Raw genomic sequence first — 144179 nt, forward strand, 5'->3', positions numbered from 1 at the left:
TACTGACATTTACCGATAAAAATCAAATTCTTCCAAGCCTAGGCATATTACCTGCGTATGTTCTGCTTATGGTACGTGCAAGATGAACGCTCCTTTTCATTTGACTGGCTCCCTGAGCTGAGGTGGTGTGTAAATAGGAAGTGATTCTATAAGTAGAGAGAAGTAATATATGTGCAACAACGTGCACTTCCTGCAGCCATGCATGTTTTTAATGTTAAAATCTAATTGGAAGTGCCAAACAGTCATCACAGATCAGGCGCTTAGTACTAGGGGTTATTTACTGCTGCATGCAAGTTTGTGGGTGTGCAGTCATAAAGTAAGGGTTTATTATACTGCACGTTTTCAGAATGATCAATTAATTGCACAGGAATTCACGACGCACACTGAAAAACGATGCACTGTATTTGTTTGAGTGATCATGTCCAAATCAAAGATCACATTTTAAGGGTGCTAAAAGGCAAAGTGTTAAGGCTAACCCAGCTGAGTAGCAGAACAGTAAGTTAGGTTGGCAAAAATGATAAATATAGTATACTAAATCATAATGGTTAACATAAGAAAAAACCCAAACCAACACACATAGAATATGCATGATTTATTATAATACCAAAAACCTTAACAGTGTTCTGTGGTACTTTGACAATGCTTCATTTTGTTTAATATATACATGTATTTTACAAAAGAATGACGCTTTTACAAATTAAAATCTTACAAATTTCTATGGTGTAAATTTATGGTAAATCTAATGAGATGTAAAAAAAATCGCTTGTAGATATTTAGCTACAGCTGATGAAATTCTAAGATCAAAGGTTTAATTTTCTATTTCTTTAGAATTGGTTACAAGACTAATGTAAAAATGAAATACTTTATTTTTGTAATGCTCCTGAAAACGTTAAGGCATCAAAGGGAAAATTATGTGTCCACTTGTAAAAGGCTGTTTTAGAAGGGGATCATGGGCAAAGTCCCACCTTTGTATGTAGTTTTAATGCTCCAAATGCTTTTCAGTTGTTCAGAAAGCAAGAAACAGCAGTATGGTCTATGGCATACAGTACATATAAAACTGACATACCGACTGACAGTGGTCTTGACCACAAACCAGTGTCGGAGGCATGAAACAACACAGTTACATAGAATTGCTTCAGGTGTTTATTTTCATTTTTGTTCTTATTTAGAAGACAAAACTAAGTATTCAGGAAAGAAAAAATAGCGTATCCAACAGCCAATAAGTACAGTACTGAGCTCTGTTGTTGGCAGCCATAGGCACAATTTTATATAAAGGCCGTCATTTAAAAATACTATACAACAGGGCAAGGTGCCTGCATGATTAATGAGGAATTAAGTAACTTATGTATATAGAAAGCAGTTATGAATTTTCTTACCCTAGAATGAAGGTTGTAATATTGTCAGTCTTCAGGAAAGTACAAATATCTTCAGAAGAATAGTTTGTTAATTTTCTTTTCCTCAATAGCTCAGGTCTAAGAAATGTGCCAGGAGTGATGAGGAATAATTGCCTGAGTAGGGCAAGTCTAGTTACTTGATATTTCAGAAAATATAATAGAAAAGAGTCAGATGGTACAGACAGGAACTCTCAACACTACATGCCGTGAACTCCAGAAGGCAGGCACTTCTGGGGATAGCATCACTGCTGTGGTAACCACAGGTATCTAAAATATTGCCAGACATGCTGCAGGATATGAGTTTTGTGCACTTTTGGTTACCCATCAGTTGTCCAAAAGTTACTGAGTGAGAAGGAAAGAGTCTCTGAAGTTGATTGAACTAGCTTGGCTAATCTCTAGCAAATCACCACAACACATACATTCTGAAGAGTATGTTTGTGCTTAAACAAACCAGTGAGTCTGGGAAAAATGCAGAAATAAGCAAAATATGAGATGGCAATGATATTTACAGATTTACTGACAAATTAATTCCTTGCATGGTCTATATCCATTTACTGTTTTATACTGCAAATATGGACTCAATTTGTAGATCAACATTGAAAGGGAAATTTGAATAGCCAAAAATTTGTACAGCGCATATGTACTTCCTATTAAAAAGCGCTTTTGACTCCAAGTGTGAAAAATATGTATGAAAAAATTGTCACATCTATGTGTCCCAGAAGGGAATTCACACTCCTCCAGGTCAGCAAGTGCATGCATTTTTATTAGCAATTACATATTGCAATTCCAGGTTTTTCCACATACGGGACCCTCTTTTGTGAAATGTTTTGAAATACACTGTAGACGGCCAACTGGAGATTTGTTTTTGTACAAATATATGTGAAGATGCTTCACACTGGTATGTAAAAAATAAAGTTAAAATAAAACAGCTGCATGCAGCAACAGCATACACTTTTGTAAAGGTTTTTGACCGGGCTAGAAAGGGGAAGCGAGCTGATGTTGTTGAAGGGGTTAGAAAGGGGAAGCGAGCTGTAATTTTGAAGTCAATTGAAAATCTCCTTCCAAAATCCCAAAGCTCAGATAAGCGACCAAGCCCATTTTGCAGCACTCTAAAATTGTGAGCTATATGTTGTGATTTTTTTTTAAAAATTCAAATGTTTTCAAAACTCCCTCCCTTAACTTAACGATGTTTTGTATGAATGTTGTGTTCCAGCCCAAATCAATCTAATACCAACAATATTAAAATCCTTAAAGGCTATAAAGGGCAATATCTTATCCTTACTTGCAGAAAAAAGATTTCACCCCCGTCATTTGATAAGGAGATGCTTCATTGCACCGTCAATGTTAGAGGGTCCAACCCAATTTGCCCTATATTTTCCCCTACATACAGTATGTAAAGTCTCGGTCACCCAAAGAAACCACTCATTGTTTGTTCAAAAACCAAGAGAAAAGTCCATCTCCCAGAACATTCAAAACATTGTCTACCCACAATGGAAGAGGGAAAAAACCTAGGTGGAAACAGTTACAATCACAGGCTTCCAAAAATGTTTAAAAATTAAGAAAAACAAACCATCATCTTTAAGCATTACCCATAGGGAACGATAGCTCAGTGGTTTGAACATTGGCCTGCTAAACCCAGGGTTGTGAGTTCAATCCTTGAGGGGGCCATATAAGGATCTGGGGCAAAAATTTGTCTGGGGATTGGTCCTGCTTTGAGCAGTGGGCTGGACTAGATGACCTCCTGAGGTCCCTTCCAACCTTGATATTCTATGAGTCTTTCCTTCTTTAAAGCAGGTAAGCTTTAATTCCAAAACATCTATGAACAGATTACACTGAGTACATCAAATGTAAGGCCTAAACTTGCATGCCACTGAATGTTTTTCATGGGATGTTTAACACTTCTGATTAGTTCAAGATCAAAAATTATATACACGGGTATCTTGAAATTATATTTCTGAATGAAAGAGACTGAAAACACAGAGCCAGAGTGATGTACAAGATCACTGTGTAATAGAAAAGTATCACGTGTATCTCTACAGCACAATACAGTAGTGGTATTTTTGACAGTCCTCATTTACACAACAAACCCATTCATTTTACAAGTTGATTGCATTTTAGCTGTGCAAAGCTCTACCAAAGTCTAGTGCCTCAAATCAGGTAGTATACTGACATCAGTCGCGATCTGCGGGGACTACTTTTTTAGCTGGAGGTTTAATACTGATGGTCACTCGTTAATTGGTCTGGGTCATTTTCTTTTTTTTGTGACACTGACCTCCCTTCCTCCTCCTCCGCACCAAAGGATACTTTTGCTGAAATTTTACAATAGCGGAGATTAGAAAGTACACTTCGTTCATTTGCTTGTTTCCTCGGTGCCTTTGGATTATAAAGGCAACTTAAATATGTGGCTTTATCCATCAGCTGAGGGTTGAATGCCCAAGACTCTCCATTTGCATGTATTTCCGTTTCTTGTCCCAATAAACACGGATTTGGTGTCAGTGAGGTAGTGGAGGATGTTCCCTTGCTCAGATCAGGAGGCTCAATGGTGCAGTCTACATTCTGGCAAAGCTTCCCAAAAGATGAGCCTTCAGTCGGTAGTCTGAAAACAGAACAATATGTTTTCTTGAGTTGTTTTGTTGATAGACTTTCACTCCAGTTTTGCTCCAATTCCTTCTTCCATGGGTCGGAAAGCGCAGAACCTTGTGGCAGAAGAGACCTGTGAGATTGCTCTGGCAGACAAATGGTCTTAGAACGTAGTCCAATCTCCAGGGGCTGTCTGCTTTCTAAATATGGACCGGCAGAGGGGTCGTCTCCTGCCACACAAAGCTTGGCATCTGTGTTGCCAGCCACTAACATGTGGTATTTAGAGTTAGAATATTTCATATCTGGTTCGTTCTCCATTTTTGGATTTACCTGTATATTTTGGAGCTGACACTTGTCCTTTTTATTACAAGCGAATTGCTGAATTCCTGTATTCCTGGAGGCATGGCCTGAGTGAGAAACAGTAGCATCATAGCCTGCAACACTGATTTCTTCTGCTTGACTTTCATAAACAGTAAGAGAAGGATTTGTAGAGGATCTGCACCCTTTTGATGCTGCAGGTTGGTAGAGATATTCATGGCCAGTTTCCTTTTTGCATCCAACATCGTCACATTCATTACGATCGGCTGCTATAGAACTGCAGGCATTTTCCAAGCAGCTTCTAGAAGGATTGTTGTCTGTATTATGCCAGGTATTATTTTCAATCCTCAAAATGTCACTAGGGGCTAACAGCTCCCTAATATTCTTTTGGTCGTCTGTGTCATTTGAGCTAACAACGGTCACTAACTCATACGAATTGTGCTCAGTACAGTCAGATTGAAATGCCTTTGTTTTCTCCTCGTCAATATTAAACTGAGCTCCCTCATTCTCATTAAGCATGAATTCAGCATCAGCACTTTCATCTCTCAATCTGCCTACACTTTTCTCTTCACTTGGAGAAATTTGCGTTTTCTGCACCGAAATAACCGCATTTGACAAATAACAGTTGGACTTCCTGTCTGCTACACTTTTACGTTCAACTTCATGAATGTCCAATAAAGAAACTTTACTAATATTCGGACTGGAAGTTATAGAGTCAGGATCCGGGGTGCTTTCATCTGCACTGAGTGGGAGGCAAGTATAGACAGATGCCATAGCACCGAGTTGTAGAGATTTAACATGGCAGAGTTCTCTGTCCAAAATACTTGGAGATGCAGGAACACAACCTTCTTCACCTCCTGCTAAATGCTCATTGATGGTATTATATGTTTGTGTCAGTGCATCCGAATCGGTTTCCAAAGACTTCCAGTCCTGGGCAACATGTTCATTATGTATATTCTCGCATCTTCTGGACGGGAGATGATTGGCACCAACAGAGGCATTTCTTAACGGCAGTTGCTCCAAACTATCCACCATCCTGCTCTGAACTTTTACAATGCATTTCTTAGTCCTCTCTTGAAATTCACTGATGGGTTCAACAATTGCCTTACATAGAGACTGGCATTCAGCACCAGCTTCTTGGTGAGATATACTGGTTTGTTGGCCCAGCTGCAGAGTTATTGTCTGAGGAAGCCCACAAGAAATTTTACTGTCATCTCCAGGTAACTGTTGATGGCAAATTCCATCAGGAGCAAAGGAGGCGTGTACGTCCGGCAAAGTGCTATAATTTCCCTTTTCCCATTTGTTTGTTAGTGGCGTCTCACTGTTTATACACTGGACAAGGCAAGTTGTGGTCACTTCTTGTTCTGTAAGATTTAGGTTAAATACAAAACACCATGACACATTATAAATTCTGCTAAAAATTCCTTATCACAGTTTCTACAGGTTGGTACCAAGTGTGTGAATACACGTCCCCAATTTATAGCAACAAACCAGTGGTCTGCACACAAATATTCTGGCAGTAGATAGAGTGATATGCGTCAGAAGGAGACGTAAAACCATTTCAAATTGTGTGTTAAAATACTCTTTCTGCCTGAGTTTAGCTGATGGTTATTGTAGCTGAAATTTAATGATGATTAGCCCCTGTTGTCTTACAATAGATCACAACTGAAACGATCCTTACCTGTAAAAACAACAAAGAATCTGGTGGCACCTTAAAGACTAACAGATTTATTTGGGCATAAGCTTTCGTGAGTAAAAACCTCACTTCTTCGGATGGATCCTTACCTGTATACTTCATAGTTGAGTTTCACAAAGTTGTTTGCTGGCCATTACCATTTGGCAGTTATTTCCAAAAATTAATTATATACTGAATAATTGAAAATATATTGCCTTTTATTAAAAACACTTACAAGTGAAACACTTCTAAATTCCCTACGTGGTGGTGCTTTACATTTTCAAGGTGCTAAAACAAAGGTTAACTCATTTTTATAGCCGATGGACAGATCTAAGGAGAATGGAAAGGGGAAAACCTCTATTGAATGGCATGAAAATTTTAAAATCTTGTATTTTAAAATTGATTTCTGCTGCTCTGGACATTATACATGGTAGCATCCAAGCACTTGCTGGACTGCAGTGCACACTGCTGCCAGTGGTGAGTTTAGGCATAATGCTAAGTAGAGAAAGCCTGCATGGTCTTGTTTTCACTGCTGCCCAAGACTTATCATGCAATATGCTTCATTTGTCAGCAGCCACAAGCATCAGCACAGGGCATAAACTTTTTCTTAGCATTAGCTCACACATATGCCCCTTGCCACAAGAGCAGTCCCACAGACTGATGTTCATTAGCTGAGGAAGGCAAAACTTCTTCATAAAGTTAGGTGTAAAATTAATCCGAATCAACACTGCATAGAATAAACGGCATTGCAGCATTGCTACACTTTATGGTAGTGACTAATCTCCAGTCATTTCCAGGGCTGCTTCATAGCCCTCTGCTTTCCCCTTCTCTGGGAAAGTTTAACTAAAAGGTTAATGGTGAGTCTATCATTACCTTTCAGTAGATCCATGTCAGAGGGGGGAGCCTGCGTGGACAGATCTAACTGCTCTCTCGAAGTCAGAAGTGTAGTCTTCAGCTCCTTTAATACTTTCTGAGCAATTGGGCAGGGCTGGAATTCATTGCAGCAATTCATATGGTATTTCCAAAATCTCTCTTTTGTTAATGTATTATTCTTTAAGGAAGATTCTTTGTCAGGTTTCTCACTCCTGGGTGTTCTACAGCTGGACCGCTCTTCTCCCAATCCATCATTATTACAGAAAGATGGGGGATGGATACTTTCTTTCCCAAGAAAGGGGCTAACTAATTTTCCCTCTGCTGCAGGCTTGATGCCTTTATTGTCTGGGTTGTTGGCACCAGCATGTTCTCTAGGGCTGGCTAAATCTGAAAGTGGGGAGTTGGCTGGTGCTTCAGGTTCTGGAGTGAGGTTGACATCCCCTGTGTTCGTAGTCTCTCTCTGATAGTTGCTTTCACTTTGTGCAATGCAACAGTTCTTAAGATAGATGTCTTTCTGCAAGTCTGGTTCTTTTATTCCTTTATCTTTGGATCTGTCCTCAGTAGTATCTGTGGACTCACTCTTTATAAAATGTTCTTGACATAAAGTCTCGCAGTCTTTGTCTCTTCTTGAATGCACCAAGTTGGCCTCAAATCCATTCTCAGCATTTCTTCTAGATGCACCATCTCCATGAGCCTCTGTTAAATGACTGGAGATGCTGAAGTGAAAGGGGCTCCAGGATTTACTTCTCTTGTTAGAGGTGGTGTGAATTCTGTCTCTGCCTGTTTGTATATGTGTAGCACTTCCTGCTGGAGAAACTACATTTACCAAAGTCTGGGAACATTGAGAACCAGAAAGCCAGGTAATGGGACTCAAAGCCCGCTCTTCCCACTGGGTTTCAAAATATTTCACCAAGGCTGTAAAACAGAGGGAACAAAGTTGACATACTGCAGTTATCTACATTGTAAATACATATTTTAATCATATGCACAAATCTCACTTCTCTCCACTGACCGATAACACAGAAATACAAAAACACCCCAACATACTGATGAAAAGGCTTTTCTTCACAAGTGTGTAGACTGAGCACATGCACACACACACCTTCCCCCCCCCACACACACTTGAACTGGAAATGGAGCCCAGGAACTAAATGCAGAAAGCACATTAGATTCGTTATAGGGATTTAAAGTATGTGTCTGCCATGCAATTTTTAATTATTTATTTATAAAAGGTCATGTTCTTTTAAATAAAGGACATAATTCTAAAAGGGAAAAATTTTCTTCCAGGAATGCCTCACCAGTGGAGCTATAATACTGTCTAGGGAAATATACAAATCCTGAGGGAGGACGATGCTCAGCGAATCAATATTCCCATTCTACAGTAGCCATCACTGAGGATTCTTGCTGGTTCTGCTGTTGTAGCAGATTCCCTGCAGCAGTCTCCATTACAATGGGCCACCTCGTTCAGCAGCAGGCCCCTGGAGACCCTGCAGAGCACTGGGCCTCTCAGCAATGGCTATTATTGCAAAATACACACATGAAAGCTATTGCTACGTATCCTCTTCCCGTTCCAAAGTGACCAACACCCAACCTTCCCACCCTACAAACCTCACCACCATTTCTGAGTAATCATTGTTGCTCTTTATTTGAGCTTACCAGGTTCCCCATTGTCCATCCACTCCCTCATCGGGATTGTTTTTTTATGGCTCGACGATGAGAAATGCAAACCAGGGTCCCTTTCTGGAGAAGGTTGTTTCTCCACATTAGGAAATAAGCCTGGTGCACTGACACATCTGGGAATTTCAGCGGCTCTCTCCACATTTTTGTTGCCCACTTGCGGGAGTGCTGGGCTTGTGGCTTTGTCTGGATGTTCAGTTAATCTTCCAATTTCCGTTCCATCTTTACAGATCGTCATGATCTGTTTACTTGTGGGACTAAGAGTCGGCAGCAGGGCCACTCCAGGCATCTTCACTGGGGAGCTTGTTTCTGAATGTTCTCTGCTGGATTGGAACATGTTCTTCAAATGGTCACACAGTGCTTTTTCTATTGTGTCTGCTTCACTTTCCTTCCGAAAGCCCCTTGTCCTATTTGCTTTTATCACACAGTTATGGGGAAGTGGGGATACTGAAGGGGTATCAGTCACGCTTCTTGGGAACTCTTCCACAGAGTCCTTCTGTAAGACGGGTCCATCCTCTGCCTGATTAGTAACTCTGCTATATTTCCAGTGTTTTGTGATGAAATAGACTATCAGGCACATGATGAAACTAAAGAAAAGTCCTCCTGCAGGAGACAGGATGAGAGTCAGACCACGCTCATGGCTTTATTTTTTAAGTTATATGTAAACTTATGGATACTATTATTACGATTAAGCACCAAGTACCAAGCATGGTACAGGCAGATTTCATGCAAGTTTTCCACCACACAGCTCTGTCAAAGCATCTGCTCTGCAGCACCACTTGATAATCCATCCACACCCCCTGAACTTTCACTAAGGATCTGTATCATCCCCTTCCAAGCCATTAGTTCCCCTTCCCTGCTGTTCTACAATGCATCCCATTCCTGGCTTGGGGCTCTCCTGCCCAAGGCCTGCCAAGTGGGTGCTTATGAGAAAGCAGGCTAAGCAAATAAAAATGGAAGATTTTTAATAATATTTTACACCTTTGGAGTAATGTGAACTATGAATAATGCAGACAAACAGCTTCCAGCCTATGTTGCATTGCTAGAGTTTACCTGTGAAGCCATACAGCGAGTTCAATTTTGAAGTGCTTTCCTGTGGTAGATTTCCTGCGTGAGTTGGATAAGCACAGACTTCAGGCCCGACACTCAACATACGGCGTCCCCTCAGGCTCGGCGGACTATTGCAAACCAGGCCACTGGGTATCTGAACTTTGTCTTTCAGTAACTGCATGGAGCTCACCAGATGACAGTCACAGATCCAAGGATTTTCATTAAGAGACAAGGAGGTAAGAGAGTCTGGAATGCTGGCCAGCGCAGTCAGCTTATTCTTAAACAACCACAGATGCGTCAGGGCCTGCAAAGGCTGGAAAACATCATTATTAATAAACAGGATTTCATTGCTTGATAAGTCCAGTTTGGTCAATGATGCTAGCCCATAAAATGTGTCCATGGAAAGATACTGAATGAAATTGGAAGACACAATGAGTTCGTTCAGCTTAGTCAAATTCTCAAAAGTCTTTGGAGGAAGATATGTAATTTTGTTGTCAGAAAGGAGGAGTTTGGTGAGCAGAGTCATCTCTAAGAACCAAGAACTTTTCAGCGTATCCAAGGCATTGTTTGTAAGAATCAACTCCTCGAGGATTCCCAAGCCAGAGAAAGCCAAAGGCTCAATCCCACAGCTCAGCAGGCAGTTACTGCTGAGATCCAAACTCCTCAGGCTGCTGACATCCTTTGCGCCAAAGGTCAGGTTTGGAAGTGAAGAGAACAGAAATCCAGTTATGGAGAGCAAATGAAGCCTGGGGAAGTTCTGAAAAGACAGTGGCAGTATCTTGCTGAGGTTTCCGTGCCGTAATAGTATTTTCTCTGTGGAGTTTGGCAAACCTGGTAAGACTGAGGTACAAAAACGGTGTTGGGAATTAAAGTGCGGGAAGACAAGAGGCGGCTGTAATTTAAGTTGGGTACCAGCCCTGGGATGAGACTGCATTGGACAAGTACAAAGGGCTACAGCTGAGGATCAGACCATAATGACTGAAACTGATCTACTCAGAGACCGACCTTGCTGTGCTGCTCTCCTAAATATCCATCCTTTTGTACTTGGCATATGGCCTACTACTGTATTCATAGGTCCCATCGCAACCTGGACTGGATAATGTCTCTTTCATATGGCAATTGCTTTTTCCTTTTTATAGTTTTTCAAGTGAATATATTTTTACTTTTAGACTTATTTCTTATAAATATAGGTTTCAGAGGAGCAGCCATGTTAGTCTGTATCCGCAAAAAGAAGAACAGGAGTACTTGTGGCACCTTAGAGACTAACAAATTTAGTTAGTCTCTAAGGTGCCACAAGTACTCCTGTTCTTCTTCTTATAAATATAAAACACCACTGTTCAATAGCAAATGTAATTTTAAAATTCCACTAACTACTATTCTTGTCCATGAATTGGCAGCAACGGGAGCCCAGGAGAGGGATAAAGGCTTACCTTCCTGAAGCGATGAGACATGCTCACATTCTGCTAGCCCGGTGGAGCAGTATTTACAGATTGGAGGACAAGACTGGGCTACTTCCAGGAAAATCAGCAGAAGGAAACTAACAAGAGCCAAAATACCTATTTACACACACAAAATCCAGTTACAAACACAAACACACATATTCTAGAAAAAGTTATTTTTGAAGATCTTCTTAAACCTGCAGTATTCTGACTTACTTCCTATAGTTGCTCTGTATCTATTGGGATACTATAGATAAATAGGCTATGTACCAAGAGTAGTACATGTCATCTTTTCATTTCACTGTAATAATGTTTTAGTCTCCCTTAATACCAATTACTGCTTAAAAAAGTAATTTAATTAAAAAGGGCCCTTGGCTATTGAAAATTTAAAAACAAAAGGTTCTTTTTAACATTGCTCTGAAATTAGCACAACTTACTGCAACATTAAGTGCAATACACACTACTGACTGACATGTGATAATACGAGTTAGATGGTGACTGTTTCTAGGAAACTTTCTGCATTCATATTGTAGAATACCATATGGTATTTATTAATTCAGCCACTCTTCATAGGCAGGTTATTAACTGATGCGCCCACAGAGCAACGGTTTTATTATTTTATAGTGTGCACCATATCTTAATAGAGCAGTTGCCTTGCAGACCACCACCTCACCCCATTCGTCATTCCATTCACCATCTCATAACTTCCCCATGGCAACTACAATAATTGCTTATGTGGAAAAATCAATATTAAGGAAATATTTCAGGTATTTTTAGCTCTCTTGAGGCAATGTAACAGCTAGTAAAATGGAAAAGAGCACTATATAACTGGCCAATCTCTGTGTGGACCGCAGCTGCCATGTATCATAAATGGGGATTGTACATATTGTAATATTACATCATTTTTCTTGAAAAATCTGTTATTTTCTCATTTGATGTAGAAAACATTCAGATACCATATCACTAAACATGAAAATATTTAGATGCTGTATCTAAATATGTTATTTTGTTAACTTATTTCCTGAATTGTTTTCTATATCACCAACCATTCCCTGTTCCAGCAGATATCTTGGCCTATATAAATTCTGCCAATTAATGTTCTTCCCAAAGCATACTGCTGGCATTTTCTGAGCGTCTGAGAACAAACAATTGCATTTGTGTTGTATAACCTGACTACATATTAGATTAAGTCCAGGCATGGGATTTATTTGCACTGGTTATAAACTCATCTTTTAACTTACTCAAAAATATTACAAGTAAAAATATGACCCTATTATTAGCAAATACAAAAAAAATGCTAGGGTCAGGTTTAATACTTGCACTTCCCCCCCCCCCAACTCCCCTCCCTTCCCCCGCCACCAAACAACTAGTTAGATGCACACACCTTTGAAAATATTTCTAATCTTCAGTGTATTTTTTTGAGGAAGGTTGATTCTGATATTTACTTTACTGTAGTAATTTTGGGTGACTATAAAGGAAGAGGCAAAAGTGTCTTGTGGAAAGTAGATTTCAGTTTCAGGCAGCAGAAAACGTATATATTCTTTCATTAAAAAAACCGATTACACCCTCAACCTAACTTTTAAAAAGTTGGGCTGGCAATTGAATGCCAAATTTGAATAGACAGTTACTACAACTCCACAAATAAAAGGATACATTATGTTTTATGTGCACAATTATCCAGATTACAAGCATTAGCACAGTAATTGTGCATTGAATTGTACATCCTACTTTAAAAAAATATATATACCCCTTCTATGACTAATAGGAATGCCTTTCCCGAATGGGTGAAGAGATTTTTCCTACCTAAAATACTTGGGAAACTCAAGAATGAATTCACTGCAATTACAATATTTCCATAAATAGGACATGCAACCTTTTGGATTACTTCTGAGTTCACATTTTACAGTAATATTTCAATGTTTTTTCTTCCTGATCATTTCAGTTCATATGACACACCATTTATACACAAGAGCATTACTTTCTCATTTAATATTTTATTACTTTACAAAAATTGTGCCTGAATACATTTTGACCACTGCCTGAAAATATTTATGCCATATTTGATTTCTGACAAGTCTAGTTTCCCACTGAATACCTAGTACAATTTAAATCCAAATGTTTGTTGCTAGAATTAATAAAAGTTGGAACTTACAATTCATCCTCAGAAACGCATTGGACTTTTCTGTTAAAAATGTCAGCTTGGAGTACAATAAGCTGTCACTTGTCAGAGTATTTATGCTTCATGAAAACATGGTTCACTAATTGGGCCAGTCATGCATATTAAGATTCATTACAGATTAACAAAACATGAGGCAGGTTCAAACAGGTCATCTCCTGAATTAATAAGACTGTTACAAAACTAACATTAAAAAAGCTTAGTGGTAACATTTTAAAAGAATTAGAAAAAACACAATACAAAAACGCAGAGCTGATACTCCACACTTCATCCATAACCAACAGCACAGGAAAACTCCTGCCCTGAGAAAGAGATGTTTACAACTAGAATTTACCCATATTTAATAAGTGCTGGTGGAAGTTAATGCTTTTACATTATGAATAAACTGTTTGTACAAGGATGCATTTTACATTTGGGATCATGTAAGCAGCATGCAAAAGGTGGTTCCCATGTTTTTTGTATTAAATTCACATTCTAGAAGATTACAAAAAACTGAATTTACATTAAAATTTAAAGTATGACAGAAATAATGTTTATTAAATAAATCCATCAGTCTCTTTTCATTAAGTGAGTGAATGGTATTTGTGAGCCTAACAGCAGAACATCTTTACTTTAAATCAGTGGTTCTCAAACTTCTGTCCTGGTGACCCCTTTCACATAGCAAGCCTCCGAGTGTGACCCCCCCCATAAATTAAAAACACTTTTTATATATTTAAACATCATTATAAATGCTGGAGGCAAAGCGGGGTTTGGGGTGGAAGCTGACTGCTTGCGACCCCCTATGTAATAACCTTGTGACCCCCTGAGGGGTCCCGACTCCCAGTTTGAGAACCCCTGCTTTAAATCTACCCTCAGCAAAATCCTTACTCCAAAAAAAGGGGGGGGGGGAGAAGACACAGGTGCCAGTTGTATAACAAGAAGGAATTACAATATTTCTAAACAAATCCAAACAAGCAGAATAAATTCTTTGTGATTTGCCATCAGCCCTAAATCAGAGCAAATATACCCTGTTTCCCCGAAAATAAGACATCCTCCGAAAATAAGGCCTACTTACAGTTTTGCCTCTCGTTGTAATATAAGGCATCCCCCCGATAATAAGACCTCCCCGATAATAAGGCATCCACCGATAATAAGGCATTTTTCATTTCTGAAAAATAAGACATCCCCTGAAAATAAGACCTAGCGCATCTTTGGGAGCAAAAATTAATATAAGACACTGTCTTATTTTCGGGGAAACAGGGTAGGCATAAAAATGGAGCAGGTGTCTGTTGGATGTAATTGCAAACAGACTAACAACAAGCAGTTCTCACTTACATGAAAATCCATGAGAGATTGTGGAACAAGATCTAATGTTACAGAAGATCAGCCATAGATAATGGCTCACTGTAGACAAACATTTCTAGTTACATGGTTTATTAGCCATAATATAAATTAATTGAAAATACAGTGTGTAAAACCTACCAAAAAGACTTATTACTAATAAGAAAAAAAATTTAATATATATTTTAGAGAGAGAGCGCGCGCGCGCACAATTAGCAATCCATTTAAGGGGGTATAACCCATTATGACATGATACACGTTAACATTTCATATTTTGTGCAAATAAATTGAAAATTTTACATTAATTTTAGATGCTCATGAATATGCCAGATTGATAACCCTGGATACTAATGGTCTCTGCCAATGAGTAGAGCAAATCAATAACCAGAGCTGAAAGGCTCCGTACTCCATGAACTATCCATTTCTAGGCAGCTGGAAAATTCTAGGGATAATTAATAAATTTGCCTACTTAGTGGAATGCTTGAATCAAAACCAGTAATGATATGGGTTATTTCAGGGGGGTGAGTAATGGGACTTGGAGTCTTCTACATACCCGGTGTAAAACCAGCCTAGAGATAAAATTTTCAAAAGTGCTAAGTGACTTGGGTACCCAAGTCATATCTACTTTCAATGGGACTTCAGTATGCAAATCTCTTGGGTATTTTTGGAAAATTTACCCTAGATGATTACTGAACAAAACTCATGACTCATCTGAAAGCTGTTTGGTTGCCTAGATGAAATGAGTTTGGTGGGTCTGAGTCAAGCTCCCTGTAAATAAATGATCACATCACAAAAAACCTTCATGACATGTGTCACCCTTTTTGGCACCACGAATTGACTGGGCCATGGAGAAAAGTCCCCTCTCATCCTTAGAAGTTGCTTTTTCAAAACATGGTTAAGGCATTCTGGAAGGGCAATATGGAGCAGTTTGCATTGCTCCTGAAGTATCTATAATAGAGGATTTTAGCTTCCAGTACTGTCAAGTCTGGCATGTGTCACCACTAATGAAATGTTATAACAACAACAATTTTGGTTAAAACAGGCAGCCTATAGCACATGGAACATTTTTTGACAGAGTGCAATTAATTTACTTTGATTTCATTGGCGGGTGGCTAGCAATTCGCCCTTGATGGGTCTGCTTCCACCTCTGCCTGGTCCACCTCCCACGATTTTCCACGACTTCATGCAACAGATCAATGAAGGTGTATTCATTATTTTCGAGTAATGTATTATCACATGGGGAGGAGGTGTGACCAGATTTGTCTGAGGATGCTGGCGAGTGAAGACTGTCATTGCAGAATCCAGACTGCGAAGGTATATCTTTGTTATTCTTATTCTTTTTTACAGTCTCAGAGCCTCTGAATCCTTTCCCAGGCACTGACGTGCATGCATTTTCCATTGTGGCTATTTGGTTAGGTCCTTTCTTAAGTGGAGATACTAATTTGTTTGCTGGTTTTGCTTCTCTCTTTAAGTTAGGTTTACTGCTGCTGTAATCATGAATTGCCTTTTGTTCCTTTACAGTATGTAGATGAAGATTATACTGATTTTGTTCATCTTTGAATTCTGTTTTTCTGACTGCTGCTGAGACACCAGGATCACTGGTGAGCATACAGAAACGTGCCTTGAAAAAATCCTCTGAATTTAAAGTGTTTTGGCTTTCGTCCCTTTTGCATTTTTCATATGGCCAAGTAAGAACTCTTCTCAAAGAACACAGCCTCATATTTACATTTCTACTCACAGCATCTTTTTGTTCAGTGCCAGGTACACTAGGTGACTCTTCAGTTGTACTAGCAACACTTAAATACAACAGAGGTTCAGCGTTCTCCGTATTACCCCTTCCTTTAATTTCATCATTCCAACACACTTCTGAAATTCTATGGTCCTGCAATGACTGCTTTAATAGTTCTGAACTATCCTTTTTCGGGGTTTCTATGCATAGTTCAGTTGGTGAAGTGTTTGCATTGTGACTACGCATAGCCTTTTTATTGCAATCTTGCAAGCTATTAAAATACCACAGTTCTATAACATTGTTGCAGTCTTCATTTTTCATGCAGGCTTGTTCATTTATTACTGTACAAGAGGTTTTGGGTTGTTCCTGGTTCCCATCAGTTGGTCTATGGTGTTGAGAACTACTGTGTTGAAACTCAGTTCTCAACAGAATTGGCGAGGCAGATTTTGCACGAGTTTTCTGCATTCTATTTTGTAGGGTTTTCTCAATTTTCACTGTTGTCTGTACCTTTTCATCTGACAGTTCTCTGCGCCTCAGTCTCTCTGTCATCTTGTTAAGGTGGCCTGTTAGTTTGTCATGGCTATTTTCAACAGTAGCTTCTTTACCTGGCTGCACTTGCTTTTTATCTTGTTTCACCTTCCAGAGCAGGAGAAGCAGCAAAAGAAATGAAAACAACACTGCAAAAATAGCAAACAAATAATTTTAAAATTCACCAAAACTGAGGGGCAGTTACAATTTTCAAAGAAAATCAAATAAAAATTAGTGGAGAATTTGTGGAAAGGACAAAAAATTCCTAAAGACAGAGCTGAATTGTATAATCAATTCATCCCAGATTGAGAAAGGATGGTATTGATGTGGCTTATAAATGCACACACTGATTTAGTGGCAAAACTGAAAGAAAACTTACTGAAAATGTTTTTGTGTTTTATTGTACATCCATTTGTATTAATACAAGTGGAACTGTTTCTCCAAAGCTAATAATCTAAAGCAAAGAAATATTATTTTTGTAAGTTTCCCCCACCAAAATTTGCATTTTTTAAACTTTATTTTAAACATAAAATTCTGCTTTTATGCACATCCTCTATTGAACCAATCTTCCAGGTGGTTATTTGCATGTTCTTTTTAACTTACACAATATATTAAATATTAAGTTGCACCTGCAGCAGGTTTCATTATAAAAACTTCCTCCAGCCTCTTTTTATTTGGAATAATAAATATGCTTTATTCATTATCTCTCTGGGTAATATGGCGAATGGCTTAGTATTACCCAAACTATCTGTTTCTGGAATACTACAGTTCTTACTTGATGAGTACCCTTATACTACATTAAGTATACTAGTAATGTATATATTACAGCATTAATTACTGAAATACATTCAAAGTCCATTTGAAAGTAATTATTTTTTATGAACAGACAAGGAAATTAAAAACAAACCTGTCATTATTTCTGCAATGGAATTGTGACTGTTTTCAGGGTTTGTCTTGCATATTAACATTCCATTGAACAAGGCAACCTCTTTCTGGAAAAGAGGTGCACAGAATGTGGGCGTAACCCCTTGCTGTAATTGGGGGGCAAGGATGCTTTCAAGAGCCTGTATTTGAAATTCATTTCACAGTATGAAATAAGATGCTGAAAATTGTATTGTAACACACCTAAACATAGAAGCATCGCTGGCAATCCAACTTTATAGAAGTAATTCTCAAGTGATGGTGATACGAGAATAGGCGGGCAGTTAAAGTCAGAGATGTTCCAAACTGGAATACCCTTCAGGGCTTGTGGGCTCTGACACACCACAGATGAAGCATCTTCCAACACAGAAGCATTCATCAGCTCTGTAAAAACAAATAGCGCATGACTAACCTGTGACTACTTGAGATCCCGGGCTCTCACCATTGCTTGCTAAAGTACCCACAGGGCTGCAGGTGCTTAGCACCTTTGAAAACCAGGCCACTTATTTAAGGGGCTAAATATGATTCAGGTACCTAACTTTATGCACTCAAGTTTTAACATTTTGGCCTCTGATTTTGATCTCAAGTGTATCATAAGGAAATAATCCTTCACTGACAGAGAGGGATGGTATAGGCCACAAGTACTCCTAGTCTCTAAGGTGCCACAGGTACTCCTGTTCTTTTTGCTAGATCACCTAGTAAGTCTTTCCCATCTCGAATTTCTATGATACAACGCATTGTTTCTGTTGTTGTCCACTACACTATTTCCACCTGCATTAGACATGATTCAGCTGAACTATTAGAAGACTAGAGTGTTTGCTGATGAGGTCCATCCAAACATTTAAGAATTTTGTGCCTCAGCTGATGGCCAAGAAGAACCAGTAATCAGAAGGTCTGGAATAGTGTATGAAATAACTGAAAGAAGGTAATATTTTAACTATGTACAGTATTTTCGCAATTGATTCAACTTTCATTGAAAATGCCATCTTCTGTTCCACACACTGACCCAATATTATACTACCAGTTTCTCACAATCCCCCTTTTACATACTTCTGACACTATGCAAGAAATTACCATCACTATGCAATTCAGATCTCTCTCTCTCTCAATTTTGTTATGTTTTCATGGTATGATCTTGGATCATGGGACTATTCCTCCTACCCTTTAAAAATAAATCATTACTGTAGGGGACATGCTTAGAAATAGTACAATGCCCAACAGAATGTAACCCCAACTTTGATACTTAGTACTATAAATAATAATACAGTAAGGAAATAATTTACAGTAACAATTTAATGTGTATCAAATTATTATAAATACAGTGAAATCCTGAACACCCAAATCTCTACGAGCCAGACCTTACATTCTAAAGTACTTCTACCAAGTTTCACACTTGCATGAGCTATCTGGCTACAGACTCCCAGTTATCTGAATGTATTTGGAGTTGCCCAAGTGTTCTGGGCGATTGAAATTATGCTTTACATTACCTTGCAAAAAAAATCCAAAATCTTGAAGTTCACAGGAACAGTTCCATGGATTGTCTCCCAGTTTCATTATTGGAGACATCAGCCCACTGAACACATTTCTTGTTAAGGTAGATAAGTTATTACCAGATAGATCAATAAAAGTTAGCTTAGACAAATTCTTCAAACTTCCACCCGCAATCATATGAATTCTGTTGCTAGCTAAATTAAGGGTTGTCAGGTTAGAGAAACTGGAAAACATATGGGGGCCTATTTCCTGAATGCCGTTCTGAGACATTGTAAGGTTTTCTAAGTGTCCTGGTTTGGAAAGCCAAGAAGCCATAACTGTAGTCAGATTATTTTGATATAAACTGAGTTTGGTGAGACTATGGAAAGCATAAAAGGCTCCAGGTTCAATTCTTGTGATGCCACTGTTTGCTAGAGCTAGACTGGTGACAGATTTCAAGTTTGGGCTGTTGAAGACACTTGAGTTGATAACCCCAATCTTCGTTACAACAAATAGAACAGATGTCAGGCCTTCTGGAAAACCTAGGGAATAAAACAGAAAAATGTGCTTGAATACCCAAGGACTAATACCAGTTAATATTTTCCCCCCTCTTCGAGATTTTAAATGAGGATGAGTGAAGAAACCCTAATTTGATCTCAACGTGTGATCCTAAAAGTGGTACATATTTGAAAAATTTAAATCCTTTTGATAAGAATAAAATATTTATTTTAGGACTATCGATAAATAAAGAGAAGGCTTTCACAGGACAAAAACTTCAGGAGTTGGAAAACGAAGGCTACGTGTTCCTCTTAATCAACAATTATAGTAAAATATCAGCGATATCCATGTGATAAATTGCAAAACCATGTAATAAACTATATTTATCTTTCTCTGACCAACTCATCTGCCCTCTTGGCATTGATATATCCAATAGAAACTTATTCTAACATCCCAAACCTCTTAGCAGCTTCAGTCACTTTTTTATTTCCACTCCCACTAGCTAAACAAACAAAATTACACTGGTTTGAGATTTAGGACTGGCAATGTTCAGTTCTGAACCAACAACCAGTTTAAAGTCTGATATTACCACACTGCAGAGATGTTGACAGAGGTTTAGACTGCTGGAAAGGGGAGTTTCCCAGCTTCTTCTAACAGGACACAATACTTGCTTCTAAACCTGGACCCTGAGATTAGTCTTTAAAAGTCAGGTCATTTTTATGTACAGAAAAATCATTCTGGATTATTTTTATTATTGTTTTAAATTTTTTATTTAATTGTTCTCTGAGTATTCTGCAGTTAGATGTTTAGTAACTAAGGCAACTGGCTTTACAAGGTGGAGAGGTAGAAGAGATAGTGCCAATGAAATCATGGAAAGATTCCAATTCACCTTAGTGGTCTTTGCATCAGGTCCTAAAATGTTTGTAAAATATTTTCCATAAAGTGTGGCATATAGATAGCACAACAGTATGTATACTACAAAGTTTGTCGGCACTAATTTCGAATGACCTGTGCTATATATACACCTAGTTCTCACGCGCAAAAAATTACGTTATGTGCTTACATATTGTACTAACTTTTAATCACTGATTTGTTAACTGTGCACAAGTTATCTTTCCTCAAGTAGCAGTAACAAGTTCGAAAGCAAATTAAATAGAACATAAGGCAATCAGTGGGTTTCTTTTGAAATATTGTAAAGATATAATGGTATGAATTAATTCAGAAGTAAAATAACTCAAATATAGGCTAAGGTGCAATACAGATTATTAACTTAAAAAAAATACTTTTATTCATTTTTTTCCCTATTAAGTTTCTTGAACAAAAAATTCCATCCAGAACTACGCGCAATCATACTGTGACCAGACATTTATATATTACGACCCAGGAGCATATCCCACCTCATCACTATTAAACTAATCAAATAAACTCAAGCTGATAAATAACATATCCACTTTTGAGTCCAGAACATAAATTAGGAGTGAAACACCTTCCTCTCCAAGAAGTTTTAAGCAGTCAACATTGCAGCACAAGTATAAATTTTTGGAGTGACTTTCACCTTCTCAGTAATCCTCTAACTTACCGTTTGGAATGGAAGAGCAGAAATACTCCTTTTCTAGCACACACTGGAGTCTTGAAGTCTTCATCAGCCCCCAAATCAAAATAAGCTCAAAAATCGCTGCAAAGACACATAAGCTTAAACAAAATGGTGAAGGAAATATTTCCATTTTTTTAAAATGAAGACACACTTATATAACTGATTACCTACCTACATAATCCCCCAGGAAACTCAAGCTGATACTTTTGCTTTGTTTTAAAGTTTTTGCAGACTTAATGGATTAAGAAATTCAGCAGAACCTAGTTCAAAATTCTTGAAATACTTTTACCATAAAAAGGATGAAGACTTAAAATATCCTGGCTTATATTTAAGGCAAACTCCAAACCCTTTGCTTGTAGAACCAAACGTTTGGTTTCATAGAAGAATACCAAGAAAGCTTTACAGTATTGAGTTCACTAGGCACTTCTTGCTGAGTTTGATTCAGAGTCCGCTATTCCAATATTTTACCAGGACGTATATCTAGTATGAAAGTCCCTTATTTGAATGCTGCTTTAAGTTTATAGTGCAAAATTTTAAATGTAGGATGAGGAATTTACTTACATTTCATGATGTACAAATTCTTCCTTTCATTTAAAAAGGTCTGGTCAACTTTTGCTTGTTGGAACGCTAATAACTTTTGCCTGAGAGCTTGCATGTGATAAAAAAGCATAAGAATGCATGTGGTATTTTTCTGTCAAAAGACAAGCCAAGACCTGTTAGATTATCTTCATTTCTTACTTTCCCTCGGGTACCACAGTGGTGGGCTAAAAGTGCAGTCACACGGATGACCAGTAGTGTGTATCTGCATGGTATCTCCATGGTTCTGTCACACTGGCAATAATATTTAACCATTTCATGGTATCATATAGTAACCATGTCTATTCTTCTAATCCACTGAAGTTTTAAACAGCTCATTAGAAAGGTGTAGTATGAAAAGAACCCATTTGGCATCAGTTGGTTTGTTAACCATTATTCATTTTGAAGAAAAAAAATCTTTGTATAGTTAACCAAAGTTCACTGTAGCTTGTGAACACAAGCAAACATTCGGAGGTAGATTTGCACCAAAAGCATAACATAAGGAAGAGCTTAACTCCTTTTGGGATTAACATAGAAGAGATGTAATTTTTACACCCCACAGCCGTACTCAACTACACAAATTAAGTCCCTTCAAACAGTTCTCCTGAAAAGTGTATAAAAATGTCCACTCATCAGAAGCAGAAAAAGCAACTTTCATTTAAAGTCTTTCAAGCTTTCTGTATATTATAAAGCAGCAAAAAAGGGCACAAGTCAATCTTCTAAAAACTCTTTTGCAGGTCACCTTCATATTAGTTTTACGCATCTAATGACAAGGTCTTGATGTTAATAGACAAAACATTTCAACCTTTTTTTTTTTTTAATTTGTGTCCCTCCTTTTGTCTTGTAATTTACCTATTCATTGCCTTCTTAACTGTACAATGCAGATACAGTACCTTCACACAGCAATTTCTCCTTCTCATCTTCAACCATACCATAAACCTATTTATGTTTCACAAGACTGCTGAAGTATGCATTAAAAATTAAGTTATCTTAAATTGTTGAAGGCTGTTGAACTGGATGATTGGCTGGCAGTTCAGCATGCAGCCATGGGGTGATGGTATCGGAAAAATCAGATATGAAACTGAGATGCAGAGATGTGTGCTTGGTCCTATGGCAAGTACGTACCATGGATGCTATATTCTCAGGGTAGTAGTTAGGGGTGAAGGGTGGTGCGTTTTTTTTTGTATTAAACATCTTTTGGGTACTGGCCATAGATTATTAGAGTTTCAAAATGGCTACTTAGAGGGAGAGTGAAAGCTGGGATTATGAAGCTGAAACCCACTGCAAATGGGAATGAATGGATAATTTAAATCCCAGGAAGTTATTCAGAGCATTCTTGGATTCCTGTATTTCCAGAATCATCGTCCCTGGAAGGCAAGAGCTCCCAAAAGATCTGAGGAACAGACACTCTGAGTTACATGATGTCAATGTTAAAAAAAATTCTGAACTTCCAGCTTGTACACTTCATCACTCTGCTGTCTAATGTGTAATTAGACTATATTGTATGCTAAATTTCTCAAAATTATACACCAATATTTTCACTGCTGCAGTTATTCTGCAGTAAACTCTTATTGTACTGGAAATGCATTATGGAAATGGGATAACCATAAAACATCAACTACAAATGTGACAGTATATGCAAATGCATAATGCACCAATGTTAAAGTTTGAAAAAGAAATCAAGGCATGAAAAAATTAACACTTTAAAGATGTACATTCCTATTGTTTACAAAACTGCAAGACTAAGTATGTATTTTCAAAGAATTATATCAACCTGTACTGCATTATATTAACCAAAAATACAAGTGGGCTGTAGTTTTAAGTTATTTTATAGTACCTACTCTCTTCTTCACCCAACCCAGGCCCAATGCAAATTGACAAGTATGGATATTAAACTGAAAGTCGGAAATCCAATTAGAACCTATTTAAAATTATTTTAGGGACAAGATTGAAGCTTAAATCTTTTACAAATAGGTGACCACTTTTGTCATTTGAACAATGCAGTTTTCCGTGTTTTATCAGTATATAGTGCATATTTTAGTGAGTCTAAGCGTCCATACTTTTATCAGCACATTTTAACAACACTAGATGTAAATATAGGTCTGGGAGGAACCTTCAGGACAGTGGCTGCATCACAGAGATGCAGAAACAAAAACAAAACAAAAACGAGTCTAGACCATTGCATCTCCAAGCTTTCCTGGCTCAATGCAAATGTGAGAAAGTAGGAAAGGTGCAACCTAAACTTAGAAGACACTTACAAAACAGGCATTGAACATTGTCCTATTTTAGGTGTTAGCTTCTTTTAAAATTTGGTGAAAAATAGATTGTTTTTTGGGAGACAGCTATTGCATGCTTTACCACTCCTGGGGGGAGGAGGGAGGAGGGTGTACTTAAACTGAAAGCATCATAACTAGGTCTATGGCTCTGAAGTTACTCCCACTAATGTCAGTGGCAAACTCCTATGGACAAAGGGGGACAAACTCTTAATGAAAGTCTCAGTCTCACTGAGAATAATAGGAGATGACAGCCATTCTGAAGGAGGGCAGTTCTTCACAGAATTCTGCTGAAGAAGAAACTTTGAGGTATGAACAAGAATGGGGAAAATTGTCATTAAACCTAAAAAGAATTTCTTCAATGAACAGGAGTTTGCGTTATTCTGTTAAGATAATGAGGAACAAAAAGGTGGGACAACGAATGCTAAATTTCTGAAAGGACCCATTTTAAAATTAATTTTAACTCCTAAACTAATGGATTTACTGTACAGTCTCAGAAAATTCATTCTATGCCCAAAGAATAAGGGCTGTGGTTTGGGGGGGGTGGGGGAGGGGGAGAGATGCTTTACACAAAACAGAGGGTGAATTCAACCTTACCTATGGAGCCATAACTGGTGCCTCAAAATAATCTCAGATTAACACTGATACCCAGTTTGGGAAAATGTTAGTGCTTTTGAAATTCTGTACAATGCTAAAAGAAACTAAATGACTTGGGGAAGCAACAAGGTCCAGTAGACAGGGGACAAGACTCAGACAGGAGACCTGGGATTTCATTTCTAGCTTTGTCACTGACTCACTGTGTAACTTCAGCGTCTGTGTCTTAGTTTTTCTATATGTAAACTGGTGATAAAATACTTAAACTAATTTACGAAGTGCTTTGAATGAAACATACGAGTATGAATTTTTTTTAAAAAAAAAACTGTTCTATGCTTTGCTGGAAGCCCCTATATGATTTTGGCCAAATGTTATTGTTTAGGAAAAGGTCAAGAGGATGATACTATGCCAATAACTATAGCAACTTCTGCTTTATAAGAATATTAATCTATATGTAAACATAGAATAGTACATCTTTAAGGCTTCTGATTAGTTCTTTGACAGGATGTTGCAACAAAACGTACACATGAAATAAAAAAGGAAATCAGTTAATGCATTTTATTAAATTTCAGTGCTTCATAAAATAAATATGGTATATAATATCAAACAGTGAGAAATAAAGCACAAGCATGAAAAGCATGGTAACAGAAAAATTACACTCATAATAGTGTTTAATACTTAGCACTTTAGAAATCATAAAGCCTTTAGTTATTTACACGCAACCAGCTTTCTAACAAAATTTACAAAGTTGCAGCAGCCTATTTAAAAAGTATTGGTGGGGGAGAATTGAGAAGACTGCAATGGAAGAGCTTCACTTTGCTCTAACTAGCATTTTATCACGTACCCTATTTTCCCCTTATGTACACGACTCAGTTTATAACTCCCATTATTTGTAAAGTTTATTTAATAATTACACTGTATTGTATTTTAGAGCTTCAGTTTTGTATCTAGGATTCAAATAGTGCCCTCTGCACTAAAAGATATATATTCAAGTAACACCTCGAATAAAAGTAAACATGTGCAAACCAAAGTTATAAACCTACAAAATCCTCAGGTAGTAGTGTCAAAGTATGATGTAGTAGGAACATGCTAATGGATAAGTTATGTTGTAGCTACAGCACTCTAGTTGCTTTAAAGCATGGATATAAAAGGGAAATGAGAGATTTAACAAATAAAACTGCAAATATGCCCTGTTGCCCCCAAAACAAAAATTTGATCTGCTGAACACCACAAAGATTTTTAAGGTCATAACTCAAGATTTAATATTTCAACATGAAAAGAAATCAAAGCCATTTGACTTATTTGGGCTTTTGAAACAAATGCAAATTTCTGTTCAAAAATTGCTTTTAAATGAGAAAACAAACCAATATATATTAATATATCACCCCAAATTAAAAAAATGTACACACTCTTCATTTTAGAGCATGCTGCTCATTCAGAATAAAGACAGGACAAAGAAAGTAGAATTACATTTCATGACATAATAAAAACATTAAAATTTGTGATCTTTAAGTGCACCATCATACAGGAGTAACGTGCTCAGTGGAAATGTTCTACATCTACCAGAATCTGTCTTTATTAAAGCAAACAAATCTTTAGGACACTACCTGAAACTGAAATAATGATAACTATGCTCCACTCAGCTTGCCTCAAGTTTCAGTCAGGTATATTCCAGCTATTAGCACCTGTATGCTTCTTCATGATTGTGTTCCAGAAATAGTCATCTTTAAATTTGCAAACGTTATTTTTAAAAAAGACAGACTTTGCAATCTTTCAGTGCTTATAGTGAACAGATACTGTACGTAAACTTTGTTCTGAGCAGCATGGGCTGGGGCTCTTTCAGAAATCTGAGCACTGAACTTAACGTTGGCAGCAGATACAGTACAACAATCTGATCTATTATACAGTTCCTCAAAAAAAATTCTTACAGGATGATTTTCTCTAAAGAACATTAAAAAACAAAAAACCCAAAAAAACTCACCCCCCCACCCCCAAGATCTGTTCGAAGTTCAGAGCTTGCCAACTTTAAGAGTGATGGGGGAAAAAAGAGGAAATGAGGTGGAGAGAAAAACAAAACTAAATTATTTCCAATTTGTACCGACAAAGAGCTTCAAGTAAAAGGAAATCCACTGATTAAAGATCTTGCTACATGCAGTCTCTCATTTGAAAGCCTCAGTAGTTAGCATTGGGCGTAACAGCAGATTTATCATTCATAAAAAACACTGGCATTGTTCCTTCATTCTTATTTACTTGCATCCATGTTTTTTGTTTAGAAGCCTCTTAAAAATATTTACGGTTCTGCCCATTTCATACCCAACTGGAGGAAAATGATAACCGTTTCTTCTTTCAATGTAATCCCAGTCAGCAATCTTCTCCCCAAAAATTCAGTGTCATTTACGAGTCTGAGTCTTCTTTGGCACTGCGGGTCGCTTGGCTTGCCACAAATAGTTATGAATAGTAAGAGCATCCACGCTGACAGACATGGTTTTGGCTGGAATTACGTTAAACTGTTTTCTGTCTGAGCTATATTTATAAAGTTTGTCAATCATTTTCTTGTTGATGCTCTTTGGCCCTGTTCCAGTCAGCTTGTAGATTTCTTCAGTGTCAGGGTAGTAGCAGTAAAGTGCTCTAAACTGGCAGCCAGCATCACGGAACAAAATAATGTAGTGGTTGGCATCACACTTCTCTAGTTCCTATATTTTAAAAAAGAAAAATGCTTAGGACTGTTCATAAAGAAGACTATCAAACTAGACTGAGTACTCAGTAAATTAAAGGTATGAAGACTAAAAGTTGCTTAATTTGGAATTCTTGAAAAGTTAAACATTTAAAATAGTGTTTTCTGCTGTTTTCCCCCCCATGACCTCTGACACTGGAAGTTGGGTTTTCCAGATATAACACTAATACAGAGCACAGGAGATGCTGAACTGCCACGTAACAATATAATGTAATATTGGAGACAAGGAGAACTCAAGACACTGAAAGAACTCAACTATTAAAAGAGGACTCTCCAAGCTAAAAACAATGGGATGCAAAAACCTCATCAGATTGGGGACAGGACAACACTCTTTCTTGTCAACAATTTTCACTATGCTTCTGTTTATTTTATTTTTAAATTTGACAACATTAAGTTTAGAATAAACTTCTGTGTAATAAGAATTTTTTTCAGAAGGGGAGGACAAAAGGGAAAAACCAGTACCATTCAATATATAAATAGTGATCTAATTAACTTAATTTCTTCTGTATTTGACATTAACAGCATAGAAACCATACACTGCAATGATTAGTATATTGCTTAAGATACAGTGATTGGATACAATAATTACATTAGGCTACAGGGATAAAAACTTGACATTCTCTTGCGATATGAGCACCTCCTGGTGACTAACCCATAGAGGAGCATGAAGCTTTTACCTTGGAGAATGCGGTTGCCAGTTTAATATGGAAAGAGAACATAAAAAGTGATTTTTTTTAATAATAATAAAAATAAAAAAAGAAGGCTCCTTAGAAGCACATCTAGAACAATCATTTTCCATCACAAGAGCCACAAGCCCCATACAAACAGAGCAATTACAGATTATCTATGTGAACACAGGTGTTTAAATACCTGAGCATACCCTATAGAAGCTAGTTTAGGATTATTTTTAGTTGTACTGGATACTTCAGGGAACTGGACAAGCAACTCCTGTGAAAACCGTGTCAGCCAAAGAAAGTGATGATGCAAACCAAAACAGAAACACTGAAGAAATTAAAGATCTCAGAATATAGTCTGAATTATTTTACTGTAAAGAGACTTGGAGGAAGAGTAATAATTCAGAAAACACTGGTTTGTTTCCTGTTCTTGCACTGTCTCCATTATAATATCTTGCTTTGCAATTCAATATCACAGGAAGAATTTCACAGTATAAGGGTGCATACATTTTTCTTTTGAATGAATATGTGGGTTTTTCTTTAACCCCGTTAAATTAGTCTGGCTCTAAATTGGGGGGTAGTATTTAAACACAAGTTCATTTTTCTTTCTTTAAAATCTTCTTCTGCCTAACTTTGCATCTCTGACCATCTCCAAGGAAATGAATATGTTTTACTCACAACACACGTGTTGCCAATGGAAGCATCCACATTTTAACAAATAAAACTGAACTTAATTTTCAACTTTTCTAATAGTTTAAATAGGAGCATGCAGAAAATTCTTCCAAATGCAGATTTGGGGAAGGGAGGAAGGAAGGAAAAACATCAGTCTGCTGTGTATTTAAAACAACATGCTTGACATCATAGGCACGTTATGGGAAGAGCATTCAAGATAACATGCTATTAACAAAATTATGAAATAAGCATTACAGGTGATAGTTTACTGCAGGTGCATTCATAAGACTGCAGTTTTAATAAATAACTACTTGCCTCTAATATTGAATTCTTATGTGGTTCATTCACTTTTCCAGCAAGACAGCAATGGGATATAGCGTTGTGAATAATTGGTTTGTTTGACTTGCTGCTGGGTTCTTTAAATAATTTTGGACCTAAGAAAGATACGAAACAAGTTATTAACTAAATATTATAACTAGGTAAATTTAATAACAGTTCTTAAATTTTAATTCTATTAAATAAATATGTAAAGCTAAGAGCCGCAGTTTCAAATTGATGGGAACAATGGCTTACATTTTTATGATGCAAAATATCACTTCATTAAGGAAGCATCAGGGATTTTAAAAAAAATCTAAGTGAAAAGTGACTTTAAATAAAAGTTTGTTCTGTATGTACTGAAGGGCTCAACACAGTCATGCATGGATTCTCTTTCCATTGCATAAATCTTCATTCCTACATATGTACCTGAATCTGTACTAGAAGCTGGCAAAGTTCTAGTGGGAATTTTAGGCTCATGGGGAACCCCCTCTTTCCAAGCAACCATTTTCTACTTTAAATCCTTTTCCCATTCCCTCAGCAACTACATCAGGCAACTAACATTCTGGCTCAGCAGCTAACAACTAGGAAGCTCATAAGAAGCCATCAAGACTATAAGCATTGTGTTTATGGAACAAATTAGCAAAAAATTTCTCCCAAACTTATCACAACAATGTTGACTTTACCTACCTATTGCACCAACTCCAAATATTGAAGGATTTTGCACTGATTATAGCAAAAAGTAATACATTTAAAATTAAACACATCTGAAGCATTTTCTATATCTAATATTCACTATTTAAATTAGATCACTGGCACTGTTGAAACTTTCAAGCATTCTGACACACCTGAGCTTCCAAAAACAGGAACTCATCACACCATAACATTTATTTGTTTGGCATTATTTAATACTTGTTAGTTAGAAATGATTACCCTAAAATTGAAGCATTTACCTGTGTACTCTGCCACTGAAGCAATTGAAGATGCTGTTGACGCATTTTCCCAATCTCTCTCTGTGTTTCTGCTTGGATTCCTACTCAATATTGGTAAGGATTCCATTGACTCTACTCTGTTGGAGCAAAGCAGGGATCACCAGTTTGAGTTTTTTGTTAAATAAATTATTTCACATTCACCAGACATTTTCTCTTAATGAGAAAAGAAATTCTTCTCCAGCATCACTGTCCCTCCCAAAAGACAGCCAGTTTCTATCATCCCTATTTTTAAAAGATGAATACAAGGTAATGTGTATTATAGATCCAAATAGAACAGATGAAGAACCCCATCCATATGCCATTTTATGCCTATTAATAACTTAATTTATTTTATAAAGAATTGTTCATTATATCATCAACATTTAATCACAGTCCTATTTCATAATATAAGATTTATTTTTAATTGTCTTTACCGTTGGGAAGGAGTGCCACCCGAGTGTATGCTTTCAGGTTCAGTAGTTGCTGCTGAGGCCAAAGACAGGCTGGAACCAGACTGAGCACTACTTAGATTATCAGCTATAGGAAAGAAAGACGGCATGAAATATGATTTTGCCAAAACAGATTGCAGACTCAAGTGGGAATGAAAAATACTTACGTGTGGAAGAACACTTTGTTCCTGAATCACTGTATGATTCTTCTCGATGGACAGATTTGGGCCTAGGTTTCTTGGGTTTTGATTTGGGTTTTCCAAGTCCTTGCTCTTCCAAAATTTGCTGCTGTTTTTTCCTCAAGTATTCTTGTTTGATGAGTTCTCTTCGGGCCTTCTCTTCCTCTTTACGTATTCGGTCCTCTTCAGCTTTGCGACTGAAAAGCAAACATGGTTTTCAGAATCTAGTAACTTCCCATTTTCTCGAGGAAAAGGATAGGTTGTAAAATTATTCCTTTCCATACTACAGTGTAAATGTTACATTTACCGGGCTTCGTCTCTTTTTTGTTCAACTTCTGCCTCAAGCTGCTGTTTTCGGATCCGAGCCTCTTCAGCTTTCCGCTGCTGTTTTAAAAGGAATGCTGCGCGCTTTTTTGCTAGTTCATCTTCTGCTTTCTGTTCATCCTGCAGAATTGAAATTCCACATAAGATACAGAGCTTTGGAGGTAGGAGAAGAGAGATTAAACTGGACATCAACAAATACTTGAGGTCAAAGTGAAAACTTCAAAAAGCTCATTCTATTCTTCACAACATAAGTAGTTAAGGAGTTGTGCACTACATAAGTAGTTTTCAACATTTTTGCTCAATAAGAAAAACTCGTGAAAATACACATCTAGTGTTCATGCAGATCCAAGGGGAAGAATCAGCCTCAAACATAGTCCTCTATAATTTCATCATCAAACAAACATAATGCAGGAATATATCAAACTGCAAACTACATTGTGCAGTGTAATTCTCACACTGGCCAGCATATCCTGTATCAGTAATTCTATTCTACAAATGTATTTACTGGAGTGAATTACTACCAAACTATACTATACCAAGGCAAAGGTCAAATTCACTGAAGTGTAAACAGCTTCTCTTTCAAACTAATTTAACTAGAATTTAAAAGACTTTGTGAAGTTGCCATGCTTGTGATACTCACTAGAATTAATACTATACAGAAACGCAAGCACACACAATATCCTAGTAGCTTCTTTAAATTTTAACAGCTGCAAAGAATATTACATTTGAAAAATATGTAGTGCTTCTATAAATATCATAGCATTAATATACTTCAGCTCTAACAACTTCCCCTTACACATTCTAGAGCCAGTGATGAAACAAAGATGGCCTGTTAGTACACCTCTACCCCGATATAATGTGACCTGATATAACACGAATTCGGATATAAACGCGGTAAAGCAGTGCTCCAGGTGGGTGGGGCTGCGCACTCCAGAGGATCAAAGCAAGTTCGATATAACGCGGTTTCATCTATAACTCGATAAGATTTTTTGGCTCCTGAGGACAGTGTTATAACGAGGTAGAGGTATACATTACTTAGATTTAATATCCTTGGAGCAAAAACCATCTTTTTGTTATATGTTTGTACGGTGCCTTACACAACGGGCCCCTGGCCCAGGACCTAGGCTCCTATGCAGTACCACAATACAGATAATTAGAGCTGGCTGGAAAACAGTAATTCCTTTTAGCATAGGATTTCAAGCTATGGTTTTGCAACGATCTGGAGAAAAACCTGGAAATTTCTAAATTCTCCATGTAACAAAATTACCATTCTCTGCATACCTCTACTGAGTGTTGGGGACCCTGGCAGCCCCAACTCTGAGGCAGCCCATGTGGTGGGATGCCCTAAAGTCATGGAAGCCCTGGGAGCTTAGGCAGCTGCTGAGCCAGGAGAATAGAATTTAAGGCTGCCAGGGAGCTGGGAGCCTGAAAATCCAGCCGGGCTGCTGACGTGTTGGGCAGGTAAGCTAACAGGAAACCAGGCAGGTTTTGAAACTTGGCTTGGAGGTACGGTTCTGTCAAAATTTTGTCAAAACTGACATGGTCCTGCCAAATGCTTTAATTTTGATGAATAGGCTAATTCTGATCAAAAATGCTTTGCTGAAATTTTTACGGCCAGTTATGCAAATAATTCTATACCCTGTCCAGCTCAACAGATGAGCAGCAGAGAAACTATTTCAATACACAAAAGACAGAATTTATGTTTTCAAAAAGGCACACATTTGAAGAAAAAAAAAAAAAGCCTCCAGAAAATGTAGGATGGAAGAGACCAATAAAGAAAAAAGTTTTCTTAATATCAGCCAGTGGATGGAGGAAAGAAACCTTCCATCTCCTTCCAGCAGCCTGGGCAAGGAAGAAAGCAAGAAAAAGATGTAGAGCTCCCTCTCCTCCTCAACTCACTGGAAATAGGAGGTAGATACAAGAAGTTTGTCAGATGATATCAAAATTCTCATTTTCCAGCAGCTGGACATATGTCACACAAATTTTTCACCAATGCATGGCGTTTATATCTGCCAGGAACTACCAACCACCACATCCATCTTTTGTATGTTTGCAACTTCCTGGTGTCGGGTAAACATTTCAAGCTACAGTTATCTCAGAACACCAAATAGAGAGTCAAACAATTCAAAAATTGCAGATGAAGTATTTCTGCAACCTTGAAGATGCTTCTTAGAATTCACAGGATGCAAGACAAAATGGTGGTGACAGATTAGTCTTAAATCATCTCATGGGGAACCCAATTATTTGTTTGACAGGATGTTTAAATTAACAAAAACAGTTATTTTTAATTATTCATCTCAGTTTCATGTATCCCACAACAAACCTTAAAATAACAGAATGTAGTTTATGCATATGGAAGGTATAGACCTTTAACAGGCTTTTAAAATATTTAATTATTGTTTCCATTATTTCTACCACCATGGCTCAAGTTATATAGATTGAAGAGTATCAGATGATGTCTGGAAACTGAATCACCAGAAGTAAATGGTGGTTTCATATGCCTCCAGTGGCATGGAATCTAGTCATGAAGTTAACAGATTGCTGAAATTATATCCAGCTTCATATAGCACATGATGAAAAACCATCTAATGACTACAAAGTGAAAGTGAAATGTGTATTCCAGCCAATCTTTTTTTTCCCCTATCCCAACTTTTGGGAGCAAGATGGTAAATGAGCAACAGTAAGTTACATTGCTTGTATTACATATACATTTTATGAAAGTATTCTTCCCATTGCATTTATCTTCTGAATACAAAGAATAAATCCCTTTGAACATATTAGTAAAAACGTATGGGGTGAAATCCTGGCGCCACTGAAATCAATAGGAGCTTTGCCATTGACTTCAATTAGGCCAGGATTTCACCCATGAGTTTGAAGAACTCTCCTCTACAAAGAATTCTTTTCAGATTCAAGTTTTATCATTAAAGTGCATCCACACTGTGGTGAGTTGGGCCAAAGGAGTTTGAGGAATAAACATACACACTAGATTCTCACATTAAACAAATGTCTAATGATGCTTCATATATATGAAATGGAAAACTTTCTGTACTTACCTTGAAGAAAAACCCTAGCCCAGACTTCTGATCACCTTCATTAATTATGTCTGTAGAGCTATCCTGGCTTTCAATTTCTCCTTCTTCATCCGGGGCTTTTAAGTCAGACAGGTCTACTTCTATGAGATTAACCTTGCTTCTCAGTGGTTCATCCACTGGGACGTTTTCTTTTCCTGAGCCATCGGAAGAATTTAATCCCTCTTTTAAGCTGCTATTCACATCTTTGCTCATTTCAGAGATAATATTTGCATCTTTGGAAGTAGAAAGAACACATGCCCGTTGATTACTCTCATCATGGCGTCTATAGCTATCAAAGAAAAACTTATCTTGAGAGCCACTTCCATGATCTGGACTATTTTCAAAACTAGTTTCTGTTGGTGTCCTGAATGGATTATTAGATGGAAATGGTCTTAAATGTGGTAAGGTTTCTACACTTTGTGTTGGGGTTTTAATACGTGTGGAGTTTTGATGTCTGTCTTTAGCAACTTTCAGTTCAACTGGTTTTCCAGAGCGAGGACTCCGCCCTTGACCAAGTCGAGGTGGTTTACGAAGATTGCTCATTCCAGTTGGAGAGAGGGGTTCAACAAAATGAATTGATGGTTTTACCTTTTGGTCCTGTGAGTTATTTCTTGTACTTGGTGATGGTACCGTTGGAGATTTCATAAGAAGTTCTTGCTGGTGAGAAATCTTTAATATTGCCTGCTGAAGTGTACTGATTGTTTCATTTAGTTTTTCAATGGAAAGATCACATTCATTGATATCCACCACTTCAGTCCCATTATCTTCTAGAAGAGCAGCAGAAATAATCTTGCTTTTTTCTATTTCATGCATAGCAGCAGATTCTTTTGGTTTGTGTAGCTCAACAAAAGCTATGTTTTCTTGCATTTTCACTTTTGTTACTTCTTGTGAATCATAAAGCATTTCTTCTCTCTCTTCCTCTCTTACCAGAAATTCCTCAGACTTTGAACTCAAAGAAACTTCATCTAAATCTTCACCACTGTTCCGAGAGTATTCTTTTGCTAAGTGTTCTGGTTTAAGCGGTTGTGGAACATCAACAGCTTTCCCTTTTTTAACAACATGCAAAAAAGCTGCCTTACCCAGCTTTAGTCGCTGCCTAGCAGACAAAGCCTCCATTTTTTTCTTTTGAGCTTCTATTGCTCTTCGCTTCTCCTCCAACTGCATGTGGAGCTGCACCAGTTCAGAAGCCAAAAGATTGACATTATCTTTATTTTGTCTGGTGGGGCTTTGCTCTCGCTTTTGTTTCCAAGTCGTTAATGGTGCTGGGCAGCTCTCTGACCCATCTGGTGTGGTCTTTTGGGAACTACTTGTACTGGACTTTGTTTCATAGCTATTAAGTCTTTGGAGCTTCCGTTCTGCAAAGTTAGTCATTCTGACACTCCCACTAGTCATGGACACACTGCTAACTTGAGAAATTGTACTCAGACATGGACTTGAACGTCCACTGGCATCATCCTTATCTTCGTGTTCCTTTACCTTCATATCCTCTTGTAACTTTGCTGATTCCTCTTCACCTATGTATTTAGTGACTACTGGATGGTCATCTACCACCACCAAATCTTGTTCAGCCACCTCTGCATCGAGATCTGAATCAGAATCTTGTCTCATCATAGTCCATGTGGTACTGGGAACATGTGGGTTAGTACTTTTCACATAGCTGACATTGACTTTGCTTGTTACATCTTCATCAACTTTGGCAGTATGAAGGAAGAATCCTCCAGTGGATTGCTCCTGAGATGAAGGATCTAAACTGCTACTAGCTAATGGACTAGGAGCTTCTAATCCTGCCTCAGAGAGTGTCAATGAATCTGCAGTACAGGGACCTGCAACTGCCGTGAAATCAGAACTAGAAATTGGAGTAAAAGTCCTATTGATATCATGATCACCATGACTGCTATTTGCTTTTTTACGGACCATAGGGAGGTGCCCCTCATTTAGCCTTTTTGTTATGAAGCCCCTTTGTTTCCCCTCGCCACACTCATCCTCTTTATTGATCATTTGTTTTTCCTTTGCTGGTTTTAGGACTGCAGGCATTAAAGGTTCTAAGTAAAAACTATCTGGTTTGCTTTCTATGGCCTCACTTTGTGTTTTTGAAGACCATGCGGTTGCAACTAGGCTAGGTGCCCTGGATGATACACTCTTCAGTTCGAGGTCACCCCGGTCTGGTATTTCATCAGATCTGATTATTGCAATAAGTTCTTCATCTTCATCCTCAATTTCAACATTGTTCAGTAAGCTTTTTCCATTCGTTTTAATTGATGAAGGATGAGACTGGTGTTTTGGAGTTAGATTGACAATATTTGAAGCTAGGCTGTCTTTACTGATTGATCTAGCCAGGCTAATGCTATCACCAGATCCAGGGTCCACATCGCTACTTGTGGCATGATGAAGAGCAAACGGTGTTGGCTGAGACAGAGGCCTAGAAGAGACAGAGCCATTAAAAAGAATCTATTGATGCGAAAGTAAAAAATCTGCAGTGACAACAACATATACAAATCTGTGCTCTATTTTGAGAAGAGTGGCCTATATCAAGAGTGACTAGTGATACCAGGTGGCAATTTGAGATGCCTTGACCTTGAGAGGCTGGGCAGTGTTTGCCACTTTCTGAAAAAAATCACATCCCTTTAAGGCATCTCAAATTGTCACTCAAAGATCGAGGCACCCAAATCACCTCTGAACATGTAGGCCAGTGTGTTTAAATAAAGTAAAATATCCTAAATATGCCTGGCTTCAAACAATTCAGACTACTGCAGTCAACTTGCCATATAATCTAACCCTCCCTTCTGAACAAAGAAAATTCTTACATCAAACAGAGCAATTACCTGGGTTTTTTCTCTGGCCATGCAAGAACTGAACCTCGTGGCTGCCCATCAACTCGTGTCAAAGAATTAGAACGATGTCGATGACCTATAATATTTTTTAAATGTTTAGTGAAAGCTTTGGAAATGGTGTTTTTATATCATCATTTTAAAACATTAAATACAATAAACTACATCACCAAGAGATGGCAGCATAAAACAGGGAAACCTTAGTATACTAAAGCAGGAAAAAAGAAATAAAGGCAAATTCAATATTTAAAATAGATATGAAAAGTAAAAGCTAACCTCCAACAAATGTATGTGTTTTAGGATGCTGTAGACAATATAGGTATAAAGAAATCTTTAATGTCAAAGATTATTAAACAAGTAATTTAGCATTTGCTTTAATTCTAAATGCTAAACTTGAATAGGATCCTTTCATAAAGCCAATTTTTAAAATAATCCTCAATACACAGACATGCAAAACACATTGGAACTTTGAGTAAATTTGTTATTGACTATCTTATTTCCTAACCCTTTTCTCAAAGTTCTCCATACCTCTGATAAGCTGCTGCTTTCTTTTTGTGCCCAGAAACTCAAATTGTGTGTGTTCATTTCTTGTACATTTAATTCAGGAGCACACTCACTTTTGAAACAAATGATACTGATAATACTTTGCACTCTTACAATATCTTTCCTGAAGACATTAAAGGGATTTTTAAGATACCAAGAAATTTATATTGTCAGTATTAAATTCTGAAGCAATCTTTAACCACAATCAGGGCCGGCTCCAGGCACCAGCGTTCCAAGCAGGTGCTTGGGGCAGCAATCTGCAAGAGGCGGCAGTCCATGTGTTTCTGCCCCCAAGCAGCGTGCCGAATTGCCGCCGCAGGGGCAGTCCGTGTGCCGTTAGGGCGGCACACGCGTTTCCGCGGCAGTGGCAATTCGGCGGCAGCTTCTATGTTCAGTTGCCCGCGGCGGCAATTTGGGGGCTTCTATCTTCCGGCTGAAGACAGAAGCTGCCGCCGAATTGCCGCCGCGGAAACGTGCGTGTCGCCCTAACAGCACACGGACTGCCCCCACCATCCGCGGAGGCAATTCAGCACGCTGCTTGGGGCAGCAAAAACAGTAGAGCCGGCCCTGACCACAATAGATACATAAGTGACTGCATATTGACTGACTGTGGCTTAATTCAATTTTAGATTGTTCACTTATGAACCACATATAGTAACAAATGCAACTCATCTCCTCACCTTTCCCCCGAATCTGCTTATAGGTGAGTAGTTTAAATCTTTAAAGTTCCTCTGATTTAGAATGTTTAAAGTTAAATCCACAGCCAAAATGGAGATTTCTACATTACCTAAATAATCAATATCATCATGTTTGAGAACTCATTCACAATGTAATAATGCTTATATTGACATCATATTTGTAAATATGCTATATTAGTTCCTCCAGGTAAACACTGCCCTTGGCTACTTGGCTCACTTACATTGTCATACAGATTTGAGATGGAAGGCTTACCGGAGCTATCCTCCCCTTGCAATGATTTCTGTTGCTTCTGTCTCAAAGGCAGTAATGGATGGGATGGGCTAAAGGCAGGGCTTCCTTTGCCACTAAGGAAAAAAACAAAGAACTTAATCACTATCATGAGAAATACTTTTCTAGAGAGGTAGAAGAAAAGTGACATACTAGGAAAGTTACCTGATAGCCGATACCCTACCATTTTTGCCAAGCAAATATGTATCACTAAATAAAAGAACTGGTGAAAGTTATTCTAAGCGAATATGGAAAATTAAAATCAATATTTCAGTTACAGTATTATACATTTCAGTCTACTACTGGAAATCAAATTGACATGTTTTACTTATTCACATGCAGTGATCTTAATATGTAACTTATTTAACAGTACACTGGAGACAAAAACCATGTATAACTAATAGAAAAAGAGGACCGAGGGAAGGTTGAGAAATTTTATATTCTTAACACACCTCTTCAAAAGTAACCTAGAGTTAAGATTTCAGTTTAATCTTATGATTAAATCTGAAAGAGAATAGAATATTAGAAAAGAAACCCAGAGAGTTTTAACCCAAATCAGTTAGAGAGATTTTACATATCCAGAATAAGCTATTAAACTGGAGCAACCATCTGAAATATGATCTGTGGCAAAGTTAAATATATTGTCATGAATGTGTGAAAATAATATATATATGTAGTCACGAAAGCTACAGGGTTACAAGGCAAAACCAAAATGCCATGCTGTAGCAGATTTTTGTGGTTGTTACATCAAAAGACCAAATCAACTAACTGACTGGCTCCTAAAGTGCTACCATCCACAGCTCTGCTACCTCAACTTCTTAATGGATAGTGCTCTCTAAAATAAATAATAAATAATAATAATTTGAACTTTTCATACAATTTAGTGGGTTTTAAGTTAACTAACAACTCAGGGGAAAGACCTGCTTGTCATTGTGGACAGTTCAACGAATCCCTTTGCTTTACATGCAGCTGTTGTGAAAAAAGTTAAAATATTAGGCTGCATAAGGATTACAATGGAAAGTAATACTGAAAATAATATGCCATTGGTATGCCCCCACCTTTCATATTCCCTGGAAAGAGATATAGTAGTAATAAACAAGGTTCAGAGACAGTAATAAAAATTATTAGAAGAAAAGGAAGTGTCCATACGAAGATAAACTGAAAAGATTGGGACCATTTAGTTTAGGGGAAAACAAACAAGGGGGGTCATAATGTGTAAAATAAAGAAGATAAACTGGGTGATCCTATTTACCCCCTTTCATAACATATGAAAAGAGAAGATGTTGATGAATTTGAAAGGCTGCAACTTTAAAACTGAAAAGGAAAAACTTATGCAACAATTAATCTGTGGGATTCATTGCCACAAGATATTATTGAGGCCAAAACCTTAATAGAATTCATAAAAGGATTGGACATTTATATGAATACTCAGAACAATCATGGCTGTAGTAGAGAGGATTATTAAAAACAAAGGTTTGAAGGCATATAAACACCCTTGCTTCAGGGCACAAGCCAACTTCTGAGAAGATTAGGAAGGAATGTCCCCTGTGGGCAGGTTATTGCAAACTGCCCAGTTCAGGGTTCTTGCACCTTTTTTTCTGGCAGTTTGTATGGTCATTGAGAAGCATGATAATGTGCTAAATGAATCAATGGTCTGATCCAGTAAGGCAATTTTTACACCCCTATTTGTGTCCTGATCAACATCATGTGACGAGATGGTAGTCCTTGATTTGGTCTAGCTAATAGCTTCATAGGCTTTAGCATAGGTAAGTTCCTTCTCAGTCCACTCTCCTCCATACTGAATAATGTTGCTACCTCTCATAAGAGCAGTCCACCAGACGGCATATTTCCATCCTCTACAAAGAATAGGAATCATGAGGCTGAACCACCACTCGAAGAAGAACAGCTAGGTATGCTACCATTTTTGAGGGGAAAAGGCTTCGCTACCCCAGAATTGCCAGTAACCATTAGAAGACTTCCAGTTCTTATCAGCATGGAAAGCAACATAAGAACTGAGATCCAAACTAGTCTGTTTTTCCCCTCAAACATTTCTCTTGCTTACTGTTCTCTTTTTCTTCTTCTGTCCATACAGTGGACTAATTTCAGTTTGGGTTTTTGTTTTGCTTGTTTCCTGTACGGTCATTCATAAGAAATTATCAGTAATACTGCCATTCCAGAATAGCTTTCATTTTTTAAAATTGCCTAACAGAGAATTAGTCCAGCTTTAATACAGTGATATTGCGATCATGATTAGAGTTTTTCACTCATGCTATGAAGATCACATATACCACTGTCAAATATTTCCTTAATCTTGAGAATTGTGCACGTTTTAGAGACAGGGTGCAAAGACCTTAAACTCATATATATAACAAAACCAGATAATTTAGCAGTAATAGAAATTCCTAGATTACCCGACTGGAAATAGAAGCAAGACGATGAATCTAGAGACAGAAAGACAGACTTACAGATAGTCAGATTCTTCAGGGTGCAGGTAATACCTGTTGCAAGCTTCTGGGGGTAGCTGAATTGAAGGCTGCAGGTCTGCTGGACTTGTACTAGCCGGACTAGCCATGAAACTTCGTTTAGTTGCATTGGAAATAGGAACAGGTGGACGACTGCTCTTCTGCTGCAACACTGTTTTAGCTGTACATATTTGTGTAAGTGTTAGCACTACTTCAAATTACAACAACAACACTAGAAAGTAGTACAAAAAAACATGTAGCCTCACTGCAGAAGCTCAGAATTAAAACATCGAGAAACTTTAAATTTCACTTTAGCTTTTGCAACATTTATGATTCAGAATAGTTAAAATACAGAATAGTCAAATATAGAACAGATATGAAAACTGACACTGATGAGAAATCATGAAACTCAGATAAGTTAGAGCAAACTGGAATAGTGGCTTTTTAATTAAAAATATCTGTCTGTGGATGAATTACCTAACTCATTGTACATGAGACGCATGCAAAGTTGAACCCAGGTCTTCAGAGGCAATAGTACCATACACTGTTACCTACTTTAATTTTCCTTTATGCTCTGAGTCTCAAAGAAGGTTACAAAATCTAAATTTTAGACTAATGCAACAAAGTTTGAGAATGAGAATATTGGTATCAATTTCAATAGTTTCAGCAAAAAGATTATTCTATTAAGTTTTAAGCATATAAATAAAAAACTTCACCATAATTTTCATTTCCTTACACATTTTTCATCTCATTTTCACTGCAAGTTAGCTCAAGTGAGGCCTGCCACACTGTGAAACATTCAAGCTATAGAGTGATCTGATTAGCAGTTGATGAACTGTGCTAACTCAAAGAGCCCAAAGCTGCATTCCCACTGCATTACTAGCTTGACCATCACCAGCACTCGATCTTCAACCAATACCATCTGATGAGCCAGCTAGTTCAAGTTTAAAGCACCACTTAATTCAAGCTATAGATTTTTGTGTGGACATGAGTCGGATTGTGAGCAACACTTGATTATACCTGAAGTTAATACTTCAGTGAAGACATGCCCACATGAGTATTAATTTAAACAAGTTATGAGATTCAGAAGCAGCATTTTATAATGTGATGTGATTCTAAAGCACTTCAGGTAATGGTACAACAAAATAAAAAACCAAGGTAGAGCTCCACTACTTGCACCCGACCTTAATTACTGTATGTGGAAGTTACTAATGACAAACTTTATAAATTTATTTTAAAACAGCACTTTTGAGGACAAGGTTTTGTGCTAAAAAGATGTCTTACAAAAGAAGAATTGTAGTGACATTCAATAAAGATGGGACTCAAGTCAGCACTGTATCCAAGTCTGCCATTGATAGGAAGATGACTGAGAATTTTAAATTAAATACCTTTCATTTACATAGTATATTTCATCCCAAAATGCTTTAAAACTCACCTACGTATACCAGGGTGTCAAACTCATTCGGAATGGATCGAATTCCATGTTTTAATTACAATCCATGGGCTGGTATACGCCATGCTATGCCCAGCAGAATGCTCTCTCTCTCTCTTTCTCTCTCAAAGGGAGAATATGGCTTTTATGTAGTAAAAGAACTTAAATTATTTGTTCAGTGCCCTACTGCTGCATTGACTCATTCAGAAACTAGGCTTTGTTGTTGTTGTTTTAGGCCCACTGTTATTCCTACCTTTGTTTCCCTACTCTCTTTTGTGTTTCTTACCCCCTGCCCTGTCTTTGAGTCTCTTCTGTTCTCTTCTCTGCATATCCTTCCCTGCAGCAACTCCCAGTTCCCAATCCCCATAAACTGCAATCCCACCACCTTCTTCCCCATTCCTTCTGGGGAAGTTACCAAAGAAGTTACCAAGAATGATATGGTTATGTTGGCAATTAAATGTCACCACTGGGCTTTATAGCTGACACTTCAATCCGATTACTAGAGGATGGGGAGTTCAATTCTGAAACACTGTTTCAGGCTGTCTTCAGATTCAGTTCGCCATGACTACATCAGTTACATTCTGTTCACATCTGGAATACTCTCTGCAGCCAACTACTAAGAACTTATTTTTGTTTTAAAACGAAAGCTGAGATTCTGCACAAATCTCAATATGTCTTGTGGGCTGGATCTTGCCCAAGGGGTCATGTTTTTGACACTCCTCATATACAGTAATAATTCCACCTCTTTCTGAAATGTAGCCATTTCCAAGATGAAGAGTAGCACTTCTTCAAGAGTACACATGAACATTGCACAACAGATTAAGAAACAGATGTGAATACTGTACCCAACAAACTGCAGGGGGGAATGAAAGCAAGTCCCTATCACTGTGAGTTATACCACATAGCAGTGGATTAAATGATACACCGAGCATGGAAGGCAAAGAGGTGTTACATCAAGGTCTTCTGTTAGAACCCAATATAAAAAGACAATTGTTATTGCAGCACTTTAAAATAGTTTAATAATTGTAAGTATTTTGAATTACTACACTTGTTTTTAAAGGGCTGAATCATCTGAACATTCAAACAAGATTTTAACAGGTGTTTAAATGGAAAAGATTCCAATGCTGCAGAAGAAATGACCTAAAGCAAGCACTCTGGCCTCATTTCTGCAGGCATAAACAGATGGTGTAAGTAGTCACAATTTACTCCATTGAAGTGAAGATTACATGACAGAGACCTAAACAGATGAATTCAGAAGTTCAGATTAGTTTGGTAAAGAAGTGAGGCTTTAGGTCTTCAGTTACAGAGGATCCATGACATGATGAATGAAAGAAATTTACCTTTGCCATTTGAAAAAAAAAAAAAAAAAAAAAAAATCTCAAGAGGACAGAAATAAATCCTCAACTGCAGTTTGCCAAACTGCATTAGGATTTTGTTGCACCATTTAAAATTTGAAGTTTTTACTACAGTTTAACTCCCTCCAAAGTTTCAAAAGGAGTTAAGTGAGCCATTAACACTTCAACAAAAGCAAGCAAAAAACCCCAAAAGCTGGAGAAAGTTATATGTAAACTCATAAGAAGTGATCTAACGATCAATTTATCTTCATTGTATCTGATTTGATGGTGCTCCTATGAAGTTTTAACATTTTTCCTCATTGTTAATAATTAACATCCTTCTCCTTTCATAGACTGGAAGTTGCTAGAGAACAATTTAAAAGAATGTGAAACGTGACAGCAGATGATACAATTATATATCTTTCAATCCACAGCTGGATCTCAAGGCAATTTTTTTTTTTAAACAAACATTTTCAAGGAACTTCAAAGAACAAAATATTTTGATGGCAATCAATCAATGGAGAGAACAATACAGTAAAAAGCATTTTAATTAAATTTATATTTGTTTAAACAAATAAAATACAGATTTAATATTTACCGAAAAGTCAAAATATCTCACCATCTTTTATTTCTTGAATGTCCCTGGGCTGTACAAAGTCTGGCTTGACATTCTCAAACCACCAGAATAGTTCCGCAATGAAAACCATAACATTAGGCTTTAAAAAAAATAAAAATAAAAAAAAGTTTAGGCTAGTGGCTTACCTACATTTTGCTTAAAAATGTGTTTTCCATTACGTCTTACCTTCAGAACTAAAGGAGCATATAGCATGTCCTCCAATGTAAGGTAAAAACATTTGTTTAGATATTCATTTGAGAATTCTCTCAGAAGCTGAATATTATAGAGGCTGTCTGCAATTGAGGTTACCTCCTTCAAACAGATATCTGGTGGGGAAAGAAAAAGTCAAGGATTATTGAAACTATCCTGGTGAACTGAATATTGGGTTCCCAGTCTATTTCATAGCTACTGTAAACAATACATGCAGGGAAAAAAAAATGAACCCTCAGCTTCAGAGCAGGGATATAGGAGACTCCAATTCAGTTTCCAGAATGGAAAGTTGAGGAATCCTTGGTGATGCATCTAAACTGGCCCTAAATTGAAATCAACCATCATAATGAAGGAAGTCACATATACATGAAAGGAGAAAGGAACATACATAGGCATAACAAATGGGTTTGTATTCAATTTGGAACACCCATCCAAACAAGGGCTTGTAAACCTCAGTGACAGGCATGGTAAAATAAGCAGAACACACACAACCATGCCAAACTGAATAAAAAGCTGTTCTGAAGCAGCAAACTTTATTGCAAAGAAAAAAATATTGCTTCCATTATAAAGCTACATAACACCGGATATTGTACTAAAGCAGTAGGATATTTAAAAACTATATATTTGAGTGTCAGATTAGTGCATCGCCATCAAGTCAGATTTTACAAATTGTGAGCTAAGTAACTGTGTATACTTTGACAATTATTAAACAAAATAGCTACATCACATCATCTTTACCTTATTTTTCTTTCCAGAACTTATTTAGAGTTTAAAGAAATGGAATAAGTTCTACTGTCTGGCTTTTAAATCTTGTTTTTAAATATTTGGTATTTATATGCCACTATTAAGATATTACTCTTTACTTTGAACAAACTGATCAAAAAGGAATAAAATTGAGATAACTCCAGGAATTGGAGTATTCAAATGGAAGAATCAATTGAACATATGGCATTTTAAGCCATTCTGCACATATGTAAATAACTCCACAAAGTGCAAGGTACTGGAGACTCATTCTGAGTGAAAATTTAATAAAGGAGAGCAGAAAATTTAATAAAGGGGTTAAACTTAGAAAGAAGTATAATTCAATGAAGAAAATGAATCATACAGGAAAACAATACCTGGAAAATAAATCTCAGGGTAGATATGCAAGTTTATGGTTTGTATATTCTGAAACATTTCCAAAAAAATTATATTTTTAAGTCTGATTAAATTTTCTCCACATATACAAATTAAATGTTATCAAATTATGTATGAATGGCAAAAATATTTAAGATAAATGGACAGTTGTATACTTATTCCTTTTCCTGAGACTAAGTTTGAAGCCAAATTACTAAAATAATTCCTTTTAACAAAAACAAACATTCTCAGATGTTCCTAGATCTGTAAAACAAAATAAAGATGTACATCTGATTTATTCGATATGGAACTACAGTAGCTATATTCTTTAGAATGCCTTTGGATGCAAAGTAATGAACCAAAAGGATGTTGTTTTAGAAACACCAAATATTGATTTTATGAAAAATTTCTATTTGCCTGACTTGAAGTTAATTTTGGACAACAGATTAATTATTGGGTTATGCTATATTTTGTTTAACAAATACTACAACGCAGCACAAAAAATGACCAACTGTATATATCAATTATATATTTTTATGTTTCTAGTGGAATTTTTTTAATTAAAGTAATTTTTAAAAGTTTCCTCACATACCATCTAGCTTCATTTGTTCTGGGCAATAATAGTGTATCACAGCTAGAAGAGCAGCACCATCACTGCCATCCTTCATCAGGTCTTCAAGTAATGGGAAATAAGGTAATTGCCTGCTTGAAAGATGGTCTCGTCGATAACGCACCTTAAAAAAAAAAAAAAAAAAAAAAAGACAGTCATATTATGCTAATAAGAGGTGCAATGTTTTACTGCATAATTACTGAAATACCTTATGGTGCATCTTTAGTTTTAATTTGTTATATCTACTGTGAATCATTTAGAATGTTAGCCTCTTCCCTCAATAGAAGTCAAGTTTGAATACTATTTTACTTACTTTTTAACATTTTTCCATAACATTTGTAAGCACTCCCCAACACCAAATCTAACCTATGTATCTTTAGAAACTAAAAACAGATTAAATCAAGCTCCACCCACTTAGAGGTGTGAGTGCAACAGATCAAATCCAAAAGACAAAGATGACTAGGTCAAACCCACTTAAAACTTGAAAAGCCAATACAAAACTTAATCATGGCCAGGGTGCCCCCTACTAACATCAGATACCCAGACTTCACAGGCAATGAGTTATTGGAGTCAAACTTCTCTTGAATGGATACTGAATACCATAGGCAATTTCATCAACCCAGTTTTGTGCAGCAGAAAAACAAATTGGGGTGGGATTTTCAAAAGTGCTCATGAATGACAGCAAAGTTAGAGGCCACAGAAGTCAATGGCAAAACTCCCAAAGATTTCAGCATGAGCAAGTCAAGTCAATACTGAGCACTTCTGAAAACCCCACCCTAAAGATTTTGGGAAGTAGGAGCTGACTACTCAAAGTCATCTAACTACAGAAAGTAAAATCATTTGGAACTGCTGGTAGGCAATTTTCCAAACTAAAAATTATTTAATGTTAATATTCTTAAGAAGTCACATGCTGGTTAGTAAGGTACCTCAGCGTTTAAGAGTGTGCTGTTTAAGTTCTAGCTAATTGATGGAATGACATCACGATGAGTACACACTATGAATCCTAGTAGGAATCCTTTTTAGAATGAAAATATTCATTTATACATGAAGGGCCTAAAAAAAAAAAAAATCTACATTTGAGAAACTATTTTGACTACTATAATCTGGTCTACTATGCAACTATATTCTACTCTAAATATATACATAAAATGCATTTATTTTTAAAAACCATTTTTTTCTGAATGATACTATACATTCTGCAAGACAGCTCAGGAAAGGTGTGTCGTTCTACATAAATATATATATGTATATATATTTGAGGATGGCACCGGCTGAGAAAAATTCTGTTCAATGGAACAAAGGTCACTCAATAAATTAAAAAGTAAGAAATTAACTAAGTGACAGCATATTTCAAGTTATGTTATATAATACATAAAGTTTAGCTTTAAGTTTCCATTGCAAAAGACATGTAGCTCTTTCACTCTGTTAAATAATATCTATATTGTATAAAGAGAGGTAAACAATATTTGCTACACTGTAGGCAAAGCCATCTTAATTTTTTTGGTAGAACATTTGTTTTCTTTACCAGGTGCAGATTTTTTTTTCCCCAGCCTGGAGCTTTCCATACATATGTAGTGTAATGTTAATCATACTGTACCACACGCGCATACTCCACTGGTTCCAGCATGCAGTGCGATAGGGCATGCATCAGATCAGGCTTACACAAAAAGAAATAGTAAGATATATGATGGTGATTAATCAGTCATGAAACAATCAAATTCATTATGCACTGGAAATGTGGTTGCTAAAATCAAATAAAATGAGTACCTATACTAAGGTGATCTGGTTAGTTTAAAAAGTGTATTATTTACATGTTGTTCAGTAGAGTTAAGTAGTTTAAAGATTTCTCTTTAAACCTAAGATTACTAATGAAAAACTTTTATAACCATTTTAAATATAGTGCCAATTTTTTTTTAATTAAATTTGAGCCAGTCATTAGCAATCCTTAGCCCTCCAAACTATAGGCTCCCTCATCTCCTTTACTGGAGAGAAAGACATTACATCCACAACAAGAAAAGAGTCTGAACAATCCATTCCATTCTAAATCATTATTTTCAATCCATTATTCTCTTAAACCTGCGTCTTCTGTGCTGAAATGACTGTTTAATTTCAGCATAGAGTGGAGTATCCCCGTTCTAAAATTAAAGCATTGAAAGTGACATAATGGAGGACACACAGTCCAGGGTGGTCTACAGAGCACTGGACTGGGAGTCAAGGAGATTCTATTCCTCACTCTGCCAATGACTTGCTTTGAAACTTTGGGCGAGTCACTTCCATGCTCTGTGCCTGTTTCCTCTCACACCTTCTGCGTGTCTTGACTATTTAAACTGCAAGTTCTTTGGGCAGGGATTGTTCCTTGCTATGTGCTTGTACAATGCCGTGCACAATAGGGCCCCAACCTCAGCTGGGTGCTTTTAGGTATTAACAGAATATAAATAGTTATTTTGACTGCTCTCTTGAAGCAGCACAGAGCATGGATCTCAGATAAGCACAGTCAAATTCAAACACGCATTTGGATTGATATTAAGCATGAAATATTATATCCTAAAATGAAAATATATATAAAATAATTCATTGAAATTTTCAATCTATTTTTTGGTGACTGCAACATCATTATGGCAGAAAAAATGGGAGCCCCTAACTCTCCTATGAAATCCGCCTGTTTTATGAAGTCTGGTAGCATAAAGCAACACTAAAAGCAGCATGTCCAGCCATTGGAGAATTCCCAGTGTATGGGAATTCAGGGTTGCCACTGCTGCTCCTATGTCACCTATCCCTGCATCCAGCTGATCTTAAAGGCCATTCTAATTTGTCAGCAACTAGCCTGGCAGACTGAGGATTGGGAAGGGGCAAAGACTACCTACAGCCACCTTACTGCATCCCTTTGGACCTGCATCAAACACTTCTGGTCAAGACCAGAGAATACAGCTCAAAAAGTCTTCTGGACACATTATTTAGGTTCAGGACAAACTAAGGATCGTCTATAGACATGATCAGCACTAGGTTTTAAAAGTTTCATACTTTTTCCTGTTTTAGGATCTTTCAAATTAATTTACTTTTCAGGCCACTTCAAAACAAAGAGAGCAATTAGTGTGAAGTACCATTGTTTTAGTCTGGGTATGAAGTACTAGGTAAACACCTGACTACAGTGTCACTTGTGGTACAGACAGACAAGTCATGGGTATGGGGTAAAAGTACGGATTTGACCACCCTATGACATACTTCTTTATTTCAGATATTTAAATAATTTAATTTGGACCTCATATTTGGCTCAAACAAATAAAAGGTGGGAATGGTGTGTGTGGGACTGAGCAAACCAGCAGTTCTTTGCAGAAACACAGGAATGGCTGAGGGATGAGCAACTGCATTTACTGTGCCCTCCCCTCCCAAATTTGGTGCTCTTTCCAGTTTACAATCAAGATGATGGTTCCCATACTCCCAAGATGATGAAAATGATGAACAACAAAGCAAATACTGTAAGAGAAAGGGAAGGGATATCACAGCCAAGGAGGAACTGAGGAACAGGAGAACACAGAAAGTTTATATATAGGGCCCTACCAAATTAATGGTCCATTTTTGTCAATTTATGGTCACAGGATTTTAAAAAGCATAAATTTCATGACTTCAGCTATTTAAATCTGAAATGTCACAGTGTCGTAATTGTAGGGGTCCTGACCCAGAAAGCAGTTTGGGGAGGCGGGTTGTTTGCAAGGTTATTGTGGAGAGGTTGCGGTACTGCTACCCTTACTTCTGTGCTGCTGCTGGCGGTGGCACGGTCTTCAGAGTTGTACAGCTGGAGAGCGGCATCTGCTGGCCGAGAGCCCAACTCTGAAGTCAGCAATGCAGAAGTAAGGATGGCATATGATATTATATTGCCACCTGTCTGCTGCCTGCAGAGCTGGGCCCTCAGTCAGCAGCTGCTACTCTCCAGCCACCCAGCTCTGAAGGCAGCAGCGCAGAAGGAAGGATGACATGGTATGGTATTGCCACCCTTACTTCTATGCTGCTGCTGGCAGGGTACTGCCTTCAGAGCTGGGTGCCCAGCCAACAGCCACTGCTCTCTGACCACCCAGATCTGAAGGCAGTGCAGAAGTCAGGGTGGCAATACTATGACCCCATAAAATAACCTTGTGACTCCCTGCAACTCAGGCCCTCCAATTTGAGAAACGCTGGTCTCCCCTGTAAAATCTGTGTAGTATAGGATAAGCACACAAAAACACCAGATTTTACAGAGGAAGACCAGATTTCACAGTCTGTAATGCTTTTTTCATGGCCGTGAATTTGGTAGGGGCTTATTCATACAGCTTGCTACCCCAGCCAAAAGCAAGTAGGTTTGTACAATATAAGTTCAATTCCATTAAAAACAACAAACAAAAAAACAACTCATTTTTCATGTAGGCACTTCTGCCAACAGGTGGAAGGAAAGTTTCCCTGGATCAGGCCTAAAAATATGTTAATTATGTTTCTCCCTAGTATGTTGCCTCTACTTTCATTAAATCACCAAGGATGCACTTCCACCAGCTGCAGTAGCTTAGTGTTCAAGTGTTTTACCATCATGTCTTCTAACTCACCTCACCGGACAATGGTGTCTGACATTTGCTGGGTTACCAACAGAGTAGACACCGGCAAGGGAAGGCTCAAGCCTTCTATTAACTGGGTTAGGAGTCTAAGGGTGTTATTGTTAAATAAGCAGAAAGTTAATAAATAGTTTGAATTTTTTTTTAGCAAAGTTATAGCTGCAAAGCGTTATATAAAAGGGAGTGCAAGAAATGCATCTAATGAATTACTACAAAACTTAAGTACCTATTAAATTTAAACTGACCAGTTTTTATATCACCTTAGTGCTGTAATAAATAATTGTCTACCTTGAGCAAAAAGCACAATTCCTGCAACTTCTAGTTTTCTCTTACTGTAATCTTATTTCACCCCATCCCTCACTATTGTATTTCTAACACAAGTCTGAAGTTCTAAAATGCTGCATAGTGATGATTATGCTGTATGTACAATATGTAAAATCATGTTATGGAAACTAAACTTTATTTCCAAAAACCTTAACTAGAAAGGTTTTTAACTTTTTTGTCTAATGAGCATTTTAATGGAAGCAAGTACTTTGAAAAAGTTTAAAAGCAATGGTTTTGTGGAAGACAACTGGCGTAAAAGTAGTTCACTTACAGGTACTAATTTCCAATACCATTTGGAAGGAGACTGCTCAGGAAGCAAGGAAAGGAATGTAGGAATAGGAGAGGAACATCAGCAGAGCAAGTTATACACAGTAATACTTAAATGCACTTAAGCAACAAACACTTTCATATTTTAGAGGGATTTTAGTCCAAAAGATCAGTTTTAAAATATTACAGTGAAATCCAAGATGTTCAACTGATAGCCAAATTGTTAGCAGGATCCTCAAGACCACTTGTAAATTAAAAACAGTACATAAACCTTTAAAATTGAAGCATATTATTCTGTGTCAAAGGATCTGAAAAAATAGTAACTCTTCCTCAATATGGAAAGTAAAACATCTTTGCCTCATTTATGCCTATTACAATTACTCAACAGTGCCAATTTGAGGGATAAGCATAAGAAAGCTATTTTTTAGGCTTCATTAAGACATAATCTCAATGTATCAGTATTATATTTATTTATATTTGAGGAAAATCCATTTTACATTCTCCAGTAATGAAAGTGTACTATATCTTTGCAACAATAGTGCATTGTAACATAAGTTAAGGGGGAATAGGGTAAAAATTGCACACACACACAGATATACCATTCAAATGCTTAGTACATACTTATTAGAGTAACCTCCTGAATTTCCTTGCTATAGTCTTTTTATACACAAAGAATCTGTGCCTGAAAGGACTTCAAAAAACATATGTTTTGTGGTATTGAAATTGAACTGTATTTACCAAAAACACAGCATTCAAAGGTTGAACATGCTATTTCAATACTAACCAAAACTTAAAAAGATAAGTCAAAAGGCACTAACGGGATTAAAGGGAAGTAAGGGCATTGCAGATAAATAGAAAACAAATTGTATACACAAAATCTCAAATGAATTTCACTGGGGAGGATGCCTCATATCAATTTTATTAAAAAAAGTACTGAAACTCATTTATATCTGATTCCACAGCATAATTTCAGTTTTAACTGACAATGTTCATAATTCAGCTACTAAGAAAATTAAATATATTTTACCTTTTGGTGACCTGGGCTTTCCAGTAATTGCTGTTTTAATTTGACCTCTTTCTCTGTTATCTCTCTCATTTTAAGGTTCACCTAAAATAGTAGGGAAAAGATAATAATAATGCAATTGCATACCAAATTTCCAGAAGTCATCACTTAACATAATGATCAAACTTTGTTTTCCACCATTGCAGAAATATGACTCATAATACTCATGATTTTTTTTTTTTTTAACTCTGCTTCTAAATTCAACTGACATTCCACTGATACTGGTAAGCTTGAAGCAACGTAAGGTACCGCTTTGCAAATACAATTGCTTAATTAGTAATATAGCCATAATACAGTAATTTCTTCCAAAAAATGTTCAAATGTATTTAAAATAAATACTTAGAAGTGAAAGTGCTGCAAGCATAAATTTACATTCTTAGTTCTCCTGCGAGAGGCAGGCATGTTTCTACAATATAAACTACAATAATTCAATTAACTTTCAGCTTTCATTGTGTATACCACTGTTACACAATAAAGGAGTCTGTTCTCCTCTAGTTGTATTGCGGTTGCCTGTACTATAAAATTAGCGCTGTAGAAACTGACTTTCTTTAAATAGTTTCAGTGCAGCCACAGACAGACAAGTTGTTGAAGAACAAAAGCAGGGACCAGTTAGTTCAATGAATAGTTCCCAAATCTCTTAAATAATGGTCTCTTCCCACTCCTCTGTATAGCTGAACTTCTTACCCATTGGCAACAGAGCACAATTCTGACAGAATGCAAAAGTTATTAGAACAATTTGTGGATTAATAACCCGAGAAGTTACTTTTGAATAAAAGTTTTGTGCAAATAAAAAAATCTGAGAAGTTATTATCTAGACCAGCTTCCTGATTTCTTGAAAATTTGTTTTTATAAAAAAAAAATTCCTAGACAGATTTACTATTAACCTTCTATCCAATACAAGATGTATAGTACTGCACTAAAATCTGTGGGAGGAGGAAGTGTGGAATGTAAAGGAAACAGTAATACTACTGCTCAAGGGTTTCATGTATAAACTCTAAACTGATAGCCTCTGAAAAGTTTCATATGTGGTTAAAGTAGAATATATTCAAAATCAAATCTATCTGGCTAGTGAACATGAAACAATATGCTTTCCTCATGTACCAAACAAATGATATCACAAAGTTACTTGATTCTCTTTTAGAAAAGGGATTTTTATTTTTACGTTGCATATACTACTTCCAGGTTTAAAAATTAAACCAACATAGGCCATCTCTTCCAAACCCCTCTCTTCTAACACTTTTAAAAATTGCATCTTTAATTAGCAGTATTCTTAATAGCAACAGTTTCCACTACTAAAAATCATCTGGTATGTTAGTATCTACAATCAATTTTATTTCCAACTCCTATTTGGCAGATTCTAACCTGATAATAAATATTGGTTTAACCTCCATTTACAATTTTAAAACACAAATGTTTTTTAAAAAATATTTTTTCCTACAGTGTGCCTGAAAGACAGTTGTCAAGTAGCTTAGGTGGAAACAGACCAACTGCAGTATCTTCTAATTTGATTTATATTGAAAAGATAACAAAATCAACCATTGTGCCATTAAGAAAAAAAGGAAATGTATTTCCCCTACTAGTCTTGTCCTTTTCCTCTTGGCAAACATTGATTTGCATTTGGACGGGGATGAGGAAGCCAAGAAGGAAGAAATCTAAAAAAGCTGCAGGTGCACAAAAAGGAAGCAATAACTACTATTGGTATGACTCCAGGAATACAGGTGGTTGGCTCACTGCTACTGTGCAGAGCCAAGACATTCTAAAGTAATTCAAAATAAATAGTTTTCTTCCATATCAGAAGAGGGTATGAGGCAATGGAAGCCCAACAAAACATGAAGAAAGCACCGATCAAGCCCTTTTTAACAATCATTTTAGAAGTTACCATTTTCTAGAAGTAAGCAATCTTTTCTAAATATCAGTTTTACCTTATTAATCCAGAAAACCATTGCATCTTCCAGATCATAGGGTAGTTCTTTTGAGGCACTGAACGTAGAAAAACGTTTGACACTAGCAACCACCTTTTCAATGCTGATCATTTCTACAGTGTATGCCATCATTAGAGCATCAATCATTGCCATATGAGAACTCTAAGGAGCAAACCAAAAGTATTTGCAGTCAAACATACATCAAGAAATAAACACCTTTACATATTCTAACTGTATTTACAATATATTTGCATGAAAGAGTGCTGAGACTAGCGACCTAGAGGTGAAAAGCTCTTTACTCCATTATCTATCCCCAAAGTCAAGGGTGAGATTTAATGATTAAATCCATCTCTGAACTTTAAGCTAACCATTTTGATCGGTGCACAGGCGAGATCAGATTCAGAGACAGGGGTATCATCACTCTCCATGACGTAAATCCCTTTCCGAGACAGAGCCTGAATCACTGACTGGTGTCCCTGCAGAGCAGCCACCTGATCCCCTTTTAGAATGAGGCTACAGACACGACAGTATAGCTCACTGGACAGCAACAGCTTGATGACAGGTGGTTTAATATGTTCTTGCTCATACTGGTCTATGTAAAATGGGTCCTTCAGCTCTTCTGGGATATTATCTGAAACAAAGAGGAAGAGTCTCAAACAAGTGGATTCAGTTGTAAGCAAAAGTGAAAACTTCGCACCTGAATTCAAAACTAACATGAGAAAGAGAGAAAACACATATACATTAAAAACAAACTGGGTGGTTCATTTTGCAACCAAAAAGAAAAATACTGAATGAGAAATAAAATGAAGTCTGTAGTTTTATATACTGAATTGTTTTCAATTAGATTTAACAGCATGCGCTTGATTAAAGTAGCAACATACATCATTCCCTCCTTCTATACACAATACTGTTACATTAAAAACCAATGCACCACTTCTCTCTCTTAAATCACACGGGCTTCAATTCAGGAAAGCACCTAAGCACATATTTAAGTCCCACTGATTTAATTTAGACTTAAACACACGTTTAAGTGCTTCCCTGAACAGGAAGGTTCTTCTGAACCAAGGGCTATGTACGTGGTGGGTAGCGCATGAGAGATTTACAATTAAAATTAAGAGTAATATTGTTAACCATTTATTCAGAGCATCCAGGCTATAGATGCAGTTTATCGCAGATGTACAAAATACACGGTTTCAAAACAAAACTGTAGGTTAATTCAAACAGCACCCACAAGCATCTGCGCGTAGTAAAGAGGTTTCCACTGTATTTTAAATTATTTAGTGCTCAATTATTAAGAGGGGTTGGATGAACACAACCACATGAAAAAGGAGGCTCAAAAAATGTATACTCCAGGATTAAGGCTTATGTGACGGGAAACATACATAAAGCTTAAATAGCACCAGTTACCAAGAAAGCCCAGAATCGGATAAAAAAAAATCTCAGCTGCTTTATATATTGTTTACAAAATTGATTAATCTTAGTGTTGGCACTTTAAAAAAAACAAAACTTTTTTTCAACATAATGAAGGCACGGAAGCTAAAACAATATTACTCTTGAAGCCCTTTTTATTTAAGTGCAAATATATGAAGGAAAAGCTATTTAACTGGGATTTCCAATAATCACCTCATTGCCTTCAGCATGAAGCAACACAGTTTTCACATCTGACATCTTAATGTTTTCTTAAACTTGAACACCGGACCCCGAGCACAGTAATTTACATACATTTTAAATTATGAATGCAGAAGACTTCAGCCTTGTCTACAGTAGGATTTTTTCTCTTAAAATTCCTACATTTGCTACTATCAGTGCAGCTCCACAGTAGCAGTGCTGGTATAGACTAGGGTGACCAGACGTCCTGATAATATCGGGGTTCGTCCCGCGTCCCGACCGATCTTTGGTCAGGACACAATTTGTCCCGATATCCACCGGCAGCGGGTTTTTTTTTTTTTTTTTTTTTGCTCTGCCGGTGGGACTAACTCAGCTTTTTTTTTTTTGGCACACCCCTCCCCCCCCCCGCCCCAAATGTGTCCTGATATTTTGTTTCCCTTCATCTGGTCACCCTAGTATAGACAAAGCACCAGTGATCAGCTATATTTTTAACACTGTGTCTAGGCAGGGTTACATGACAGTGTTTAAAATCCTTACAGCCACCTGGAACCCTGAATCTCTGCAGTAATGCATTTGCAAGTGGTTTAATAACTGCCCCATTAAAAAAGTGGAAAATATTAAATTTCTATTAGCTTTTCATATCACATAGTTCTTAAAGACCCTCTGAAAAATGAAGTCAAAAGCTAGATAATTCTTATATTAAAAGTGACCAGATTTAACAATTTCTTATTCAGTTACATTCCTAAAACTCTGTAACTGTAAGTCAAGTTTGTTTGTTTTTTCCAATAGCTCAGAATGCATTTGCTCACCTAGGACAACTAACGTACCAGTACGAACATTAAGTTTTTGTTTCAATCTTCTTGACAGCTTCCTTTTAGCAGCCATCCTTTAATTTACAGATTTATAGTAGGAAGAGTTTTTAAACTCTGCCAGACTCAAGACTTAAAATCTAGTTAAAATTATTTCAGCTCTGCCTACACTTAACAGGCTAGTGTTATAATATGGGTGAGCCATAGCTCAAATTAAAAATGATTACTAGCTTCAGGAAAAATCCAGAGCTGCAGTTCCAAGGGAAGGACGAAAGATCAGAAACTGCGGTAGTCTAATTAATTCAGATGTTTGTGCTTAAACACAAATGCTCTCTCTAGCATTCTAATAGATAGAAGAACCGTTCACTGCAATGATTTGTGGATGGAAACAATGGGTGTGTTTCTTTTTAAAAGGTAACTTTCTTAAAAAAACCCTTCTGTCTAAAAAACGTTTTAACGTTATTTAGTATTTATATTTCAACAACACCTAGAGGCCTCACCCAGATTGGGGTGCCAACTGTACTGGGCCCTGTACCTGCTATCATTACAAGTAACATCTAAGATTACTATAAAAGATTACAGAAAATTCTGCTTGGTTTTTCTTTGTGCATTTGAAAGCACTTTATGTATAGTTCTTTTCACTGATTTCCCTATATAGTTCACAATTTTGGTGGGTTTTGACAGGGCAATAGAAGAGAAAAACATTTCAAAGACATGAAAATGTGACTGTACAACCACAAAAATTGGCAGAAGGGCCCAGAATAAGTGTAGTACATGAAACTACTTTTAACTTCACTTTTGAAAAAGAGTAGTTTAGTTTTCAATTTGATGATATCCCTTCAGGTCCCCATCTGAATAAAGCGACTGCATATTTAGCAATGTAAAGTACAGCAGCACTGTTTACCTAGCTTTCTATAATGCCACCCTAAGATTTTTGGTTTGAGTTTTAAGAAAAATATTTTAAAGGCAATTAGAAGAATTAATTTGCCCCAGTTTATGATGGGCAGTATAGTACGCAGTCCACAATCCATCCAAAAACATCACCGTCTGCTGTTCCGAACAATTAACATGAAGGTCAAAGCTAGAAATAATTTCAATCTGCACATCAGTACCAAAAATCATTTGATGTTTACTGCTGTTCTTTAATGTTACAGATTAATTCCATAGCAATGTTTGTCCAGTCTAGTTTTCTAGGATTTTTGTACCATATATATATCAGAGTTAGAAGTAAGAATATTCCTTCAGAAAAAAATGCAAGGAAGTTTAATCAATTTAATGCCTAAATGCTAAGGCCTGTCACAGTTTTAACAAATTACAAATAGAAACATACAACATATAAACATGATAGGCAACATTAACTCCGGATGGACTTGATATTACCCCCATTCAACTCAACAGGATTTTTAACCACTGATTCTAGTAACAACAAATTTGGAACCAAATCTCTCAAGATACTTTATAAATTTAAACCAATTTTACAGGATTTGTTTGACAACTCTCATAGCTAGAGTCAATACCTAAGAATTGTAACAATGTAAGCTTTTGTATTTATAATACAGATTTACTTTATACTGTTCTTGTGGATATCATTAAAATAAACCCACAGGAAGAATACTGGAACCTTAGTTACTAGCTTGATTAATGAAGCAGAAAATTTGGAAACTAAAAAACCTAAGTGGGACAAAATGTGATGCAGAATGAATGGTACAATGTTTACTATCACGAGTTTCAGAAGACTAATAATACCCTTGTGGCTTTGCAACATGTAAAGTATTAATCTCAAACATGTGGCAATAAAAGCTTTCCTAGCAACATCACACTATTACACATTTGGGGTATTCCTTGGTCTAAGAGACTGTCTTCCTCAGCAAACATCACTTCTAAGGTTCAAAACCCATTTTAAAGGAGAAGGCTAGATAACCTAACAAGTCAAAGTCTCACATCTCTAACTGCCAATTATCTCTATATGTAGCACACAGCCATCCAAATACAACACCACACACACCTCCTGTCCCCTTCTCCCCGCCCACACACAATATTTATGGATTCAAAAATTCTTACACCTCCCTAAATGTGGGGAATACGCTAGCAGAATTAGATCAATTGTATTAGCCCACTGGTACAATCTTAAATGACACAAAAAAACATCCTAAAATTTTAAGATACCTTTTCCCATCACAACCCCTCATATAGTGACAAACTTTGAAATACCATATATATATTTACTCTGCCTCCCCATTAAAAAATTCAATGCTTTTTTTTGTTTGTTTTTTTAAAAAAGTGTGTTCCGGTGCTCATAAGCAGCTTTTTAACAACAAACAATAATCAAGTACAAGTTAGGTAACCAAACAGTCCAGTTCACCTTTTCTAAGTGTCCTTTTACACATATTAGTATTTTATAAACTGTGAATGCATTTAGGCTATATCTACACAAGCGAGCTTACAGCAGCACAGCTGTACCAATGCAGCTGCGCCACTAAAAGCTGCTTTCCCAGCAACGTAATAAAACCACCCCAACAAGCTGTGTTAGCTATGTTGGTGGGAGAACATAGCACTGTGCACACTAGCACTTATGCTGGCAAACTTATGTTACTCAGAGGTATGTTTTTTCCCCCACACCCAAGAAACAATTTTTGCCGGCATAAACGGTAGTGTAGACAAAGCCTTAGACTTCTCTGAAAATAAATACAAAAAAGAGTTAATTCTAAAAATGTTAATTACATCTAAGATACAGTATAAAAATCCTAATTTGAACTTATTAGTTTAATAACTAATGTATACCCTTGTAAAACAGAAAAGTCCCAAACACTTAGTATATTTAAAACAAAAAATCTATACTACCATATTAATCCCCAAAGTTGCCAGTTTTCAAGTAACAAGCAATGCTACATATAAAATTTTGCACAAATAACTTGTTTTTTTATATCAAACTTTTTGATCAGTTGTTCCTAATAATACAATGGCAGAGGATTTCATAGTCTCCCAATTGCTAGTTTTAGTCAAATTTAGGTGCTCAAAAAACAATGTTTGTTTACAGAAATATGCAGAACTATAGTGTGCAATCTGAAAAATCAGATGGGGGTGGGGGCGAGTCACTTATTCATCATGTTCTGTGAATATTATTTTGTCTAAAAATCCAATGTGCTACATTAAAAAGTAAGAGGTGGATGGATCTCCCTCATACGTTGATTTTATGCAAATCTCACAAGGGAATGCCTGTCTGCATAACTACATGGACAAGCTGCTAGACAACCCACTATGGAGAGAAGATTATTGATCTCTCTCAATTAATCCGATATGCCAGTAGGAGTTATAATGAGGTAATAATCTATTTTAGCATTCGAGTCTCAGCAGCATAGAATCTTAGGTGCTCTTGTTCCAGTGAGTATAGCAGAAAGATAGGTGAGCTATTTTCAGAGAAGAAATACTCAAAAGTAAATTTGTATTATTCCTGATGAGAAAGTTTTTATTCTAACACGCTAATGAATTCTGTTTTTTCCAAAAGTGAACAGTCTTAAGTGTAAATCAATCACTTGGTATACAACAGATCACTTAAAAAAGTTACTTAAGTAACTTTTAAAATAACTTCAAATTTAACAGCAGCCAGCTATACATTTTCCAGATTCTCCCCCGCCGCCCACCACACACCCACCCACTCACCCACCCACCCCGCTCCACTCCCAAGATACAATTTCCTTACCCCCTCTCACTCACACACGTACACACACACCATGGTTAAGGATTAATGCAGCAGTTTGAAACATCTGACTTGTCTTCTAAACTACAAAAGCAGGTCGTAGTATAATGCTGTTTGAGGTGTGATACCATGAAAAACTGGCATGATAGAGAACCAAAATCCAAGCAAAACTAATTTTATATCAAATTTTAACTGATTAGTAAGTCTACACAATCATTTAAGTAAGCCCTGCATGTGTATACGTAAAGCTACACTAAAATGCAATAAAGCATTAATCACTCCTGCTCTGCAATTGAGGCCTTGTCCACATTATGGTCTGAAGTCATTCCTGAATGTTTCCCTGACCAATTAGAAGAGATTTTTGTCCTTATAATTGTATTATAGAACCGTATTATAGACTTCTCTAAGTCATCTATAATAATGTTATTTGGGAGGGAAAAAACCCTACCCACATCAGTCAGGGAAACCAGGCTAGAAACCTTGTACACAGATGTTGCTATCACAGTTGCAAGAGTGATGTGGACTGGACCTAGATCCAATTTTACTGTCAAAATGTAATAAAGTTATTTTTATGGCATTTGGTGCTCAAACTAAAAATGTAGATAGAAGTAACATGGGTAAAATATTAATTGTGGACTTCCTTCCTCCATGAAATTTGCATGTTTTTAAATTGTAAAACTTCAATGTGTAGTAATTTCACAAATATTCAGAAAAATGTTTTGTAATTTAGAATCTTTGCAAAACAGCAAAGAGCTACTTTGAAAAATTTGTATTCTTGAAGATGCCACCTCTGAAGCCAAACGATCTAGTGGATTTAGCATAGAGCTGGGAACCAGAAGCTCCATTTCATGTTTGCCAGTAATACTTGCCCCTATATAGCACCATAAAACATTATTTAGTATGTAAATACTACTGCCGCTTCATAGACAGGAAAACAAGGGATCAGAAGTTATCTGACTTGCTGAGGTCACAACAACTAGTACCAGAACCAAAATTAGGAACCACATCTGACCCTTCCCCTACAAGTCCTCTGAGAAAGCCACCAGACTACAGTGCTTCCAACCAAGGGTTTTTTGGCTGTTTCTCCATCTGTTAAACAGAGGCAATGACATTTTTATAGGCCAGAGTTTGAAAAAAAAAAAATGCACTTAGCCTTAGCAAGTAGACACTCAGGAAGGAAAGGCTTCAGAGTAGCAGCCGTGTTAGTCTGTATCCGCAAAAAGAACAGGAGAACTTGTGGCACCTTAGAGACTAACAAATTTATTTGAGCATAAGCTTTCGTGGGCTACATCCCACTTCCTCGGATGCATAGAATGGAACATATATATATATACACACACACACACACACACACACAGAGAGCGCGCGCATGAACAGGTGGGAGTTGTCTTACCAACTCTGAGAGGCCAATTAAGTAAGAGAAAAAAAACTTGTGAAGTGATAATCAAGATAGCCCAGTACAGACAGGTTCATAAGAAGTGTGAAAGTTTCCATTTATGTTGTAGATTCTGAGTTTTCATTTAAGAATTTAAAGCTTCTCATCTTGAGGGTTACGAAGATAACTTTCCAAATGTAAAGTGATGTAGTATCGTCTTACTAAACCTGCAGAGCTCCAATACCTTTATTACAGCTCATTGTTTTCCCAAGACTCAGCGAAATGAAAACTGACCAGTTTTGTCAGTTTTGACTGCTGCTATTCAGAACCCTGAGAGTAAAGTAAAACTGACAAAGATCAGGTCCATTTCACTCTGCAGTTTGGCAAATGTTTTTCAGCATAAATCAAGCAATGAGTCTGCAAAAATACCATCCTTAGACTGCCAAGTTCCTTTAAAACTTCCGTCAATTGCTTTTGAAAGTTAAGGTGGGATCTTCAAAAGCACCTGAGTGACTTTGATTGATCACCCAAACATGAAAGTTTATGACAACTACAAACTTTACATCCTTCTAGTTAAACAGCAAAGATCTCCTTATTATACTACTCTACATTCATGAGGACATCTTCAGGAACTGAAACACTGTATTCTACAAAGTTTCTTGTCAGATAAAGAATCGACAGCATTAAATAGCAAAGTATTATTCTTATATAAATGCATATAGCAATTCTTGGGTTATTCCTCATTCCACCAATGAATGTCAATGTAGATTCTATTAGGTCTTTCTTTTGTTTTTCCTATTTTCTATTCTAGTAGTGGTCCAGATAGTTTAACTTAGTCTGGAAGAGTATATCAAGGGCAAAGTGCTCCACTAATTTTTTTTTTAATTGCTCATTTTGTGCTAGCATGAACAAAGGCTGAAAATTTCTTATCAAGTTCGAGTTTTGCCTGTCAGTTTAAGGCATAATCACAAATTGATCTTTGCTATATTTTAGGTACCAAAGACCATCACAGACTTTTCCTGAATGATGATGATGATAAGCCCAAGAGAGGCTTAAAATTACCATGGCTATGTTTTTAAAGACAATGGCATAAAGAGATCTCACTTGCAGAACAATCTCATCAACTTTCTGCTCTTCCACTGTCAATAGAAAAGTTTCATTCAACAGTCCAACTGATCTTGAAGTATATGAAAAAAGATTTCCTGAACTTTCAGATGAGCAAAACTCTGTTATCCATCTAACTCTTGATGGTATGTACATTTTACTTGCAAATTAGTTTTTCATTACTGTAATCCATTCAATTTTTTTCCTACCATTTATTTCAACTTTAGCCATGCTAATTCAGAAATTCATACACCAACATTTGGTAATCACTAAACATTAATAATCCATTTGCAGTACTGATCATTGGCTTTCACATTTACTATAGTTAGACTGAAATCATCACCTTGTAAATTCAACACAGAAGCATGAAACAATAAGATAACCTTGCCAACTTTATACATAAAACAAAAGTGGTCAGATGTCCTTCCCACCTTCTAGACCTATCTAGGTTTGAATAAGCCAAGCCCCCATAAAAATTCACAGCTCCATCTACTCCCCTCTTCAACATCCAGAGGGAATTTATTCTAACCACTAACCACACCCCTATAATGACCAACAACTCCACCCATTCATTCCCCTTTCCTTCTGTGCTTCTACACAGTTGGACAACTTTTTCATTGTTTCCTAACAAGACGAACAGGCATAACAAGAACCTTAATGTTCAAAACATCTCCCTTTTAACATTTTTGAACAGTTACAGCTGATATGCAGACAAAACTGAACACTTTTTTTGGTACCCACAGCTCTCAAATATTATATTCATGTAAATACTTCAGTGAAATAGCAGTTCAAAAGGGAAAAGAACAGGATTCCGCCCCCCCAGAAAACTCTTGTTTTTTCACAAATCCGTGCCCACAGCCAGAGAGGGCCTTCCTTTCAGCAGCCAGAGGAGGCTGTTGGTGCACTTCTTATTTCTCAGATACCTACTAGCCAGCCTAACACTAAAAACTTAGAATCTCAAAGTAGGAACTACTGCAAGAGCAGTGGTAGAAATCTCAGCATCTTGCGGGCACTGGGGCTTGGCTTTCACCACAGGGCATTGCCCTGTGGCTAGTGGGGCCTCCCTTTATTTTATATAATGTTTGTTTGTTAAGTAGATGTCTTGAAAATTTTTAAGCTCCATATATGTGAAAAGTTTAAGTGATCTGGAACCATAAGCACATAGGATTACACTGTTACCTAGGTTAACTATCACTGTTATTTTCCCTCTCTCCACTTCTTATTACGTTTACTTATCGGGGACGATCGATGTGGTAGGATAAGACTGCACTGTGCAGTCTTGTGTTTTCTAAAGCGCAGTAACTAGTCTGATGTGCTGTGCATTAACTGAACCGAGTAGACCATTCTGGTGTACACTGAAGGTTCCTAGTGTGCTTTAACATAGTACTTTTTCAAACAGTATTATGTTAAAGTGCACTAAGTAAACTTTAGAATGCACCAGCAAGGGCTACACAGTCCAATTAATTCACAGCACATCAGTGTGCTTTAGAAATCACAGCCCTGTTTTGCGCGTTATCCCATTGTGTAGTCAAGCCCTAAAATTAAGCTCTTTGGGGTAGGGATGATGTTTTCCTGTGTATCTCTAACCCACCAGCAGAGTAGAGTCAATTTTCATTGAGGCCGTTGGATACCATCATAATACAAATAAATAATAAGCATGTGGGAGTTAGAAGTAGAAGAGAATGGAGTAAAACTAGAACTAGAGTATGATACAGATAGATTTTATAAGAAGAAAACAGAAAGAACAAACATGTAAGGAAAGAGAGAGTCATGGAAGAAAGTCACTGAAGACAACGTAGAAAAAGATGTATCATGATTAGGAAAGAAAAAGCAAAGTAATGCAAATATCTCTCAAAGCAACTTTTTTTGTATCACCATATGGAGACAAAGTTCCATTGAAAGGCTTAACTACTTAGTCAGTTTTGTGCACAATATCTGGTTAGAAGCATGGGGAAATACAACCGGTTAAAAAAGAAAACCTTTTTCCAAATTGTACTGTCTAGGATATTTCTAAGTATCTTCTGTTCATGGGCCTGCCTATCTGATTTTATATTCTAATCGGAAATGTTAAAGTACCTATGTCAATAAAATCATTGGCATGATGCACAAAATACAATTTAGTTTTAATGTTTGGTTTCAGCTGATGAAAAGGATGCTCAGTTCAGGTCAAACTTCATCCTTGATCCACTGAATTACACCTAGATAAGGCATCCTTTAGGACTGTTGTCAGAAAGCATCTAGACATTCATACACAGACCTCTGAATTTCTGCAGAGAACTACTGAACTATTGTACCCACATCCAGGCTTCTTTCAGACAGTGCGCCCCAAATTGTGAGGAGGGCAGAGAGAACAAGAGAAATGTTACTGTCCACAGCCCCATCCCCTGCTGTTTCCAAATTTCACGGTGGGATGCAGCTAGGAGATGAGCTGTCAGAAACAGGAGGGCCAGCAATGCAGAGACAATCCACACAGGTCAATTCCTTCCTCTGCACAAAGGAGAGTCCTTTCCCCACTAATGTTCCAGGTGCCTGGAGTTGGGGAGAATGAGGCTCTTAGTAGTAGTATTACTGTAGTGCCTAGGCTGCTATGATCTATGGCCACCAAAACCCCTCCATTGAAGGGGAACAGTGAAAAGCAAACTCCAGGCCCCCTTTTCATGAGAGGGTGTAATCTAGGATCCATGTGTACTTCAATGCTGAGGCACAAAGGTGCAGTTGAACTCCAAATTATCTGTCACGCCCCCAAAGTTAGTTTCTTCTTTTATGAGTACCATTTTTGATAAGCACCACAAACTTAGATGAGGAGAATCACTTCAAACACACACTGTGCAATATATATTGGAAAATAAAAACTAAAATTGATAAGTTTGAGCATACTGCTGACAAATGACATGATCAGTATTGGAATCCAATTTAAATTTTCAATCCTGCAAAAATGTAAGCATGTGTTTAAACTTTACTCATGTGAATAAAATTCAGTACCTGCATAAGCATGTGCAAGATCAGAAAAAGTCAGAAAAAAGCTTCTCCTTAAGTACTCATTTAAAAAAAAATGAAGGAAGTCTATTGAGTGATTTCAGGACCATACAAAAGCTGTTTATAATCTACAAATGAAAACTGTTTATTTCTTCCACCAAATTGATCAAAACTGCTCTGAATGATGTAAAATATACTGCATCTACAAATCAGGTCAGCATAACAAAAATCCTAATGAAATTATCTTGACCTCTCTATACCTCCCCTCAAAAACCCACTGAGTAATAGCAATATCCAAAAGACACAGATTTATTATAGATGGGTGGCCTGCAAATATTCAGTTTTAAAGGATATTAAGGTAAGAGAGAGACCTGAAACTACTACTTCTAATAATCCTTCCACAGAAGTGTTGTAAAAAACACATTTGTCCCTGGATCAAAGATTCTGCATGCCATATTTCAGACCATCAAGTTTTTCTTTTAAATGCAAGTTATAATTCTGTGAAAAATGATCTTAATATTCATCACAGTGTGGAGAGACCACAGCAAAACCTAACTAAAATTCACTCAGGTCCAGATCCTACAAATATTTCTGCACATGCTTAACTTTACACACTGCAACTAGTCCCATTGAAGCCAACCAGAGGTAGCAACATGAAAGTCCTAGTAAAAATAATGCTCCTGCTGGTTGCTGACAATTAACTCTTATTTACATTTGATCCAAGCAGGTTTACATGACAGTGGAAAAAAAATGCCAGTAGCCACAGGGGTCTTCTCTACACAAGTGTTCCCGCCACGTCTATCACTGGCAATGCTGTACTGTTTTTAATAAAAATAAGAATTTTTGGCAAAATTTTTAGCGTAGAAAAGGCCAATTGATTTAACAACTGCTAGTTCTCTAACCAGTACACGCTACAAATTTAGCAAATTGATGCAGGATTAAGGCATAAGCACAGATCTCTGAGCCTACGGAGTCCCACAGAGGTTAATGCTAATATAAACATGAGGCAGTCAGTCCTCCTTCCTCTGCACCACAGGATCTATGCTAGTGGATCCTAATGCAGGATTAGGTCCTTCTTTTGAAACAAAGCCAAAATATAAACAATGAACCTCTATAACTTGCAAAGCATGTTTTATTTCTACTCACTAAAAATCTCTTTAATGAGGCATTACAAACAACTGAAGCACTTGAAATATATTCATGCAGGACAATGCCTGTTTAGTTTTCATGAGTATCCAATTATTAATAGTGGTAGCAGTAGTCAACATTTATGTTACATCTACACCCCCAAAGGCTGCATCAGAATTTTTTTGTTTAGATAATCATACTATTGTTATTTTACCCTTTACTCCTCTCACAAAATGCAGTAACTTCACACTCTGTAGAAAGGAAAATACATTTTAAAGTAACAAGATCACTATCCCTTTTCTACTCTTAATTGTAGAAAAATGCAAAAGTGACAGAAAATATTGACGGTTCTGAAAACACTAGAAGCAATATTCTTGTTGAAAACAGTTTAAAATATTTAATTGCAGGAATGTATTGTTTTGCTCAGCCCTGTCACAAAATAAGCTAGTGTTAATCCAGTAAGCATATTAGGGTTTGGCAAATTAGAGTTAGATTAACAGGGCTATCTAATTTTCCAAAACAAGATTTTGCATGTTTTTTGTTAGGTTTTGTATAAAGACAAGTATTCTATCAAGTTTATATACAGCATGGCTATTTATGTTCAAATGGTAGCAAGCAAAAATTCACAATATACAAGCAGGTCTACTGCAATAGGGAAAAAAATCAGTAGATACAGATGCCTATGAAAGTATTGCAAGGTTCCAACATAATTTTTATTATTGCCATAGGAAAACTCTGGATTTCAATGGTTTCTGACAAAACAGTTTATAGAAGTATCTTCCCTTACTTTATCACGCTACCTCCTCCCCTGTACTCTAGAATGTAAATAAATGCATTTGTAACTCATAAATTAGATTTGTTCACATTTTTGGAAAAAGGGAATAGTCTGCTACTCATTACAAGCAGATTCATAAATGACATAGCTTCTTTTATTTTAATTTTAAGTTAACACGACAATCTACTAAAAAAACAGCATCAAGGTCTTAGCACCAATCTGCAAAGATGACTAGACAAGGAATCAGGATAAAGCCTTTGAGGCCTACATGAGCTGAAGGTTTGCAGGTAGTAACAAACAGCTCGGTTTAGGAAAATCCTATTTAGTAAAAACAATAACATTTTGGAAGTACAAATCATTCATAGTGACAATAGATAGCGTTCACTGTCAGGTTTCCTGATACACCAGTTTATTCTGATTCTTTGCTTTATTCTTATTAGATGCATCATGAAATACTGGATTATTACACAGGAATAGGTTTGACACACTAGTGATAATGAAAACAAAGGTGATTTAAGCCTGATTTAATTACTTGTGTGATGGCAGGGGAGATGAAAAGGGCAAGAATAGAGACAAGAACGATTGCCCGACGAAAGCGATTTTACCTATTCCATAGGCTTTAGCACAGATCCATTGCAGATTAGCAGCTATTTTTGCTCTGGCTGAATCATAGAGCTCCAAAGGGACAATCTCAACCGCACTATCTGTCAGGGCATCCATTTTTCTTCTGGTGCTATCTCCAACGGCACAAACATCAACATCCACCATCTAAAACAAAAACAATGCCATGGTTTCCATTACATTTTAAAAACACACACACATAGAAGACGAGCAGCCTGAACAGCTCATTCAAATGCATCACACCAGGCACAATACTGTCGACGGAACAACACAGGCCTCGAGACCCTCAAAAGGCGTTTATTGGCTCGATCTATTTGGCAATTGAAAATTCACCCACGACTGAAAGACATGTAAACTCACCTTCCCCTTTTAAACCCTGCAAGTCAGTTGGGCTGAAAAAACCCCACCACCCTTTTGCCGCTGTTCCCAGCCCGTATCAGCAAGGCACAGGCACAAATCCCATATTCATCACAGCCGTTCAGATAAAGAAAAGCGGAGGCTCCATCTCTAGCCCTCTCACAAGGTACCCTCCATCTCCTACCTGCCTGTCCTCCCGGCCTGGGAACAGCCTCACAATACCAGCAGGTACCTGGAGGCGGGTCCCGCCGCCTGGCTCGCTGCCCCGGGAATCCCGGCCGGGCCGGGCCGGGGTGGGGTGCGGGCAGGCCGGGGGCAGCACCTCGGGCTCCTTCCCTGGCCAGGCACCGACTCCGGGCTGAGATTTCTCACCAGCACCCCCCGCTCCCCCTGAGGAGAGGCCGCCACCAGCCCCACCCGCCCGCAGGCGGAGGATGGGGAAGGCGCCCCCAGGATGCCGGGGCCCCTCGGCCCACCTGGCTGCCAGGAGGCTGCTCCCCATGGAGCCCTCGGCCCGGCCCCCCCGCGGCCTGTAGGCCCGGCCGCCCCCACTCACCTCGCAGGGCTACGGCAGCTTCATGTCCCGGCCGCGCCCGGGCCCGGGCGGAGCGCGCGCGGGCTGAGGGGACTGGGAGGCTAAAAGGCCGGTTCCCGGGGCGCCGCTGACACGGACCTATGGAGCCGCCGTCGGCCCGGGGCTGGCTGGCTGGGCGCGCGCCCGCGCTCGCTCTCAGCCTCGAGCCCCCCAGACAGCGCGCGCGCGCTGCCGGCCGCCTGCTAGCGAGGAAGGGGGGGCGGGGGCGGGGGCGGGACCGGCTCGCGCCCGCGTTCGGGGAAAGGGAGCGGGACCGGCGCTCGCGCTCTAGCTCTCGCGTGGGCAGCGGCCCCGCCTTTCGGGCACTGCGCAGGCGCAAGGGCTAGAGCCTGTCATTGGCTGCCTCGTCTGCCCCAGCAACCATCCCCTAGTGATGGGAGGGGTGGGGAGTTGTATATAAAGACCTGCCCAGGCCCAGTCGGAGCTATAGATGGTGTCATCCTGCTAAGGGGTCAGGGTGGGGCATGGGGGTTGGACTGCCCAGCACAGCTACCCCAGGCCACTGGAGCCCCAGGCGTTGGCTCAGGTCTCTGTCCTTCCCAGGCACATACATGGTCCCTAGCAGGTGTCTGTGGGAGGGTGTCTCTGCTGTGACCTTGGTGTCCCCACCCCAAGCAGTGGCTCGTAGCATTGGGGCTGTATGGGCACTGCAGCGATGGATGCACTCAGAAGGAAGTCGGTTTGGGGAAGTTTTTGTTCCCAAAACTTAATTTAACCTAGGATGTGGCTCAGGTGAAGCCAGGGCCTGTCATCCACTCTATCAATATTTGGTGTTTTTCTTAAAGCCCTAGCTCCTTATCTGGGGACGAAAATGGTTGTAGCCCTCGTGACAGCTGAGTAAAGCTGTATTCCTACCTACTCAATAATCTGAATGCAAATAAAAAAATGTTGTCTTTTTTTTTTTTTTCAAATATAATTCTTATGCCAACCTTATGGTTTTTGGAAACAGACTCATGGTTTTTGAATTTAGTGGTGCCAATACTGTTTTGTTTAAAAAGTTATTATAGCCAATAATTGTGTCAAAGCCCAGCAGGAAGCTAAAATAGGTTCATAAGTAGTGTTGAACTGATCATTTTGTGCCACTGTTCCTGTCTATATTTTCATAATAAGTGATCTGTAACTAAGGCCCAGTCCTTCAATCAGTACTGTGAGCACCCTTTGGGGTTTTGTCTGGGCTCAGGGATCAATTCTGGTAGATCCACTGCAGGATCAGTGCTATAATGATTACTCACATGTGCTGGAACCTAACCCAGTCACAGAGAGCCCACTGTTTGCTTGGCCACTGATCTGACAGGTCTGTTATACTCAAACATCTCCACATATTCTTATAGTGTCATTACAACTTTGCTTTTCTTAATGTCAGGATATGTTTCCAAGGTGTCTATTTCTGAGAGTTTTGACTCTTCGTTTACCTAGTGAACCTGAAAACACATAACTACACAATTAGTCCCACTGAAGTAAAATCAGGCACCTCATTGCAGGTTCAAGGTCTCTTGCCTCTTATGGAACACAGAGAACTATTGGAATTATCAGATTCCTTATAATATTTTTCTCCATCATGTTATTTGCCTAGAATAATTGTTCTTATTGTACTGATTTGGATGTGCCATGTACCAATGAGCTCATGATCTGTCAATGTCAAAGGTGGCTTTGGTTTTTCAAACTGGTGACTGGGTGACCTGTTCTGCAGATTTCATAGCAGAAAGGCAGTTTGTTCACCTGAGCATGAGTTTCATTTGCAAAGCCATGGAGGGGAGTGATGTTTGGCAAGTGGAGTCTTCTGCTGATTCTTATATTGCAGTTACAGTTTGGTTTCTCCTACAGTCACTGAATTGAGAATTAAAAAAATGAAACTAGCAGCAAGGAACTGCAAACTGCAACAAGATCGTGCAAACATTATTACAGTCTGGACATGGATATAGAAACACATGGTTTGATCTGCAAAATAACCACATGTGATTTATTGATTAGGCCCTGTTATGTGATGGGCCTTTTGCTAGCAGGGATAGAAAATATGTTATCTCACTGCTTTACAAAAATTTGGAGTGGTAAATAGTGTTTTAGCTTCTTGCAGTAAAACTACCATGCTATTAATTATTATTTTACAGTAAGTTTTTAGGCAGCATAGGCAGGTAAAAAGATACCATTGCTTGTCCTGAAGAGCATGGAATCTGAGGGACAGATCCCTGCATTCACGTGGAGCCCTGTTGAAATCAGTAGGGCTCTGAGTGCCTAGGCAGTTTATGAGAGCATGGCCTAAAGGACTGATCCTGCAGTACTTACGTGTGTAATTCTACTCACTTGATGAGTCTCATTGATGTCAATTGGGCTACTCACATGAGTAAAGTTACACGCATGATTTAAATATCTACCGGTTTAGGCCCTTAATAAGTATATGCAGGATATTAGAGGTAGTAGCTAAGGGTAATTTCTATACTTTGTACAATTGCAATGGGAGACAAAGTTGATCTTTTGTAGATCTAGCATGTATCTGGCTAAAATTCAACAAGTTGAACTGAATATTTATAGCAGATTAAGAGTAGTTATTTTAGTCTGCCTGATTTCCTTTCTGTTCTCTGTTTGGAGAATAGAATTGCTTCAGAACAACTAAAAATAAATCGGACATCTTTAAACGATTCCACATTTTTAAAAAAAAAACCCTCTTCAGGGTGAGAATGGAGAGCATTCAGCTTCATGTCTTCAAGAAGGGTGGGTCTGAACTGCAGCGGTTATCTCTGTCACTATCTCAAGCTATAACTCTGTATGCAAGAGCATGCACCAAAAACTGATACATTAAATGTATTTGCAAAGCACTTAGTTTTTGATGGGTCTGTGTAAAATGAGTTGGTATTTTCAGTTCATTTCATACAGGATAGTTTTGTGATGTTGCCATCACCATAACTGATACTTTTGTTGCTAGGTTAGGGATAAAGGGCCTGACCTAACTTGCATAGAAAATCAATGAGAATGTTTCCATTCACTTCAGTGAATATTGGATTGGGCCCTAAATGTGCTGTAGAAACAGAATTAACCCCTGGGCCAGAGAGAGGATATCTTTAGGTTGGGATTGGGGCACGTTTTGCAGGGGAAGCTTGAACTGCTGCTGCACTTGCTGTATCTATTGCATTGATAAACAGAGGGCTCGGGTGCCCAGATCCGTCAGTCTGGCACAAAATTCACTCCAGAGTTATAAAGCATATTTTTAAAACTTGCTTCTTATAGGTAATCTGTCAAGGTGTATCTGAGCCAAACCCAGGCACCTCTGTGGACAAACCAATGGAAAATTTGGCTCAAAACTACAGAAGCTTAGAAGAAAACTGAAGCTATGGAAAACTCTAATGATGAGAATAAGAAGTTTGTCCAGTTGTACAGACATGACCAATACTTTATGCTGTATCATGGGAGATAACTTACTTGATCCTCCACTTAATCCTAACATTACTTTGTACTCAACTGCAATTTTTACCCTTACTGCCTTCCACTCCTGATGCAAAATGTACTATGACTTCTTCCTGCATGGTAGTATCTTGTAACTGCCTTACTTAGGGGACTTGTGTTCTAACATGGAAACAAAAATTGATGCTTGCAGAAGCTCTGGATCTGATGATCAAGTGGCTTGTCAGGCACTCAACACTGCCTGATGTTCTGGTAACGCTGGCATTCTCAAAACCACATAAGTGATGAAAAGCCTGTATTTAAAATGGGAGGGATATCAGAGAGTTGTTAAACTTGTTTGCTTTTGCCATGAGAATGTTAATGACTATCCCATGTTCTGCAGCATTAAGTAGTAGCAAACTGTTATTATTCACATACCAATTGCTCCTAGCCCCGTCCTGCGCTATAATATTTGGTTTAAGACTTAGTTGCTGAAAAGCGTTAATTTATTGCTTTTTCATATGAAATCATTTTTCTATTATGATGCTCTCCTTGATTTCTTTATCATTTGTCAGAGTGGGTGTAAATATGCACTGAGGACTGTTGTGCAACTCATTTTTCCAGGAGTACTCTGAGATAATTAGCTAGTATGTGCTACCTTTGTATCAAAACATGGCACCTTTCCCAGTGATATTGTAGATAGCAAAGCTAGAACCATGCTCTTGCTTTCCTTGCCTTTTTTGGAAGAATGCTTGGAATTTTACTTTCTGGAGCTTTTTTTTAAAAAACACAAACCAGTTTGACTCTCCCAAAGGGCATAAAATCAACTTGTAGCAGCCCAATGACACATGGAGGTAAATTCACAATGCAACACATTGGTATTTCTGCCGAACTGCAACTATCTTCGATATCACTGTCATAGGTCATTCAGCTGCAGAGACAGAATGAACTGACCCCACCCACTAGTGGCACTAATTGGCACCTTTGTTGGCAGTCTCATTAGAGAGGCCAAGAATTGCACAGGCAATGGGGGTATTAAAATGCTCTCAGCACATCAGATCCCTTCAGATCAGAGATTAGGCATAGCGGTGGGAGATGACATGGAAAGTTTCCACTGCCACTGTCTGTCCAGCATCTATGGATAAGTAGAAGATTCCAGTGGCTAGGGCTGTCACTCACATATCTTTCACCCACACTAAATTCACAAAAATGGGCCGGGAGGATTTGTGACTTGGGCATTTTGTCACACTGGATAACTCTGGCTAGTAAATGTAGCAGCCGCACCACATACAGCCTACCACCTCATAGGAACACTCTGCTCTCATTCAGGTTGTTGTTGGGTTTTTTTAATTGCTATATTGAGGTCATGTTGCCTGGAGGACAGAACCTTGGCCTGGGACTCGGGACACCTGGGTTCTATTCCTGGCTCCACCACCAGCTCTATTCAGTGACCTTGCGGAAGGCATTGCCTCTCTGTGCCCATTTCCCTATGTGTAAAACTGGGCTAATGATACTGACCTCCATTTTTAAAGGGCTTTATGAGCTACTGCTATAAAGTGCTATAGCAGAGCTAGGGGCGGTTATTATATAAAGCTCTCAAAGCACTTTCCCCAAGGCAAGTGTTAGCCCCATTTTAGGGATTAGGAACGATAAGGAATCCAAAATAATAGACCCAATCGCTGGCTGAGTAGGGAAGTTTTTCCTCTCCCAACCCTCTCAGGAATGGTCCATAATATATCAAGGTTTTCCATACACAAGGTATAAATGGTATAAAGGTTGGTTTGCTGCTGGCAGCTTGGCCACAGTGCAAAGAAGAAACCACCACGTTGGTCTCTTATACTCCAGCTCTCTCTTCCTTCCAGCTGGTTTATAACCCACATCCTTCCGGGAATCAGCTGTCTGCTGCGGCTCATTAGCATTTCTGTGGGAGCACCTGCCAATCCTCCTGTCTCCTTCAGGAGCGTGCCAGGGTGGTTAGCTTGATCTGGAAGTTGTTTTAACTGTATCCCTGCCTTCATCTCTGCACAATTGTTCCTGCCTATACACTGTTGGGGATGGCATGGGAGAGCGTCAGTAAAACAACAGATTTTTTCCATCATCATGCCATTAGGTTTTAATAGAACTCTAAAACATCGATCAAGTTAAAAATAGCTATTAAAATATTATATAGTTGTGACGGGTTGGATCACAGAAACCCCCCTGGGAGCTGCCACCTGATGTGCAAAAGACTACCTCTGCTCCTGTTTTCCCTGCCAGCTCAGGACTCCAGCACCCTGTCTTGCTGAGCCAGACACTCCCGTCTGGCTCCAACACAGAACCAGGGTCTGAATAACTTGCCCCAAAGCTGCAAGTTTACCTGAAAACAGCTCCCAGAAGTGTGCTTGTCTTTAGCACTCAGATGCCCAACTCCCAATGGGGTTTAAACCCAGATAAATCCGTTTTACCCTGCATAAAGCTTATGCAGAGTAAACTCATAAATTGTTCGCCCTCTGTAACACTGATAAAGAGATATGCACAGCTGTTTGCTCCCCCAGGTATTAATACATACTCTGAGTAAATTACTAAATAAAAAGTGATTTTATTAAATACAGAAAATAGGATTTAAGTGGTTCCAAGTAGTAACAGACAGAACGAAGTAAGTCACCAAGCAAAATAAAATAAAATACGCAAATCTATGCCTAATCAAACTGAATACAGATAATCTCACCCTCAGAGATGCTTCAGTAAGTTTTTTCTCAGACTGGACACCTTCCAGGCCTGGGCACAATTATTTCCCCTGGTACAACTCTTGTTGCAGCTCAGGTGATAGCTAGGGGATTCTTCATGATGGCTCCTCTCCCTCCTTTGTTCTCTTCCACCCCTTTATATATCTTTTGCATAAGGCGGGAACCCTTTGTCCCTCTGGGTTTCCACCACCCCTGGAAAAGCACCAGGTTAAAGATGGATTCCAGTTCAGGTGACATGATCACATGTCACTTCAAGACTTCATTACTCACTTGCCAGCACACACATATACAGGAAGACTCACAGGTAAATACAGCCATCTGCAGACAATGGGAGTCATCAAGATTCCAAACCATCATTAACGACCCACACTTTACATAATTACAATAGGCCCTCAGTTATATTTTATATTTCTAGTTTTAGATACAAGAGTGGTACATTTATACAAATCGGATGATCACACTCAGTAGATTATAAGCTTTGTAATGATACCTTACAAGAGACCTTTTGCATGAAGCACATCCCAGTTACGTTATATTCACTTTTTACCATATTTTTCTAAAACTATCCCAGTTACATTATATTCACTTATGTTTTTATAAAACCATATAGACTGCACAACGTCACAATAATAATATTGTCTTACTGGACATTTTAAATAAATAAAATATGGTATTTAAGACAGCACATTGGCAAATGGGACCTGATAATCCCAAATGAAATAAGGAATTAGGCAGGGCCTTAATTCAGCTGTTGCCTTGACAATTTTTAAATGTCTTTTTCTCTGTCATGTACAAAATCATATCTCATGACAGTTCATTATGTATCCATCCTTTAGGAAGAGAGATCAGAATAACAGTCTTAGTAATACAGGAACTGTCATAATGCAATTATCAATAACACAGGAACAGTTTCTACAGTGTAATGCAGTTATCAGCGATTACTTAGCTTCAGGTACATAGTGCATCAGAAATATGTGATAGCGTGTTTTCTTTATGCATTGGGGAAATAAGAATAGACCATATACAACAAACAGATTATTTTACAGAAAAAAAATAGAGTGAAGATGTTCTATTAATAATGCAGACAAAATAAAGTGTATCCTAATCCTTTTAATAATTATTTAAGATATAAAATGTAAATAAAGCCCAGAAACTACACTGATGGGAGCCATATAGTTATCTAGACATATGCTAATTTCCCTCATTTGAAATGTGTTGTATTATTTAAAAAACTATTTTCACATTTTTTTCCCCCCACCAACAGTTTGTAGGTTGTAGTCTATGGGCACACTTCAGCATTCCTCTTGTACACTAACACTCATTGAACATCGGTGGAGTTGACTTCACTTGTAAGTGAATAAGGAGTGTAGTGCTGAAGGTGCTGACTACCAACATGTTACAGAAAGGGGCATCTTACCCATTTATTGTTCATTGCACCAATATGATCATCATCTTACTCAAAGTCATATTACTACTAAGAACTTATCTTCAAAGAGCTTAACCAACATGAATGAATCAGTTATTGGCAGGGAGGCTGTCCTTTTTCCTATTTTTCTCTAATTCTTTTCTTAAGCCTCCTAGTTCTTCCACCTCTCCTGTTTGATTTACCAAATGTGAAGAATTTGCGATTTTTTTCTCACTCAGAATTGTGATAGTACTTAATAATTAGAGCATTAGTGAAGAAGTGAGTGGGGTTTAATTTTTTATTAAAATTGGACAGTATTAAATAAAAATACCTTGCATACAGTCAGTTCATGTCTTTCTTATAGTTGCAGAGTTACATCACGTTGTTTTTCAGGAGTATAATGGTGCAACAGTACTTAGAAACCAGTTTGGTTTTCCATAATGAGTTCCATGAAAGGTATTTGTTGGCATCCTATTTTTGCCTTTGTTCTTGTTTTTCCAGTCCCACCCCAGAGATACAGGGCAGGGGCTATATTTCCCTGTGCATTTGGAAATTTTTTTGGGTGTTGCCACAATCTAATCAAAAACATTAACATCAAACAGTCAGATAATTCCCAGATGGGCAAAACAAAACCCACCTACTTCAACTGCTTTCTGGTGGGAATTATTCATTTGTTTTACATTTACTATATATTTAAAAACAAAAATAGTTTTCTTGTACAGCACATTTCCTGAAAGATACCTTGGAAAGTACAATTCCACCATATTGTAAATGACTATTCCCAACGTTTATACTATTTAAATAGGATTTGAATGCAACGATTAATGGAAGGGCAGAAAAATGAATAAGACAAAATATCTAATTGAAGTTCCACATCCCCACATGCTCAGATCCATTCCACTCTGAGTGGCATATGATAACAATTGGCATGTTCTGATATACACAGCAGCATCTTCATGCCAATTTAGGAGTACCTTTTTCATGGACAAAGGTGTACAAGTCTCTCTTTTATACAGCAAAATCGGTGGTACTCATGTATTCATTGATGGCTAAAACTTCTCCTTTAAGCCAGATTTTAGCATGGCACATCTGATTGACTTTTCGGCATGTTCTGAAAGGGATGGGGGAAATCTGCCCTTTCTAGGTGATGCTCTTTGGCAGGGACTGTGTCTTACATCGGTCTGGGAAGCACCATAGACACCACTGGGTCTTTTGAAATAATCGCCTCTCAGGAAACTTATTCATGGGCCTCTGGTCTACCCTGGTGAAAGTTGCATCTGGGCAACCTGAGGGGCATTGGCAGAGCTAGATGAAGGGAGACAGAATGGCATCTACTCCTGATATGCCTTCCCCTAACCCGTGTTATTAGCTCCTGCACTTTCATGAGTATCAGGTCAAGCCACAGTTTAAAAACAAGAACAGTTTTTCTTTTGAGCAAGTCAGAATAGCCCCATCCCCCCTCCCCCCTCCCCCGAATTTATTTGTTTTAACTACAGGGCAGGGAAAGATTAGCAAAGAGAAGCCAAGATTTGAAGGCAAATCAACTGCAAAGTCACAACCTCATCCTGCATTAAGAACCAGGCAGTCAGACGCCGGCCCCCCTGCAGAGGCTCACTAACTTCACAGGTCTCCCACCTGCCTGGCTCTCCATGAAGGATCAAGGCCTGACTGACAGATTTCTCCAAGCACCACGCTTCTCCCCCTTCCTGTTCTTGCTTGCAGCAGGGATACACTGCAAGCTGTAGCCTTGTGGCTGAAGGACAGCACTGGGAGTCACAAGACCAGTGTTCTACTTCCAGCTATGCCACAGACCCAAGAGACCTGGGGCACGTCCCAACCTTCCCCGGCCCTGTTTTGCCATCTGTGAAAAGCGGGTCATACTCCCCATTTCACATGGGGATGTGCAGCTGAGTGTCTGAGTGCTTTAAGACCCCTGGGTGGAAAGCACTGTAGCAGGGTAAATTACCTGCACTATTAACTTACTGGAGGTGACTGCACTTTTGGCCTTTTGTGCCTGAATCTTTGCAGTCTCCTTCATCACCTGGTACTCAAGTGACTCCCTGCAGAAGCAAACACAGCCACTGTCTGTGACGCTTCACACAGCTGCTCACGGACACAGGCTTTGGCCTCCAACCCACATTCTCTGACTCATTCCCAGTGAATGACTGCTGCAAATGTAGTGGATATGAGCATAGCACGCATCGCCATGGCAACCACTAAATGAATCATGATCATTTTATAACGTGACATCACAAAAAAGCAAAAGAGGAGTGGGGGGGGGGGGGGGGAAGGAAGGGTGTGTGTCAAGTATTTCCAGGCAGAGCAATCTGTGTGTGTTATGCACACAATAGAGACAGTGAAGAGCTCAAGTGCAGGGAAGTGCCCTCTGCCTCCACTTGCAGTAGAGATAGGATGAAAACAGCAAGTGGCTAGGTGGGATTTTTTCCCCTTGCTCATTAAAGAAAGAACATTATGTCTGAAGAAGGCATTTCAGTTCTGTTTTCTTCCCCCAGGGTAACATTTTGGTTGCCAGCCAGTTCCTGAAGCACGGAGGGTATTTCTATTTTCTGTGTGCATCTGCATAATTAGGATGAGCGGAGAACGACTGAATCCATTTAAATTTCTGCTTTGTTCCTTGACAAAAGCTGACCTCGGGATGATATTTTCAAGCTGCTGTAAAAAGGCCACCTCCAGGGCAGAATTTAGGATGGGGGATCTAAATGGTACAGCCTCTGGAGTTCCATAGCAGACAGGATATAAGCCCTGCTAACATAACAGATGATCTGTTCAAGCCCCCCTGACTGAAACTGGTCTGATTTAACTAGAATGGGGGGGAAGACCACCATAAAAGACCAGCCAAAACAATCTCTCATTTAGATGTGGTTTTAGGCCTCATCCGGAGTAACTAAATCAGTTTAAAAATCAGTCTTGTTAAACAGGTGCTAACCCTTCATGTAGATGCACTTAAATCAGTTTAATCCTTACCTTATTTTGATTTAGTTTATGTAAACCCTAGAGCTAGAAGGCTTACAGGGAGGCAACTCTGAATCCTCCTAGGGGAGGAAGGGGGGGGGAAATCTAGCAGCTAAGCAGGTTTCATTTACATGAATTAGAAAATTTTGCTGATCCGTATTTCCAGATAGGCCAGTGTCTCCAACTATTGCAAATGAACATGCTAACAGGACCGATTTTTAAGTCAAGCTAGTTAAACCAATGCACCTTTCAAGTATGGCCTCAGATTATTTTCTCTGTAGATCTAGGGCCTAATTCTGCATTCCTTGTACAAAAGGGCTGGTCTATGTGGGGAAGTTTGCCAGCATTACTATACCAATACAATTACTTTCCACGTGCACAGTCTTATCCAGAATAAGAGTGGTCTTTTATCGGTTTTTCTTGTACAGAAGAAAAGGCCACTGATATTCTGAGCTGTCCACACAGGAAGGTATACAGGTAGAATTATACCAGTAGTAATACTGGTAAATTTCCCCAGGCAGACATGCCCAAATTGTCATTTGCTCCAACTGAGCCCCAAGTCGTGACTGTCGCTGGCAGAGTCTTTTTATAGTGCGGGACGTGGAGCTCGTCCGTGTGAGCGAGGGGTGGAGTCTGGGCACTCGGCCGGGCTAGCTGTTAGATTTGTTTTTTACATTGAGATTTCTTTGAATAAAGGAAAAAAGGAAGAAAAAACAACAACTAGAGTTTGAGGGCCTGGTTCTCAATTGCCCTACATCATTTACAAACAATACCATGCTAACTTGGTACCTTTCGCGACCCAAGATGCAGGACAATGAGAAAAATCAGGCTCCAGGTGTTCAAGGAATGCATGTCAGATCATAATTTGAATTTTTTTAACAACATGTTGGCACCATCATTCCTCTAGCCTTTCAAACAAGAGATGGCTTCTGGAGCCTAGAGAAATGAATGTACAGGATTAAACTAGATGGAACAGTAACTAGGAAGCTGTATATCTAGAAAGAGGAAACCCTGCTGCTGTTAGGGTGACCAGACAGCAAATGTGAAAAATCGGGACGGGGGTGGCGGGGTAATAGGAGCCCATATAAGAAAAAGACCCAAAAATCGTGACTGTCCCTATAAAAATCGGGACACCTGGTCACCCTAGCTGTGTTAATGTGTTAAGACAAACAATCATGTCTTTAAACATGTGAAGAAAGTTTAAAGTTATTACTGCAGTGATAGTTGCCTGATAAGTCAGCCAAGTAAAACAGACAAGTTACAAAAAGAACAGGAGGACTTGTGGCACCTTAGACACTAACAAATTTATTTGAGCATAAGCTTTCGTGGACTACAGCCCACTTCTTCGGATGCATAGAATGGAACATATATTGAGGAGGTATATACACACACATACAGAGAGCATGAACAGGTGGGAGTTGTCTTACCAACTCTGAGAGGAGACTAACACAGCTGCTACTCTGAAACCAGACAAGTTACACACTGAACTCATGAGAAAAGCTAAAGTTTGCTCTAAAAGAACATGACTTTGTCAATTAGCAAGTCAAATTGTCTCTCTTGCCAATGTGATATACCCCCATTAGGTGTATTCAGAAGATTTTTTAAAAATCCTTGTCTATGTTCCCAGCACTAGTTTTAGTTATTAAAAACCAAAACCATTTTAAATACTTGCTTGACTTTTTAATCAGCCTTCACGTTGGATGGTGTATATAGACTCATCAGTTTTGCTTTCTGGTTTTCATGCACTAGCACAGTGCTGCAATACTTGGCTACAGGGGAATGGCAGAACCGTAAGTCCAATCATAAGATTCTCTTCTTACATTTAAAAGCGTGTTTTATAACTTTTTTTTGTTTGGTTTTTTTACATGAAACTTATGTTTGGCCCCAGGTTTTCTGACGGTCTCTTTAAGGGCTTTTGATTTTATGCACCAGGCTGAAACAGATGCTTATCCCAGCTCCTTGTTGATATCAACACTTATTATTATTGTCCTTTTATTTACACACCCTTCCTCCTCTGACTCTTATTAGTGGTGGTAGCATAGCAACCTCTATTGACGGCTTCCCAACAGTTCCGCAGTGACAGCCACTCAATAACTGACACACTGGTTCATCGGTGAAGGTTACTCCTCTCCCTTTGCTTAGGCTCTAACCCCAAGGGGAGAGAAAGGGCCAAAAGAGGAGAGAGATTTGTCATAGCCTGTAAAACCTACCTTCTTCCTTCTTTGTGATTCAGGACCTGACTGGCAACACCAACAGCCCAACCACTGCATGTGCAGGGCTCAGGGCAGCAGGTCTTGCATGTTAAATCATGAAATCCTGGTCCTCCAGCTCCTTTGAGAAAAGAAAAATAAAATGCAAACACCATCAGATGAATGGCTGGAAAGCCTATAATACTGGGTGGTGGGTTATATTGCCTCCCTCACAAATTGAGCTGAGACAAGCAACCATCTGTTCAGGACAGGTTCCATCAATCTGACATTTCTGCCCCCAGGGGTGAGAAATAACTAAGTAATCTATTGTGCCCCAGTCACCTAATTTGTGAATTTCACCATCAAATATTTATTAGCAGTTATAATGAAGGGAAAGCTTTAGTATTAACAATGGAAGCTTTAGGTAAACCCTGCCATGGATAAATCACTCCTTAAGCAGACATTAAAATGAAGGAGGATTAAAACAACATCCTTTTTCGTGAGAAACTACCCAGAGGATCATTTTGCACATGAGAAGCTGTGAAATCCTTTTGATCTCAGACGCAAGTGCCACATCATGTGACACATTTTACCATTTTGTTCCTGGCTATTTCCTAGGCCATGCCCTAGGCATGACTTATGTCCCCAAATCCTGCAGTTCATTTATAGTCAAAACTCCCAATGAAGCACTGGAAGATTTAGCGCATCATGCACATCCAGCGTTAAGAGTCATTATGGTAGTAATAATGCAAACCTACTTTGAGTAATATCTGCTTGTTCACCAATATACAAGTATCTATAATACACCAACCCTTTATAATGAAATTTCTAAAATGGCTATTGATAGCATCTTACGTACTCTTCTTTGGTAAGCCTTTTACCAAAGCCAGAACTAAGCTTGTTTACTGTATGTATTGTATGTAACTATGCAGGCATGTGCTGTCCAGTAGGTACAATGATGAATACCACTTCAGTGTTGTTTACTTTATAATTGAACAGTTTATAATTAGAGAGGCAAGGAAGCGTTAACTGACTCTGATCCCATAAGCAAAGGTGGGTATATGAGATGGATGAGGAGCTACCACGTAATCACCTAAGCATACGGAGATGTAATAATTTGATGAACACTGCACGCGACCTGGTCAGTGAAGTTATTGTATAGCGGGTAGTAAGACTTGCCTGTATAAATGCACTGATCTCGCTTAATAGATGCTCTGGGAAGAACAAACAGGAAGGCAAGGAAACGGCTCCCCAGATGAGAACACCCCAGCACACACATGAACGACAATGGCCTAATTCCAGACTCCAGGCCAAAGGGACACAGCTGTTTTGCCAGGCTGGGAGCCTGGAGATCAAAAGAACAGGAAACAGGTAAAAAACCTTCCCCAGGACAAACGAGGTCAATTGTCCGGAGCTGCCCAGGGAGAGCCCAGCTGACAGAGGAGAGACTCTGGAGGCGCTAGAAAGCATTGGGTCCTAGATCCAGGAAAGGAGAAGCCTTAGGGAAAGGCAGTCATGCATATAGCCTGCTTCATTGTTTTAAGGTCTTTTCTCTGAAATGCTTTTGTTCTAAATACTTTGCTCTAAGGGGGCTGTTTGGTTTCTGGATACTATCATCATAGCTCTAGAGGGAACAAAACTGCAGGGTCTGAACTGAAGTCAGACCTGCTGAGATAATCACTGTTGATATACTGCAACCCAGGGGCCATTCTGAGTGTGAGAGAATTGCATGATTCCAGATGGCTAAAGGCCCAAGACCTGGGGGGTGGGAGGCTGTTTCAAGGGACCAGGAGCAGTCAGAGTTGTAGTTAGTGGCAGTAAATGGGACATATACAGGGGCAGCAGTGAGATGGGGACAGTGGTGAAGTGCCAAGAGCAGCGAAAGCAAATACTGCAGAAGAAAAAAAAAAGAGAAAACCAGCCCTATATTCTTTTCCAGGAAGAGAAGAGGGAAAAGATGGACATGAAGGATGAGTTACAAGCACCTCAAGAAAAGTCAGCAGGTGGAGTTATGCAGACAGGCAGCTAAACTCTCAAGAGCTGACCACATCAGTTAATCCAGTGTATTCTGACCATCAGGAAAGGAACCAAGGACGAGCACTGGACTGAGGTGGGAGCAAATAGACCAGAGATCTGAGGTGTTCTAGCTGCCAGGGATCAGGACACCAATAGGTTCAGCCACTGGCATGGAGCCATGACAGGTGAGCATATTGATATTCAGGCCAGAGGAGGGCTGGGATGCTGGCCCTCCAATGCAGCAGGCTAATCAGGAGGCTATAGCCCCAAAGGGGAGGTAAAATGTACATGCGACTGAATTCACACTCCAGCTATCTGTGCACCTATCCTGCTCCACCCCGAGAGTAAAATACAGCCAGATCCCCAATAGAAATGTCCCTGAGTCAGATGGGGAGGAAGAACGGCTCACCTCTACTCAGCAGATACAGAACAAAGGGGCCCCACAGCCTCCACACGGGGTGAAAACCTAGGCGGTCAAAGGGCTAGTCCACTGCCAGGCGTCACTGGGGTGTTGCCAGAGGGGACCCTCACCCCACTCAGGGGACGGGCAGAGAATGGAACTCAGCTCAGGGGAAGGTTTGAAGGTTCACACTTAGCAACAATGGGTTGTGCCGGCCCGGGGATCCCCCACAATCCATTAGGCGACCTAGGCAGTTGCCTAGGGTGCTACAATTTGGGGGGGGGGTGACCGTGGTGGTATTTTGGCGGCGGGACCTTCCGCTGCCTAGGGTGGCAGAAAAGCTGGCGGCGCTCCTGGGGACCCCTCATTTACAAAAGGCATTGCTTGGCTAAGGCCTGTTTGGCAGGGGGACAAGCCCCTCATGGCTGCCTCAGCTGATGAGAAATACTGGGTGACAAGTGCATGTGGGGAGCCGGGCTGAGGGGGCAGTTAGCTCTGTAACCATGCCAGTATCTAGAGTAACAGCCGTGCTAGTCTGTATCCGCAAAAAGAACAGGAGTACGTGTGGCACCTTAGAGACTAACACATTTATTTGAGCATAAGCTTTCGTGAGCCAGTATCATTTACTATATTTCCATTTTCCTTATGCAGCTTAATCAGCATCCAATCCCTTATATTGTCCTGTTAAAGTACTTTGTATTAAGTGACACTGTTACAAGACTACTTCCCCAGATGCTTCATTCAATCCTTTGTTTCACCTGGGCTAGTTTAAGGACTGAATTTTTAAGGGCTTTGTTTTAAAATATCTACTAGAACCCTCTTCATAGCACTGCGAGTTTTTCAGCCTGTGTCCAGAGAGAAACACACCTATAAAGGGATGCATTTGTTATGAGCTAGGCTAGAGAAGTTAAATTTAACATTTAATTCAGATCATTAGACATTTATACAGTCTAGGGCCATGTGTCCTCTATTCTAGTCTAACCAGAAAGAGAAACTGCTCTGTCCTCATGCATTTTGGATTATTCCCCAGACTAACTGCACATCACTTCCTCACCTCACTGCTCACCTTTGTTCCATTCATTGCCTGTCCTCTTTGGCCCCAGCGATCTCTTTTCTCTGCTAGCATTTACCAGCAACATGTGTTATTTCGCCCTTGCTGTGCTTCGCTCTCTTCTAGTACATCTCCCCCTGCTGGGCAAATGCTAGCAGGACACACCCAGCATTTACATTTACTGTCAAGAGACAACCTGCTCTAAAGGGGAGCTGCAAGAAGGGTGGGAAACTGGGCTTACATCCATTACTTACGCTTCCTTCTGGGGGCTAAAGACAGGCAGTTGTCTCCCCCCATGCCCAATGGGTTTTTTTGTGTTAGAAATTCAGGTTTCATTGGTCCTGAAAATGTCATGAATGACAGTGAACTGAGCACATCACAACAGCTGAGAGGGCAAGGGATTGTTGGTCAGATTGCTTAACACTCTGGGTTGCTCGTTTTTGTTCATGCCTGCTTTACTTCAATGACTAACACACATTCTGGAGGAAATATCGGTCACCGATTGAGCAGCCGCACCCATCTCGAGTGCAAGAACTCACTGTACAGATGCACGCACTCACTCTCACACCCACACCCCTCCCCAAGAGGTCCTCCAGCAAAACCAGGGAAGAGCAGCTTTGAGAGTCCCGATATTTCTAAGGCTACATCTACATTCGGAGATAGGGGTGTGATGCCCTTGCTCATGTACTCACACTGACGCCAGCTCTCATGGAGCCAGCACACGTATAAAAGCAGCGTAGCTGTGGGAGGCTGAGCTGTATGGGTATGTGCCATGGTTCCCCTGCTCCTACCCGCACTGACGCCGCTTCACTATTATTTATAGTCACGCTAGTTCAAGGAGAGCTAGCACATGCGTACGTGAGCAGGGGATCGTACCCCCAGCGCATAGATCAGACATCGCCTGAAAGTAAAAACAAAACAAAGTCCGGCCCTAAACAAAACCCTCTCAAGCCTTTTTCAGACACCGCAGAATAAAAAGGCCCAAGCTCTATTTTTAAAACTCCTGGGCACATCATCTTTAAAAAATAAGATCTACGGATTGCTTTGGAAAGGTGCCACATGCAGGGGAGTGGAACCTGAAGCCTTCTGTTTAGCCCTGAAATACATTCACTAGTGAGACCAGCAGAACAAGCTTCCTCACGTGCCCCAGTCTGCTCTGTGTGCTGGAGAGATGAGGGGGAAGTGACATCTCTGCCCATTAGGATGGTGAGGCTATTTGTGATACCCTGTCTCTTAGGACCTGTAGTCAGACCACTCACGAGTTCCATACAGGATTACGCACTAGTCATCAGATAGTTGCACCTTTTGTCAGAGCTTAGAAATACAGACATGGCCCAACGTTCCAGCCCTTGAAAGCCTCCCACGGCCTTAGGGTGATTATATCTCCAGAGCCATTTGGTTAAAGCGCAGCACCGGGAGCAGGCCTCTCAAGCGCTCTCTTCAGTTCCACCACTGTCTCCTTGTCTGACCTTTGGCAAGCGACTGAATCTGTGCCTCTCTCTAACCACTGAGGTACTTGACCTGCCTCCCAGGGGCATTGTGAGACTGCCTAAGGCGCTGGAGCTCCAGTCCTGAGGTCTGCTCTGCACAGGCGGGAATTTTGCTCATGCCTGCGTGGACAAGCTGGTAAGATCAGTTCCGCAGTCTGAAAACACTGAGATCCTTGGCTAAAGATGCTAGAGAAATATTACCATACATACACATAGATGCTACTCTAAAGCAAATGTCGTGCTAACTTTACATTCAGAAACAAATATTTTCATAATTATTTGATGCATTTCATATAGTTGTTGCTCATAGCAATGCCGCGAGTACCTTTCTTCTAGAAGATCAGATAAACAAAACCAGAAATACTGAAGCTTCATTATCTCTCAGTCACAGGCTTTGTTTATTTGATCTCCTAGCCAGAGATGACAGCAAGAAATATTTTTAGTGAGTAAAAATTCTGTGCAAGGCTCCACATTTAGCATAAAGTGATGGTAGGAAATTGCAGTGAAAATGACTTCCCACCTAATCTAAAAATTAAGAAATATTGTAATTTCAACTGCTTTTATTTCTTAGTGAGCCATTTGCACGAGGAGTTACACACAAGAGTGACTTGTCCCTAGTGCCTACATGCATGGCTCCCCACGCCTCTGGCCATTTTTCCTATGTACCTTTTCATATGAAGCCAGGGGTCATGGAATAGAACACTGCTCAAGTACCATGAGCTTTTATTTTTAGAAAGGGAAACTATATATAGACATAGTAGTAACTGATGGAAACCTGATAGATTTATTCGCTCAGGAAATTTAACATTGATGAATGCCAGAGAGTTATAAAGGATCTCACTCTTGGGCCATTTCACCCAAGCAAGGGGGCCATGGGGAGTGTAATTTACACTTGGTCCTGCAATGAGCTGAGGAGGGGCACATGGGTCCAACAGTATGGAGACCACTGCAAAACAGGGCCCAAATTGATCCTCCGTTGTGTACTTCACCAGGCCTTTCTATCTACCTCTTCCTCTGTTCCCAAATATATGGGTGGCCAGTTATTAAAAATCAATCAATCACACTTTACTTCCATCTAAGTTGGAAAATGATCTAAGATAATTCCCAACTTTTTTGTTCCGGGATTTCAACTAGTGAGACCTCCTCCTCCCTCTTCTGGCAGTGATAGCTTTTGTCAGCCAGGACACAGCTGGGAAGAGAAGCAACCTCAAGGACCAAGATGCTACAATGTTTTCCATCACTTATGGTTTTCTACTGAAGTTTCAGAGTTCGGAACAGGTACAGGACTGTACTGATAGCAGACTTCATGGAGCATTTTGCCCTTCTTGGGGCTTATTTTGGGGAGGAAAGAAACACACGAGCAACCAAGTTCAAAATCCATACAGTTGCATATTTACCTCTGTAAAGGACTTGTAGATTATTAAAGAGAGAAGAGAACCTCGTTAAAGCCCAGCAGTTGCAACAAGCAGCAAGTTTGTGTGGAGAGAAACACAGCTGTAACAGTATTGTTGTTAAGAGGCGGCAGAATATGAAGTACCATGGCAGTGTCCTTTTAGGAGAATTCAGAAGGGCTGAACTAAAAGTATTTCCCTTGTCTTCCGTCGGACAGCTGAGCTAAATACCATGTTTCCACGCGCTGGCTGCATGGAGTTCAGTCACATGGTTGTGAATGGTCAGTGAGCATTTTCTGGCTACCGCAATGTTACTGCTGCCCCTTTCTGTACGGAAAAAATCCCATTACCAAAGAATCCAAAAATTATCTTAATCTCCACCCCATCCCCTCCATACACACTGCCCTTGACAGAGCAAAAATGGGAGATCTAGTAAGTTCCACATTGGTATTATTCAGGTAATTCAACTACTTCAAATAGCCTTTTCAGAACTGGTGCTATTCTACTGGCAACAGTATTGATGGATGTCAAAAAGCACCAGAATAAATAATTCACTATAAAAAGCTGTGTGTGGGGGGGGTGGGGGGGGGGGGGAGAGTTGTTGAAGAGTATATAAGGCTTAAACCCAAAACACTCTCAAAGGCAAGGGATAAGTGCTTCACTCTTACTGTGCATTTTTACAATTAGTAGTTCAGCCGTAGCTCCATGGATTTTGTCAGTCAGCTCTTGCATAACAGAAGGAAATCTTTGATGAAACCACTTTCTTTAGGAGTACACCAGCAGCCGTACTTAGATATTTACAGCAGACATTTACAGCTAAATACATACATTTAATGCAATTTAAATAGCATTTGCTAAGAATAAATCTTAAGTATGGTCTGGGCATAAGTTGGTTTCATCAGTGCACACATGCTGGCACGTGATCAGAAGCTCAACCAGTTAAGCAAGCTCCCAGCTTGATGTACATGACTTTTCCAGACTAAATGAGAGAGTTCTTTGTGCAATCACTGGTGTCATCTTCAGAATATTCAGCTCGGTCTAATAAAACAGGTTAGAACGGTCTAATCACAACAATGCTATTGAGACATTTGAATAACTGATCTGGTTTATTCTGTACCTTTGTAACAATGCACATGACCAGGGCCTAATCAAGACTGCACAGAATCACAGGCCAACGATTGCAAAACTCAACTGCCTGAAGTTAAGGACCCTGTTCCATAATGAGGCATCCAAATAAGCAGCCAGATTTTCCAGAGCGGAGCACCCACAGCGCGCAGTGATCTCCAGGGGAGCGAAGGGTTCACAGCATCTTTGAAAATTAGGCCACTTATTTAGGTACCCATGTCCCTGTTTAGGCATCAAAGTTTAGACACAGGTTTGAAAACATTAGCCACACCATCCACTTGTATTCTGGTAGAGTACGGTCTAGTCCTTTACATCTCAAAGGACGCATTGCTTCTGGCCTGCTTATATAAAATGGCACAGGATTGTTAGGGATACTAGATACACAAGGGTTTGGCCAACTGGAGGCTATTCTCAGGTCTCACTGTACTTACATGGCAGGTCTTCCACCAGTGCGCCCGCATTCACTCTGGAGATATTTTCCAGTTGAAAGTCACCTTCCAGGCCAAAGACATTTGAGCTATGGCCAGGTTCAATCACATATCGAAGTTTTATTTGGAGTTAGGAATTTTTGGCAGGGGGCGGGGGGGTGGACTGGGTAGGAGGAGTTAATACCATTTATTCTGCCCCAAGACAACCCATCCTCCTTCCCCACCCCAGATATTGCAATCCCATCTTAAACAACTACTGAAGTACCCTCATCTCAGAGCAGTTTTCTACTGGCTGACACTTTCCGTCCTCTGGATGTTCTTTATGGAAAGTTCACTGTATTTAACTGTAAGATCAAGCGTAGTATAAGGTATTAGATGGATACATGCTCTCTTGAGGGGACTGTATCCATGACCTGTCTATGATTGACTTTCAGATTTTAGGACCTCACAGGGACAGCATCTGCTGACTCATTCTGCTCTATCCTTGAACCCAGTCCAGATGGGGTACATTAGTTGAGCTGGTCAAACAAACAATTTTACACCAGATTCTACTCCTCATTTTTAGAGCATCTCTACTCATTAGCTCCAATTCCAGGTAAAGGTGGTGGGGGGAGGGTTCTCTTCCCGCTAGAGGGGGGGGCAGGCAAGGACAGGGCAGGGAGTAACCCTAGGATGAGCCAACCTAGGGTGGAGGCTTGTTAGCGTCTGAATTTTGCTGCTGTCGATAAGGCCTCCGATAAGGACTAGGCTCAGATCGCTCAACAAAGCATGGCATGCACTTATCTTCCCCATCCTTTTTCAGGGCAGAACACAGGTTCTGACCACAAGGTCTCAGTCAAGGAAGTGCACTGCGACTTTGGGGCCAGAAGAGAGGATCACTTTTCTGGCCAGCACTGCTGAACAACAACAGTAGTAATAATCGCACTTAACCATTTTCAGCACTTAAGTGCTTTATGAACATTGACTCTGTACATGTCTAAACATTGGTTACTGAGATGCCAGCTGCTATGTGAGAGAAAACCTGCTGTGCCTGTTTAGATTCAGTTTGAAGTGCTAATACCTCATCATGTACAGCAGTCCAAACATTATTGAAGACTTTTAAATAACTGACTATTGAAGAACTGGAGCTCCATAGAGTCCAAGGCCAGAAGGGAGCATCGTGATCACCTGGTCTGACCGCCTGTCTAACAGAGGCCAGAAAACTTCTCCAAAATAATTCCTAGAGCATATCACTTAGAAAAACATCCTATCTTGTTTTTAAAATGGTCAGCGCTGCGGACTCTATCATGACCCTTGTTAAATTTTCCAATGGTTAATTACCCTCACTTTTAAAAGTGTACTGTACACCTTATTTCCAGTCTGAATTTGTCTAGGTTCAACTTCCAGCCATTGGATCATGCTCTACCTCTCTCTGTTAGATTGAAGAGCCCATTATAAAATATTTGTTCCCCATGTAGGTACTTACAGACTAATCAAGTCATCCCTTAACCTTCTCTGTGTTAGTTAGATTGATAGAGCTCTGAGAGTTTATCACTAGAAGGCATCTTTTCTAATCCACTAATCATTCTCGTGGTTCCTTCCCTGAACTCTCTCCAATTTAAATCAACATACTTCTTGAATTGTTGGCACTAGAACCAGACAGTACTCCAGCCATTGTCACACCAGTGCCAAAGACTGAGGTAAGAACCTCCCCAACTCCTACTCGAGAGTCTCCTGTTTATGCATCCCAAGATCTCATTAGCTCTTTTGGCCACAGAATCACACAGAGCTCATGTTCAGCTGATTATCCACCATGCCCTGCACCAAATCTTTTTCAGAGTCATTGCTTCCGAGGATAGAGTTCCCCATTCTGTAAGTATGGGCTATATTCTTTGTTCCTAGAAGTGTACATTTACTCTGTGCCATTTACTGAGTGATCCAGATTGTTCTGAACCAGTGACCAGTCCTCTTCCTTATTTACCCCCCCGCCCCATTTTTTTTGTCATTTGCAAACTCAAGACAGTTACTCAAGGTTACTCTCTTAAGTCCAGCTGATCTAGGATATTTGTAAACTTCCTAATGGAAATCTTTCCAAAATCCTAATCCGTTGCTCACTGGAGCCACCTCAAACTCTCTAACCTGTACTGTTCCACATGGCACAGGCAGGGGAGAGGAAGAATTTTGAAGGAATACCTGATAGGAATTGGGAGCCAAGTCGTCTCCTTTCTGCAAAGGATGTATTGAGGGTTATGGCAGGCTCCTTATTACATGCTGCACAGTGTTCAATTCTTCTTTGTAGATGCTCTTGACTTCTCTCCTCTGTACATTTCGTAAAAGTTTTAATACATTCCAGATGCTCTCCAGAATAACCATCTGACACAGCTATGTTTCTTGCTCAGCAGCCTCCAAGGGACCCGCACACAGGCAAACTTCGGGAGAAAGTCTTCCAATATGTTCCCAAATAAGCCGCAGTAGCACTGGTACCCCATGAGTAAGAGAAGCATTTTAGGTAACTCGTATGCAAGTGGTAGTACTGGTGCATCCCACTTTGCTTCCGCACTACCCCTATTTACTTTAGCTCCATTTCTTTCTAGCCCACAATTTTCCAGTCAGTCTGTTGCGCGAGTGCAGAGCATGTTGGATAAGACTTTTTTTCAGCTCAACAAATCAATTGAGATTCAGGATAATCCCTGGTAAGCAAACATTCACCACTACGCAGAAGGCCAGCACAAGGTCTATGCTCCATTTAAGCCCTTAGGTGAATTTTACCCTGAAGGAGCCAAGTTGATAGGAAGGAGGAGGAGGAGGAGGAGGAATATTTCTCACATGCAGAAATGGTCATTGGAATCAGACAGTGCTGCTCACTCTTTGTTCCAGGTTTGCTTACCAACAGAACTGGTCAGTAAAAGATCGTCTGTTAATGAACCGCTTACCAGTAGGCACACAGTTCTAGAATCCTTCCGATACAGACTGGTCAGTAACCTGGATTTGTCAGCCCAATGATACTTTTCAAAAGGTTTAGAAACAGCTCGTAATAAATCAAAAAACTTTATTTGAAGATGTTATAAATGTACAACACACATTACCAGATCATTCTCAGAGTACGCGTGTGTAGGTTTAGAGACTCAGTGTTCATTCTAATCACGTTCATGGGTCCAACTTAGCCATACTAACGTGGGTAATAGTTACCAGCAAAGCCACATCAAACGAACACTCGTGATAGCCTCTCAAAATACATTTCCGCAGATAACAGCCTGATTGTTTGAAAGGGACCAGATTAGTAACAATGCAGAATTTGATTTTCTTTTGGTCAGATGATCGTATTAAAGCAAAAATGGGTGACAAATGTTTAGTATTAGCACTAGTTGTTGCTGAATCTTTCTGCAGCTGTGTAGCAGATTACTGACCCATGCTAGTAAGTTTTAGAATGAACCCTGAATTCTATAGGTTTGTTGATATTGACCCAAGTTAAACTTCATAAAAGTAACATTACATCTTAAAAACAACTGTGCATGCCACACATCAGTGTCAATTCCATATAAAAACTATGTACTGTACCCATTCTATACACAGATGAAATGAAAAGTGTTAAGTCATAGTACCTTACAGTATAACTTCACTAGTGCTACTTTGTGGTCAGTGCTGTATGGCAAATCACATTCTTGTACAGTTCATTAAACTATAATAAAAATAAACTTGCAAATTAAAAAAAAGGTCTACACGCCTTTCTTACCTGCTGCAACAAGACAACACACATTTCATTTGGTAGGTTTTTAGTTTAAAATGTTAGCACAATTTTCCCCCTGTCCAGAACATGATATATATAAAAAAACTAACCAAATTCAATAAGAATTTAATGCTTTTACATTTATTAAAGTTTGTATGCTTCAAACAGGGATCTGCATGTAAGTTCTTTAAGCCTAGAGCAAAAGGTACACCACATGTTAAACACATGCCTTCTGTTAGGACAAAAGGTTGGGATACAAGTGAACATGACTTTTTAAACCATGTACATGTAAACGTATTCACGGCTTGCTTTTCTTCCATAGGATCTGCCATCCTGGCTCAGACTAGTGGCTGAGCTAGTCTAACAATGGCCAGCACCAAATGCTTCAGAGGAATAATCTGCCCATCAATGAAGATGCAGTTAGTGGTTGGGTTACGCCCCGAAGCATGAGGATTTATATCCCTTTTAAATGATCTTATCTGACATACCTGTGGATGTAAATGTCCAGCTGTGGATGCAGTTATTCCATCAGCTCGTTATAAAGTCCTAGGAGTAAATATTAACTGATAAAAAAATGCCACTCTATTTAGCAGAAAAATGAGGTATTTTTGGCTAACACTCTCACTATCCTGTACATCCTACTTCTGAACCTCAGATTACTGGGAACAATTTATGTGCCCGCTCAAAAGGCAAGATCTGCTGACACAGTGATAGAATACAATCATCATTCTCACCTCATGGATCATGATGCTAGAAGACCGCAACTTGCTCCAACTAAAAAGCATTTGAATAAACAACCATTTCTCAGATACCAAGAGCCACCCCGAGAAGTCAAGTTTGGCTCCAGGTAAAATGAGGTCAAAGGTCCTGGGGAACAACTGTGACAGGCTGCAAGTGGCCAAATGTGGGGCGATTGTCTGGAAACTTCAGAACTCTTGCAGCCATGTGTTCCTGCACTCCTAGCAGAGTGCAGGTGTATTGACATCTGCGTGAATCGGCTTTCCACTTCCATTGATACACACAAAGCAGAAGTGTCCTCGGAACTGTATAAAGGGCAACGATGTGCAAAGCGGCTGTGCATTCTTGTGTGACCATTTCCCCCACCCTCAAGAGACTGAAGAAGAAACAATGGTGGATTCTTTGGACTTGCCCATTATGGTGGCTCAGAGGAGTCTCATGCTAATCGGTCTCACAGGTCAAGACTAACCAACGTTTAAGTTGCAAAGTGGCAACTGGCTTCCCCCCCCCCCCCCATCCCAAATACATCCCTTTAAATGCATCGCCCTGTAAAGATAGTATAAATATGAAGCCCTGAGAACAAACTTCTATATAGAACATTTCTATTAAAAATATCAAAGCTTTGTGATGACAAAATTATAAGTTACATATACATTTATTTAAATAAATAGCTAGCTAGCTTTCAAGAGCCACACATAACAAAAGGTAAGAGATTGTCTCTGTCAACTGATGGGGCAAGTATAGACTTAGCAGAAGAATAATTACAAGCAGTCAATACTGCAGCAGGTAATCCACCTACCTGGCCCATTTCCTCATTTTTCCTTGGTTTTATCTATCTTCCACTTTTTCCCTTGACCTAATTCTGATGGTGCAATGAGACACTTTGCAATGAAGCCAGCACCACTGCTAATCTCTTTGCTAGCTTTAATCGGGACTTTAGACATGCAAGCACACGACTCAAACCTGCAAATCCTTACTCACGCAAGTAATCCCATTGATTTTTTAAAAAAGTGTCTACTCCCATGACTCTTGTGGTTTTTCAGGTTTGAACCCACAATCCTTTCATCATTACACTACCTGGAGACCAGCCCCTGCAAATGCTGAATCCTAGCCTAACAGTCAATGTAGGGATCTTTAGGCTATCAGAATTCTAGAAAGCACAGGAGAATTGCCACAACTGCAACCACAATGGACTTAAAAAGCAATAGTAACCTGGTTGGAGTAGCAACCCATCCAGCTCACAGGATGTGCCACTGGACTTCTAGCTCCAGAGTCACCGGCAGCACACAGCATGTATTAGTGTCAGACATTCATATTAATGAGCTGAATCAACTGATTCAGTAAGTGGCATTCTACGTTACACTTGAATTGACATAGTTAAGTACATCTGTATTCACTCCTAAATCTTGCTGAAAAAGATTAAATCCATAACACCTTCCACTAGTCCCAGATATTGGCCATTGGAAACTTGTGTTCTCAAAAGACAAGCAGCATTTAAAAATAAAAAAAACATATGAAAAAAACAAGGCTGGAGGACACTTTGTAATGATAACCAGCCTCTCTCCTTCTACATTTATACTGTACAGGTGTAAAGCTCTGAAATAAAAGGTTCTAAAAATGCATATCCTCAAACTTTTTAGGTTTTTTAAAGATGCAGTATACCTTTAATCATAAGGTTTCTAGTTGCCATATTAGTTTTATTAGGAAAGCAGATACACAGGGCATTCCTGTCTGCATTTATTTCAGTTTCTCTACTGCAATTCTATTGAAAACTATTTTAAAAGATGTGTTGAACCTGTTCTGACATGCCGAGGGGTGCAGTTTTGATTTACTTGTGTCACCTAGATAAGCCTGACATAGAAACAAATACACCCTGTTCAGTAACAGACAGTGATGAAATCATACAATCTAACTCAAGTCCATTGCCATGGGGATAATGCAGAGGTACACAAGCGGCAGAACTTTCACAGTCTAAATGTGAACCATTCTGCTCCTTGAAAGAGAAGGCTGAAGTGTGAAGGATATGTAGATAAAAACAGTACATGAGTTCTTTGTGGAATCTCTGTTTATAAATTACTTTAAAGTGTCTGATCTTACAGCATGGGAAGTTAATGGGAGCTTGGACACGACTTAATGGGAACATGATCAGACCATAAGTTCTTACAGGACATGCTGCTGTCACAACTTGTGTCCAATACATTCAGAACCACAGTCTGGAACAATTCTTGTTTAGTAAGGAAATCAGCATAATCACATGATGGTGGTTCTACCTAATATTGTCCTGTAGAAACAAGTACTGATTATTTACAAGAACTTGGATGGAAGAGGGAATACCATACATTTCAGTGCCTCAAATGCTTAGAACTTCAAGTAATAACATCCTCAGGTAGTATTTCAAGGAAACCATTGCAAAACAGAAAGACTGACCGAATCAACATCTGAAATTCTTTAGCATCAGGAAACTTGTTTAAATATTATTCTTAATATCATATCTATAACCCTTACTCACGTGAGTAGTTGCACTGAAATCAAATAGGACTAATTTGAGTAATTATTGAGTTGAAGGATCTGACTCAGTTTTTAAAACCAAAATTGCAATTAAGTGTAGATGATGCCAAGAACGGGTTGAAAGAAAAATGGGGGTGCTGAAAATGGTTACTTTTGAATTTGGAAATCTAAGCACCTTACAGAAATCTGTTTAAGTGCAATAGACTGTTAATGGGATATTACAAAAGCCAAAAATGAAACTGGGATAGTACGTAAAGATCAGATCTGAGTGAGTGACTGAATTCCCCACCCAGCACATTAATTATGCGAAACTGGCAACTTCTGTGTCTCAGCTGCATAATATTACAGTTCAGATGCCAAGATCAGGCCAAAACTTGTTGTGTGGTTTAGGTCTGAATCTAAAAGCCCTCAGTAAGATCACTTTAAAAAGGTGACCTGCAAAGATATGCAGAATATCCTCTCGCAAAACACATACACACCTTTATGGTGTGTAATGAAAGCTTAAATGCTTTATTTTCTCAGCATACTTTTTACATTAAATCCAGGTCTTGTTTACCCTGTCTTTACTGGCAGACTATATAGACTAATGGAGGACTTGTTTATTACACTGCAGATACCAAGCAAGTGAAACTTGATTGAAAAGGGAAATGATTTTTAGTCCAACTATTTAAAAATTTTGTTATCACCTGTGTAACTCAATTGTAGCATAAACAGTTGGAAGAAAAGATCTGTGTGCTAGATTCAGCCCTTTGTACTCCTTCAGATGGCAGGCTGACAAAACTCACAATACACATCTGAGACCTCCAGCAAGTCTTCCAATAAAGACAAGGGAAGACATGACTTGACATTCCTGATATTTCTAAGGTACAGAACAAGTAGGGGAAAATTCCTTATTTGGAAGAGGGCAATCATTTCAAGTGTGTTCTAGACAAGCAAGCAAGCAAAAACAGGACACAAACCTAAATATTTTGGTATGGATTCTTGTTTCATTTTGCAGGTGATCATTCAATTAAAACCCAAGCAAGTTCATGGCTTTTGGCATTGCAAGCAGAGTTTGAAAAGAAAGATGCCTGCAACACAGAATTCTTTTCCTAAAATATACATTCAGAAATGGAAAACTGCATGGAAACAGGTCACCTTTCAAACTAAGATCTGTTAAAACAGGACAAACCTCTGAACTGTAGCACGTGAGAACCAAAAGTGCTGGAATGGCAAGTTACATTTTTGTGAAAGGAGATACTGCATCTTTAATCTGGTTGAGTGAGATCTGCAAATGTATGAGCCCTGCAGGACTGGAACAACACGAACGCAAAAAATAAATAGGAAAGAGTAACGCTATTTATTAATTGAAGAAATTCCATCTATGAATTATTCTGTTTAAATTAGAATGCAAGACAGACAAGTCTGGATAAAAACAAGTTCTCTCAACATTTGGACTTATTTTAAAAACAAATTCCTAAGTGTCAATTTAAAATGTATTTTGTATATTGATATAGACATAAATTAACACTGTATAGAGATGAACAGTAGGATTACTCTCCTAGGATAGTGGTCAGTGACCTTTTGTAAACACTAGCCAGATGCTATAACCACCGGCTAGTAAAACTGCTGTCATAGGCCTTTTGAGCAAGAAGATTGAAACATGAGGCAATGTCATCATATTACTTTCTCCGCCAATCAGATGCTCAGTTGTGTTCACAAAGCTTGTTCCTGTATTTGGATATATATATTTCATTTTCAACCTACCACCTGAAAGCAAAAAAAAAATAAAAAAAAACCACCCAGAACAAGTCTTCAAACCTCTTCCACTAACACTAAATCCACAAGGCTATTAACTTCAGGATGGCCATAACTACACACACTCTTATTTGAGAGGTGCCTATCCAAACAACAAAAAGATATTTTGCTTCCTCCGCTACCTTCTTCCCTCATTCCCCCCCCCCCCAAAAAAAAATCTATGTTCCCTCTTGTTCAGGAAACATGAAGCTAGAGACAGCAAGAAGTGGCACAGTGGATCAGCATTCCCCTCTACGTGCAGTTCAGCGTCTGGAAGATTCGAGAGATCTGTAGCATGACAGGTCCCGTCTCTGGATCGTTCATCCACTGAGTGCTGTTTAAGGGGTTTTCAAGCATATCTTCAAAGGCTGCCGAGAAAAGGAGGTGGCAACACTCAGTTCATGATGTTTTATTTGGCAAATATTGAGCATTTTGGATGTTTTACAAAATAAAAGGTTAGTTTAAATTGCAGTAGAAATCACGACTTGCTTTGATCACCACAACTCGGTCAGGACAGATCTTGGGATGCCAGAGCCACCCACACAGAGGCCTTCTCCCCACCCCAGCCTCCCTGGCAACACAACTGCACTGGAGCAGCACTGCCAGCGACTCCTCCTGGCTGTGGCTATTGGGGGGACGAGAAGGAGATAGTACAAAAGCCAGCTGTGTTATGTTCTACCTAGGTACTCCTATGGCGCCCATCACCACAGTACCTCAATGCCTCCAGCAATGAGTTTACTCTCCCAACGCCCCTGTGAGGTAAAGCATTATCCCCATTTTACAGGTGGGGAAACTAAGGCACAGAGGCGTGCCCCTAGGTCGCACAGGGAGCCCATGGCAGAGCCAGGAAGTGAACTATAATCTCTTGAGTCCCAGTCAAGCGCCTTGGCCACAAGACGATCCTTCTTTCCTGGAAAAGTTCTCTAGGGCTAGAGGGGGAATAATGTGTTATCCCACCAGCCAGCAAGCTCCTTCCTCCACCAGCCTAATCGCTGCCCTCTCACCTTGGACTGGAGTCAAGGGCATGCATGCTGCCATGGGAACAGTAGACCCCAACTTCCATGGTGTGTGCTGGGGGAAGGGTCCCCTCCATTTGTAGATTTTGGAAGGATGACCTAGGCCCAAATGGCTAAAAATAGTTCTCTTTACCTGTGTCAAACAACCCCTCTATCCCAAGATTACTTTTGACTGTTTATTTTAACTTATTTTGCATTTCACTTAGCTTGGATGATGCACAGACAAGTCAGTGCCACTTTGTAGTTCTCATGCACTAACACATTGCTGCAAGATTTGGGTTGCAAAAACGGCAAGAAACAAGAACATTCGATCCAATAGTTTACAGATGCTTGGGACATGGGTCCGACAGACATCTAGCTTCCCACTGAGTTAGAATGCTGAAATTTGGAACTCACTCATGGGCCACACACACAAGTCTGACCTTTTCAGAAGTCACCTAAAGGTCGGTGTAACAATTTACATAACAGAGTCTGGCCAACTCTGGCATAGAAGTTAATGGTCCAATTTTCCAAAGGTGATAAGCACCCACAGCTCCCAATAAAGTCAACAAGAGCTGTAGGTACTCAACACCTCTGAATGCCAGACTATAAATACTTTGCTAAGGTCACAAAGCAGGTCTCTGGCAGAACTGAGAATAAAATATAGCTCTCATGCTTCGACCACTAGACCATGCTTCCTCCTCTTTTGGGGAGAAGCGAGAGATTAAAAATATATTGAACTAAAGAAGAACTTTTGATCTTTTTTCATAACTAGGTATTTTCTAATTCAATGCAAATATTCATGTTAAAATGCATGACACTGGCAATAAGCCGAGGTATCATTAGCTACAGTACGTGCTCGATGCTCATCCAAGCTTTATACATGTGTACAATGACATTTCATTTTCTATTTTTATATCCTGCGGTGCAGCATGGAACCCTCCCTCTGAAACGAAGATGCCACTTGTTTAGAAATCAGGGTGGGCAGGTTCTGCTCCTGCATTATTTAAAAGCCATGAAACTTCACAGTAACCGTAAGTGTTCAAAAGATCCACTGCAAAGGTATTCACATGCAATCTATGTTTTAAAACATGCCTTTAAAGAAGTCTAGGTAAAACTGAGGCCAAAGATTAAGCATGTTCATATATTGCAGAAAGGCCAAATATCTCCCTACTAAATATCTCCCTGCGTGGAGTTTCCTCAGAGCAACCCATCAACCACAGATTTACATTTCAGTCTCTTTTGGGTTCATTAGTGCTGTGGCTTTCCCAGCCACAGATGCCTTTTGACCGAGCTAACACAGATGCTCTACAGCGCAAACCTCCAAAAAGGGTGAAGCATGTGTCCATAGCTGTTATTTCAGACTTGGCAGGACACACACACACAAGTCCTTAGCTGGCAGCTTTCAGTTCAGTTAAACTCAGCCAACCACTGCCCTCTGAGTAATGAGCAGACTTCAATCTACAGTGAGCTGTACTACAGCATGCATTCTCTTCCACACTTTTTGCAGCTAAGGACCCCAGGATACCAAGCAGAGATCTACATTTTCCCTGCCAAACTCTGGCCACGTTGGGTGCGCCGAGTCTCCTAGATCCACATGATTACTCTAGCCAGCAGCCATGACATTCTAGATGGTGGCAGGTTGAAATCAGAGATTCAGTGTCATATCTGACAGCCCCAGGATTGTTCCCAAGCCCCTGTTGCCCACATGGCATCAGCACTACAAAGCAAGCTGTCAGGCTGCACCCTCCCCCATCTATTCACTTAGCTTTATTTAAATAGAGTATTTTCTGATTGTCAGCAACTGTGGAAGCAATGCTTCTTTGTCAGAAGCCAGGACAGTACTTACCTAACAGCGTTTTAGGGTTCGTTAGCCCTAACTGTACCACTGGGTTTTCTAGGATGGCTTGAAAGAGAGGGCTAGTGGTGTCAATTCCCTTATCTAAATCCTCTGGAGATGGCTTTCTGTCTCCCAGCAACCATTCACACTGTAAAAGTCAGCAGGCATGACAAGTTTATAATTAGTTCCATTAAAACGCAAGCTCGGGAGACTTCAATCCCGCATGTAAATAAGGCACAAAACATCCTAGACAAAGTTTATCATCCCTGCATGCAATTTGAAAGAGTAAACCATGTATCTATTAACACATTAACTGCTATTCCAATCTCCTAGAACTGGAAGGGACCTTGAAAGGTCATCGAGTCCAGCCCCCTGCCTTCACTAGCTGGACCAAGTACTAATTTTGCCCCAGATCCCTAAGTGGCCCCCTCAAGGATTGAACTCACAACCCTGGGTTTAGCAGGCCAATGCTCAAACTACTGAGCTATCCCTCCCCCCTAAGGTCCTATTCACTTAGGTCCTGCTCCAAGTCAACTGCAAGGCTCCCATTACTCGAGCAGGAGCTGGACTAGAGCCTGATACAGCAGTAAAAGTGATTTCTGGCTTTCAAACCCACATGAGGTGACATTCTGTAGATCACATTGGAAATCTACAGCTTGTTCCAGGACGTCATCCTCCTACACCAGAACCCTCCAGGATTCTCAAATCCAAAGCTGGAGGGCAGGCTCACTGAGCTAACTGTCAGGAGCACATCTCAAAATCCCAGCGTGGTCAACTCAGCCCTTTCCCCTTCAGGAGAGGATAAAATGAGTATTCCTCTATGTGCGCGCACGTGTGTGTGCCCGGGGGGGGGAGGAAGGAGGGGAGGGAGAAATGTTCCTTCAGATGAGAACCTCAAAACACCAATTCCCATGTTCCTGGCCAAAGTTCTCCATCTCAACATTTCCACTCCGCAAGCAGTTCTCTCAACACTGTGCAGGATGCTGGCTGACTGCCACTCTCCAGCCCAGAAGTGACTGCTTTCCAGTGGTGTAGGTAGTTAGTTTCAAAGATGCACATTATTTAATCAGGTTTGCTTCAACTCCAATAACTGCTAGGACTGGAATATGAAGAGCAAGGCCATGTAAAATGGGGCTAGTTTGAATTAAAAATATGACCAAGCACCATGCGGTTCAGCGATCAAGAATTCTCAACTGAGCAAATGATCATCCTAGCAATTAGGAATGAAAATAACAGGATACTCACAGCTCCGTTTTGCTGGTTGTTGTTTACTCTGAGTGCATCTATCACTTCTTTTTCATCAAAGCCCATCTCCATCAAGGCAATGACAGCCTAAATCAGAAACACAGCTTATTACACGCAGCATTTAGCTTGGCCCATGGCAGCTACAACACACACAAGGAATGAATCGTATCCCTTCTCCTTCTGTAGAAAAGCTCTTCCTTCTCCACATACAGCAAAAGAGCAGAAGGCGACGGTCCCGGTTTTAAGCATCCCAACTGGCTTTATTAAGTCAGATTCTCCTCACTAGAGGAGCCAATGGGATTTTCTGTGTGACAGAGGACAATATAGCAGAATATATTCCCTTTTGACTATTTTATTTCCTAAAAAGCTTTTATTGAGTGCAAACTGTTGGCAAGCAGAGATTCAAGAGATTTTAAAGGTCTACCATCTGGCTACAAGTGGCCTGTTTCCAATCCACTGGCACAACCAGGCCCTGATCCATGACTGGAGTCCTTAGACACTACTGTAATAAAAGTGACTAATAATAAAATAGCAGCAGCCAAATCCTGCTTCTATTGAAATAAAGGTCAAAAATCCCACTTGTCACCAGGAGCAGGATTTGGCTCCAAAAAAGCAGGATGGGATGGGAAGCAGGAACTCCCATGTCTAACACACATTCCTTCTGTGACCATGAGCAATTCACTCATCTCCATTGCCTGTTTTCCCTCCCCCCATCAGTCAGAGCACTCAGACCTACCTATCTCACTAGCGCATTGTGAGGAAAAAATGTTTGCAGAGCTGTTTGAAGATTAAGAGTACTAAGTATTACTGCACTGCTCCAATGCTCAGGTGAAAGAGAAATGATTGAATGATCCCTCGTTATAATATTGTTCCACGCCAATATCCTCGGGACTCAGAGGGGGAACAGATTCCTCTCACTAGAAGCCTCTCTCTTTGCTGGTAATCTGGCAGCAGTCTCCACCCTTGCACCTACTACTTACACGGAACGTCTGGACAAACACAGCAGCACCAATGTAAAATTATATATAAGGAAATGCAGCCCCCAGCATGCAAGAGGTGAACTTCCCCATACCTAGCTCCTACAAATCAAACAAGCACTGGAAGAACTAGTTATTTTCCCTTTCTTGCTCTTCTCTGGTCACACCCCTTAGTTGCTTGTATCAGGACGTGTTAATATCAGAATGTCTTCTTTTTAAATGAGGTTTTCACAGCGTTAGGAGTTCAGTTATAGTACATGTGCCATTTGCAGGCTGTGGCACTAATTTTAGATTGGGCAATGTGACATTTAGGAGAGGGTTGTGATGGGTCAGAAGCCAGGCTAGAGAGTCTCTTAAGAAGTAGGTTAAAGTCTAAACCACATGTCAAATGGAACAGTTTGCTTTAACTCTCACATCCAGTTTTGAAAGTAACTTGTTTTGTACTGAAGGACAGAAGTTACTTGCTTTGAATCAACTTACTTCCATTTTCCCTTTACCACTATGCATTTGCAGGGTTAGATTTTGCTCTCAGTTACACAGGGTCAAATCAGGTTGACTTCAGTGAGTTCCAGCTATGTAACTAAGCAGCATTTGGTTGTAGCCCACGGTTTCCTTCAGGTTCAACACAAGCCTTGGAATAAGGACAAGAAAGGCTGCTGTCTGCATCAGTCATTTCTAATATCCCATCGTACTCCTCTTCAGATATTTTGGTTTTCATTTCTGTATCTAGAGATGGAATAGTTTTATTCCTGTTTCCTATTTGTATGCAACTCAGAAAAGTAGAAAGGTACGTATATCTATTGGCAACAGTTATCTTAGGAAACCCAGCCACCATCTAGTCTGCCCTAGGCAAAAGGAACCCAGGATTCTATCCTAAGGATAAAAACCTGGATCCACCCAGGGAAAAAACTCCCATTAACTTCAGTGAGGCCAGGATTTCACTCCTGTGGTTAAAGGCTTCCTTTACTAACTGTTCTTACAAAGCCAAATACTCCAGATGTTATGGTGCTACACAAATAATGATTCCTAAACACTGATCTGGAACTAGTCCACTTTCCATCACTACATTATTTCATTGCAATGTAGGCAAATTGACATTTCATATACAAGTGACCTTCCTCATGCACAGAAAGAAAATTTACAAACAGACAAATTGGAGCCAGGTTATTTAGTGACTGGGACATTAAATGGTGGGCACAGTTGAAATATAGGCTGGCAAGACAAGTGTATTTAGCTTGGTCTTTTTAAGAAGGTTAATTGCCTGTAATAGTCATGATTTAGATTAGACTACTAAACGGCAGAATGAAAAAGGTAAGAAATGAGCAGGCAGAATCTGAAATGTGTCGTGAAATATGAGAGAGGAGGCAAGCCCCAAGGGAACAACTGCAGATTTAAAGGGAAGCAGAAAGGAGAGTTTGTAAGCCAAATTCTGTTCTTAACTACACTGGTGAAAATCTAGAGTTCACTGAAGTAGATCTGAATTTCCACTGGTGCAACAGAAATGCAGCCATGCAAGTCATGAGAACACAGCCAGGATGTGGTATGGAGCCAGATAACTGGGATGCTGGGGATGGGAGACAGGATTTTAAAACTTGTACTTCATGCTCCATATCCAAGGCTTGTGGTTTTCTGGCAATAAAACACATGCTGTCACGTGCATTTGCGAGTTCTAGTAATTAGATTTAGTTCTGGTGTGCATTAAATATTTAGAACTGTGTATCTGAATATTTTAAAAGGTCTTTTTCAGACGTAAGTAATTTTACTCATGTCTTAACATTAGCTATTAAGTTGTTGATGGATCTTGTCAAAGTCTCAGGAAACCTTTAGTGGTAAAAGCAGATCTATCTTGAATTCTAAACAGCACCTCCTGGTGAGTTTAAGGGGAAATAATCACACAAGTTGTTCTGAACAGGGATAAATTTTCTATGCACGATATTTATAATAGTTCAGATAAACAACTTGGAGATGTTTCACAGTCACTTCTGCAAACTCTTCAAGATTCAGCTTAAATGCTCTTTTGTTCCCTTCTACGGTAAGAGTCCTCAGGGCACCATAATTAATATCCTATGGTGCTTCTTCACCAATACACACAACTACATTATTTCCTTGGCTTTAGTAGTGGGAGCAAATCATGATTACAAACAGCTACATCAAGAGATTAGCCCCAACACTGGGGCAGACCTAACAACACTGGTAATTTAGATGCACCTGTGTTAGAGACTGTAGCATATAGGTACTGGGCGGTATTCTTTTAAATATTTTAAGAGTCCTCTAATGGTCCTCAATATCTTCTGTGTTTAAAAGCCTCCAGAACCCTCCCAGAGCAGCAGTGTATATAGGTATCCAGACCTGACATGTTGCATATAGTTAATAAACGTGGTTATTTGGAGTCCACTGTGTCCCCGTGGTTTCCTTCATATTACATTTGTTGGGTAAAGAGTAAAAGACAGACAAGACATACTCGTGGGTCAGGACGAAATTCTCTTTTCCTGCGGATCTTCTTGAATATTTCCGTCAGCTCATCCTTGGGCTCTTCCCCACCAGCTTCCAAACTAGGACCAGCAATTGCTCCAGCAGAGGAAGCACCCACTTCAGAGGCAGCTTCTAATGAGGTCTGACCTGGAAGCGGTGCATCAACCGTGGGGTCATCTGCGTGTTCTATCAACCACTCCATGGCCTGCGTCACTGACATACTGAGACACAAAGTTAACGGAAACCATTATGGGGAGTCAGCAAAGCTCAACGGGTATGTTCTACTCTGCAGGTCAGAGCGAGCCTCCGAGCCCAGCTAGACAGACTCCAACTAGCTTCACAGTGTGGACACTGTGGCTCCAGCAGAGACACTGGCTAGCCACCTGAGCTCAGACCAGGGGATCAGTTGGGCTTGAGAGCCCGAGCAGCAACATCTACACTCAAGCCAATGGAGTGTGGGAGGCTTACTCCCAAGCTGCAGGGGAGACAGACTCAGTGAGTAAATCATCATCCCACACAGATTTGGCTTTTGTTCCTAGGACTTTCAGCATCACTAGCTAGTTTGTATCAGGATGTTCCTGAAATACCACGGACACCACAAAACTGATTTCTCCTGAGCCAATAGTGAAAGGAGAGGTGAGGTGAGGTGAAGATAGAGGAAAGCCAGGGTTCAAGATGAGCTGAAGCAGCAATCTAGCATTTTTAAACATGCTTTTGCTTCCATTTCAAACACAGAAAGTCACTCTTCCCCTTACAGGTCAGAAGAAACTCTCACTTTGCAATTAACAATGTGATGTCTTCCCAAGTTTCCACAGCACCTGAAACCATAGCCCAGAGAGGTGAACTGCCCCGTTCATTTCTATGGCGTATTAAGTCCAATACCCAGTGACTATCATTTAAAATGTCAACACTGGGAACTGTTTCACTGTCAATCAACACATGCAAATAAGGAGAGGAGCAAGCACATCACACACAGTTTACCGTGAAGGACAGCTCATTTTGGTACCGGGAGTGGATGGTGCTTGGGTGAGCATCTCCCCTTCTTTCCCCCACACTTATCCCTGGAGCCCAAAAGAGCATCTGAGCCCTACCAAGCAGAGCCTATGAGCATTTGGACTCCACTGAAAAGGAGCCACGCCCAAGGAGATCACTGTGATCATAGTTTGAACCTCTGCATAATCTGCTGTATCTCATATCATTTTGGTATCTGAAGTAGGGGAAGCTTGGGATAGTACCAGCATATCACTCCCCCATTTGTGCCCTGGGGAAAGCAGAGAAAGGAAAAATCCAGAGATGGGATGGGCACAGTCACACCAGTAATTTTATAACCTAAGAAGAAAGGAACAGCCCTGGAAATCACTGTTTGGATGTGGGGACAGAAATTATTAATTTTAAATGGCTCTAGAAGTCAGCGTGAAATGTTTCTTCTACAGTTTAAGGATTGGGTCTGTTTTTTTCTTTCTTTTTTTAAATTGAGAGTGTGAATTTAATACTCATGAATGATGCCAAATACAGAGACCCCCCATTTATTCTCAGAACAAGTCCAGCACAGTCAGCAGCAGAGTAAGGTTCTCTCACTTGAGACCCACTCCCCACTCATATGGACTTCTACCCTGAGCAGGGTTGTTCCCTGGGCTAGTGCTTTGCCCAGTCTTGGATTAGGTGTCCCAAGAGGGGGTTTACAGCAAATGCATTATTATCCAAATAATAATATGCACCAGTTATCTCAGTAATTAGCAATCCTGTACACTGAGTGCTGCGTATACTCACTGGTTTAACCGAAGGGCTTTGACAGCTCGGCTCTCTGGAAACCCCATTTCTGTAAGCTGGCGCAGGGCTATTTCATCCACTCTGTCTTCCTCATCCTCATCCAACATGGCTACAGACAAAACACAGATTCAGGTTAGGATTTCAAGCCAAAATAAGTCCCTGCTCCATCTGGAAAGATATCTGCTAAGTTTGAATCCTTAGTCTTCCCTTTCCCACCCTAGCAAATCAGAAAGTGAGAGAAAAACCTATTAAGTCTTCTAGTTTAACCCCATCAGCTCAGCTAACGCTGGATTGTTCCCAGGGCTTTGTCAAGAACAGTGTTCAACGTCTCAAATGACGGGGAGTGGGTTTCCTCACTACCCTTAACGTTCTGTTCCACTCGGGACTGAGCTTTCAAGCATTTAGACATGAGCAGGCCTTACGCAAACAAGCAGTACTGCTGACTTCTAGGAGACACGGTGAAGAATTATGAGAGAGAGAGAGAGAGAGAGAGAGAGAGAGAGAGAAAGAAATGTGGTGGGATCAGACCCTAATAAATCCCAGAGTCAGGAAGTTTTCCATTATATTCACCCTACATTTTCCCTTTTCTCCATTTAATCCTAACTCTTAGGGTAGGTCTACACTAAAAAAAAAAAAGGTGTTCTTAATCTGGGTTAAAATAGCCCTGAAGATATGGCAATTTAGGTTAGCAATTTGAGTTCAACCCTATGGTCCTCCATAGCCTTTACCTCTAGCTGCTAACCCAAGTTAAAAGACAAGTTACCAAGTCTTCACTGCTATTTAACCCCCGTAAGCTAACACAGGTTAGCCAACTGGAGTTAAGAACATACTTTTGTTTTGTTTTTTTGCAGTGTAGACATACCCTTTTAGTGCCCTACACTCTAAACCATTCCTCACCATCCCTAGAACTGCAGTTTGAGTGAAGTTTTCCAGTAGTTATACTGTACTAGGAATAACTTTACATTTACATGGTACCTCTCATCCCAAAGTGCTTTTCAAACAAAAACCAATACACAAGGGATGAAATCCTCCCCAATTCAATTCAATGAGAATTCTGCGGAGCTACTTGCAGCAGGGGGAGGTTCCCAGAGATGGGTCTGACCCGGTCCCAGGAGCAGTCCCTGCAGGGGAAGAGGAAATCCCATCCCGCCCCAGCATCTGGAGACCAGCGTATGGTAAGAGGCTCCAGGCCTGTCCCTCCCCTACACTAGCCAGATTTCATGGGCGAGATCAGATTTCACAGTCCATGACACGTTTTTCACAGCCATGAATTTGGTAGGGCCCTAAGTATAGGACAGGCATCTTTTTAAAAATAAGCCATCAAATTGAGACCGATTAGTAAGAGGGAAGAGTGTTACCTACTGAATATCCAACAGCACTTCCTTCCTCTGCACCTGAGTATTCCTCAGAAGAGTCCCACTGATGTATTGACCCATCCCACCTCTGCTTAGCTTGGGAGATAAGAAGGAATCACAGTACAAGGTGGGTATGGCTACAGGCATTTTGTAATAGGATGAATAAACATTTTGGGTACTTCTTGACAAGACTAGTAAAAACATGGCTCCATAAAACACATTGGGGACACGTTCTTACCATTTGCCTTCTTAAATAGTTCAACTGCATCTGGGTTCAGTGCTAGCAATTTCTGTGCAACTTCTATAAGTGAAACTAAGATCTTCCGGAGCTCTGTCTGGAACTGCAAGAAAGGAAACTGTCAAAACATTTAGATAGGAAGCTACCAATAGCCATCTTCACTTAATACATCTATTGTTAGAGTCTGTACGCTATGCCCTTGCCCCCTGTAGAGAAAGTTGCTTTATTATGGCTTTGCTTTCACTGTGTTTAGCCTATCAAAAAACTGTTGGCATGTTTCCCCTGGAGTGCTATATAGAGCAAGAATTGCCATGCAGGAAGGGTTGTTTATTTCTTCCATTGCTTTTAGTCCCATAAGAAAATGACACTAGCTCAGAAAGCTTATTTCTTACTGGAAACAGGGTCCCAGCCCTGTAAGGAGCTTTGTGTGGGCAGACAGAAGTCAGTGGGCCTCTGGTCAGATGCTGTGGAGTTCCTTTGAGGCCTGGGGACTCCGGTTTCTATAAAGGGATGAAAGACACTTGGCTAGTGTCATTTTCTTCCTACAACCAGCTTCTTCTGCGACTTGTCATACCGATATGTCACGGCTTCCCTTCCTTCATCTGGAAATATCTTTAGCGTATCCCGTATACAACAGGGCAAGCTGCTCACTAAACATGTTAAGTTTTCCAGGCTTCATTTTAATTAATAGTAAGTGCTAAGGACGTTTAACTTTTTTTTTTAAGAAAATTTTTCAATATTTTATTTATTGACTATTTAACAGCATGTACTCTGCACATAGGGCTTTGCTACTTCATGCACATGGCAGTATCAAACCTGAAGAAGCAAATCACACTATCTGTTGAACACACATTGAACACATACTCATAAGGTCCTTCAGCATTTTGAAAGCTGCACAGTGCTGGGGCATTTTTAAACTTTGAAAATAGAGACAAGAGGAAAACTAACTGCCTCAAACTCCACATATAATCAACATTTTTATGCAAACAAAATGCAGTCACATTTAATAAGCTATTTATAAATGGAACCTTAAATGATCAATAGCTGTATTATGTTATTAACCCTTTAAGTATATGAGGTGTTATAAGCATATCAGCATGAGGCATTATAGACGGTTATAAGCAACCTACTGACCTTTTAGACTAACATTTGATTAACCCATTTATTAAGACTTCTATTAAGTATTCATTAATCCTTTACAAATGGAACCTTAATGTAACCCAGAATGCAGTAGAAACTTGGAATTAAAGTTTATTTTCTGCAGGGAACAGTTTATAATCACACTGGGCTTTTAATTAAGATCTTTATTAGAACCATGTAGGTAGCCACTAAGACAAAAGATCAGGTACATTTTTTTTTTTTTTTAAATTCCTTTGGTGAAAAACATGGAACAAAATGGGTAAATATTTTGTACAGGTATAGGGCAGTTTCACTATTATGACCATGTATGAGAGAATGCCCAAAAACCAGGGAATGAAGATCATACTTCTCTTTAAAAATAACAAACACCACATTCCTCGGCAGTATTTCCAACCAAACTATGCACTGCTGTGCTAGTGCATTAGAATCTGAAAGTGCCTACGCTTTATCATTCAGTGAGAAATGCAAGAAGTAAAACACAGCATAAACATGGAAAACCTTAATTTGATTCTTAAAGTTGAGTTTTAAATTACCTATGCTACTGGTATATTAAGCACGTTTCCCCCTGCCCAATGTATTATTTTTAACCTGAGACATGGACCATACATTTTCACTTATTTCAAAAGAAATAAGCAATAGGCCCAAGTTTCAGTGAAGTCTTCAAGACAAGATGAACTAACCTATGGATGTGACAGAGAAAGGTTAAATCAGGGGGAAAATCTAGATTTAGCATGTAAATTAAATGAGATAAAAAGCACCATACTTACATCCCTCATGTTGTGGTGGGCCACAGTGCGATCTACATTGCGAGAGGGCAGATTTGCTGTTGCTTTGAGAATAGCATCCTTATCGGGAGCTTTCTGTTCCTGCTTCCTCTAACCAAGAAAAGGAAGCATGGTCAGATTTTGTAATTTGTTATCCACTGAAATACAGTAATAAAAATTATGCTATAGCCGACTGATTTCATATTCTCTTGTAGGCAAGCAAGTGATGTAAAGTAACTTGTGACTAAGGGAATTGACTAGCACTAATTAATAGCACTAATACTTTGTAATCACAGGGCCAAATCAGACTTGCTGTGTCACATATTTTTCATAAAAATAAATCAATTTTCCCACATTCTCCACAGGGCCACATAGTGCTTTTCACTTAACTATCCCCATTTCGCAGATGGGGAAACTGAGGCACAGAGAGGCAGGAACTGACTGAAAGGTCACACAGTGGAAGGAAATAGAATTCAGGAGTCTCCATTCCCAGTCCCATGCTCTAACCACTATGATACGTTTGTGACATTATCGGATTAAAACATGACCCTATAGATCATTGTTGCAACCACTGTTATATATTTGCAGAAAATCTTGTACAAAGGTTATCAAGTGAGGTGTCTATGAAAAGTTTATGATTTGCTGGTTATGGTTACGCTATCTGTCTGCATTTTTGTATTTGAAGTTATAAGTATTGTCTCTATACTTGGATTTCAAGTGTTTGCTCCTGGGGTAATGCCCACAAGGTAGCTAGCCAGCACATATTGGAGGGACTATTCAAATTGAGTGGCCCATCAAAAGAACATTTAACTGACAATGGACCATGGGAGACGACCATCTACATTTAATGCAATTTCCTGCTGTGACTAGGCGAAATGCATGGACATGGAACTTGCCCATGTGACTCCAAACTCCATCTTGTTGCTGTAATTTTCCACAGTAAGAACAATGGGATGCCCTCCACATGGCAAAAGCTATAAAAGGCCCTGGAAACACCTCCATTTGGTCTTCAATCCTGGTCTTCTTACCTCTGGAGCACCTTTGCTATAAACTGAAGCTCTGAACAAAGGACTGAGTGACCCATCCAAGCTGTAGATATATTCCCGAGACTTGACTTAAGCCAGCCGTTTATTCCATCACTGCTACAAGCCTGAACCAAGAACTTTGCAATTACTGTATGTATTTGATTATTTTAACCAATTTTAACTCTCACCTTTCTTTCTATTTATAAATAAAACTTTAGATGTTTAATTCTAAGGGATTGGCATCGGCATAATTTTTGGGCAAGATCTAAGCTATACATTGACCTGGGTGTGTGGCTGGTCATCTGGGATCAGAAGAACCTTTCATTTGATGAGACTGGTTGTAAAGAACCACTCTGAATCCGGTATTTTTGGTGGTGATACAAGAATTGGAATGCCCAAGGAAACTGCTTTTAGGACTTCTTGTTAATCAGTGTGGTGAAACAGGAGTTTACTTTTGTGGCTGGTTCGGTATAGTTTATGAAAGAATCACCACCAGATTTGGGTTATATTTGCCCTATTTCTCAGCACTTTGTTCTGAATTTGGCATCCTCAGCTGTGGCCCAGTGAGCCACAGTTACAGTGGCGTAGTTGGCAGAATAGGCTAACTCAGTGGCATCCCAGCACCTCAGGTGACACCCCAAAGGGCCCAAACCCGTCACAATGTTCCTTCCATGTAGGGCACTCTCTTCAAACGTATCTGTCCTCTGTTCAAAATTAGTAGGGAGATGTGAGTTGTGTGAACACCTTATGTGCCATTTAATACTGAAAGCGCCGCATTGTTTGTAAATACAGTGCCGGGAAATACAGTGCCCTAGACTAGCTCCAAATTTTCAACATACAGTCCAAAAATGGAAGGCTTGAAGTCCAAAGACAGAGATGCACAGAGGACATAGTGTGAGGAAGGGGGTGTGACATGCAGCACAGCAAGACCCCAGAGGGGCAGTGCACAGGGAAATAGAGCTACCTACAGGAAGCAAATGGCAGAAGAGAAAAACAGGTTTGCACATACAAGCAGACCTCCAGCAATTCACAAGGACAAGCAAAGGCACAGCTCAGTACATCTGCAGATGATGGCAGCTACAGCACCACCTGGGCAGAAATGTCCTTTTGGAGAACGTGGACCCACTGTAATAACAATTACACCCCGAGGGGGAAAAAAAGCAACCCACTGTTATCCCAGTTGGAGATAAAGTTGAAGTTCTAGCAGGGCCAATGCTTGTGCCCCAGAGTATGTCTACACTGGAGCTGGGAGCCAGCCCTCCAGCTCCAGCCAACAGACTTGTGCTAGTGGTGTTGCTCTAATGCGCTAAAAATAACTGTGTGGATTCTACCCCCTGGATCTGAGCTCCCTGCTGGTGCTGCAACATCCCCACAGCTATTTTGGCTCGCTCCCAGCTCCAGTGTAGACAAACTCCTAGAGACCTGGTTACAGGGCCAGAGACCAGGTGCAGCTAAAGATGAATTAGAGCAGCTAGACACAACTTTCTAAAGGGCAGATCTATCTGAGGGTACAACCTAAAATAATAGATTTATTCTGTTATTAGACATTCAAAGATCAACCTTACAGCATTTCCACAGAGCGTATCTATCCTGTTTGAGGCAAACATTACTGTTAATTTACAGTTCTAATGCTTATGGTGTTCTCTGGGAAGTTTCAAAGGAACATGAATCCTCGTGAAATTAATTTATTTAATCTTTAATTAAATGGGTGCATTTGCCTCCATAAATACATAGTGAACACCCACAGCTACACTTTTCCAAGTTGTTAATAAAAGGGGGGAAATGCAGACTAGAAAAAACCTACAAATCTTCTGAACTTACTTTTTCCTCTGCTGAGACTTCTGCCATTTTGGGAGGCGGAGGGGGAGCTCGCTTCTTTACCAATAACAAGACATCTAGAAAGAGAAGATACTGGAATATGTTAGAAGTAACATGCAATGGGCCATGGTCAGGCAATTTAGAACGAAAAATTTACGAACTGTAAAATGAAGGATGTCAGTTTGGGGCTAATTGCTCCTGTATTCCCCCTGCATGGTCCCTCGAGGACATCCACTGAGAGCTTCCAGCTCCCAGATGCACCTCTCTTAAGCGGAGACCTGTATTTCTCTCCCTGCCGACTGGGGTTTTAAGGCTGCATAGCCCCCCTCCCCCCCCACCACCCTCCACTGTGATGACCCTGCAAGCCAGTTTGCCTGACACACTTTGCCAGCAGCCCCTGTGCGTTGCTCTCTCCCACCGAGGGCCATGAACAGCACAATGCCAGTAGTTACAAGGTACTGCTCAGCTCTTTCTGAGCTAGCACCTTTATTCTTGAGGTAAAAGCATTACAGAGTAAACAAAACAAAAAAAACCACCAATGAAATTTCCTATATGCATGCAAAAAGCTTACTAGAGGTCACCCATCAGTCCTATGGGGCCAAAATTTTCCCAACCCTTCCAAGAGGGTTGGGGCCCTTGGACAGAAGGTCCTGTCCATTTGCTGGATCAGAAAGAAGGCCCGAGTCAGTTTAAACGCAGCTTTTTATGCCCCAAACCCTTTCTTTGTTGGTCTCTGGAAAATCCACTTTGCACTAGTATGTGCCAGCTGTCCCAGAGGGTGGCACCTCTCCAAAGGGGTTTCACCTAAGTCACCCCTTACTGTGTTTGGTACCTTGAGGAGCTGTGACAACCCTCCCCACTGGAGTTGCATACAATCCCTGTCCCACAGTGATAAATACAATACAGTCCCCAGAGAGATTGCATGTGGTTGCAACATCGGTCACATTAGAAATTGTAAAATGAAGGTTTTAATAGAAATGGGGTTTTGTTTGCATTCTTTGCAGTTTCAGGGATTTTCCAGATTTAACCGTTTTTGGATAGAAACATTCCCCTTCTCTGTTTGCAACTCATGCACTCCAGCATTATGCTAGTGCAAGCAATCCAACTGCTGCATCTCTATATTAGGGCATAAAAGTCAAAAAATTAAATTGATAATAAAATCACTGGACAAAGTTAAGCTGACTGGTCTATGGGTCAGGTGGAGTGACGTACAAAGAGTAAATAAAATGCTGAAAAGTTAGATTTGAACAATCCTTTCAGTTGTAATCATCTGAGATATCGCTGGGAAATGGCTTATTTTAATATGTGCAGTTAAAAAGTCAGACCTTTGCAGCCAAATTCTGACATCAGTTAAACAGTTTTATCCTGGATTTACAGTTCTAATAGAATTCAGAACATGGTTCATCATTAGTTACATTTCATCTACATGTTAAACCCGCTTATCCCTAGTTTTGCTCCCCGCCTTCCCCCTGCCCCAGGAAAGGAGCTCCTTGTGGCCCCAACTCCCCTAAAATGGATTGTGCTGTTTGCAAAAGTCACAACAACTGCTCCACCACAAGAATCCAATAGCAATGAGTTCCCTGCCAAACCAGAGGTTGGAAAGAAAACCTAGAGCCAAACCACCTATGGTGTTCTCTACCCTGGGGATTTGCCCTAATTATAGCTATGAGTAGCCAGCCACCTGTATAGCTGCACCAGTGCAAATCCCTAGCCTATGCATGTAATGCCACTACCTGCAGCGGTGAAGCTTACCCCTACTTGAGGTGCAAATGGCAGCTTAGAGCAGCTCGCTCTGCTTAGACTAGGTGACTGCCCACCAATGGCTATAACTGGAGCAAATCTTCTGGACAGATAAAGGTAAATCTGAAAGATCTCAGATCACATCACATGCTTTCCCTTTAGGCTGTTCATACAAATATTTTGCACTTACAAAAAGAACCTTTCTTCCAAATCTTCTTCTTTAAATCCATTGGCTTAATTAAGTCTCCAGTACCCCTGTGATGTAGGTCATTAATATATCAATTTACAGGAAGGGGAGCTGGGGAGACAGGCATGTTGAGGCCTAAATTAATGGGAGTTTCTGAAAATGTATGTGTCCAATAAAGAATAGAACCCAGTTACCTGACTACTCTAACCTTTAGACCTGCCTTTGTCTCACATTAAGCCTTTTTGCATTTTAATTCTACAGGCTAAACACACACCTGGAGCAATTGCACTATAACCAGCGGAGTTATACTAGGTATCCATTCTGATCTACACCTGCAAAGCACACCGTAAGCCTACAGTGCTATAAAACTGAGACGCTGAAATAAAAACTTCAGAAAGCAACATAACCCCACTATTTGACTTGGAGACCTGATCTGATAAAGGTGGTATCTTTCTTTTTTTTTAAATTTATTACTTATTTACTTATAGTCAAATTAGGGTTGTTGATTAATCGCAGTTAACTCACGCAATTAATTTTTTTAATCGTGATTAATTTTTTGGAGTTAATCGCAGTTTTAATAGCACTGTTTAATGATAGAATACCAATTGAAATTTATTAAATATTTTGAATGTTTTTCTACATTTTCATATATATTGTATTCTGGGTTGTAACTGAAATCAAAGTGTATATTATTTTTTATTACAAATATTTGCACTGTAAAAATGATAAAAGAAATAGTATTTTTCAATTCAACTCATACAGATGATGTAGTGGAAGGGCAACTTACAAATGTAGGGTTTTTTTGTTACATAACTACACTCAACAAAACAATGTAAAACTTCAGAGCTTACAAGTCCACTCAGTCCTACTTCTTGTTCAACCAATCGCTCAGACAAAAGTTTGTTTACATTTACAGGATATAATACTGCCCTCTTCTGATTTACAATGTCACCAGAAAGTGAGAACAGGCATTTGCATGGCACTTTTGTAGCTGGCATTTCAAGATATTTGCATGCCAGATATGGTAAACATTCTTATGCCCCTTCATGCTTCAGCCACCGTTCCACAGGACATGCTTCCATGCCGACGATGCTCGTTAAAAGAATAATGCGTTAATTAAATTTGATACAATTTTCCCCCAAGGTGTTCAGTATGTCCCCTGCTCTGTGTTTTACCCGCATTCTGCCATATATTTCATGTTATAGCAGTCTAAGATGATGACCCAGCACATGTTCGTTTTAAGAACACTTTCACTGCAGATTTGACAAAACGCAAAGAAGGTACCAATGTGAGATTTCTAAACACAGCTACAGCACTCAACCCGAGGTTTAAGAATCTGAAGTGCCTTCTAAAATCTCAGAGGGATGAGGTGTGAAGCATGTTTTCAGAAGTTTTAAAAGAGCAACACTCTCATGCGGAAACTACAGTACCTAAACTACCAAAAAAGAAAATCAACCTTCTGCTGGGGGCATCCGACTTAGATAATGAAAATGAATGTGCATCGGTCCGCACTGCTTGGGATTGTTATCAAGCAGAACCCATCATCACCATGGACGTATGTCTCCTGGAATGGCGGCTGAAGCATGAAAGGACACATGACTCATCTGGCATGTAAATATCTTGCGATACCAGCTACAACAGTGCCATGTGAACGCCTGTTCTCACTTTCAGGTGACATTGTAAACAAGAAGCGGGCAGCATTATCTCTTGCAAATGTAAACAAACTTGTTTGTCTGAGTGACTGGCTGAAGTAGGACTGAGTGGACTCGCAGGCTCTAAAATTTTAGATTGTTTTATTTTTGAGGTTCTTTTGTACATAATTCTACATTTGTAAGTTCAACTTTCGTGATAAAGCGATTGCACTACAGTACTTGTATTAGGTGAACTGAAAAATACTATTTCTTTTGTTTTTTTACAGTGCAAATACTTGTAATCAAAAATTAATATAAAGCAAGCACTGTACACCTTGTATTCTGTGTTGTAATTGAAATCAATATATTTGAAAATGTAGAAAACATCCAAAAATATTTTTAAAATTGGTATTCTATTATTGTTTAACAGCGCGATCAAACAAAATTAATTGCGCGATCAAACAAAATTAATTGCGCGATCAAACAAAATAATTAATTTTTTTAATCGCTTTACAGCCCTACCAAATATCCAAAAGCCAATTCAAAATAAAAGTATGAATGGGGTGGTATTCATAATGGTCTAATTTGTGTTTACCATCCTCAAACACAATTGCAAAGGGTAAATGTTGTGCATTGTTTGAATCTATTAGACTTATCTGATTACAACTCTAGTTCCTTTTTTTGTCTGTCTTAAAACAAATTTACAAAATAAAAAAATCATTTAATCTACTGGCTCAACTACTGTATATAATTCATGTTTTTATTTCTTAAAAAAAAAAAAACAATGTTGCAGCAAGCAACAAAAACATATATGATAGTCTAAACACATTCTATTTCCTGTACCTTTTAGCCATTTTATCAGCGCCCTTGTCTCAGAACCCAGAATAGGCATTAAGGTCAGAACTTGGCATGCACCTCACAATTAAATACAGTCTCATGTTACTAGGCTTACAGGCTAGGATTGCATGAATGAGGTTCAATCATAGAGCTCTCCTACCTTTATCTTGAATATTTTCCTCCAAGACTGTTTTTGTATCTGTCAGCACCTTCTCTGAAGTAGCATGGATCAATTTATGATGCGTTATGCTTTTTGGATCCTCTAAGCTCCCAGGTACACACTAGAGAAAATGATAAATACTAAGCATCAGAGAACAGGAATAATAAGCCTACTGCATGAATCACTGTACCTCGTATTGAAGGGAGTTTCCACATTTGAACTGTGCCAGCATTTACCAGTCTCTTCATACCTTAAGTAATAGGACAGTGGATCTCAAACTTGTGTCCTGGTGACCCCTTTCACATAGCAAGCCTCTGAGTGCGACCCCCCGACTTATAAATTAAAAAACACATTTTTATATATTTAACACCATTATAAATGCTGGCAGCAAAGCGGGGTTTGGGGTGGAGGCTGACAGTTTGCGACTCCCCGTGTAATAACCTCACGACCTCCTGAGGGGTCCTGACCCCCAGTTTGAGAACCCTGTAGTAGGACAATATGCCAGAGGCTAATGCACTGAGTAGAATGTGCACTAAAGAAACGGAGATTTGAGTCATGGTGTAACACAGTACTCACTGTGGTAGTGAAGCAGCAAATGGGTTTTTTTCCTACATAGCCAAGTGCCCTGGCTGCGAGGGGAAAACATCCAAAAGGAGGATTTCAGATCTATCATAGTGATGCTTTTAAAATTCAAAGCTGGAAAAAAGCAATATCTAGGTTCCTGCTGCCTGACTGATGCTCTAAACAATTTTTTGAAACAGCTAACTTCAAAGACCAAACCCTGCAGCCCTTTCACATATGAATGGTCCTTTGGAAGTCAGTAGGCTACTCATGTAATAGCTACAGGAGCAGGCTTCAAAAAACTGAAAGAGAAATGTCAGGTAGAAATATTTGGTAAGATATAATATGTTATTATGATAATTTATTTAATCCGGTGACCTGGAAAACATGACAATGAGAGACCATTAATTTAACATTATCAGAGAGGGTTAATTTTGTTCCTCTCTCCTTAAAAAGTGACAAATTAGTCCAAAAACCCTTAAGACTTTTCATATGAAAAATATAAGGCCAATGCTGAAATATTGCTTGAAAGTGGTAGGCATCTCAACTGGAATTGTTAGCATTTGATTATCAGCCACTGCCTCCCTAATGTGCATACTCAGAGCTTCTACGGATTTTTTAAAAAATATGTACTGCTGAGAAATATAGGTTTGAGCCGTAAATAATGTCCTATGTTCATTTCAGTCTGAGCACCCCCGGAGCATTCACGGTTCAAGAGCAAACTTCTCTCTCTCTCTCTCTCTGTTACTTTACTACTGAAAATTCTTCCGCTCTATTCCACGCTGAGTAGGTCGCAACTGGATCATTGTGTCCAGTTCTGGGCGCCACATTTCAGGAAGGATGTGGACAAATTGGAGAAAGTCCAGAGACAAGGAACAAAAATAAAGATCTAGAAAACATGACTTATCAGAGAAGATTGAAAAAACTGGGTTTGTTTAGCCTGAAGAAGAGAAAACAGAGGGGACATGATTACAGTTTTCAAGTACGTAAAAGGTTGCTACAAGGAAGAAGGAGAAAAATTGATCTCCTTAACCTCTGAGGATAGGACAAGAAGCAATGGGCTTAAATTGCAGCAAAGGGAGGTTTAGGTTGGACATTAGTAAAAACCGCCTGTCAGGATGTTAAGCACTGGAATAAATTGCCCAGGGAGGTTGTGGAATCTTCATCATTGGAGATTTTTAAGAGCAAGTTAGACAAACACCTATCAGGGGATAGTCTAGATAATACTTAATCCTGCCATGCGTGCAGGGGACTGAACTAGATGACCTCTCGAGGTCCCTTCCAGTCCTACGATTCTATGGGTTGGGGCGATGCAGATGGTTTGCAATTTTCTATCACTAATAAAAGCAAACATTTCCTAATTCCACAGATAGAAAGGGTTTGCTAAGAAAATTGCTTTAAAGCTGAACCAACAATTTCACTTTAGTAGATGACATTTTTGAGCAGCTCCTTCAGAAGAACTGGAGGTGAGGACAGTAGAAGTTAATGAAGATCTGCATTCAGTGAGCCAGTTTCTGATCTCAAGTACATCAGTAAAACACCACGTAGACTGGATTTACACTGCTGTAAGAGCAGATTCTATCACACTGCTCAGGGGTGAAATCTCTGGGCGCTAGGGCCAATATACAGACAAAAGGGAGACTTGGGGGAAAGACTGACAGCTCAGATAGTAGCAATTAGGCCTTCAAGTTAAAAGGCTGAAGAAAACGAACACTGAGTTTTTAAAACATTCTTGCAATACTGAAGGCTGCAATGCCGCTAGCAGGTGTCTCCTTCACAAAGAGTGTTAAATGCACAAGCCTTCTGCCTAATCTAGCAATCACTGCTTGCTCACACACTATCATATGTAGTGATACTTTGCACCTCTATTGCACCTGTCAGAGGATCTCACAGCACTTGCAAACACCAAGCACTACAAGAACTCCTTGCTGTACAGAAGAACACACAAATATAGAAAGAATGTCTGTGTCTTGCCCCAGGTCCCTCAATGAAATCAATACCAGAGCTAGCCTCTAGACTCCCTTTTGGCTGTAAACCACTAGACTGAACAGTGTTTTCTGTAGCTTTTCTTCTTGATCTGAGAAATATTCACAGTACGTCTAATTTTTCCTCCTAGTATCCTATGATTAGAAATGCACCAACTGTTAAAAACAGAAGTAGGGTACTGGATCATTTGAAGATATTTTTGCAGCATATGTCACTGCGTTCTCATTACGAAACCGGAAACTCAAAACCCCTGGGCTTGCCGTACAAATGCTGTCAGAAGTTAGATTATAACAGTGCCCAGCAATGCCAACGTACTTACAAAGCCTGACACAAAATCAGGGATTCTCCTCTATCTCGGAAAAAAATCTGATTGGATTAAGGAAAACCGTTCCCTAGCACCCAGTATATAAGTTAAGACTGTGCATCAGGCCCACCGCAGGTGTAAATTGGCAAAATTCCACTGAAGTCAATGGAGCTCTCCTGATCTGCACCAGCTGAGGATCTGGCCCTTTTTGTCCAGGTATCAAAGACTGCACAGGATTAAGCTTTTGGTAAACTCAGCAAATGTAAGCATCTAGCCTCTGAATGTATGTAGCCCAGTGAAGCTTTAGAAAGGAGCTTGGCGTTTTACCCTGCTTGGCTATTTTAGCATTGCGACACAAAATACGAATCCATCCACAGCTTCAACTGGCTCATCTTCACGCGAGAACGGTTCAGTGACCCAGAGTGACAGACTCCCAGAATAACATTACATCAGTGCATCTAGAGGCTTCTCATTTGTTCCAGGGGAAACAGGGAATGTAACAGTTGAAATGTGGGAAAAGGAGAAACTAAAATCACTGAAGCCACAAGATTGATAAAGTCGCTCATCTCACCCAGGCAACTCACTGAGCCCAAGCAAAACATTTAATAACCACAATCTTGCTCACAAAAATGAAAACAGAGCTTTCTGAATGAGATTCTTTTCAATATACATTTTTATCTAAGCATTTTTACTCTGTTCTCTGCAAGTGTCTTTCCCTTCTAAAAGAAGGTATTTACCATTGACTTCAATGGGTTCTTTGGTACTTTGTAAACATTAGTATTAATCTAACTCAGGGTTTTCAGAGTGCTTTTAGAATCCATGATCTCGCCACCTGCCCTGCAGTCAGTGTGGTCATTAGAGAGCTCAACTGTTTGTTCCTTTACTTATACTTGTAAAACTATGGTAAACATGTAAACTATAGTTTGTAACCTGTCCTTTAAATCAGCTTCTGTACCCAATGACTGAAAGATAGCTAAAGTAACGCCAGTATTTAAAAAGGGCTCTAGAGATGATCTAACATCAGTACCGGGCAAATTAGTTGAAACAATAGTAAAGAATAAAATAGACACATAGAAGAACATCAATTGTTGGGCAAAAGTCTACATGGTTTCTGTAAAGAGAAATCATGTCTTACTAATCTATTAGAGTTCTTCGAAGGGGTCAACAAACATGTGGACAAGGGGGATCCAGTGGACATAGTGTACTTAGATTTCCAGAAAGCCTTTGACAAGGTCCCTCACCAAAGGCTCTTACGTAAATTAAATTGTCATGGGATAAGAGGAAAGATCCTTTCATGGACTGAGAACTGATTAAAAGACAGGGAACAAAGGGTAGGAATAAATGGTAAATTTTCAGAATTGAGAGTGGTATCTAGTGGTGTTCCCCAAGGGTCAGTCCTCGGACCAAACCTATTCAACTTATTCATGAATGATCTGGAGAAAGGGGTAAACAACGAGGTGGCAAAGTTTGCAGACGATACTAAACTGCTCAAGAAAGTTAAGACCAAAGCAGACTGTGAAGAACTTCAAAAAGATCTCACAAAACTAAGTGACTGGGTAACAAAATGGCAAATAAAATTTAATGTGGATAAATGTAAAGTAATGCACATTGGAAAAAATAACTCCAACTATACATACAACTAATTGCTATTTTAGCTACAACTAATCAGGAAAGAGATCTTGGAGTCATCGTGGATAGTTCTCTGAAGACGTCCACGCAGTGTGCAGCGGCAGTCAAAAAAGCAAACAGGATGTTAAGAATCATTACAAAAGGGATAGAGAATAAGACGGAGAATATCTTATTGCCTTTATATAAATCCATGGTACACCCACATCTTGAATACTGCGTACAGATGTGGTCTCATCTCAAAAAAGATATACTGGCATTAGAAAAAGTTCAGAGAAGGGCAACTAAAATGATTAGGGGTTTGGAACGGGTCCCATATGAGGAGAGACTGAAGAAGCTAGGACTTTTCAGATTGGAAAGAGGAGACGAAGGGGGGATATGATAGAGGTATATAAAATCATGAGTGGTGTGGAGAAAGTGAAGAAGGAAAAGTTATTTACTTGTTCCCATAATATAAGAACTAGGGGCCACCAAATGAAATTAATGGGCAACAGGTTTAAAACAAATAAAAGGAAGTTCTTCTTCACAAAGCGCACAGTCAACTTGTGGAACTCCTTGCCTGAGGAGGTTGTGAAGGCTAGGACTAGAACAGGGTTTAAAAGAGAACTGGATAAATTCATGGAGGTTAAGTTCATTAATGGCTATTAGCCAGGATGGATAAGGAATGGTGTCCCTAGCCTCTGTTTGTCAGAGGGTGGAGATGGATGGCAGGAGAGAGATCACTTGATCATTACCTGTTAGGTTAACTCCCTCTGGGGCACCTGACATTGGCCACGGTCGGCAGACAGGATACTGGGCTGGATGGACCTTTGGTGTGACCCTGCATGGCCGTTATGTTCTTCTTATACATCAAAATGCACCAGTTTTATCACAAGTCTTCAGCTCCTGATTTAAATTATTTCTGAACACCTCTAACACATCAACAGGGCTGCAGTGAGATTGTTTTAGCTCTGCTTTGCATACCAGTGACTTACAACTAGTCCTTCAGCATGTTAACTGCTGATCTAAAGCCAAAGACTGCATTAGAATCTAGGATCAATCAGAAGCTCCTAAAATTGATCTAACGAGGTACCCAAAATGCACGAGAAGAGACCATCAGTGATTCGTTTGATCTCTGAACACCATAGGGCTGCTACTTTTACAAATCCTTGGATTAAGACTCTTCTGTGAAAGAATATGGGGCTGATAACTCTAGGAGAGATAGCTTAGATTAAACTATAGAGCTTTGCAACTATTGGTATCATATTGGCGTCTTGCTAGGAATCCAAGGGCTGCAGTTAATCTTTAATTTTTTGTTTAGAGTATGCAAAATTGTGGGTACGCAACCTTAATATTTGCTTGCATTGCTATTTTCCTTGGTAGACAAGAAGATATTGCTGAGAGTTTGTGTGTTTTTTACTTTCAACAAATTTTTGTTTGAAATTCTGTTGTTTTGCTTTTCTAGTTACAGCAACAGTGTGTGGGTTGTTAAAATTTGCACTACACACCTACAAACTGACTCCAGGGCCATCTGGTTGCAGCGTGCCATTGTCTCTTTCTATCGCGCCACCGAACATATGGTGGAAAAAGACTGAACATCCAGCCAGACCACCTTAAGGATTTAGCTAGAGACTGATCCGGGAGGAGCTTGACCTGCAAGTAGGCTACAACTCTTTGGGATCCGTCACAATGATGAAGATATTGTTCACCTCTTCAAAGTGACAAATCCCCCATGTTAGACTCGTGTACCCTACTCTTTGCTTAACATCTGCTCATAGGAATTATTCCAAAATGTCTGCACCAATTATAGTGTCATTTCCTGAACTGCCAACTTACCAACTGCTCAAGTGCAATGTAATTATGCCCACTTGTGTGTGGTTGAACAGACCTTTCAAAAAATCTCTTTAAATACTGCCAATTTCAAAACCAGAACTGGGCAAATTTGGGTCCTCATCTTGCAAGATGATGTGTGCAGGTAGACCATGGCACCGAGACCCCACTGAAGTTTGAGGGGCTCCACACAAGGGCAGGCATCTTCCCACACAGAGCAGCTTGCTGGAGTGGGGCCTTGGTTCACAGATAACTGGGGGGAAATGTTTCTCTTTTGTTGGCACAAACACTTGCAACAGAAACCCCTCCAAGAGTAAAGATAATTAGGGATAAAGAGCTGAGTGCAGAATTAGTTAGGAAAAGACATCAGGATACTTAATGACAACTTTGGAGCTCTGTGACCTTTTGGAAGCTACCGGAGGGGAAAGGGGGGAGAAATGGAATGCCTCCTTTCCTTATTCAAAGTAGGACTACATAATGAATGTTACTTTCTACTACTCCCAGCAATAGTGCTTGCAGGGGCTTTGGGGAACAGATTAACATCACATTAGAGGTGGCTGCATCAGTTATCTGAAGGTGCTACCAAGATTCATTACAATATGCTTGTGATCACTAGACAAGATTTTTCCATTTCCATTTTTCCTCTTCATAAGGTTATATATTATCCATAATGGTTATGCAAATCCACACCATTACCACTAAGAAGCAGACAGAATGAGATGAAACACCACTGCCTAGTTATCAATTGTCTTCTGCCCCGACTCACATTACCTATAAGCACTTCTTCAATTAGGCTTCCTGAAAATTAAAGGTCTTTCAGATCTGCACTTACACATGCAATCATTGTGCTCCTCTGCTTGGCAATCCTCACACCACTCTTGTACTTCATCACTCAGTTGGGCTGAATAAGGATAGCAACATGATAATTCTCCATGAGCTCTGCAGGATGTGGTAGTTCCATATTCATAGTATTCTATAATGCAGAGGCACCCTAATTTTCCCAACCAAAGGTTGCACTGGTACCTTACCAAGGGCTACACCCACCCTGGATAAAATGAAGCTGTTCTCCAAATACAGAGACTACAGGTCCTAGCATGCTATGAGCTGAGCAGATGACCCTTTGCATCAAGTTGGAATATGCATACTGAGACCTGTAGCTTCCAGGGGTTCCATATTTTAAAATAAAATAGTGAGGGGGCGCTTTATAAAATTTCTGTGTACTACATTTAGCTCATTGGCCACCCTTACTGGAACGGAATTACGACACATCTAAGAGACAAAACCCTTTACTTAAAGTTATGTAAGCAATATAAAGTGTAAACATAATTATAGAATTCTGGTATAACTGCTTGCTCTCATATCGTGTGTGTATATATATATATATATATATATATATATATATATATATATATATATATATATATTATTATTAAGAGACACAAAGCTTCACATTTCTATAACATTTTGAAGAGGAGAAGTGCTTTGCAAGCTAATATCCTTTACTCCTATGAGAAACAGGCAAGGACTTACTCCCTCCCCCTCCGCCCCATTTTCAGTTACACAGCCATTTAGTGTCAGAGTCAAGGTTAGAACTCAGGAGTTCCTGGCTCAGACAACTTGAACATGCTGTCTTGGCCCAGGAATTGCAGCTTCTGGGGCAAACCATGGTAACACTCTCACGTACTGAGATCCTATAGGTTACTGTAAAAAAAAACGAGGAGTCCTTGTGGCACCTTAGAGACTAACAAATTTAGTTAGTCTGTAAGGTGCCACAAGGACTCCGGTTTTTTTGCTGATACAGACTAACACGACTACCACTGAAACCTATAGGTTACTGTATTTGTCACATTTTACTGAAAAATAGAACAGTCATTACAAGCTTAGAATTTCAGTCCAATAGACCCACCAACAAATTGACCCATTTACTTGATGAACAACAGACCCAGACCCTGTCACCAACAAGACATGCATGGTAAATAAGCAAACCAGAATGAAGAAACCCTCTGTTTCAGCCAAATTTCATCCAATGGCACCTTTACATATTCTCTCTTCAGTGCAATCAGTTTCCTAAAGGGCAAAGGACTGTGAGACGTGTGAAAGTCTTAATGGATTGAAGGCAAGGAGAACATGAAACCCACAACATTACTGCACCAATTAAGCAGTAGTGATGTAGTAGGTAGTACTCTTCTGACAAAGTAGTACCCCACTGTCAACTTCAAAGAACTTGTAGTTATTACCCCTGTTCTTTATGTTTGTTCTGAAAATACAGAAAACCAAGGAACAAATATTGCAGTTGCTTGTAGGGAATCATCCAAAACCACTTCGGCAATTTCTCACAAGGTGTATCTGCCAACCCATACAATATTGTGAGTATAAGAGCTAGAAATATGTAATCTAAGGGTCCCATGAATCCTAACTCCTGTAGTTAAAGGTTGCGGAGCAATTCCCATATTAACCCCATTCTCCCCGCCCCACCCCCCATGAACTCATAACTTTCTGAAGCAGGTGTTCATCTCATAGGCTGAAACCCACCATGCCTCAATTTTGGGGGGATAATTACAAACATAGCAAGGAGGGAGCCGGAATGGAAAACAACTCTCTATATACAGGACATGGGGGGGAGGGACATACAAAATCTGAAATATTTACTACCAACAGCAATATTTACCTGGGCCAGCAGGCTCAGAGGTCAAATAGTGTATGAAGCCTCAAGATTTTAATGGCCCCCCCTAGGCACGTACTTATTACAAGCCCCGCACCACCACCAAGGACGTGCAACAATTAACTGCAGTCAAAGTGTATTTAATGCAGGACCCCCCCCCCCCATACACACACACACACACACACACACTAAATACAGTCAAGGGAGCTTCTCTTTTTTGGGGTGGGGAAAGAGGCAGAGGGCACTATGGGCACTATGAGCCCCGCCCCCCCGGCTGGCTACAGACAGTGGGGGGGGAGGGTACTGAAGCTCCCCGCCCCCGGGCACACTCGGCGCCTATTGCCAATGCTCTGCAGACCCCCCCCCCCCCCAGGCAGCCTGCAGAGGGTCTATAAATACCCAGGGGCCCTGCCGGGGGGGGGGGAAGGGAGTGGAGGGGGACAGCGGCCCGGGGGGGGGGTTCCCTTACGTGCTTCAAGCACCGCTCCTTGAGCTTCTCCACCGTCGTGTCCTCGGGCACCTCCTCCAGCCACTCCGCGCCCTCCATGGAGCAGACATGGAGCCGCAGCACCCGCCCGGCGAAGATCTTCTCCTCCTGCACGAACATCGCGCCCGGCCGCCCTCACCAGCCCGCGGCCATGGCTGCGGCCCCAGCGGCCGGCTGCCCGGGGAGGGGAGCAGGGCCCGGGCCCGGCTCCTCGCTCTGCGGCCCCCGCCTCACACACGCCCTCGGCTCCCGCGGCAGCTCCTGTCACAGCCGCCTTGCGTGCGCTCGCGGTCCCCGACGGGGCCTCCGCCAGCCGCGCCGCACGGGAAGTAAGGGGAGGCCGCACTGCATGCCGGGACTTGTAGTTTTCTCTGCCCTCAGCGGTCTGCGGGAGTGTCACCCAACACCGGACGTGGAAGACGCCCTGCATGCTGGGACTTGTAGTTTTCTCCGCCCTCCGCTGCCTGCCAGAGTTTGACACCACTCCGGAAGTGCGGGCCCAGGTGCCTGTTGGGAGCTGTAGGTTCCCCCTCTACCTCCCTCTCCAGTTGTCAACCCTCCAGAGGTTAAAGATTACTTTTAATTAAAGATTATGTCATGTGATGAAACCTGCAGGAATATGGCCGACTAAAATTGGGAACCTTACTCCAGAAGGGAGCCCAGTGCACTCTGGGAGCTGTAGTTTTTTACCTGAGGTGGGGAGGGAGGAGGGAAACCTCCTGGTTTCTGATGGGACTTGAAGCCTGCACCCAGAAAAGGACATGGTGCATTATAAACAGTTGCAGTCCCAGGGCATTGTGGGGGTTGTACTCTCCTCAAACAAAGTGCATTGTGGGAATTGCACATCCTCTCTCTCTGAATACAAGGGGCTTCCAAGTGAATTGCAAGTGCACCGTGGGATTTGTAGTCCCTGCCAGGAAATTAAACAGGCCAAGTGCATTATGGGAGTAGTAGGCCCTATTAGGGAAAAAAAAACACCCTACATGCATTATGGGAACTGTAGTCCTAGTCAGGAAATGTTTCAGGGTAGCAGCTGTGTTAGTCTGTATCCTCAAAAAGAACAGGAGTACTTGTGGCACCTTAGAGACTAACAAATTTATTAGAGCATAAGCTTTCGTGGGCTACATCCCACTTCTTCGGATGCATATAACATAACATATATATAACATATGTAGCCCACGAAAGCTTATGCTCTAATAAATTTGTTAGTTTCTAAGGTGCCACAAGTACTCCTGTTCTAGTCAGGAAATGAAGCCCAAGTGCATTGTTGGAGTAGTAGTCTCTGTTAGAAAAAAAAAAAAAACCACAAGTGCATTATGGGAGTTGTAGTCCTGGTTAGGAAATAACCCACTGTAATCTGTCTCTTTTAGCTCTCTCAGCTTTTTTTCTTCTCACAACTACAAGACAAAGTCCCACAGGCAGCCACCCTACCACTAATGGGCTGGGTTCAAAGCTGGGACTTAGCTGTCAGAGATACCCTAACACTCAGCCCTTTGAGTCTTCTAGTCTTCCTCTTATTGATGTATGAATAAAAGAGATGATGTCATTTTAGGAGAATTCCACTTGACCATGTTTTGTAATGAAGGTGGTAAAAGAGTCTCCGTAATTTCAGAACAAGTAATTTCACCTGTTTGTGCCTCTGTTTCCCCATCTGTAGAATGGACAGAGAGGCAGGGTAGTTCAGTGGCTAGGGCTCTAGCCTGAGACTCTGGAGAGTGCAGTTGAATTCCTTGCTCCACCATGTACTTTGTGTGTGATCCAGGCAGCTCACTTAGTCTCTCTGTGCCTCTGGTCCACACCTGCAAATAAAACAATACTTCCAAGCTTCACAGGGTTGTTGTAAGGACAGATACACTTTTAAAAAATGTGAGGCACTAAGATATTACAATAAGGGGGGCTGGATATGTACCTTATGTAGACAGATACTTATCTTCCTTTCTGACGGATGCAGGATGTTGTGATCTGTGAATTCTTTATAGCAGCTAGATGTTACAAATGTTCAAACATCACCCTTCCTTTTTATTACTCAATTATCATATATTTTCTGAAGTTTTGGTTCTTACAGACTCCCAGAACAAAATAACCTGTCCTTAGGTAATCAGATACTATGGTGATGGGCTCAATATAAATGCCTGGATAGGCAGATAGATGATGGATTAGATAAACAAAAAAGAACATTTTCCAGATGATGAAAAAAATTATGCTAAATTGAGCTAAATTATGCTCTAAACACACCTAAGCAGTTTAAAGGAAATACATGGCTAAATACATCAAGCTAGAAAAAATGTGATCGTAAATCAATTGACATCAGACCAATTTACGAAGAACAGACAATTTAGAAACACATGTAGGTTATTAAATGAAAAAATAAAAAGATGAGGAGTATGAGACAAACATAGGAAAAGTACAGTCAATTCTTTCCTTTTGAAATTATTGTTACTCATGCCTTACATTTGCACTATGATATTCCCAGAGATGGGTAAAAGACTGAAAACAGTAGCTTTGAAACATAGTGCAATAATGGATATTATTTTTGTGTTCTTCCATTTCAGTAGGCACATCGGTTTCCTGTTTTAAAAAACTCTGGTGTATAGGTAACTGGATCTTTTATCAGGTTTCAGAGTAGCAGCCGTGTTAGTCAGTATCCACAAAAAGAACAGGAGTACTTGTGGCACCTTATCAACTTTTATCAACATTTGGGCATCTACTTCTACAAACTTCCTGGAAGTTATGGGACTTTACAGGAAGTTTTCAATTTGGCCATTGGGGGGAGACAATAAACTGTATTTAGGATTTTTTTTAAAAGGAAGGCAGGATTACTGGAAATATAAAGTGTGGCTGACAGGCAGATGAAGCTTTCTGGAAAAAATAAATCCAAACACTCCTAGTGGCTTGGTGGGTTTGTGCACTGAACATTTATTTCTCAAGGTAAGGGGTCTGGTCAATAATTTTGAAAGGCCCATTGTATCTCTCCAATTGTACGCAGGCATATGGCTATTGACTGTGGTGCACCCCATTTCTGATTGCACACCAAACCTGTATCAGTTCTTTCAGCTCAACTGATGAAATACACTAAGAGCTAGGGATTTTATTATTCATCATTATTAATTATTATTATTATTTATTTCTTTTGAAGACAATTTTGCTACAATCATTCCCCACCATGTCCCTGAGTGTCATAATATATACATAGTAGGGTGAAGGTGATTGTAGCAAAAATCAGAATGCTAAACAACTGGTGTATATTTAGGATGATATGGTCTTGTCTTGAAAAGATTATGGCCAAAGCAGTCTTTACACCGTTTTATTCCATCTTCACTCCGCCTGACTCCCATCTCAAGATCTCAAGAAATAAATACAATTATAAAAAAAATAATACATGCTGCACTTACATCATACCTTTTTCCACAGTAGAATCTTGAAGTGTCTAATGTAGTGTATCATAGTGCAATGTACGTACCCTATCTGCTGAAATTTGGAGATGTTCAATTTTATGAACTTTTAAATTTTATGAACTCCTCAGTCCCCAATTAGTTCATAAAATAGGGGTTCTACTGCATTCTGTATCACATGCATAATGAAAATATGTGGGTAAATTTATAGAAATTCAAACAAACTTGATTGGCAACCAAAATTAACTAGTTGTTCCCCACCACTGTCATGTCCCTCAAGCCAATAAATACGCACCCAGCTATTAGCCCTAGTTACAAAGTCAAATTAAGCAAATGCATCTTGCACACCATCCTAAAGCCTCTGAGAGCTCGGCTTTAACAGACCACAAGAGGGAGCAAATTTCCCCTTAGATGATCTCCTGCCACCTACCATCAACTCCGGGGAGAGACTGCAAGAGCCTTCCAGCTGATGAATAGATTGTCTTCCCATATAAAAGACCATTACTTTACCCCATCAGCTATTTGAATGTGCTGCCTGGTTTTACCTTCACATCTATTGACAGGGATCCCCTCCATTATTAATGGAATAACAAAAGAGATCTAAAATCAGAAGAAAGGAAGGGCTGTGACATTGCAGTATTATATCCCTCCTTCCCATTCCCAGGCTAACCACCCTTGGCTGACAGTGCCAGAAATCCTTTCTCATTAGAGACTGTCTCTGCTCATCGATACAAGTCAAATAACCAAATACTAATAGATACAAAAGCACTTTGTGGTTTTGCTTGTGGTTCAGCCTGGTGCTTTTACCTGGGCAATTCTTAGCAGAAGGAGCTCATTTATATTTTCTTTTCAGGGGTGTGTGTGTGGGGGGGGGGAGTTTGAAGTTTTGTGTATGTTTCACTGCCCCTCTCCATGGTGCTGAAACACATGCCCCACTCCCCGACCCGGAGCAGTTTACTCATCACAGCACATTTGGACCTTGATCCATTTCCTACTGAAGTCAGTCTCAGTTTTCCCATTGACTTCAATGGGTGGTAGATTAGCCCTTTGGTTCCCAAGACTTCCCAGGCACCTTGATGTTCTTCCATTAGGCTGGGACCTGACCCTTCACACCTACTTTCTACTAACGTAAAGCATTCTCGCAATTACACGTCTGTGCACACCTGCTTCTGTGGTTCAGCCTTTGCCAGGCCTGTTGTGGTTGCCAGCAACAGAATCAATCTCCCTCCCGAAAGGAACCAGCAGTCATACTTTTCTTATCTTTCCTATTATTACACTGCTCTACAGCCAAAATGCTTCTGAAATAAACGTAGTCAAACTTTACTAATTCTGGGTCACTGAGAACGAAAATGATGCTTAAAATTGTTGATTGGCTCTAGTTTTCAAGATATGCTATTGGGTCAGTATATACGACCCTTGACTTGGGAATGGCGGAGGATAAGTGAGTTATAAAGGGAAGGGATCTCAATTTAAACCAGAAATGACTAAAATGCATCTTTGACTGGATCTTTGAATAACCCTATGACTGGGTTTGGACAGTACTTGCTTTTTAGGCAAAACAATGAATGATGCAATCTGAAGCTGGTATTGCATCATACATGATATGAATTGCATCATGTTATTCCTAGAAGTCATGGATGATGCAATCATAACGAAGCTTACATCACTCTGCTGAACAAATTGCCCTATATCAGCTCTAGAAATCATACAGTGTCGTGCTCTCTTATTTGTCAGTGTTTGATTTTGCAAAGGGACACATTTCTGTTTAGCCAAAGTGAGCAGAGATGCCTCGTACTTGTGTGAACAGTGCAGATAACTTCTGCTATGTTTGTGGTGAAGTGACTTTTGCATCACAAAAGCGCAGTATAACCACTATGGTTAAGAAAGCCTATCACCTTTATTTTGGCTGCAAAATTGGAGATCAGGACAAGAGGTGGGCCCCACAAATATGCTGCAACACTTGTGCAACAAATCTTCGCCAGTGGTTGAACAGGAAAAGGAAATCTATGCCTTTTGCAGTGCCAATGATTTGGAGAGAGCCAACAGATCATACCAGCAATTGTTACTTCTGCATGGTGCCTCCAGTTGGGAAAGGTGTGTCAAAGAAGAAAAAGTGGACTGTGCATTATCCAAACATTCCATCAGCTATACGCCCAGTACCCCACGGAGAAGGACTGCCGGTTCCTGATGCACCAGAATCATTCTCACTTGAGTCAGACGAGGAAGAGGAAGAGGATGAAACTTCTGGTCCTGAACCATCAATGTCACAGGACCCACATTTTCTCCCATCCTCCTCCTCTGAACCACACCTCATAACACAAGGTGAACTGAATGACCTTGTCAGGGATTTGGAACTACCCAAGAGTAAGGCAGAGCTGTTGGGCTCCAGACTACAGCAGTGGAATCTCCTGGCAGGTGATGTTAGGGTTTCCATGTTCTGTGACCGTCAAAAGGATCTTGTCCCATTCTTCTTCATGGAAGGTGATCTTGTAGCCTGCAACAACATTGATGATGTGATGGCAGCCCTCAACATCATTCACGATCCAGATGAGTGGAGACTGTTCATTGATTCATCGAAGACGAGTCTTAAAGCTGTTTTACTGCATAATGGCAATGTTTTGCCATCAATTCCAGTTGGTCATGCAGTCCATATGAAGGCAACCTATGACAACATGAAACAACTTTTGAGGTGCATAAACTATGACCAACATCAGTGACAGCTTTGTGGCGATTTGAAGGTTGTTGGTCTCTTGCTTGGTCTGCAGACTGGATATACAAAGTACTGCTGTTTTCTCTGCGAATGGGATAGTCGTGCAAGAGATTCCCACTACATCAAGAAAGATTGGCCACTCCGACAGTCATTGGAGCCTGGGAGGAAAAGTGTTCAGCATCCACCACTTGTTGAATCAAGGAAGATTTTGATACCACCCTTACACATCAAGCTGGGTCTGATGAAGAACTCTGTCAAGGCCATTGACAAAACACAAGCAGCTTTCAAGTACCTCCATGGAAAATTTCCAAGGTTAAGTGAAGCTAAGATAAAGGAAGGTGTCTTTGTTGGTCCTCAGATTCGTGAACTTCTTCGAGATGATGCATTTGACCATGCACTGCGTGGCAAGGAAAAGATGGCATGGAAAGCCTTCCAGTTAGTGGCAATACATTTTCTCGGAAACAACAAGGCAGACAACTACAGGTTGTTGGTGGAAAACCTCCTCAAGGCATACAAAAGCCTTGGTTGCAACATGTCCCCACTAAAGATACATTTTTTGCGCTCTCATCTAGATTTTTTTCCACCGAACTGCGGAGCAGTGAGCGACGAGCACGGCGAGCGATTTCACCAGGACATTGCAACAATGGAGAAACGCTATCAGGGCAAATGGAGCCCATCAATGCTTGCAGACTATTGCTGGACAGTGACAAGAGATGCTCCATTTAATGAATACAAGAGACAAGCCAAGTAGACACTGAATAGGACTAAACTATGTACATAATAGTTTTTTGCCTTTTGTTTCATAATAAATTTTATTTATATAACCCTTTTGCTGATTTTTAAAGTGTTACATAAACAGGACAGGTGAAATATTATCATGTAAAGCAACCATAAACACATGAAAAGACCTAGGTTTACAATTTATGATTAAAACTCTACTATCTACACAATATACATAGTCATAAAATGTAAAAACTTAAATATCTTAGAAACAGTAGCCAATCAGTTGTTTTAATTGTCATATCTGAATTCAGCACATCAAAATACATAATAAATAGCACATTTTATCTCTGAAGCAGACGACTTCTCAAAAATTGTAGACCAGTGTTAATTCTTCACTGGGACTTGTACGGGTTCCACAGTCCTGGGACAAGATGAAAATTTGGATTCTGAATGAACAATGCAGCCAGCTGAGGTCCTCGCAGCTCCTGTCACCTAAGCCAGGAGGAACCCGTATATTTTGTTAGGAGACGTTTAAAAACAATGAAACACTCTGGCGATTTCCACAGTGGGCTAAATTCAGCAGTGAGCTCTACGCCAGTCTAAGCTGTGTAGACTTTGACACAACCATTGGTGCTGGACTGTGATGACCCAGCCCTTCCTTGGCACACACCTTTTTGAACACCGGTGTCTCTGGGTCACCAGTACAGTCGTTTACACTTCTAAGCTTCCTCTCAGGACACTTTCCTATGGCTATTGGGTGATTCTGGCTGCTTTTCCTAACTGTATTTCAAGGGCCCGAAGCTGGGAACAGGGCATGAATCACTTGATGATTACCTGTTCTGTTCATTCCCTCTGGAGCACCTGGCATTGGCCACTGTCAGAAGACAGGATACTGGGCTAGATGGATCATTGGTCTGACCCAGTATGGCCGTTCTTATGGCTTTCTTCAAAACCCCACTGATTTACTATGCCTCTGTCTTCTGGGTTTAAAAACTGCTAAACTTGTAAGTAACCAGATTAAACATAACAGTAGTGAGCAGTTACCCTTCTACTTCCTTCTCCTAAAGGGAAAGTCTAAGCTTCTAAAAGCCTGGCAGTGGTTCCGTTCCTGATCACAGTTCAGCTCTCTAACCCCCTCTGTGTTACTGCTCCCTCTCTGCTCAGGAGCCAGCCGACCACCCTTCAAATTCAACTCCCCAAAGTTCCAAATGAGACCTTGGCTGGAGCTTGCACCCCGGACTCTGAGCCTCTGTCTCCGGGCACCCTGCGGCATATGTTCTTCTAGGTTTCGGCCAACAACATACCCCATCATACAATTTCGCTTAACAACATTTATCCTAGAACAACATCTCATATCAAACAACTTCAAGTGAACATAGCCCCTTCTCCACAAGGGCTAAGGCGTGTTTGAAGAGGAGCGTGGAACCGCAGCAGAGAAAAGGATTTTTTCTGGGCATGTTTTGCACATGAACATTATATACCAAACTGAAGCGGAATGGTTTATTTCCATGCTTTGAGTGCAGCCCCTGTTTGCTTGATAAAATGTGCCCATAAAGTTGCAAATACAGGGCAATTTGGCTACTGATGGATAATGCATCATAAAGGCTAAAGAACTGTGAGCATTTAAAAATAGTCTGCTTAAAGGAGGGACATTACCTGCTTTATTTGCCCTTTAGCAGAATAAATATATAATATGTTTATTATGTTAATATCATCCAAAGCCAAACAGTGCACAGTGTGTTACCTGCTTTTTATTACCAATATGCCATACTTAAAAAACCAAATGTCTGAATGACAAAAGGTGGAAACCAAAGTCTTTTTTCCTTTGAGAACTCACATCTGCCATTTTATGTCTCTGGCTCAATTATTTTAGGTGATTGCTTCCAGCAGCAAGAATCTCCTTGATTTCAGAGACTAGGCCAAATACTAATCTCACTAAAGAAAGTTGCAAAGCTTCTGTTGATTTAATGTGACTTGGATTTGGCCTGGGGGCTGCTCTAAATTACATCAAAGGACCAGACGTGTACAGAGGGGAGTGCAAAGACCACCCACCTTTGCAACCCCCTCTTGAGCTATGCCATGTGCTTCTCAATGGGTATCCAGGCCATAATTGCTACACATCTTGGGACAGATTCTCTGATGTTACCTTACGATGGTCCCAACAGAGAGGAGGGGAGCTATCAGGGAGTTAGTTATGCCTCCCTTATTCTCTTCATGGTGCCAAGTACAAGTCAGAGCAGCGTTAGGGCTGCTCTAACATCTGCAAACTGTTTCTGGTCCCCTAGAGATGACCCACTGGCTGAGGATACCTTGCGTGCATTTTGCTATGGCCGCTCCCTTTCCTGGCATACCCTCTGTTCCAGATGCTCCAAGAAGGGCAGTGTAGGAACCAGCTGGGGACTCCCCCGTGTGCGAGGCATTCCCATCAAGGGGCTTATAGTGAGTCTGTGCATGGGTGAGAACTGGCTCCTTTCTCACGCCCTCTCGCCCCCGCCCACCTCCAGCAAGAGGGAGTGTTGCTTGTAGTAGCTCAGCATCAGCTCCCTGACACTGCCAGCCCTTCTGCCACTCAAGCACACGCCTCTGGGCTAGGCCAGCCTTTCCCTTGCCTTGCCAGGATAACACTAGGTGCACCCCAATCCCTGAATCTGTTTGAATCACCCCCCTGTGATATCCAGCCCCTGTCACTGGCTACTCACAGAACTTCCAGATCCTTTGTCCCCAAAGGTGCAGTCTGCCCCAATTTACCAGTTTCACCATAAGCCCCCACTCCTGCGAACCACACATCACTTGTGACCACCTATGGTAAAGGAAAAGTAGATTTATTTAAGAAAGAATAAAGAAATAACTAGAAAGAGGAGAGAATGGTGGAAACAAGTGGTCACAACAATGCAAAACAAAACATAGAACGTGAATCTGGGTCTACACTTATCAGTGGTTCCTTTCCTATCTAATACAACTGATTTTCCCCTGAAAGTTCAGTCTTTTGAAGAGCTGGCTGATTTCACACAACCCAGGATCCAAGCATCCATGAACGTCCCCTCTCATCCCTGCTCCCCACTTAGGGTTTCCTCAGTGAATGGAACCAGAGCATCCTTCCCCTCACTCTGTGATACTGAAACAGTTTATTGTTTCTATTCACAAACAGGGCGAATCCTGTCTTGCTGCAATGTTCCTATTTTACCTTTAAGTGGTTTCGACTCTTTGTCGTGGCCTCTGATGGTTTCCCATTCAATGTGTTAGTATTGCAAAAGGCTAAGCAATTGAACCTTATATTGCATCATGGGCCAGACAGGGCAGAGTGACAACTCCCCATGGCATGACTGGGCCACGACCATCAACTCCAAGTCCAGAAAACATACCGGGAATATAAACACACTGTTCCTTAAATATTACCCGTACATACATCTTGGTATGATTATGAGTTTTGACAAGTTATGAGCTTTCTGTAGACACCTCCCATGATATCCCTTATGGATAAATACCCAGCAAGATATGTGTTTGGTGTAGTGAGTTTGGCAGGTCTGAAGTGAAAGTTGTTTGCCAAGAACAGGGGATCCATTGCCAAGGGTCTCTGTGGCACACACACCTACTGCAGGAAGATCATCATTTATTTCAAGACTTCAGCACGCAATATCTTTCCTGATGGCTTTGAGTGAAGAAATATGCTAGTGGGAAGGATAATGAAGCAAATTTGTCTTCCTCCAATCAAACAGATTCGCTCCTCGGATGGGATAAAGGGGTAAAGAACTTTCCCTTCACAATATTTTTCTCCGTAATATGTTTTGACAATTTAATTTAGAAGTCATAGAGTAGCGAGGACACAGGCACCTGGGGGGTGGACATCAGAGGGTTCAGTTGCCTTTGTGATGAATTGGTGATAGTACAGAAATGACAAAATAACACAGGGGGACACGGAGGAGGCTGGCAGCAAAGTTGGCAGCAGGCATAGGATAAATTGAACACTACATTTCATTCAGGGCTCCTCAATGGTCCTGTGCAGCCCAATATAATTTATGAATTGCAATTAGCATTTTATTATGGATAGTGCTCCAACTGCTTCTGTATCGCTTCGTTTCAGATTTTGCAGCAGTTGCAGAGTAAAGTTTTCGTAAATACAAAATACCTATTTATTGAAATTAAAGCAATAAATATGCTTTGGATGGTGATCGCTTGCAATTACTTTACACAGAGTCTGAATTCCTTGCAGAGGTGGCTCCTTGGGGCATGCAGGGTTGCTCTGACTATGCTGTTTTGAATCATATGCATTACCATTGGTACATTGGATCTGAGCAGCATCTTTGTATGCTGCTGTCATGTAGTCAGCAGTTTCTTATGTGACTTCTCAGTGACCCTGTGTTGTAACAAAAGGAACCAGAGAGAACCACAGGATCTGCCTGGGCCCAGCAGCCTAAAGAAGGAATCTACTCTATTCATTCCTGCTGAGTCCTGTCTGCTCCCTATCCTGAAGGAGATTCTACCCGCCTTCGGGTATCAGCAGCCTCCATTGATTGGCTGTGAACTTTATTTATACCCTCTATCTGTCCTGAGTCTTGCAGGAACCCTCTCATTTGGCTGTGAGGTTAGTCCGTTAAAGACACATGGATGAGGGGAAAGTGCCCAGATTAATTTCTCCATTTTTGATGTACATTTCAAACCATCTGGAAAAGTCTGTCTTTCTTGTCATCTTCATCAGCTACAACATGGGGCAGGGCCATGAATTTCATTTGCTCTTAACTTTACAGCTCAGCTTGGGAAGCAGGGCATGTTTCCACTAGCGGTTGATCTTTACTTGGTAATATCAAGAGGGTGGACTCACCAATTCATTCCTTCTATGTGATTTCCAGCCATGGAGGTTCCTGACATTTGCATCCCTCTGTCTGCTGCTCTCCTACATGCTAAAGAAGAAGTTCCTTTGCCCATCCTCTCTTGCTCCCCTCCTTCCTCTGTTTTTCTACTCCACCTGCCAGAGAACAGTAGACTGAAACTTACACACACCCAAAAACCATGTTCATTTCAGTCTGTGGCTCTGTTTGCACATGGAGGAGGCAGGGAGCCCCCAGGCAGAAAAAAATCCATCAAGAATCTTAGGGGCTTGATGAGGGAACCACTGGGTGAGATTCTCTGGCCTGTGTAATGTAGTAGGTTGGACCAGATGATCAGAATGGTTCCTTCTGGGAGATTCTTGTGATCCAGATCCTCCGCTTATATAAATCCTCCACTGAGAATCTAGCTCCTATCTCTAGTATCTGAGATCTCATTACAGATGTTGTGACTAGAGCTGGTCAAAACTTGGAATTTCTACCCCCTGGGACATCCCAACAGTTCAACATTTGTTTCCATTCCAAACTGGAACAAGAACCAAAACCAAATCAAAATGTCTCACGAACGAAGATCTTAGAAAAAAAAATCTCATTTGGGGTCAATCCATGTAAACAAAATCAAAACCTTATTTTTCCAGTTTGGATTTTTTAAAACAACATCATCATAAGTAATAATATAAAAAAATTAATTTCCAAACAAATGTCCTTTGAAAATAAGTATTCCATTTGACTGAGGTCAAAGTGTTCTGCTTCAATCTTATCAAAACACTTTTTATTCCAAAATGAAATTTCATTGAAATTCCCATGGAAAAATTTGGTTTTGATGAAATAGCATTTTCCCAGGGAAAAACATTCCTTGAGAAAATTTTCAAGCCGCTGCAGTTGTATGACTTTGTGTAGTGCTCAGCACGATGGGGCCACAAGTGACCTGTGTGTGCTAGCATAATGCAAATAGAGAATCAGCATGATGATTAGACAATTATTTTTACACCCCATTGTCTCAAAACCCTTTTTTATTTGCCTTCATTGTGCTCTGCCCAAAACCGTTTGCCATCTCCTGTTCTGGTTAATCAATGAAGGGGTGCAGAACTCTAGGCTCCAGCCTCACTTTGGCTCAGAGCCCCTAGAAGCTGGCTTTATGGCTGTAGTGATGTAAAACATATTTGTGCAGTGATATTTAACTCCCGGAATCATTCTGAAAGCCCTCTGACTGTGTTCCAAACCATTTTGCAGGGTTGTTATAAATATACGAAACCTTTTGTGGAGATATTCATGAAATTCTCTCTCTCTGCTGACCATGGTTGGTAACGACCTTGTTTATGTATGGTCTCTATACCTTGATTCCCACCCTTACAAACACAGTTCTATTATCCTGTTTAACTACTCTATCAGTATAATACTTAACATACTCTGCTTCCCAGCACAGCTCTTTAATTGGCAAGGAAGGTATTAGATACCGCACTTTGTGTGTATTCAAAGAATGTTCAAATCTCATGATGTCTTTATTTTAAAATTCATGGAATTTCTAAGTACCAACTTTTAAGCAGTGACCAAATAGTCATTTCTTTTTTAAACAAGCTTGTTTTCCCCCTTCCCCCAATCTGGTTTTATCTAGTCAGAATTCCAGGCAATACAGATCATTTTATATCAATTTCTGCCCTTTTCATCCGAGAGAAGCTCCTTTCAGCAGTGTGCCTTATTACCTTAGGAAGAGATTGTTTAAAGAACAGCTGGCATCTAGTTAAAACATGCAAGAGGAATCAGGTGGCCTTTGCAAGCCTATGACTTGGAGTCCGGACCCTCTGTGACACCCCATGTGCCATATCTAAACACTTTTTTTTTTTTGTGCTTGGAGGAGGCTTGCTTCAATGTAATCAGAAGAAGCATGGGACTACCTGATTACAATTACAAGTGTGCAGGTGTTAGGGGCATGGCTACACTTGCAGCTGTACAGCGCTGTGAGTTAAACCCGCCTTCGGAGAGTGCAGTAGGGAAAGCGCTGCAGTCTGTCCACACTGACAGCTGCTTGCGCACTGGTGTGGCCACATTTGCGGCACTTGCAGCGGCATTGGGAGCGGTGCATTATGGGCAGCTATCCCAGCATGCAAGTGACTGCAACGTGCCTTTCAAATGGGGTAGGAGTGGGGTGGAGTGTGGCAGGGAGTGTGTTGTGTGTATGTGGGGGGAGAGAGAGTGGGTTTTTGGGGTAAGTTCAGACCTCTCCCCACCCCCGCCTCTCTCTCACTCACTCAAAGCAAACAGTAAATGTTTGCTTTTTCTTTGGAGCTGATAAGCAGCCGGCTTCTCCAAAACAGAGCTTTCAAACAGCATTTCCGCATTAAATCATTTAGATCATAGAATATCAGGGTTGGAAGGGACCTCAGGAGGAGTTCATCTAGTCCAACCCCCTGCTCAAAGCAGGATCATTCCTGCAGTCGATTTCACAACAATGACAAGAGTGGCCACTTGACTTAAAGGGACTATGGGACGTTTCTGGAGGCTGATCACAGCGCAGTAATGCAACGCCTCGTTCACACTGGCGCCGCGGCGCTCCAGCGGGGGCGCAGCAAACGTCATTCCACTCGCCGAGGTGGAGTACCAGCTGCGCTGTAGCCGTGGAGTCAGAGCGCTCTATGTGCCTTGCCAGTGTGGACAGGGAATGAGCTAGTGCGCCCGGGGCTGCTTTATTGCGCTGTAACTCGCAAGGGTAGCCAAGTACTGAATGGTCAGTTAGTCCCTTGCAGCAGCGGTTCCAGGCACCAGCGCTCCAAGCGCGTGCCTGGGGCGGCAAGCCGCGGGGGGCACCCTGCCGGTCCCTGCGAGGGCAGCAGTCAGGCAGCCTTCATCGGCTTGCCTGCAGGAGGTCCGCCGGTCCCGTGGATTCGGCAACAATTTGGCGGCCTGCCGTGCTTGGGGCAGCAAAAAAGCTAGAGCCGTCCCTGGTCCCTTGTGGCCTTAAACTCTATGACTGTATGAATCTTGCTGACTGCCATGGATTACTCCTGCCTTGCAAGTGAGATCAGATCCAGGCCCCAGACATGTCAGGCTTGAAAGGGGAAATACAAAGTGCTGGAGGATGTTGCTTGAACTCCCATCTTTCCACCCCAGATTCACTGTTGCATGTGGAAACACAAGGGTTAGAAAGGAGTCTGGATAGCACAGGGGACTGTGACCAGCACTTTCCCGTCTATCTCGCCAGCTGCCATCCAGTACAGGATGGTTGGGACCAAAAGTTATTTCCGTCTGGTGGCTGCTTAGCGACATGGGCTTAGTGGTTTTCAGACCTTGTCTGTAGCCGAGTATCCACGTCACCACGCTCCACCAGCCCAACTGTCTCAGCAGAGAGGCCACAGATTCAATGGGTCAGAGAGAGGCGACACCCCTCTCACCTACTTAGGGGTTTCCTCCATCCAGGCCAGGAGTGAGGCCGAGCAAGGTGGCACGGGATAGCTTGCACTGCTGCGGCCTAGGGTATACATTGTCTTTGGCTACCGAGGAATTCTCTCTCCAGAGCTGCCATTCTGTTATTTTTCACCAGCATCAAATTCACCTGAAAGAGAAAGAAACCCCCCCCCCAAATGGATTAATAACCCTAGCTCACAGGAACTTGGGCTGTGGGGGCTGGTAGGACAAATTAGCAATCAGTGAGCTGCTCAGGGCGTAAGCACCTTCTCCAGGTGAGGAAGGGTGGCAGAACCAGGTCCTTAGTGTTTGTCCAGCAATGTAAGTCCGAAGTATTAGTATGAACGTTTTTGCTTTGAAAGATCAGGAGAAAATACCTTTGGGGCTAGAGTCTGACCTGGTGTAAGTGAGCTTCACTCTATTGACGTCAGTAGAATGACGCTGATTTCCACCAGCTGAGGATCTGGGGCAATGATTTATATCTGGGGGGAAAAAAAAGACACAAAAAAGAAAAAGCTCACAATTGTTCTGTAGCCTCCCCACCCCCCTTCGCCATCATTTTACCTTATCCAGTCACCGGCAGTTGGTATTGTGACCATCACCATAGTGTCTAGGAGCCACAAGGGAGGTTGATTACTGGAATTCTCCTCTCAGCTGGTAGAGGAGGCGGTCTTGTTTCCTCATAAAGTTTGGCTAAATGTCACAATTTAATTGTTGGAAACAAGAGCATGAAATATGAACAGCAGCAGCACAATAGGATTTTAATTTGGCTTCGGGATAGAAGTGGCTTGCTAGCAGAATGCCAAACTCCAGG

At 40.1% G+C, this 144179-nt stretch overlaps 3 protein-coding genes and 1 long non-coding RNA gene across 9 annotated transcripts in view; all 4 read right to left on the reverse strand.

The window, feature by feature from the left end:
• Positions 1–579: 579 nt before the first annotated feature.
• LOC128825341 (uncharacterized) lies at positions 580–10502 on the reverse strand. 2 transcript variants are annotated; one of them, XM_054007777.1, is made up of 4 exons: positions 9571–10502; positions 8497–9120; positions 6841–7755; positions 580–5656 (listed from the first exon to the last, which is right to left on the reverse strand). In XM_054007777.1, the coding sequence occupies exons 1-4, from the start codon at positions 10499–10501 to the stop codon at positions 3606–3608; spliced, it is 4521 nt and encodes a 1506-aa protein (XP_053863752.1). In that variant the 5' UTR covers position 10502; the 3' UTR covers positions 580–3605. The 2 variants fall into 2 exon arrangements, with proteins under 2 accessions (XP_053863752.1, XP_053863753.1); XM_054007778.1 differs by lacking the exon at positions 580–5656 and having other exon boundaries at positions 6165–7755.
• Positions 10503–25228: 14726 nt separating this feature from the next.
• On the reverse strand, positions 25229–69545 carry CAMSAP1 (calmodulin regulated spectrin associated protein 1). 3 transcript variants are annotated; one of them, XM_054007633.1, is made up of 19 exons: positions 69351–69545; positions 68422–68584; positions 54713–54975; positions 54345–54506; positions 52387–52467; positions 51364–51396; positions 46174–46315; positions 44442–44581; positions 44259–44355; positions 40910–41054; positions 38397–38488; positions 36897–36981; positions 34057–36493; positions 30987–31123; positions 30668–30876; positions 30486–30588; positions 30034–30149; positions 29081–29199; positions 25229–27378 (listed from the first exon to the last, which is right to left on the reverse strand). In XM_054007633.1, exons 2-19 carry the CDS (start codon positions 68582–68584, stop codon positions 27076–27078), a joined length of 4827 nt encoding a protein of 1608 aa, XP_053863608.1. In that variant the 5' UTR covers positions 69351–69545; the 3' UTR covers positions 25229–27075. The 3 variants fall into 3 exon arrangements, with proteins under 3 accessions (XP_053863608.1, XP_053863606.1, XP_053863607.1); XM_054007631.1 differs by having other exon boundaries at positions 40877–41054; XM_054007632.1 differs by lacking the exon at positions 51364–51396 and having other exon boundaries at positions 40877–41054.
• Positions 69546–98849: 29304 nt separating this feature from the next.
• Positions 98850–128618, reverse strand: UBAC1 (UBA domain containing 1). Of its 3 annotated transcripts, none has more exons than XM_054007361.1 (11): positions 128298–128618; positions 118881–119001; positions 114329–114402; positions 111486–111593; positions 109971–110078; positions 109579–109681; positions 107986–108094; positions 106205–106436; positions 102767–102853; positions 101531–101669; positions 98850–99054 (listed from the first exon to the last, which is right to left on the reverse strand). In XM_054007361.1, exons 1-11 carry the CDS (start codon positions 128433–128435, stop codon positions 98939–98941), a joined length of 1335 nt encoding a protein of 444 aa, XP_053863336.1. In that variant the 5' UTR covers positions 128436–128618; the 3' UTR covers positions 98850–98938. The 3 variants fall into 3 exon arrangements, with proteins under 3 accessions (XP_053863336.1, XP_053863337.1, XP_053863338.1); XM_054007362.1 differs by lacking the exon at positions 128298–128618 and adding an exon at positions 125999–126094; XM_054007363.1 differs by lacking the exon at positions 109971–110078.
• A 6619-nt stretch (positions 128619–135237) lies between these two features.
• Positions 135238–144179, reverse strand: part of LOC128825293 (uncharacterized) — an 11124-nt gene continuing 2182 nt past the window's right edge. The window contains exons 1-5 of the long non-coding RNA XR_008442645.1: positions 143763–144179; positions 143353–143513; positions 139960–140103; positions 137840–137940; positions 135238–135632 (exon numbers count right to left, since the gene is read on the reverse strand). The exon at positions 143763–144179 is cut by the window's right edge and continues 2182 nt beyond it. This is a non-coding gene — a long non-coding RNA (uncharacterized LOC128825293). The remainder of the gene's footprint in view (positions 135633–137839; positions 137941–139959; positions 140104–143352; positions 143514–143762) is intronic.

The sequence above is a fragment of the Malaclemys terrapin genome, chromosome 17, assembly GCF_027887155.1.
Source record: "Malaclemys terrapin pileata isolate rMalTer1 chromosome 17, rMalTer1.hap1, whole genome shotgun sequence".
In the NCBI taxonomy this organism is placed as follows: Eukaryota; Metazoa; Chordata; order Testudines; family Emydidae; genus Malaclemys; species Malaclemys terrapin.

Bases quoted from the DNA above. Each gene is read 5' to 3' on its own strand.
- LOC128825341 (XM_054007777.1), bottom strand. From the start codon at position 10,501: ATGCAGTCTCATCCCAGGGCTGGTACCCAACTTAAATTACAGCCGCCT. The intron at 9,121-9,570 runs GTAAACTCTAGC...TGTCTCCTGCAG, and splicing joins CTCGCTGTATGGCTTCACAG to GAGGACTTTTCTTTAGTTTC. The intron at 5,657-6,840 runs GTAATGATAGAC...TAAATCTTACAG, and splicing joins TGACATGGATCTACTGAAAG to AACAAGAAGTGACCACAACT.
- CAMSAP1 (XM_054007631.1), bottom strand. From the start codon at position 68,584: ATGGTGGATGTTGATGTTTGTGCCGTTGGAGATAGCACCAGAAGAAAA. The intron at 38,489-40,876 runs GTAAGTCTGTCT...TTTTTTCCTTAG, and splicing joins CCTGAAGAATCTGACTATCT to TGGCAAAGGAAGCCCTGCCT. The intron at 30,877-30,986 runs GTAAATGTAACA...TTTGCTTTTCAG, and splicing joins CAAAAAAGAGACGAAGCCCG to TCGCAAAGCTGAAGAGGACC.
- UBAC1 (XM_054007361.1), bottom strand. From the start codon at position 128,435: ATGTTCGTGCAGGAGGAGAAGATCTTCGCCGGGCGGGTGCTGCGGCTC. The intron at 110,079-111,485 runs GTAAGTATGGTG...ATCCCTTTATAG, and splicing joins CCCACCACAACATGAGGGAT to AAACCGGAGTCCCCAGGCCT. The intron at 101,670-102,766 runs GTGAGTATCCTG...TGACTTTTACAG, and splicing joins ACAACCAGCAAAACGGAGCT to TGTGAATGGTTGCTGGGAGA.